Source organism: Oncorhynchus kisutch, linkage group LG2 (genome assembly GCF_002021735.2).
Source record: "Oncorhynchus kisutch isolate 150728-3 linkage group LG2, Okis_V2, whole genome shotgun sequence".
Classification (NCBI taxonomy): Eukaryota; Metazoa; Chordata; class Actinopteri; order Salmoniformes; family Salmonidae; genus Oncorhynchus; species Oncorhynchus kisutch.
The window spans coordinates 56,958,466-57,079,524 of NC_034175.2; the positions used below are offsets into that span (position 1 = coordinate 56,958,466).

The following is a 121,059-nucleotide window of genomic DNA, read 5'->3' on the forward strand; positions in this document are numbered from 1 at the left end:
ACATGTCGGAATTATACATCTGCGGTGGAAGGTGGTCGAGCTACAGCAGTGTTTGTCAGACCATGAGACATCCCATCTGCGGTGGAAGGTGGTCGAGCTACAGCAGTGTTTGTCAGACCATGAGACATCCCATCTGCGTTGGAAGGTGGTCGAGCTACAGCAGTGTTTGTCAGACCATGAGACATCCCATCTGCGGTGGAAGGTGGTCGAGCTACAGCAGTGTTTGTCAGACCATGAGACATCCCATCTGCGTTGGAAGGTGGTCGAGCTACAGCAGTGTTTGTCAGACCATGAGACCTCCCATCTGCGTTGGAAGGTGGTCGAGCTACAGCAGTGTTTGTCAGACCATGAGACATCCCATCTGCGTTGGAAGGTGGTCGAGCTACAGCAGTGTTTGTCAGACCATGAGACATCCCGAAAGTTGTTCTTCTCATGAAAACGTCTGAAGCATCTGAATGGTTTGGCCTACAAACTAATATAATCATTCTATGGAAAGATGAGACATACACAAGTGTCACGGGACTGAAGGTAACCCTGAAGGTAACCCATTCAAATGAATGGAAAAATGGAGGTAGTTTTAAGCCCAAAAAAGAAGGGGTTAAATATGTGTACTGAACAGTATATCTCCTTGATATAAAACAGACACTTCAAAACCTTTATTTTTGCCATTAATGTGTTATTCAATGCGTTTCTACGGGTTATAGTAATAAAGGCCAAATTCAATATTTTAAATATTTGTTTAATACCTAAAAGGGTTCTAAAATTCAAAATCAAATAGCTCAATGGTATGACCATCTTAAAACAATTCCATATGTTAGCTTAGTATAACCCCCTCCACCCACATTTTCCAAAACCCCGTTGCTTCGGGTGTCAAATCCATGAATCTCCTATTAGACATGTATTAACTCTATTACACTAGTATTATAGAGACCTTTTCTTTCTTTATGAAATATCGCGGTCTGTGTTTCTCTCCCAGGACATTGCAGCTACATTACATATAATAGGGTAATGTTGTTTCACTCATGGACAATATGTCTCACTTATCTACATAACAGATGGGAAGGGTCTATAGACATGACTTAATCTAGATGGAACCAAATCCATCTAGGTGGATAGAAGTGTTTAATCTGTTTTGTTACTTTTAGGGTTCAGGTGGGTTCAGACGGTCGGTACACTAGATATGACTCAGTCACCATGGAAACCCAGATGACGACTGAAACGATCCAAACATACCAAAGTCTATTGAATCCCATATAATCTATTCAATTCCATATATATCTGTTTTAATACCTAAACAGAAGAGGGGTGCTTAGGGGAAACACTGAGTCGTGAAGTGTCCTTCCTACTGATTATCTCACACACACACAGACACACACACACACAAAAGCATACACACACACACACACACACACACACACAAAAGCATACACACACACACACATACACACACACACACACACAAAAGCATACACATACACACACACACACACACACAAAAGCATACACACACAGGGATAGTTCAGTATGTGGGTCAGACTGGGGTGGGGTGTTACAGTTGGACAGGCTGATAAGGGCTCTGGGAGTTATTACTGTATTATTACTGTGTGTGTGTGGTGGGTGGGGGGGTGTGTGGGGGTGGTATGTGTGTGAGGGTGTGTATGTGTGTGTGTCACGGCTCTGTTAGTTATTACTGTATTATTACTGTGTGTGTGTGGGGGGGGGGGGTGCGGGGGTGTGTGTGTGTGGGGGTGGTATGTGTGTGAGGGTGTGTGTGTGTGTGTGTGTATGTGGTGTGTGTGTATGTGTCACGGCTCTGTTAGTTATTACTGTATTATTACTGTGTGTGTGTGGTGGGTGGGGGAGGGGGGGGGTGCGGGGGGGGGGGGGGGGTGTGGGGGTGGTATGTGTGTGAGGGTGTGTATGTGTGTATGTGTGTGTGTCACGGCTCTGTTAGTTATTACTGTATTATTACTGTGTGTGTGGGGGGGGGGGGGGGGGGGTGGGGGGGTGGTATGTGTGTGAGGGTGTGTATGTGTGTGTGCGTATGTGTGTGTGTGTGTGTGTCACGGCTCTGTTAGTTATTACTGTATTATTACTGTGTGTGTGGGGGGGGGGGGGGGGGGGTGCGGGGGTGTGTGTGTGTGGGGGTGGTATGTGTGTGAGGGTGTGTGTGTGTGTGTGTGTGTGTGTGTGTGTATGTGTGTGTGTGTATGTGTCACGGCTCTGTTAGTTATTACTGTATCACTGTCGTCCCTTCTGCTCAATAGAAACATCTGGAGACAACTGGAGAAACGTCCCCCCTGCACAGAGGGCCTATAGGTTATAGGTTATAGGTTATAGGTTACTAGATACCGCCTGCAGAATTTACACTATAATACTGGATTACAGATGGAATACTGCACATCTCTGACATTAGCACTGGACTCAGCCTAAAATATATATTGATCTAAATGTGCATTTGATAATAATGTATGACATTTATGACAATAGATCTCTTCAAAGACTTGTTGCGTAAGCATATTTGACTTACTACAAAAACATACTTATCTATGTGAGCAGCTGCTTTGACAGAGACAGTAACCCATAACCCCTCTCCACTCTTAGAGAAAATAACTTCTCCCTTCAAAAAGATTCTATTTGGGCCTGGGGCAGAGCCTTCCATGTGGACTCTGCTCAGCTTGTTACCCTTCAATAAAATGTATCTACCGTTTCTGAAGCAGATATCTTGTGAAGACATCCAACACCAGGAATAAAATGGAGACAGGGGAACACAACCTTAAAGCAACTCCTGATGAATAAGTAGTTACTGTATAACTGGCTTGGAGAGGAGATGACACATGTCCGTGTTACAGTACAGTACATTCCAGTTCTCCCATTATCACATTATCATTCCCAAACAGGTGTGCCCCAACCCTAAAGCACTCAGAGAGAGACATGGGGAGGTATTGACATATACAAACACAAGGAAAGGAAGAAAGACCGAAATAAAGAGGTAAGGGGAGGAGGGGAGGAGGGTGACCATTTGCAGCTGGGTTTTATAACAGAATGACCTCACCACCACTCCCTTCCTCTCTCAATTTCTTATCCAGAGTGACCCAGTAACGAGCACATACATTTTTTCATATTTTTTTTGTACTACAAGCCTAGCATTTCAAGTGCCGTTCTCTACCAATTCATCCACACAGGACCAGCATTTCTCTCCCGGCATCCCTCTATCTCCTCTCTTTGACCCAGGCTCGTCTCGGCAAAATGTCATCAGCCGGTCTGTCTTTTGTTCGACACACCGGTCTCCTCATCCTTTCCTCCTTCCTTTCCTCATCCTACTTCCTCTCCTCCCAGAACCTCCCCAGTCCTCACCCTCCCATGCTCCCTCCCATTTTCAATCTCCTCCAGTCTTATCCATCCACCTGGAATTCATCTTATTTTTTGTGAGAATATTATATTGTGTGACAGCCTCTCAGACTGCTGGTAAAGGCTTCAACTAATAGACAGAGCAGTCCAACCAATCCACTCTATTCAGTTGGTTTATCTTCACATATTAAAGGATCAGGATAGCTGTGTCCTTCTGCATGTCTCAAACAACGCCTTTCAGTTCAGATGAAGCCAACATTGTTTCATAAAGACTAACCAGCTGTTGCAATATATCTCTACATCAGACATAGACAGGACTGACCCGCAGGAGACAGGACAGGTTCAGTATGTCTGTCAGAGAGATGAAAGGTAGAGCCAGCTGAGAGCAGTCTCAGGGTTACTGTTACTGACAAGTGACCGCCCACTCTCCCCCTCTCCCCGTCTCCCCATCTAGTGTCCCCTCTGCAGATGTTGTTATGATCTTATCTCACTGATTCCCAGAAACATAATCCACGACCCAGAATCTCTCTCTCAACCTCCCCATCTGTCTCTGTCTGTCCATCTCTCTGTCTTTCTCTCTCTCAACCTCCCCATCTGTCTCTGTCTCTCCATCTCTCTGTCTTTCTCTCTCTCCATCCTTCCCATCTGTCTCTGTCTGTCCACCTCGCTAACCCACATACAATGGTTTGACCATAGTGGTTGTACTATGTTTTAAAACTGTAAACTAAGAAAAGGAAGCTAGCTAGTGATATGGTTGAGGCCCCTTAGACACTGCAATTTGCTTGCCACATTTCTTGTGGCTGATTGCATTGGATTCTCACACCCATGATGCACCTCTTTCCCCTGTAGAATTTAACACAATTATTGACCCAGAGTGTTTAGGAATGCAGAAACTGTAGCTGCATTATAGTTCTGTTACTGCAGAGGAGTGTTTGTGTGAGTGTGTGTGTGTGTGTGTGTGTGAGTTAAATCCAGACCAGTGCCTTTATCTGTCCTTCATCAGGGCCCACCTCTGTAAATACTTCCTGTGTGTTTTTAATGAGCTCGGTGAAGTGTGTGGGGTGAAGGCCTGGTAGTTGTGTGCCTGTGGGATACTGTCACTGTGTGCCTATGGGACACGTAAGCAGCAGATGGGACACTGCTCTGACGGGTCAAACACACACACACACACACACACACACACACACACACACACACACACACACACACACACACACACACACACACACACACACACACACACACACACACACACACACACACTGGAGCAAGCACTCTTTTAAAGCCATGTCGCCAGTCACAGGCTGGGTCCCCTGTGAAGAGCATGATAATGCTGAACAGATGGGCCGCCTGTCTACCAATACAACAATAAAACAGAGACAGAGAATATCACCCACAGCTAACATAATCACATCACGACATATCACATCATAACATATCACATCACAATATTTAACCATACATATTCTCACAACTGCATGCAAAGTTAAATTCCTAAAACCATCATACATACACATCCATGCAGAGAGGGATTGAGAAAGAGAGAGACTGGGAAAGACAGTGGGACAGGTATTAATGACAAGGGAGAGAGAGGGGAAGAGGAGAGAGAGGGGAAGAGGAGAGAGAGGGGAAGAGGAGAGAGAGGGATGTCTTTGAAAGCTCCAAATGAGAATATAAACCCAGCGAAGCCACAGGGATCCTGAGTTAGAAAAGAAACTAAACAAGTTCACACACACACACACACACACACACACACACACACACACACACACACACACACACACACACACACACACACACACACACACACACACACACACACACACACACACACACTGTGGTGAACTAGGGGTGCAGAATGAAAGCTCTCCAGCTGAGAGTGTTACAGTGTTATAACCCTGCAGCGTTCTCACACAGGAACCATTCAGCCTGGACCAACACAGAGACCTGTACTAACTCCAATGTCCTCACAACCATAAATTGACCGAAGATTTCCATTTATTATACATTACTGGCAAACTACAAGATAACACATTCAGACGCATTTAGTGCAGTGCAGCCATATCTAATGGACAGGACTGTCATCCAATGGAGTAGTTCCACCTAACTAAGGGGGTGTTGGCTACACGCTGGGTACAAAGACACAGTCTTTCATTCTTATCCCCCCCCTCTCTCTCCCCACCCCTTCTCTAACCTCTCTCTTTCCCCTTCAGGAAGACATGGTGTCAGCATTTCCACTGAGGTCAGGGCTTACAGTGGATCCTCAGAGCACAGACATGTCATCATCACTTTGGGTTTGGTTAAGGGGACTGAGAGCAGGATACAGTATGGGGAGAGGCATAGGACACCTCACAGTAGGGCTCTGGCCCAAAGTCCTGCACTGCACTGTATAGGGAATAGGAAGCCGTCGCCAATGGACAATGGACTGACTGTACTCATTTATACTGAGTCCATCTGAAGTGCCAGAGAGAGTAACCTGAGTCCAGTAAGACTCGCCATAACTCCACCCAGGCACTGACTAAAAGCCATCTGTGTGGATTTGGCTGACTGTTTGATTATTGACTATTGGTATTTGGCAGAGCATTTCTGAGTCAACAACAGATTTTTGACTGAACTCTCTCCCTGCTCAGGGCAGGGCAGACTGGGGGAGGCAGATAGAGGATGGGGGAGAGAGGGGAGATTAAGGGATGTTGGAAGATGGGGGGCAGGGGTGGGAAAATCAGAGGAGTTCAGGGTAGAGAGGTTGAATGGACTTTATGTGAAAAGTCAGTGTATCAGTTCTGGGCCAGAGATCCATATAGAAGCAGCACTGTGTGAAATTACAACCATGAAACACTTAAACCTGCTCTATTATCCCAAACAGCACTGGAACACTGGCCAACAGCAAGGAAGACAAACAATTCCATATAGTGTGTGTGTGTTTGTGTTTGTACATGTGTGCGTGTGTGTATGTGTGTGTGTGTGCGTGCGTGCATGATTTAGATTTGCAGGCGGCATGGAAGCCATTGATGTGGGTCTGTCAGGCCTAAGTGTGCTCCACACATCCCTCTTTAGAACACATGGCAGTTGGCATGATGGAGGAGTTGTTTGAAAGAGTCGAACTGGTTTAACTGTCTAAAATAAAAAGCCTGTGTTTCCCTTGATCCTGTGTCTGGTTTGAGGGAAGCCATGTTTTAAAGCCAATCAGATGAGAATGTGATAGCCTTCAGTTGCTCTGACATTGTTCAGTCACTCCTCTCATTCTATATTGATTACATTACAAAACTCTGATCTCTGACTCCAGACAGCGCTACAGAAGACTTTAGAAGTCGCAGTACCAATGAACTCTGCTGCCAAACATTTGTTTCTCAGTGGAACTAACCCTAACCCTAAGCATCCTATGCTGGATGTATGGAAGTGATTTCCTTCCTATGGCTCTCTATCTATAGAGCAGCCAGGGCTGGGAAATACACCAGTAAAGATGCTTTATGGTTTGAAGCATTGAAAGGGCTGGTGACTTTAGTGACATCTGAACCAGTGGTTACGGTTGATCTGGGCCGGTCCTGACAGAGGGTTTCATCCAGTCCAGGCCAGACTAGGCAAGGCCACATAAATATGAACATGAAACACTGAGTCAGGCCACTGGTCAGTGATCTGTTCTGCCAGGCTTGAAACAAGACTACAGGGCTGATTCATGAACAACAGAGTTCTGAAGACTGTCCAGGGAGCAACAATAGGGAGAAAACAACCTGGCTGTCCAGAGAGCAGAGACACAGAGACAATTAATACAGTGAATTTCGAAGGTACTCTGACCCCTACCCTTTCCACATTTTGTTACTTTACAGACTTGTTTTTTTTAAATGGATACATTTTTTAAAAAAAACATCAATCTACACACCATACTCCATAATGACAAAGCGAAAACAGTTTTTTAGAAATGTTTGCAAATGTATAAAAAAACAAACAGAAATACGTTAATTAAGTATTCAGACCCTTTGCTATGAGAAATTGAACTCAGGTGCATCCTGTTTCCATTGATCATCCCTGAGATGTTTCTACAATTTGATTGGAGTCCACATGTGGTACATTCAATTGATTGGACATGATTTGGAAAGGCACATGCCTGTCTATATAAGGCCCCACAGTTGACAGTGCATGTCAGAGCAAAAACCAAGCCATGAGGTCCAAGGAATTGTCCGTAGAGCTCCGAGACAAGATTGTGTCGAGGCACATATCTGGGTAAGGGTACCAAAAAATGTGTGCATCATTGAAGGTCCCCAAGAACACAGTGGCCTCCATCATTCTTACATGGAAGAAGTTTGGAACCACCAAGACTCTTCCTAGAGCTGGCCGCCCGGCCAAACTGAGCAATCGGGGGAGAAGGGCCTTGGTCAGGGAGAACCCAATGGTCACTCTGACAGAGCTCCAGAGTTCCTCTGTGGAGATGGGAGAACCTTCCAGAAGGACAACCATCTCTGCAGCACTCCATCAATCAGGCCTTTATGATAGAGTGGCCAGACGGAAGCCACTCCTCAGTAAAAGGTACCTAAAGGACTCTCAGACCATGAGAAACAAGATTATCTTGTCTGATGAAATCAAGACTGAACTCTTTGGCCTGAATGCCAAGCACCACGTCTGGAGGAAACCTGGCACCAAGCATGGTGGTAGCAGCATCATGCTGTGGGGATGTTTATCAGCGGCAGGGACTGGGAGACTAGTCAGGATTGAGGCAACAATGAACGGAGCAAAGTACAGAGAGATCCTTGATAGAAAACCTGCTCCAGAATGCTCAGGACCTCCTTGAGTGGCCCAGCCAGAGCCCGGACAAGAACCCAATCGAACATCTCTGGAGAGACCTGAAAATAGCTGTGCAGCGACGCTCCACATCCAACCCTACAGAGCTTGAGAGGATCTTCAGAGAAGAATGGTAGAAACTCCCCGAATACAGGTGTGCCAAGCTTGTAGCGTCATACCCAAGAAGACTAGAGGCTGTAATCGCCTGCCAAAGGTGCTTCAACAAAGTACTGAGTAAAGGGTCTGAATGTAAATGTGATTTTTCAGTTTAAAAAAATGTTTAAAAAAAATAATAATAATAATAATAACACGAATTGAATCCATTTTAGAATAAGGCTGTAGCAAAATGTGGTAAAAGTCAAGGAGCCTGAATATTTTCCGAATGCACTGTATACTGTTTAAGAGAGTGCTAAAATAATTTATATGTCTAAAGATAATGATTCAATAATTCCACTCTGAAACCATATCATTCAATGACATTTATTAGAATCACAAAACTACAATTTGATGATGTGTATAGTTTTAGTCAGAATTAGAACAAGTGTGAAACAAATGATAAGAGGAGCTATCGACAGACAAGCTGGACTACTGTGTTCCTACTGTGTTCTGTTTCATTCAACCAGAATCTTACAAACTCTGGGTTGCAGACTGAGTATATTAATTGAAGTTTATGAACATTGATAACAAAATTCTCATAACAATTTGGTCCATCGAGCCGGATTGCAATGCCTGTCCCTGTCGTCCGAAGGTAACTCGCCGAAAACTGTGCACGGGTGGGTCGTTGACCCGTAAATTAAAGACCTGTCCCCTGACATTGGGGTTCCATAACAGGCCGGTATATATCTAAGGTTGACAGAGACAGTGACGGAATCCAACCGACATTACTTTCCCTAGCCTACAAGACAAGGTCAGTAAGTCTTTATTCACGAATTTGGGGGAATATTTTAAGACATCTTGGACTTGATATTCTAAACACCTAGAATTAATCAAGGATAGGAAGTTAGGTATTCTAAACAGATTCACTGTGACGGTTTTTACTTTGTGTATTAACATAATCGATAAGGGAGCAGGTCCCCGAAGACCTGAGGTACATGTGCACTACTATAAATAAAACTAGCTTCATAATTGAGGTCTGTGAGAAAAGGCCAAGAGGTTATTAAGAAAGGATATAAAATATGTGCTGGGAGAGAGGACGGTGATTTTGTGCAAATATGATAACTTAAATGGTTAATTAACATGTGGTAAATTAACCATAGATCCGATTCAAAAGACATACCTAAATAAAGTCCTAAATTGAGGAGAGGCGAGGATATAAAATAGGGTTTGTGAGATAGGACGGTAATTCTATGCGAACAAGATAACTTAAATGGTTCATTAACATGTGGTGAATTAACCATAGATCCGATTCAAAAGACAATACTGAAATAAAGTCCAAAAAGGAGGAGAGGCGAGAGATTTGAATGAAACGAAACGAGGTAAACTAATCATAGATACAAATTAATAGATTTGAATTCAACGAAACGATGTAAACTAATCATAGATCAAAATTAATAGATTTGAATGAAACGAAACAAGGTAAAAGAATCATAGATCCAAATTAACAGTCATTATAACTACACGGTTTTAACTAATAATGGGAAGTAAATCCTCAAAGGAGGTCCCGGAATTAACCGGGGATGAGAGGTAAATCTAATGCCCAAAATGGAGAAAGAAGTACGAATTTGAGAGACATGTAGATGTAGAAAAATGAGAATTAATGATAAAGTAGATACATAAGACGTGTAGATAGTCAAGGGAAACAGCAGGTCGAGGGTTAAATACCTGGTTGTCTGAATCCCGGAAAAGAAGGTAAGAAGCCAAGTGTAGAGAAAGGGTGAGAGAAAGTCACAAGAAGGATATCAGCAGCGGAATAATTATGTGCGTGTGAGACCTAATAACTTATTAAAAGTCACAATAGTAATTATTCCTAAATTCTGAGTAGGAGATAGAGAGAGTGACAAAAGTCAAGAGAGGAAAGGAAAAGAGAAGATAAGGGGACATGCAGAGAGAAAGAGAGAAGCAGAGACAACGAGAGAGAGAGGAAGGAGAATCATTGCTGGAGAAATGCTTGGACTTTTAAATTAGGGCTATTTTCTGGGAATTGTCTCTGTAGTACGTGCCTGATTTTACGACTACAGACAATTATAAATAGGGTTATTTGCGAGGAGTCTTCATCATTTCAATAGCTTTGGTTGTCCAGGTGTATATTTCTCACTTACCATGCTGGAGACCCAGGTTTGTATTCCAGCCTATGCACCAATAGACTAAAATGTGGGATTCTTATTGTAATTCAACTATTGATATGTTTTGCCTGGAAAGATACGGTTGTTAGTGTTTGTTTAAGATATAAACTGAACGTTTTAATAGCTTGTTTAGGTTAAATTGAAAGACTAATTCATTCTAAATAATAGCGAGGTGATTTCGATGTAATACGTTGTCTTTCCTAAATGGTCTGCTGGAATAACGTATTGAGAATGAGAAGGTTAGGAAATACTGCAGGTTAGGAAAGAGTAGTGGCCTAGAGGATAACTACTTAATGGCCTAGAGGATAACTACTTTATGGCCTAGAGGATAACTACTTTATGGCCTAGAGGATAACTACTTAATGGCCTAGAGGATAACTACTTTATGGCCTAGAGGATAACTACTTAATGGCCTAGAGGATAACTACTTTATGGCCTAGAGGATAACTACTTAATGGCCTAGAGGATAACTACTTTATGGCCTAGAGGATAACTACTTAATGGCCTAGAGGATAACTACTTTATGGCCTAGAGGATAACTACTTAATGGCCTAGAGGATAACTACTTTATGGCCTAGAGGATAACTACTTTATGGCCTAGAGGATAACTACTTTATGGCCTAGAGGATAACTACTTTATGGCCTAGAGGATAACTACTTAATGGCCTAGAGGATAACTACTTTATGGCCTAGAGGATAACTACTTAATGGCCTAGAGGATAACTACTTTATGGCCTAGAGGATAACTACTTTATGGCCTAGAGGATAACTACTTAATGGCCTAGAGGATAACTACTTTATGGCCTAGAGGATAACTACTTAATGGCCTAGAGGATAACTACTTAATGGCCTAGAGGATAACTACTTTATGGCCTAGAGGATAACTACTTAATGGCCTAGAGGATAACTACTTTATGGCCTAGAGGATAATTACTTTATAAAGAAAATGTGTGGAATATCCACTCCAACATTTGGAAATGTACTTCATTGAACTATTCAGAAGTGAGGGAAAGAAGGGGTGTTTAACAATAATAGATACGTTTATTAAATGGGTAGAAGCGTTCCCAACTTACTTGGCAGACACAATTATGGTAGTTAAAATTTTAGGTCAAGATATTATCCCTAGAGTTGGTTTACTAGGATCTATTTATTTAAATAATGGATGACATTTTAGCTAATCAGGTAGAACAAATAGAAGACCAGAGTTAGGGACCAGAACAATGTAGACATAGAAGTTGAACATATACTAGCAGAACACATGAGAAGACTGTTTGGTAACCAAACCCGTATGTCCAAGATTTTGTGTCCAACAGGTGAATTACAGGAGAAGGTAATTCACTCAATCCAACCAGGAGAAGGTCATTCACTCAATCCAACCAGGAGAAGGTAATTCACTCAATCCAACCAGGAGAAGGTAATTCACTCAATCCAACCAGGAGAAGGTCATTCACTCAATCCAACCAGGAGAAGGTAATTCACTCAATCCAACCAGGAGAAGGTAATTCACTCAATCCAACCAGGAGAAGGTCATTCACTCAATCCAACCAGGAGAAGGTAATTCACTCAATCCAACCAGGAGAAGGTCATTCACTCAATCCAACCAGGAGAAGGTCATTCACTCAATCCAACCAGGAGAAGGTCATTCACTCAATCCAACCAGGAGAAGGTCATTCACTCAATCCAACCAGGAGAAGGTCATTCACTCAATCCAACCAGGAGAAGGTCATTCACTCAATCCAACCAGGAGAAGGTCATTCACTCAATCCAACCAGGAGAAGGTCATTCACTCAATCCAACCAGGAGAAGGTAATTCACTCAATCCAACCAGGAGAAGGTAATTCACTCAATCCAACCAGGAGAAGGTAATTCACTCAATCCAACCAGGAGAAGGTAATTCACTCAATCCAACCAGGAGAAGGTAATTCACTCAATCCAACCAGGAGAAGGTAATTCACTCAATCCAACCAGGAGACTGGGTGTGGATCCAGTCCCTGAGGAGAACAGACTGTCAAGCAGCCCCGTTGGGAAGACTCATACCAGGTTCTGTTAAACCATCGCCTTTGTCACTTGGGTCCACGTTACCCACTGCAAGAAGGTATGTACACATATGAGCACGGCTGATCACACACAGAGTTGGGAGAAGAACCGAGTACCAACAGGGTCTGGGGGTTACCTCCTTAACGAAGATTTCCTATCATGAAGATTTCCTATCCCGACAGGAGAGGGTTGGCGGGTTTTGGGAAGAGTAGGGACTCTGAGCTGCATCATAGTATTGGTAATCTTTCTGATACATCCAGATCCACCACCTTCCGGTACTAATTATATGACGCCATTGTCATTGATAAGAAGTAAAAGATAAACTATATAATACACTGATGAGTGACTTACAGAATAAGGAGTCAAAGAAGATCAAGATGTAGGATTTAAGGTAAACATTAAACAATTCCCTAGGAAAGCAAATAACTCTACAGGGATAGGGTTGGCCAGATTGAAGTACTCAGCCAACCCACCTCGGTTCACTTTAACTCCTGATGAGTACCAGTGTTATAGATACAAGAATGAGAAGTTAGATGATTTTAATGGCTGAAAGGTCATCTTTAATGTGACTGACTTAGGTTTGGAAGTACAGGAGAAAATGCTTAACCTCACAGCAGCTATAACTGATGAAGGGTGGGCTCGTACCAGCAAAGGACGCATACGACAGAAACTACCAAAAAGGGTGGTTAGGAACTTGCACCTCGGCGTTATTGGTCCAACCAGTTTGAGTTAGTCAGTTATATGAGGCTAAAATAGGCACAGGAGGAGTTTTGACCAGGATGGGAGCCTAGATGGATGCTATTGGCATCCTCGGGGAAGTTCCAGAAGAATCAAATAGGTGAAGACTTTACCACTAACTTATTTTGGTGTTTGACAATAAATAAAAATGTGGATTGGATTAATTACATCTATTATAATTAACAGAGATTCATGAATGAAACCGGGGATGCAGTAAAGGGGTTCTCTGACTCTCTCGGCTCTCGATATGTTATTGGCAGAAAAGGACAGGGTATGTAGAATGATAGGGGTTCGTTGCTGTACGTTTATTTTTTAATAACACAGCTCCAGACAGATCAGTGACCAAGGCACTGGCTGGTTTAACCACATTAGCTCACAATATTTCTCTAACAAATTGGTTTGACAGTATGTTTGGGAAAATGTCATAATCACTGTGTTGTGGGCAACTTTCACCTGTATGAGTGTGTTGGTTTTTGTGTGGATGCTGTTTGGTCCCATGTGTGAGAGGTTTGATCACCAGGACTCTAGAGAGATTGATGACGCAACAGATGGTGAGATACGGACCGATTCCGAGCTCCGACCAGTGGGATGACGAATACAGGTCTCCAGGCCTAGGAGATGGCTCTGTTTCTTTTAACCACGATGAGCCAATGTTAGATGAGACTATTTTCAATGTTAAGACAGACTGTTCCTTTCATGAAAATAATGAGAATCCTGATAAGGGTCATAATTGGATGTAGGCCCAGGACAGTCATTGATGAGTATCGAATGTAAATACAGGTATTGGTTTGGTTAATTCTTGTATAACATGTTTCCATATAGTGTTTGATATATCAGTGTGCATTATTTAGTCATTAAGGGTGGATTGATAAAATAATGTATATGTCTAAAGAAAATGATTAAATAATTACACTCTAAAACCATATAATTGTATGACATTTATTAGAATCATAAAACTATAATCTGATGATGTGAGTAGTTTTAGTCAGAATTAGAACAAGGACCTTTTGTTCCTTTTCAGTATGTAAGTAGGGTGCAAGTGTGAAACAAATGATAAGAGGAGCTATCGACAGACAAGCTGGACTACTGTGTTCCTTACAGGACATTCTGTCTCCTGTCACGGGATTCTTCTGTTGAAGGAGAGGCAGACCAAAACACAGCGTGGTTATTGTGATACATCTTTAATAAAGATGAAAATAGAACAATATAGAAGAAACCATGAAAAACCAAAAACAGCCCTATCTGGTGCAACAAACACAAAGACAGGAACAATCACCCACAATACCCAACACAAAACAGGCTACCTAAATATGGCTCCCAATCAGAGACAATGACTAACACCTGCCTCTGATTGAGAACCATATCAGGCCCAAACACAGAAACAGACAAACTAGACACACAACATAGAATGCTCACTCAGATCCCACCCTGACCAAACAAAACATAGAACATACAAAGCAAACTATGGTCACGGTGTGACAGTACCCCCCCCCCCCCAAACTATGGTCACGGTGTGACATCTCCACCCGTGGAGGGGAGAAACTGTTAGCCTTGCAGAAAATTATGAAACATATTGCAGATTAAACAATGTATCTGTGTAGTGGAAAAACACAGACTGTCTAAGCAAGGCATAGTTTAAGATTTGAATGTGTTTGTGTGTGTTATAAAGACTGGGTTTTTATTTTTGATGTTAGAACGTTCTTGTGAATAAACACTTTGACTTTTGTAAGCTTGGACTCTTGTCTGCTTCATTCAACCAGAATCTTACAAACTCTGGGTTGCAGACTAAGTATATTAATTGAAGTTAATGAACATTGATAACAAAATTCTCATAACAGAGAGGTAGACTCTACAGGAAGCCTACACTCTCTTAACTCTACCCATGTCTTCTAGTATAGGTTCACAGTGACTGATGTCTTGTCTATTCAGAGAATAGCAGTCATGACCCATGACTGAGGTAGAGAGCTATTCATGCCAGTGTGATGTATAACACTTAAAGAACCCGGAAATATTATCCGTAAATAACCATTGAATACAGAACAGATAATATCTTGAAGAATTAACAGAAGAGAGATGAGGTTTTTAATCCTGTCAGAAGAACATCTTGCTAAATGCTCATTTTGGTCTTGATGCCAAAACTACACTGTGCACTGTATATAGACACTGTACATAGACTTTTCTATTGTGTTATTGACTGTATGTTTGTTAATTCCATGTGTAACTCTGTGTTGTTGTTTGTGTCACACTGCTTTGCTTTACCTTGGCTTTACCAGGTTGCAGTTGTAAATGACAACTTGTTCTCAACTGGCCTACCTGGTTAAATGAAGGTGCCATGAAAAAAGATCTATATTTTTTTAAATGCCAACTGTCACTGACCAGGTAGGCCAGTTATTGAGTTATTGGAGCAGAATACGACAGTGACTGGGTTTGGGTCAGTGACAGTTGGCATTTTTTAATTTTTTTATTTAAAGTTCATTAAAGTTTATTACTGTTTTATCCATGTTCAGCTCATGTTCCCAGGTCATGAAAATTAATCCAGACAGAATTGAGTTTCAGTTTAGTGGAGTATTTTTACTGTTTACACATTCCAGCCCTCCAGTCCAGTGCCCATCAGTTCTCTTCTGGGTAATTGACAGTACAGAACAAATCATTTGGCCTGCATCCATCACTTTTATAAGCAACACAGAACCTTGATTGGTTTGAATTCAGTGGGTCCACAGTACCACATATGAAATATTAATCCTACTGACCCTGGGTGTATTGTACAGCCTGCACATTGTACTTACGTCTATGGGGCTGTCTGTCTCTTATACTTATGGCTGCAGTGCCACCTGGTGGTACTATGAGCTGCCTACACACTCAGAACACAGCTCTCTGCTCAAATTTACCACAAACGAGTCAGTAATCCTGGCCTGTACTAGCAAAGTAACTGTGATTCAATTGAGTGTCCCAGACCGCTGGGAGCCAATCCAGCACAGCGTCAACATTGATGCAGTTGAACTAGATAGAACAGGAGACAGCATACATATACTGCAGCAGAAAGGAATGTGTATTCCAGCCTGTGGTGAAGAGCAGTAACTGACAGGATTGGTTCAGATATCAAAACAGATACATTATCTTTGAGCTCATTTTTATCATATTTTATATAGACATGTACAACTGTCCAGACATAATTGCAAAATGATAGTCTGAAAAATATTATAATTTTAAAGGCAGTTGATCCATTCACATATCTTCTTATTTCCCTTCACATTTCTCTTTTCTTAATATTTCTCTTCACATTTATCTGCCATGGAAGAGTGTGGTAGACCAGTTTAGATGTAGGTGGTCCCCTCGATGCTCACAGTTCACATGCAGGTGCCATTTACCTACATTACATGTACTCAGAAGTGTGTTAGTGTGTGTGAGTCTTACCTACTTGTCCAATGGTGTATCCGAGATTGTACCAAGATTTACCACAACTAGCCACTCCCTTTACCACAACTAGCCACTCCCTTTACCACAACTAGCCACTCCCTTTACCACAACTAGCCACTCCCTTTACCACAACTAGCCACTCCCTTTTCCACAACTAGCCACTCCCTTTTCCCCTATTTATATGAACAGCATGGCGTGAAATGGAACAGTTTAATTATATGCCATGTCTAAATGTGTCTTCTCTACGACCTCAGCATGATGAATCAACGCTCAGGGTGGGGACAGACCCATCTCAGTATGGAGCACAGTTCACAATGCATGTAGACCTGTCATCTCATCATGGTCACTTTTTTTCTTGTGACAGGTATGGCCTACATTTGCTGCAGCATAGCCTATGTTACAGTAATATAAAGACAGAATGCGCGTCTAATTGACCCATCTCCATCTGGCTTTCGGGGGTCACCTTGTTTTCTAATTGTATTTTTTTACGTTTATTGCAGCTGCAGAGTTTTAAAACAGCCTCACAGAAATGTCATTGCTTTCACATTTTCAGTGCTCATCTGTAAAAGAGACCTTGGTCTCAGTTTGATGCCCTGATAAAATAAAGGTTCAATGCAAACATAAATCAGTGCATGTGTGAGCACTCTCGCAGTCTTTCTCTCTCTCCATCAACTCCATTTATATTAGTCCTGTGTTGCTTTTGTGAGAGCCATATTTAAAAAAATATATATTGCTGGTATTTAAATAAGTACTCGTCAGATGCACTAACCTCAACCTTAGTTAGTATGCATGCATAATGAAATATGTTAATATATGACAGTGCCCGCCAAGAAATCATGCAACCCTGGGGTTAGCAAATGACCTCAACATGCCCCCAGAGTGCTCGCTGCCGCTGACAGCACCAGTTTGTGGGAGGGCTTGTTGAGTTGGCTACTTGCGGAGAAGTCATGCTGGTTGATGAATTGACAATGAATGTACTAGGAAAACACAGTGAATTAATGTTGAAATAGTATCATTTCAAAACATGATCATAAAAACAGTTCATATTAAACATTATATTAATTCACAGTAATCTTTTAAATGCTTTTTCAGTCCTCCTCTTGTGTTAGAAGTGTGTTATGGGACAGAGGAAAAGCACAAAAGAGTTTTCCTGTGAGGAAATGGTGTAGCCAGGGTGAAAACGAATCTTCAAAAATGTCATGTGACCTTGTGCTGCCATCTATTGGAATGATTTAGCAATTACAGCAGTACAGAATAAAGTGCATATCCTTCAAGACTGTCACGCCTACTCCTGTTCCCTCTCTCCCGCCTACTCCTGTTCCCTCTCTCCTGCACTCGAAGTCACCCGTCTACTAACCACCGGTCCTGGCAACTCACATTACGCACACCGGACAACCATCATTACGCACATCTATTTCCCATCGTTATGCACACCTGGACTTCCCCTTGATTACTTTCCCCTGGCACTCCACACTCTATTCCGCAGGAGGTCCAGACAGAGTCGGGATGACAACATATCCTTGGACGCTTTCATCGCGATGGCCATCCGTCTGGATAACCTTCTTTGGGAGTGCCGGTGTCCACCTCACCACTCACCTCCCTCCTTTGACTGTCCTGAAGCAGAGTCTGAACCCATGGAGGTTAGAGGCCACACACCTCTCCACTCCGTCGCCGGAGACAGCTGGGGCTCTGTCCCTGTTGCGGCCAGGAGGGGCACCAGCTTCAGCGGTGTCTGGTGTCTGGTCCCAACACGAGGTCTACTAGAGCAGAGGGGCGGCCCGTGACCTTCCGTCTCCCAGGGTAGGTGTGAATATTCCATTATCATCGTTTTCCACCAAACCCTTTCTGGTTCCCATTTCACTGGCTGTCCCTCTAGTGTTATCTCTCTAGAATGCCGAAGGACCTGCTTTCCCGCACCCTGTGGTTCCACATTGGTGGAGGGTCCTGTGAGTGACCTCCAGTCTATCAATCTGCCCTCACAAATTGTTGGCCCCGTGTGTTGGGACTAGGATGTGGACATTCAACAGGCTCTGGAGAAGGAACCCGCTCCTGCTACCTGCCCTCCAGAGCGCACCTACGTCCCCAAGGGGGTGAGAGATCAGCTGTTGACCTGGGCATACACACCCCTCGCCGCTGGACACCCAGGTATCACTCGCACTATCCAATCCCTCTCCGATAAATACTGGTGGCTGACCTTGGTGCAGGACGTCGCCCACTATGTCAACTCATGCACCATATGTATCCAATCCAAACTCCTCTGGCACCCTCCAGCAGGGAAACTACTTCCCAAGCCTCAGCGGCCTTGGTCACATCTGTTCATAGACTTTGTAACAGATCTCCCCTTTCTTAAGGTTTTATCACCATTATGGTTGTTGACAGATTCTCTAAATCCTGCCATTTTATCCCTCTCTCTGGTCTACCTACCGCTCTCCAGATGGCTGAGGCACTATTCCAGCAGGTCTTCCGGCACTATGACCTTCCGGATGACATTGTTTCCGACCACGGTCCCCAATTCACGTCACGGTCTGGAAAGTCATTATGGAGAAGCTAGGGGCCACAGTCAGCCTCACATCCAGGTACCGGCCTCAGTCTAACGTGCAGGTGGAGAGGACCAACCAGAAGCTGGTGAGGTTCCTAAGGAGTCACTGCTAGGACCGGCAGGGGGAGTGGGCCCAGTTCCTTCCCTGGGAGGAATACGCCCTGAACTTACTTCGTCACTCCTCCACCGGGCTGACTCCCTTCCTGTGTGTCCTGGGATATCAGCCGGCCCTGGCTCCTTGGATTCCGAGCCAGACCGAGATCCCTGCAGTGGGCGAGGGGTTCCAACGCACAGAGGAGGTGTGGAACGACAACCACATGAGGCTACAGCGCACTTTCCGCTGTCAGAAGGATCAGGAGGACTGCCACCACAGTGAGGCTCCCATGTTCCATCCTGGTGATTGCGTCTGGCTCTCTACAAGGAGCCTCCCACTCCGCCTGCCCTGCCGGAAGCTGAGTCCCCGGTTTGTGAGCCCTTCAAGGTCCTCTGGAGGATTAATGAGGTAACTTACAGTTTACAACCCCACCAACTACCGGATCTCACCCTCTTTTCATGTTTCTCTCCTCAGGCCGGTGTTTCCGGGTCCCCTTGCTGATGCCGTCCCCCGCAACACCCCACACTCTTCTGATATGCGAGCCAGCTCTTAGAGCCGACTCGTTCCCGAACGACCCATCACTAATTCAGACACATGAAATGGTTCAACATCGGAAAACGTTGCCTTCCCATAGCTAGTGCTGCTGAATCCAGGTTTTTTTACAGAAATGTTTGGTGATCGACTAGGAATGGTAGGTGACCACTGGTTGAGAAGGTCAAACCATACAGTAAAATAACAGCCAGTGCTATTGGGATCATTGAGAGTCATACTGTCTGCCACATCACCATTTCTTACTTAATTCTGAACCACAATAACGCGTTTGATTCAAGTTCCAAAATCTAAACACTACTTTACAACTCTACTTCCCCCTTTTACCGTAGTTACAGGCATATGAGCTAATATAAGACTGGTTGTTGGTATTAAATGCGCAGCTGTGGGTGCTCAATTGCTTATAAAACTACAGGGGCAGTTGCTCGACTACCTATAGGAATATCAAAGTGTATGCAATACCAAATCTGTGCCACTAGATGCCCCCCTTGATTGATCAAACCAAGGGAATCATTAGCATCAAAACCAGGGAAGTGTTTGGCATCCTTCACAGAATATGTAGTTTGGCACTCCTTCACAGACACACATGTCATGTAGAATAGGGAATCTTATCAGCTCTAGAGAAGACCTTCCTCCAGCACCGAGGTCAATGCCAGGTGCAAAAGATGGATTAGAGTTGAGGATAAGTTAGGATAGGAAAGCTGAATATAAATATCCATGTTCAACACACATAATATATATTTAAATGCATTTGAGTCTAGCCAACAGCGGATTCTGACATTTCAGCTTTAATACATTTATGTCTTGGCTCACTTCAATACAATAGCCTAGGTACTAGACTTTTCAATATTCATTACTATCACTTGTCTTGCTTTGAACTACTGAGGTTTAATAGTCTCTTGTGAAGCAATCCTTTTAACTTCCAATCAAATATTCAACAAAACCAAGCCCTTACTTGCTGATCTAATTAGCTAGTGATGGTTTATGGATGCCATGATGCTATGTGTGTTGAGAAGAATTTCCCAGCAGGTTCCCACATATACCTGCAGTAATGAACCTGACGCCCCAGGCCTTGCTTTATGGGCCTGTCACTATCGATCACTACCAAGTCTACACACTGCTCTCTCTCTCTCTCTCTCTCTCTCTCTCTCTCTCTCTCTCTGTGTGTGTGTGTGTGTGTGTGTGTGTGTGTGTGTGTGTGTGTGTGTGTGTGTGTGTGTGTGTGTGTGTGTGTGTGTGTGTGTGTGTGTGTGTGTGTGTGTGTGCGCGTGCGTGTGTATAAGTGCGTGTGTGTGTGTGTGTAAGTGCATGTGTGTATGTGTGTGTGGCCGCCCTATGATGATGAATACCTGGCATATCAAGCTGTTCTGGTCATGTCTTCATGGCTGATTCATACAGGCAGCTGTGTCTCTAGCAGCACTGATCCATATGTTACTGACTGGGTTTCAACCCTGGTCACCTGCATGCCACAAGACACTGTTTGTCACGCCCATCACACACAACAGACACATGACACATAGTTCCCCCTGAACAGCTTCTTTATTTCTATCTCCAGCATTATTTACACAATTCAAAATGAAATATGTGCTAACGGATTAAAATCACACAATTCTCAAACACACGATAACAAAGACAGATTCATTAAATATAAGAGTGGAGTACTCTGTGTACCACCGTATCATCATTACACTTACCATAAAACTCTTTTGGAGAGGAAAGTTATTCTCCAAAAGAAGTATTGTCAAGACAATGATATTCAGAGGAGTTAGTTGGCTAAAGCACACACAGATCACGAGACCAGGCTAATCAGAAATTGCTTCTCCAAGAGTCTCACAGTCTTTCACTGTGAACTGGAACATTCTTACTGTGTGTTCAGTGGTGAGCTCCTCCCAGGCTGACTCCTGCCCAGGGTTATACTGCATACAGTCGTATACCCTTTTCACACTACTACGCCAAACCAAGCTGTACTTGGCTTGTCCAGTTACACATCTCCCATAGTTGCTGGACCCATGTTGGAAAGAATAATGTGAAAAGAAAATATGCTGGCCAGCACAGTACTGTTTGGGTGAACCCTGTGGCGTTAAGCAGGCACTGGGTTCTCCAACTCTGGTCCTGGAAAGCTGCTGGGTGGGCAGTTGGAGACCCGTGCCTGAGTCTAGAGCTGTGTCTGAAATGGCTCCCTATTCCTTTATAGCAGGGCTTCAAAAGTATTCCACTATAGAGGGAGTAGGGAGCCATTTCAGACTGGCCTTAGTAGTGAGATAGAATCATAAAAAGGCTTCCCAGGTGAAACATCTAATGTAAGGCGCTTACAGAGCAGTACAGTATTATATTGTAACACATACTATTTGAACATTTCAATAGAGCTAAATGTTCTCATACGTTGTTGTGTTTTAGACAAGGTCCCCAAGCCCCTCAAATACCCAGCAAACACACAACAGGGGTGATATCTTCAGTCCTCGTACCAGCTCTCACATAGCTTCCTCTAACCAGCTTTCACAGAACAACACTACTAGCCTGGTGTTCCAGTCTTTTGGTGCTTTGGCCAACTCCTCTCTGAGTTCCTTCATTGTCACACAAAACATGTATGGCTTGACAATGATAGAGAAGTTGGCTACATTAATCATTGGAGAAGGCTAGAAGAGTTGACTACAGCACATACAGTATGAAACCAGACTAGAAGAATGGTAGCCAGAGGTGGCAGGTAGCCTAGCGGTTAGGAGCATTGGGCCAGTAACTGATTGGTCTCTGGTTCAAATTCCTGACTAGGTGAGCTGACTAGGTGAAAAGTCTCTCAATGTGTCTTTGAGCAAGGCACATTTAAAAAAAAATGTTTAACCCTAATTGCTCCTGTAAGTTACCCTAGGTAAGAGCATCTGCTAACTGACTAAAATGTAAGAGTTGGCTACAGTATGAAACCAGGCTAGAAGAGTTGGCTACAGTATGAAACCAGGCTAGAAGAGTTGGCTACAGCACACACAGTAAGGGCTTGATTCAATCTGTAGCACTGAAGATCAGCATTATATCATGGATCTTCAGCAATACGGATTAAATCAAACCCTCAATCATTGTAAAGAACCAAACAACGGTAACATTTCAAATAAAGGAGGGTCCATTTTATCCTCAATAATCTGGGAACTGTAGCCTGGTTGCTGTTCAGCCAATTACATGCCACTCCTTGTATTCATTGTCTTTCGCCAATCTTCAAATAGGAACATTCTATCATTATGAGCTTGAGAAGATCAGAGGATTTGATCCTGATTCGATAACCGTCACAGTTATCCTCCAATCACAATGTAATTGTAAATCCGGGTTTGCATTTTGAACTTTAGGAACGTCGATAAGCCAGTCTCTTTGGCAAATGACAGGAGTGGCAAGGAGTGGAATGTTAGCTAAAATGACAGAGGAACCCAGGTGAACTTCCCAGTACTTGTATACAGAGAAATAGGCCTACATTGTCTCGGTGCTGTTAAGTGGATGGAAAATATCACCCCTTTTTTAACAGATTACAAATGTGATCTTTAGAAGACACTGAGATACTACTGATTGGTCTCACTCTAACGTGGTGCTGAAAGTTCATCACCTCCAAACCACTATCTCACAGTTTTACAACTATAATCAGTTTAAGGCCTAAAGATTGGGATGGATCTGTGTATGAGTGTGTACGTGTGTGTGTGTGTGTTATGGTAAACTGCTGGTTCTGGTTCTTCTCCATTGGAATCTCAGACGATCTAGGAGGATTTAGTCAGCAAGTTGCTGAGAACTGCAACCAGAAAAGGACACGCTGGGTTAACAACGGACAATCACAACACCGGCAGACTAGTGGTTGATGTGTTTGACTTATTAAGATGCTACGTACCCTGGGGATTCGACTGGGTCTCAGCCTCCTCCTTACGGGCACTCTCTACATCCCCTGATGGAGAGACAGGGAATTCATTACTATTTCTCTCAATGTAGCTGTGTCATTAGGTAGTGTATCTTGGTGAGAAAAAAATGTTTTCCCATTTCAAGAGGTTCAATTTAAAAAAGAAGATAGTTAGTGCCTATAAAGTCACAATTAAAATAACAATTTCATCTTAAATCAGCCATGATCCCTTTTTATGACAGGGGGAAAGGAAGCTGGTTGTGTGAAACAGGGAGGGGCAATTGAATTCAAGCTCACCAACATTTTTAGGGCCCGATTTGATCAGATCTGCTTTAGCCGAAATCCTCATAGCTGATATTTTGACGGTGTTGGAGGTGGAACTGCGTGAGCACTGTCAAATCCACAAGCAGATCCCGGCATTATACCTAAAGCAGACACTGCTATTGGCTGCACGAAGTCGCAGTAAGAGAAATCCCATGCAGCCTTGTTTACAAGTTCGAACACTGGAAGGCCAAAAGAAATCCTAATTATTTTGTTTAATGATTTTGAATTTGAGCGTCATTATTTCTATATAGCATTTCTATAAAGCAGCTGCTCACCAATTTGACAGCTCCAATGCAGTTCCACCACCAACAAAACATCAACTATGTGGTTATCGTTATGTTATCGTTATGTTGGCTATCGCTTTTACACTCTGATTCTTATTGAGTCCAGGTCTGAATTGTTAAAACATTTCTAGCCTGTCTATCTATGGGTAACAGAGTTGAAGTGTTATGCTCGACCCGTTCAGTTTTCTACCACATGGCCAAAAAGAGTAGAACCAGCTCACCTGCTTTTACACTAGGATTTGACTATTAGATGTAAAAAAACACATAATAATTATGAATAGTTTCACCATATTAAAAAGAGAGTTCAGTTCATGTAACAGGGTAGACCTTAAAATGAGGGATAGAATAATCTGACTATTAAATTAATCACTAATCACATGACATAAATAATCATCTTCAGAAATGACTCTGTCAAAGCAAAAAAAATGACTAGGGCTTTACAATACTGGTGAAAACATTGAGAAATGTTGGGATTCAGTGGATTAAAATCTTTCTAGAAGTCACAGAGGGATATGTTAAAAGGATGAATTTTGGCACTAAGCAAGTCTTTATTCATATAGAAAATCAGATTTATTGAATTTTCCATGTGGTCTATATCAAAGGGCACTTCATTGAATAAATATTGCTGCACAATTTTACTTAAAATATCAAAGAGAGGCAAAAGGTACTCTTTCCGTGGAACAGGCCAGCTACAGCAGCAGACAGTATGTAGTTGATGGTATATCTCACCTCCACTGTTCTTGAAACAGAGCTTCTTCTTGTGATAGGTGAAGTATCCGGTGGCAGCTCCAACGATCGCCACGCCGATAGCACACAGAATGCCCACCACCGAGCCAGAGCTAGACCCTATAGAGACAAAAGTGGTTATAACACTGCTTATAATGCAGCTTGTTGAAAGGTTCTGTTAGGTGGTTATATACAGTATTTTCACAGTAGATATGCAATACTGTATTTCGCAACAAAGATGCAGCGTGATGCTGTTGCATCCATAACCATATGTATATACACTGTTGGGCTCTGCTTGAGTCCAGAGCAGTGGCGTTCCCTATGAAATGTGCTGAGTGTGTGTGACGAGTGTGTGTGAGGTGTGTGTCTGTAACACCAGCTACAGCAGAGATTATTCTCAAACATACATCCAATAATTACAATACCTTACCTTCCACACAACTGTCAGCAGATACAGCTATTAACTCACTATGTCAACAGCTGTTAACTCTGTCACCACATCAATCTGACTTCTTCCACATAAGACAATGTAACACGACAGAATACTATCACAACCGAGTCACTACATACAAGAAATAACAACCATAGTTCAAATGAATAGACCCCCCCCCCCGCCCCCTCACACTTCACTTGCTAAGTATCACTTTTCCACTTTCCCCAATACATTAGTGCAATAAACAAGGGATACTTTGAGAGTAAGCTGTGAGGAAGTTTATTTTCTTTTGAATCTCCCAATGCACCTGCAAATCAACCTGTAGATGACTGAATACCACTGTCAAGTAAATACCAACCAACCACACAGTAGAGATACCACATGTTTCCCAGAGGGTTCTACATAGACCCCAGAAGAGTTCTAACTGGAACCATAAAGGGTTCTACCTGGAACCAAAAAGGGTTCTCGTATGATGACAGCCGAAGGACCCTGTTGGAACCCTTTTTTCTAAAAGTGTACACACTTAATGTGTTTATGTTTATTTATCCAATGTATTTATTTATATGAGTAATTTATGAATTTTCATATTATCTTTGATGTGCAGGGGCAGCAACAAAAACTGCACTGTGTACTTTCAGGTTTAATGTGTTGTGTGTAGACCTACATGGCTAGTATCTGTGTATGGATGAACATAGCTTAATCATTAAGTGGGAAATCTGCCTCTCTGTTCTATTGGACTTTTAATACTAGGGTTCATATAGAGCCTGGAGCTGTATCAGTCACCACCCTGTAATACAGACAGAGAGAGAGAGAAAGAGAGCACTAGACCAAGCCAATGGTCTGAGGCCAAACCACACGACTAACAACATTGTCATCCTACAAGAAATATGGTATAGAGGAGATGGACCCACTGGTTGCCCTCTAGGTTAAAAGAGCTGGTAGTCCCAGCCACCAAACTACCAGGTGTAAAATAGGGAAGGGACTCAGGGGGTATGTTAATTTGGTATAGAGCAGAACTAACTCACTCTATTAAATGAATCAAAACAGGAACATTTGACAAATTCAAAAGGAAATGATCTCAACAGAGAAAAATGTCTTCCTGTGTGCTACCTGTATCCCCCAACTAGAATCCTCATACTTTAATGAAGACAGCTTCTCCATCCTGGAGGGGGAAGTCCATCATTTCCAGGCCCAGGGACATGTACTAGTCTGTGGTGACCTAAATGCCAGAACTGGACAAGAACCGGACAAGAACCTGAGACCCACAATACACAAGGGACAAACACCTACCTGGAGGTGACAGCATTCCCTCACCCATATGCCCCCTAGGCACAACTACGACAACATAACCAACAAAAAGGGTCACAACTCCTGCAGCTCTGTCGGACGCTGGGTATGTACATAGTCAATGGTAGGCTTCAAGGGGACTCCTACAGTAGGTACACCTATACACCTAAGTTTTCAGAATGACACAAAGTTTGCTGCCTCAGTTTGTATGATGGCAATTTGCATATATGTTATGAATGTTATGAAGAGTGATCAGATGAATTGCAATTAATTGCAAAGTCCCTCGTTGCCACGAAAATGAACTGAATCCCCCAAAAACATTTCCACTGCATTTCAGCCCTGCCACAAAAGGACCAGCTGATATCATGTCAGTGATTCTCTCCTTAACACAGGTTTGAGTGTTGATGAGGACAAGGCTGGAGATCACTCTGTCATGCTGATTGAGTTTGAATAACAGACTGGAAGCTTCAAAAGGAGGGTGATGCTTGGAATCATTGTTCTTCCTCTGTCAAACATTGTTACCTGCAAGTAAACATGTGCTGTCATCATGGCTTTGCACAAAAAGGGCTTCACAGGCAAGGATATTGCCGGCAGTAAGATTGCATCGAAATCAACCATTTATTGGATCATCAAGAACTTCAAGGAGAGCGGTTCAATTGTTGTGAAGAAGGCTTCAGGGCGCCCAAGAAAGTCCAGCAAGCGCCAGGACCGTCTCCTAAAGTTGATTCAGCTCCGGGATCGGGGCACCACCAGTACAGAGCTTGCTCAGGAATGGCAGCAGGCAGGTGTGAGTGCATCTGCACGCACAATGAGGCAAACAACTTTTGGAGGATGTCCTGGTGTCAGGAAGGGCAGCAAAAAAGCCACTTCTCTCCAGGAAAAACATCAGGGAGAGAGACTGATATTCTGCAAAAGGTACATTGATTGGACTGCTGAGGACTGGGGTAAAGTCATTTTCTTGAATGAATCCTTTTCTGATTGTTTGGGGCATCCGGAAAAAAGCTTGTCCGGAGAAGACAAGGTGAGTGCTACCATCAGTCCTGTGTCATGCCAACAGTAAAGCATCCTGAGACCATTCATGTGTGGGGTTGTTTCTCAGCCAAGGGAGTGGGCTCACTCACAATTTTAAGAACACAGCCATGAATAAAGAATGGTACCAACACATCCTCCGAGAGCAACTTCTCCCAACCATTCAGGAACAGCATGATGGAGCACCTTGACATAAGGCAAAAGTGATAACTATGTGGCTCGGGGAACAAAACATATTTTTGGGTCCATGGCCAGGAAACTCCCCAGACCTTAATCCCATTGAGAATTTGTGGTCAATCCTCGAGAGGTGGGTGGACAAACAAAAACTCACAAATTCTGACAAACTCCAAGCTTTGATTATGCAACAATGGGCTGCCATCAGTCAGGATGTGGCCCAGAAGATTATTGACAGCATGTCAGGGCGGATTGCAGAGGTCTTGAAAAAGAAGGGTCAACACTGCAAATATTGACTCTTTGCATCAACTTCATGTAATTGTCAATAAAAGCCTTTGACACTTATGAAATGCTTGTAATTATACTTCAGTATTACATAGTAACATCTGGCAAAAATATCTAAAGACACTGAAGAAGCAACATTTTGTGAAAATGTATATTTGTGTCATTCTCAAAACTTTTGGCCACGACTGTACTGTAGACTACTTTATCACTGACCTCAACCCAGAGTCTCTCAGAGCATTCACAGTCAGCCCACTGACACCCCTGTCAGATCACAGCAAAATCACAGTCTACTTGAACAGAGCAATACTCAGTCATGAGGCATCAAAACCAAAGGAACTGAATAATATTAAGAAATGCTATAGAGGGAAGGAAAGCAGTGTGGAAACCTACCAAAAAAACAATTAGGTAACAACAAATTCAATCCCTTGTAGACAACTTCCTGGATAAAACATTTCACTGTAATGGTGAAAGTATAAACTTAATCTAAACAGTATATTTGACCTCTCACCTTCCCTATCAAATAAAAACATGTCAGGTAAGAAAATGAACAACAATGACAAATGGTTTGATGAAGAATGCAGAAACCTAAGAAAGAAATTGAGAAACCTATCCAACCAAAAACATAGAGACCCAGAAAACCTGAGCCTACTCCTTCGCTACGGTGAATCACTAAAACAATTTTATTTTACCTTTATTTAACTAGGCAAGTCAGTTAAGAACAAATTCTTATTTTCAATGACGGCCTAGGAACAATGGGTTAACTGCCTGTTCAGGGGCAGAACGACAGATTTGTATCTTGTCAGCTCGGGGGTTTGACCTTGCAACCTTCCGGTTACTAATCCAACTACTAATCTAACCACTAGGCTACCATGCCGCCCCTACCATGCTGTCCCATATAAACACAGACTGTCATGTTCTGACCTTAGTTCCTTTGTTATGTCTTTGTTTTAGTATGGTCAGGGCGTGAGTTGGGTGGGTTTGTCTATGTTCTGTTTTCTATGTTGTGTTTTGCGTTTGGCCTGGTATGGTTCTCAATCCGAGGCAGGTGTCGTTCGTTGTCTCTGATTGAGAATCATACTTAGGTAGCCTTTTCCCACTTGTGTTTGGTGGGTGTTTATTTTCTGTGTCTGTGTGTTCCACACAGAACTGTTTCGGTTGGTTATTTCACGTGTCCTTTATTGTTTTGTTTCAGTGTTCGCTTGTTTTAATAACTTGGGGGTTTGAACTTGACAAAATATAAACCCTCCAACCGAAAAAGATGTGGTATTGATGGTATCCTAAATGAAATGATAAAATATACAGGCCATAAATTCCAATTGTCTATACTTAAACTATGTAACATCATCCTCAGCTCTGGCATCTTCCCCAATACTTGGAATCAAGAACTGATCACCCCAATCCACAAAAGTGGAGACAAATTTGACCCCAATAACTACCTAGGCATCAACAGCAACCTTGGGAAAATCCTCAGCATTATCATTAACAGCAGACTCATACATTTCCTCTGTGAAAACAATGTACTGAGCAAATGCCAAATTGGCTTTTTACCAAACTAACGTATAACAGACCATGTATTCGCCCTGCACACCCTAATTGACAAAGAAACAAACCAAAACAAACACAAAGACAAAGTCTTCTCATGCTTTGTTGATTTCAAAAAAGCTTTTGACTCAATTGGGCATGAGGGTCTGCTATACAAATTGATGGAAAGTGGTGTTGGGGGAAAAACATACAACATTAGACAGGGATGCAGCTTAAGCCCCAGCCTCTTCAACATATATATCAACTAATTGGCGAGGGCACTAGAACAGTCTGCAGCACCCGGCCTCCCGCTGCTAGAATCAAATGACAAATGTCTACTGTTTGCTGATGATCGGGTGCTTCTGTCACTAGCCAAGGAGGGCCTACAGCAGCACCTAGATCTTCTGCACAGATTCTGTCAGACCTGGGCCCTGTCAGACCTGGGCCCAGCAAGCTGGTCCTGGGGCTCTGTTCACAAACACAAACAGACCCACAAACCCAATTTGGATCAACTCCCATATCTATTGGGTAAAATACAACAGTGTGCCATCACAGCAGCAAGATTTGTGACCTTTTGCCACAAGAAAAGGGCAACCAGTGAAGAACAAACACCATTGTAAATAGAACCCATATTTATGTTTATTTATTTTCCCTTTTGTATTTAAACTATTTGCTCATAATATGACATTTGAAATGTCTTTATTCTTTTGGAACTTTTGTGAGTGTTATGTTTACTGTAAAAGCTATTTCACTTGCTTTGGCAATGTAAACATGTTTCCCATTCCAATAAAGCCCTTAAATTGAATTGAATTTGAGAGAGAGAGAGAGAGAGAGAGAGAGAGAGAGAGAGAGAGAGAGAGAGAGAGAGAGAGAGAGAGAGAGAGAGAGAGAGAGAGAGAGAGAGAGAGAGAGAGAGAGAGATACATCATGGGACAAAACACCCACAGAAAATCCACAGAAAGAATGTTGCTAAAACATCCAAAATGTACAAAGAAATTCCACAAACCATGAGTGCAGGGCAGAACTTGGAAGGTTCATGCAAGTACAGAGCATTTATAGTCAGCAGTCTTTGCCCAGAGAGTGGCACGTTAACAAAACTGGCCCAAATACACAAGATTGACATGAACACAAATAATCTGTCCCCAAGGGCAAAACTTAGACAGCTGGAGGTGAATAATAAGAATGCATACATCGACTATTGGCAAAGTGAGGTTGAAGTTCAGAGAAAGACTTCACTTAAGCAGAATACTTAACACGTGTAAAAGACCCCAAACAAAGAAAAACATAAACCAAATACAGAATTAGTGATGATAGCCTGGCAATTGAAACAGGACGCCATCAAAAACCATGGCTGGCCAGAGAAGACTGACTACAGTATGTCATAACTGTGGGTCAGGAGAGATAAAAAGTGAAGAACACTTTCTAATCTTCTGTCCCAAATATAGATTACCTAGAGAGTCCTTTTCCCCCAAATTCATATAGAAAATGTCAAAAAATTGGACAGAACAATCAAACAACAATGAAACACGTTCTTTACTTTTGGTGCAAAGGTATGTGGTGATAGAGTTGGCAGCACAAAGTCACAGCTTGCCACAAGTTAAGGGAGGAAATATCAAATGTCCTATCTTCTCCATATATTATAATTATAGTATATACACTATATAAATACCAACAATATTTTTCATTTTTCTGTTATATATATATATATTTAAATATTATTATTACTTTAATGTTGTTGTTTTTTCATTACATTAATTTGATTCTGAACGTTGACCATTATTACACTTTTGTAATAGATATTTATTTGTTTTTATTTATTACAGTATATAGGTATTTCTATAATGCGTGACATCAAAAAAGAATGGTTTGATATACATTTAAATATGATTTTCTTGCAGATTCACATTTGTATTTACAGGAACAAGAGTCTAGATATGCACAATGAGACAGATCGTTGCGACATAGGGCTGTGCATTATCATGCTGAAACATGATGTGAGGGCGGTAGATGAATGGCACGACAACGGGCCTCAGGATCTCGTCACGATAGCTCTGTGCATTCAAATTGCCATCAATAAAATGCTATTTTGTTTGTTGTCTGTAGCTTATGCTTGCCCATACCATAACCCCACCTCCACCATGGGGCACTCTGTTCACAACGTTGACATCAGCAAACCCTTTGCCCACGCGACGCCATATACATGGTCTGCGGTTGTGAGGCCGGTTGGCTGTACTGCCAAATTCTCTAAAACGACGTTGGAGGCGGCTTACGGTAGAAATTAACTTTCAGTTCTCTGGCAACAACTCTGGTGGACATTCCTGCAGTCAGCATGCCAATTGCATTGTGTTGTGCTACAAAACTGCATATTTTTGAATGGCCTTTTATTATCCCCAGCAATAGGTGCACCTGTGTAATGATCATGCTGTTTAATCAGCTTCTTGATGTGCCACACCTGTCAGGTGGGTGGATTATCTTACCAAAGGAGAAATGCTCACGAACAGGAATGTAAACAAATTAGTGCACAAATTTGAGAGAAATAAGCTTTTTGTGTGCATGGAAAATGTCTAGGATCTTTGATTTCAGCTCGTGAAACATGGGACCAAAACCTTACATGTGGCATTTATATTTTTGTTTGGTATAAATATATTTTTTGTATTAAAGCTATTTTGTTTTTAACCTAACCTATAGCCTGACCCATTAACTTATGTATTACTGCCCCCAGTTGCAAGAAGTGGCATACCCCCAAAAAACTATCCAACACGAATGGCTCCTAGACTCCCAACTTGTGGAAAAAAGGTTCCAAAACAGTTCTTTGTCTGTCCCCATAGGAGAACCTTTTTTGGTGCCCGGTAGAACCCTTTTGGGTTCCATGTTGAACCCTCTGAGGGTCCTACATGGAAGGGCTCTCCTATGGGGACCGTAAAGAACCCTTTTAGGCTCTAGATATAACTTTTTTTCCTAAAAGTGCAAGCATGTTTCTGTCTCTAACACTAACACTAAAACCAAAACTAAATAATATTTTTTTTTTTAACAAAAAAAACAAATTTAAATCATGTATAAAACTAAAACTAAATAAAAACTAGCAATCAGATCTGAAAATTAACTGAAACTAAACAGAATTTCAAATAATATTTAAAAAACTTATAGAAAACCCCCCACAAAACTATAATAACCTTGGCTAACACACACACACGCATACACACACACACACACACACACACACACACACACACACACACACACACACACACACACACACACACACACACACACACACACACACACACACACACACACACACCTACACACATGCACGCAGACACACACACACACACACACACACAAACACACACACACACACACACACACACACCTACACACATGCACACATACACACACACACACACACAAACACACACACACACACACACCTACACACATGCACGCAGACACACACATTCAAACACACACAATGGAAATGGAATGTGGGGGAGAGAACTCTCTAAGACAAGAAGGGACGGTTAAGACACTGAGCCCCGCATATCACAGTATGGAAACTAGGAACTAGTCTACAGTATGGAAACTAGAAACTATTCAACAGTATGGAAACAAACTATTCTACAGTATGGAAACTAGAAACTATTCCACAGTATGGAAACTAGAAACTATTCTAGAGTATGGAAACTAGAAACTATTCTAGAGTATGGAAACTAGAAGCTATACTACAGTATGGAAACTAAAAACTATTCCACAGTATGGAAACTAGAAACTATTCTACAGTATGGAAACTAGAAACGATTCTACAGTATGGCAACTAGAAACTATTCTACAGTATGGAAACTAGAAACTATTCCACAGTATGGACACTAGAAACTATTCTACAGTATGGAAACCAAACTATTCCACAGTATGGAAACTAGAAACTATTCCACAGTATGGAAACTAGAATCTATTCCACTGTATGGAAACTAGAAACTATTCCACAGTATGGACACCAAACTATTCCACAGTATGGAAACTAGAAACTATTCCACAGCATGGAAACTAGAAACTATTCCACAGTATGGAAACCAAACTATTCCACAATATGGAATCTAGAAACCATTCCACAGTATGGAAACTAGAAACTATTCCACAGTATGGAAACCAAACTATTCCACAATATGGAATCTAGAAACTATTCCACAGTATAGAAACTGGAAACTATTCTACAGTATTAGAATTAGAAACTACTCTAAAGTACGGAAACTAGAAACTATTCCACACTATGGAAACTAGAAACTATTCCACAGTATGGACACTAGAAACTATTCCATAGTATGGAAACTAGGACCTATTCTACAATATGGAAACTAAAAACTATTCCACAGTATGGAAACTAGAAACTATTCCACAGTATGGAAACCAAACTATTCCACAGTATAGAAACTGGAAACTATTCTAAAGTTTTAAAACTAGAAACTACTCTACAGTGTGGAAACTAGAAACTACTCTACAGTATGGAAACTAGAAACTATTCCACAGTATGGACACTAGAAACTATTCCATAGTATGGAAACTAGGACCTATTCTACAATATGGAAACTAGAAACTATTCCACAGTATGGAAACTAGAAACTATTCTACAGTATGGAAACTAGAAACTATTCTACATTATGGAAACAAACTATTCCACACTATAGAAACTAGAAACTATTCCACAGTATGGAAACTAGAAACTCTTCCACAGTATGGAAACCAAACTATTCTACAGTATTAAAACTAGAATCTACTCTACAGTATGGAAACTAGAAACTACTCTACAGTATGGAAACTAGAAACTATTGCAGAGTATGTAAACTAGAAACTACTCTACAGTATGGAAACTAGAAACTATTCTACAGTATGGAAACTAGAAAAGATTCCACAGTATGGAAACTAGAAACTAGTCTACAGTATGGAAACTAGAAACTAGTCTACAGTATGGAAACTAGAAACTATTCTACAGTATGGAAACCAAACTATTCCACAGTATGGAAACTAGAAACTAGTCTACAGTATGGAAACTAGAAACTATTCTACAGTATGGAAACTAGAAACAAGTCTACAGTATGGAAACTAGAAACTATTATACAGTATGGAAACTAGAAACTATTCTAGAGTATGGAAACTAGAAACTATTCCACAGTATGGAAACTAGAAACTATTCCACAGTATGGAAACTAGAAACTATTCCACAGTATGGAAACCAAACTATTCCACAATATGGAATCTAGAAACTATTCCACAGTATGGAAACCAAACTATTCCACAGTATAGAAACTGGAAACTATTCTACAGTATTACAATTAGAAACTACTCTACAGTACGGAAACTAGAAACTATTCCACACTATGGAAACTAGAAACTATTCCACAGTATGGACACTAGAAACTATTCCATAGTATGGAAACTAGGACCTATTCTACAATATGGAAACTAAAAACTATTCCACAGTATGGAAACTAGAAACTATTCCACAGTATGGAAACCAAACTATTCCACAGTATAGAAACTGGAAACTATTCTAAAGCTTTAAATCTAGAAACTACTCTACAGTATGGAAACTAGAAACTACTCTACAGTATGGAAACTAGAAACTATTCTACAGTACGGAAACTAGAAACGATTCCACAGTATGGAAACTAGAAACTAGTCTACAGTATGGAAACTAGAAACTAGTCTACAGTACGGAAACTAGAAACTATTCCACAGTATAGAAACTGGAAACTATTCTACAATATTACAATTAGAAACTACTCTACAGTATGGAAACTAGAAACTACTCTACAGTATGGAACCTAGAAACTATTCCACACTATGGAAACTAGAAACTATTCCACAGTATGGACACTAGAAACTATTCCATAGTATGGAAACTAGGACCTATTCTACAATATGGAAACTAGAAACTATTCCACAGTATGGAAACTAGAAACTATTCTACAGTATGGAAACTAGAAACTACTCTACAGTATGGAAACTAGAAACTATTCTACAGTATGGAAACTAGAAACTATTCTACAGTATGGAAACTAGAAACTATTCTACAGTATGGAAACTAGAAACTATTCTACAGTATGGAAACTAGAAACTATTCTACAGTATGGAAACTAGAAACTATTCCACAGTATGGAAACCAAACTATTCCACAATATGGAATCTAGAAACTATTCCACAGTATGGAAACCAAACTATTCCACAGTATAGAAACTGGAAACTATTCTACAGTACTAAAACTAGAAACTATTCCATAGTATGGAAACTAGAAACTACTCTACAGTATGGAAACTAGGACCTATTCTACAATATGGAAACTAGAAACTATTCCACAATATGGGAACTAGAAACTATTCTACAGTATGGAAACTAGAAACTATTCCACAGTATGAAAACTAGAAACTATTCCACAGTATGGAAACTAGAAACTATCCCACAGTATGGAAACTAGAAACTATTCTACAGTATGGAAGCCAAACTATTCCACAGTATGGAAACTAGAAACTATTCCACAGTATGGAAACCAAACTATTCCACAATATGGAATCTAGAAACTATTCCACAGTATGGAAACCAAACTATTCCACAGTATAGAAACTGGAAACTATTCTACAGTATTAAAACTAGAAACTATTCCATAGTATGGAAACTAGAAACTACTCTACAGTATGGAAACTAGGACCTATTCTACAATATGGAAACTAGAAACTATTCCACAATATGGGAACTAGAAACTATTCTACAGTATGGAAACTAGAAACTATTCCACAGTATGAAAACTAGAAACTATTCCACAGTATGGAAACTAGAAACTATTCTACAGTATGGAAACTAGAAACTACTCCACAGTATGGAAACTAGAAACTACTCTACAGTATGGAAACTAGAAACTAGTCTACAGTATGGAAACTAGAAACCAGTCTACAGTATGGAAACTAGAAACTAGTCTGCAGTATGGCAACTATAAACTATTCTACAGTATGGAAACTAGAAACTATTCTACAGTATGGAAACTAGAAACTATTCTACAGTATGGAAAATATAAACTATTCCACAGTATGGAAACTAGAAACTATTCTACAGTATGGAAACTAGAAACTATTCTACAGTATGGAAACTAGAAACTATTCCACAGTATGGAAACTAGAAACTATTCCACAGTATGGAAACTAGAAACTATTCTACAGTATGGAAACTAGAAACTATTTCACAGTATGGAAACTAGAAACTACTCTACAGTATGGAAACTAGAAACTATTCTACAGTACGGAAACTAGAAACGATTCCACAGTATGGAAACTAGAAACTAGTCTACAGTATGGAAACTAGAAACTAGTCTACAGTACGGAAACTAGAAACTATTCCACAGTATAGAAACTGGAAACTATTCTACAATATTACAATTATAAACTACTCTACAGTATGGAAACTAGAAACTACTCTACAGTATGGAACCTAGAAACTATTCCACACTATGGAAACTAGAAACTATTCCACAGTATGGACACTAGAAACTATTCCATAGTATGGAAACTAGGACCTATTCTACAATATGGAAACTAGAAACTATTCCACAGTATGGAAACTAGAAACTATTCTACAGTATGGAAACTAGAAACTACTCTACAGTATGGAAACTAGAAACTATTCTACAGTATGGAAACTAGAAACTATTCTACAGTATGGAAACTAGAAACTATTCTACAGTATGGAAACTAGAAACTATTCCACAGTATGGAAACTAGAAACTATTCTACAGTATGGAAACTAGAAACTATTCTACAGTATGGAAACTAGAAACTATTCCACAGTATGGAAACCAAACTATTCCACAATATGGAATCTAGAAACTATTCCACAGTATGGAAACCAAACTATTCTACAGTATGGAAACTAGAAACTATTCTACAGTATGGAAACTAGAAACTATTCTACAGTATGGAAACTAGAAACTATTCCACAGTATGGAAACTAGAAACTATTCTACAGTATGGAAACTAGAAACTATTCTACAGTATGGAAACTAGAAACTATTCCACAGTATGGAAACCAAACTATTCCACAATATGGAATCTAGAAACTATTCCACAGTATGGAAACCAAACTATTCCACAGTATAGAAACTGGAAACTATTCTACAGTACTAAAACTAGAAACTATTCCATAGTATGGAAACTAGAAACTACTCTACAGTATGGAAACTAGGACCTATTCTACAATATGGAAACTAGAAACTATTCCACAATATGGGAACTAGAAACTATTCTACAGTATGGAAACTAGAAACTATTCCACAGTATGAAAACTAGAAACTATTCCACAGTATGGAAACTAGAAACTATCCCACAGTATGGAAACTAGAAACTATTCTACAGTATGGAAGCCAAACTATTCCACAGTATGGAAACTAGAAACTATTCCACAGTATGGAAACCAAACTATTCCACAATATGGAATCTAGAAACTATTCCACAGTATGGAAACCAAACTATTCCACAGTATAGAAACTGGAAACTATTCTACAGTATTAAAACTAGAAACTATTCCATAGTATGGAAACTAGAAACTACTCTACAGTATGGAAACTAGGACCTATTCTACAATATGGAAACTAGAAACTATTCCACAATATGGGAACTAGAAACTATTCTACAGTATGGAAACTAGAAACTATTCCACAGTATGAAAACTAGAAACTATTCCACAGTATGGAAACTAGAAACTATTCTACAGTATGGAAACTAGAAACTACTCCACAGTATGGAAACTAGAAACTACTCTACAGTATGGAAACTAGAAACTAGTCTACAGTATGGAAACTAGAAACCAGTCTACAGTATGGAAACTAGAAACTAGTCTGCAGTATGGCAACTATAAACTATTCTACAGTATGGAAACTAGAAACTATTCTACAGTATGGAAACTAGAAACTATTCTACAGTATGGAAAATATAAACTATTCCACAGTATGGAAACTAGAAACTATTCTACAGTATGGAAACTAGAAACTATTCTACAGTATGGAAACTAGAAACTATTCCACAGTATGGAAACTAGAATCTATTCCACAGTATGGAAACTAGAAACTATTCTACAGTATGGAAACTAGAAACTATTTCACAGTATGGAAACTAGAAACTACTCTACAGTATGGAAACTAGAAACTATTCTACAGTACGGAAACTAGAAACGATTCCACAGTATGGAAACTAGAAACTAGTCTACAGTATGGAAACTAGAAACTAGTCTACAGTACGGAAACTAGAAACTATTCCACAGTATAGAAACTGGAAACTATTCTACAATATTACAATTAGAAACTACTCTACAGTATGGAAACTAGAAACTACTCTACAGTATGGAACCTAGAAACTATTCCACACTATGGAAACTAGAAACTATTCCACAGTATGGACACTAGAAACTATTCCATAGTATGGAAACTAGGACCTATTCTACAATATGGAAACTAGAAACTATTCCACAGTATGGAAACTAGAAACTATTCTACAGTATGGAAACTAGAAACTACTCTACAGTATGGAAACTAGAAACTATTCTACAGTATGGAAACTAGAAACTATTCTACAGTATGGAAACTAGAAACTATTCTACAGTATGGAAACTAGGAACTATTCCACAGTATGGAAACTAGAAACTATTCTACAGTATGGAAACTAGAAACTATTCTACAGTATGGAAACTAGAAACTATTCCACAGTATGGAAACCAAACTATTCCACAATATGGAATCTAGAAACTATTCCACAGTATGGAAACCAAACTATTCCACAGTATAGAAACTGGAAACTATTCTACAGTACTAAAACTAGAAACTATTCCATAGTATGGAAACTAGAAACTACTCTACAGTATGGAAACTAGGACCTATTCTACAATATGGAAACTAGAAACTATTCCACAATATGGGAACTAGAAACTATTCTACAGTATGGAAACTAGAAACTATTCCACAGTATGAAAACTAGAAACTATTCCACAGTATGGAAACTAGAAACTATCCCACAGTATGGAAACTAGAAACTATTCTACAGTATGGAAGCCAAACTATTCCACAGTATGGAAACTAGAAACTATTCCACAGTATGGAAACCAAACTATTCCACAATATGGAATCTAGAAACTATTCCACAGTATGGAAACCAAACTATTCCACAGTATAGAAACTGGAAACTATTCTACAGTATTAAAACTAGAAACTATTCCATAGTATGGAAACTAGAAACTACTCTACAGTATGGAAACTAGGACCTATTCTACAATATGGAAACTAGAAACTATTCCACAATATGGGAACTAGAAACTATTCTACAGTATGGAAACTAGAAACTATTCCACAGTATGAAAACTAGAAACTATTCCACAGTATGGAAACTAGAAACTATTCTACAGTATGGAAACTAGAAACTACTCCACAGTATGGAAACTAGAAACTACTCTACAGTATGGAAACTAGAAACTAGTCTACAGTATGGAAACTAGAAACCAGTCTACAGTATGGAAACTAGAAACTAGTCTGCAGTATGGCAACTATAAACTATTCTACAGTATGGAAACTAGAAACTATTCTACAGTATGGAAACTAGAAACTATTCTACAGTATGGAAAATATAAACTATTCCACAGTATGGAAACTAGAAACTATTCTACAGTATGGAAACTAGAAACTATTCTACAGTATGGAAACTAGAAACTATTCCACAGTATGGAAACTAGAAACTATTCCACAGTATGGAAACTAGAAACTATTCTACAGTATGGAAACTAGAAACTATTTCACAGTATGGAAACTAGAAACTATTCCACACTATGGAAACTAGAAACTATTCCACAGTATGGACACTAGAAACTATTCCATAGTATGGAAACTAGGACCTATTCTACAATATGGAAACTAAAAACTATTCCACAGTATGGAAACTAGAAACTATTCTACGGTATGGAAACCAAACTATTCTACAGTATGGAAACTAGAATCTATTCCACTGTATGGAAACTAGAAACTATTCCACAGTATGGAAACCAAACTATTCCACAGTATGGAAACTAGAAACTATTCCACAGTATGGAAACTAGAAACTATTCCACAGTATGGAAACCAAACTATTCCACAATATGGAATCTAGAAACTATTCCACAGTATGGAAACCAAACTATTCCACAGTATAGAAACTGGAAACTATTCTACAGTATTAAAACTAGAAACTACTCTACAGTATGGAAACTAGAAACTAGTCTACAGTATGGAAACTAGAAACCAGTCTACAGTATGGAAACTAGAAACTAGTCTGCAGTATGGCAACTATAAACTATTCTACAGTATGGAAACTAGAAACTATTCTACAGTATGGAAACTAGAAACTATTCTACAGTATGGAAAATATAAACTATTCCACAGTATGGAAACTAGAAACTATTCTACAGTATGGAAACTAGAAACTATTCTACAGTATGGAAACTAGAAACTATTCCACAGTATGGAAACTAGAATCTATTCCACAGTATGGAAACTAGAAACTATTCTACAGTATGGAAACTAGAAACTATTTCACAGTATGGAAACTAGAAACTACTCTACAGTATGGAAACTAGAAACTATTCTACAGTACGGAAACTAGAAACGATTCCACAGTATGGAAACTAGAAACTAGTCTACAGTATGGAAACTAGAAACTAGTCTACAGTACGGAAACTAGAAACTATTCCACAGTATAGAAACTGGAAACTATTCTACAATATTACAATTAGAAACTACTCTACAGTATGGAAACTAGAAACTACTCTACAGTATGGAACCTAGAAACTATTCCACACTATGGAAACTAGAAACTATTCCACAGTATGGACACTAGAAACTATTCCATAGTATGGAAACTAGGACCTATTCTACAATATGGAAACTAGAAACTATTCCACAGTATGGAAACTAGAAACTATTCTACAGTATGGAAACTAGAAACTACTCTACAGTATGGAAACTAGAAACTATTCTACAGTATGGAAACTAGAAACTATTCTACAGTATGGAAACTAGAAACTATTCTACAGTATGGAAACTAGGAACTATTCCACAGTATGGAAACTAGAAACTATTCTACAGTATGGAAACTAGAAACTATTCTACAGTATGGAAACTAGAAACTATTCCACAGTATGGAAACCAAACTATTCCACAATATGGAATCTAGAAACTATTCCACAGTATGGAAACCAAACTATTCCACAGTATAGAAACTGGAAACTATTCTACAGTACTAAAACTAGAAACTATTCCATAGTATGGAAACTAGAAACTACTCTACAGTATGGAAACTAGGACCTATTCTACAATATGGAAACTAGAAACTATTCCACAATATGGGAACTAGAAACTATTCTACAGTATGGAAACTAGAAACTATTCCACAGTATGAAAACTAGAAACTATTCCACAGTATGGAAACTAGAAACTATCCCACAGTATGGAAACTAGAAACTATTCTACAGTATGGAAGCCAAACTATTCCACAGTATGGAAACTAGAAACTATTCCACAGTATGGAAACCAAACTATTCCACAATATGGAATCTAGAAACTATTCCACAGTATGGAAACCAAACTATTCCACAGTATAGAAACTGGAAACTATTCTACAGTATTAAAACTAGAAACTATTCCATAGTATGGAAACTAGAAACTACTCTACAGTATGGAAACTAGGACCTATTCTACAATATGGAAACTAGAAACTATTCCACAATATGGGAACTAGAAACTATTCTACAGTATGGAAACTAGAAACTATTCCACAGTATGAAAACTAGAAACTATTCCACAGTATGGAAACTAGAAACTATTCTACAGTATGGAAACTAGAAACTACTCCACAGTATGGAAACTAGAAACTACTCTACAGTATGGAAACTAGAAACTAGTCTACAGTATGGAAACTAGAAACCAGTCTACAGTATGGAAACTAGAAACTAGTCTGCAGTATGGCAACTATAAACTATTCTACAGTATGGAAACTAGAAACTATTCTACAGTATGGAAACTAGAAACTATTCTACAGTATGGAAAATATAAACTATTCCACAGTATGGAAACTAGAAACTATTCTACAGTATGGAAACTAGAAACTATTCTACAGTATGGAAACTAGAAACTATTCCACAGTATGGAAACTAGAAACTATTCCACAGTATGGAAACTAGAAACTATTCTACAGTATGGAAACTAGAAACTATTTCACAGTATGGAAACTAGAAACTATTCCACACTATGGAAACTAGAAACTATTCCACAGTATGGACACTAGAAACTATTCCATAGTATGGAAACTAGGACCTATTCTACAATATGGAAACTAAAAACTATTCCACAGTATGGAAACTAGAAACTATTCTACGGTATGGAAACCAAACTATTCTACAGTATGGAAACTAGAATCTATTCCACTGTATGGAAACTAGAAACTATTCCACAGTATGGAAACCAAACTATTCCACAGTATGGAAACTAGAAACTATTCCACAGTATGGAAACTAGAAACTATTCCACAGTATGGAAACCAAACTATTCCACAATATGGAATCTAGAAACTATTCCACAGTATGGAAACCAAACTATTCCACAGTATAGAAACTGGAAACTATTCTACAGTATTAAAACTAGAAACTACTCTACAGTATGGAAACTAGAAACTAGTCTACAGTATGGAAACTAGAAACCAGTCTACAGTATGGAAACTAGAAACTAGTCTGCAGTATGGCAACTATAAACTATTCTACAGTATGGAAACTAGAAACTATTCTACAGTATGGAAACTAGAAACTATTCTACAGTATGGAAAATATAAACTATTCCACAGTATGGAAACTAGAAACTATTCTACAGTATGGAAACTAGAAACTATTCTACAGTATGGAAACTAGAAACTATTCCACAGTATGGAAACTAGAATCTATTCCACAGTATGGAAACTAGAAACTATTCTACAGTATGGAAACTAGAAACTATTTCACAGTATGGAAACTAGAAACTACTCTACAGTATGGAAACTAGAAACTATTCTACAGTACGGAAACTAGAAACGATTCCACAGTATGGAAACTAGAAACTAGTCTACAGTATGGAAACTAGAAACTAGTCTACAGTACGGAAACTAGAAACTATTCCACAGTATAGAAACTGGAAACTATTCTACAATATTACAATTAGAAACTACTCTACAGTATGGAAACTAGAAACTACTCTACAGTATGGAACCTAGAAACTATTCCACACTATGGAAACTAGAAACTATTCCACAGTATGGACACTAGAAACTATTCCATAGTATGGAAACTAGGACCTATTCTACAATATGGAAACTAGAAACTATTCCACAGTATGGAAACTAGAAACTATTCTACAGTATGGAAACTAGAAACTACTCTACAGTATGGAAACTAGAAACTATTCTACAGTATGGAAACTAGAAACTATTCTACAGTATGGAAACTAGAAACTATTCTACAGTATGGAAACTAGGAACTATTCCACAGTATGGAAACTAGAAACTATTCTACAGTATGGAAACTAGAAACTATTCTACAGTATGGAAACTAGAAACTATTCCACAGTATGGAAACCAAACTATTCCACAATATGGAATCTAGAAACTATTCCACAGTATGGAAACCAAACTATTCCACAGTATAGAAACTGGAAACTATTCTACAGTACTAAAACTAGAAACTATTCCATAGTATGGAAACTAGAAACTACTCTACAGTATGGAAACTAGGACCTATTCTACAATATGGAAACTAGAAACTATTCCACAATATGGGAACTAGAAACTATTCTACAGTATGGAAACTAGAAACTATTCCACAGTATGAAAACTAGAAACTATTCCACAGTATGGAAACTAGAAACTATCCCACAGTATGGAAACTAGAAACTATTCTACAGTATGGAAGCCAAACTATTCCACAGTATGGAAACTAGAAACTATTCCACAGTATGGAAACCAAACTATTCCACAATATGGAATCTAGAAACTATTCCACAGTATGGAAACCAAACTATTCCACAGTATAGAAACTGGAAACTATTCTACAGTATTAAAACTAGAAACTATTCCATAGTATGGAAACTAGAAACTACTCTACAGTATGGAAACTAGGACCTATTCTACAATATGGAAACTAGAAACTATTCCACAATATGGGAACTAGAAACTATTCTACAGTATGGAAACTAGAAACTATTCCACAGTATGAAAACTAGAAACTATTCCACAGTATGGAAACTAGAAACTATTCTACAGTATGGAAACTAGAAACTACTCCACAGTATGGAAACTAGAAACTACTCTACAGTATGGAAACTAGAAACTAGTCTACAGTATGGAAACTAGAAACCAGTCTACAGTATGGAAACTAGAAACTAGTCTGCAGTATGGCAACTATAAACTATTCTACAGTATGGAAACTAGAAACTATTCTACAGTATGGAAACTAGAAACTATTCTACAGTATGGAAAATATAAACTATTCCACAGTATGGAAACTAGAAACTATTCTACAGTATGGAAACTAGAAACTATTCTACAGTATGGAAACTAGAAACTATTCCACAGTATGGAAACTAGAAACTATTCCACAGTATGGAAACTAGAAACTATTCTACAGTATGGAAACTAGAAACTATTTCACAGTATGGAAACTAGAAACTATTCCACACTATGGAAACTAGAAACTATTCCACAGTATGGACACTAGAAACTATTCCATAGTATGGAAACTAGGACCTATTCTACAATATGGAAACTAAAAACTATTCCACAGTATGGAAACTAGAAACTATTCTACGGTATGGAAACCAAACTATTCTACAGTATGGAAACTAGAATCTATTCCACTGTATGGAAACTAGAAACTATTCCACAGTATGGAAACCAAACTATTCCACAGTATGGAAACTAGAAACTATTCCACAGTATGGAAACTAGAAACTATTCCACAGTATGGAAACCAAACTATTCCACAATATGGAATCTAGAAACTATTCCACAGTATGGAAACCAAACTATTCCACAGTATAGAAACTGGAAACTATTCTACAGTATTAAAACTAGAAACTATTCCAAAGTATGGAAACTAGAAACTACTCTACAGTATGGAAACTAGAAACTATTCCACAGTATGGAAACTAGAAACTACTCTACAGTATGGACACTAGAAACTACTCTACAGTATGGAAACTAGAAACTACTCTACAGTATGGAAAATGGAAACTATTCCACAGTATGGAAACTAGAAACTATTCTACAGTATGCTATTCTACAGTATGGAAACTAGAAACTATTCCACAGTATGGAAACTAGAAACTATTCTACAGTATGCTATTCTACAGTATGGAAACTAGAAACTATTCCACAGTATGGAAACTAGAAACTATTCCACAGTATGGAAACTAGAAACTATTCCACAGTATGGAAACTAGAAACTATTCCACAGTATGGAAACTAGAAACTATTCTACAGTATGGAAACTAGAAACTATTTCACAGTATGGAATCTAGAAACTATTGCACAGTATGGAAACCAAACTCTTCCACAGTATAGAAACTGGAAACTATTCTACCATATGAAAACTAGAAACTATTCCACAGTATGGAAACTAGAAACTAGTCTACAGTACGGAAACTAGAAACTATTCCACAGTATAGAAACTGGAAACTATTCTACAATATTACAATTAGAAACTACTCTACAGTATGGAAACTAGAAACTACTCTACAGTATGGAACCTAGAAACTATTCCACACTATGGAAACTAGAAACTATTCCACAGTATGGACACTAGAAACTATTCCATAGTATGGAAACTAGGACCTATTCTACAATATGGAAACTAGAAACTATTCCACAGTATGGAAACTAGAAACTATTCTACAGTATGGAAACTAGAAACTACTCTACAGTATGGAAACTAGAAACTATTCTACAGTATGGAAACTAGAAACTATTCTACAGTATGGAAACTAGAAACTATTCCACAGTATGGAAACTAGAAACTATTCTACAGTATGGAAACTAGAAACTATTCTACAGTATGGAAACTAGAAACTATTCCACAGTATGGAAACCAAACTATTCCACAATATGGAATCTAGAAAACTATTCCACAGTATGGAAACCAAACTATTCCACAGTATAGAAACTGGAAACTATTCTACAGTACTAAAACTAGAAACTATTCCATAGTATGGAAACTAGAAACTACTCTACAGTATGGAAACTAGGACCTATTCTACAATATGGAAACTAGAAACTATTCCACAATATGGGAACTAGAAACTATTCTACAGTATGGAAACTAGAAACTATTCCACAGTATGAAAACTAGAAACTATTCCACAGTATGGAAACTAGAAACTATCCCACAGTATGAAAACTAGAAACTATTCTACAGTATGGAAGCCAAACTTTTCCACAGTATGGAAACTAGAAACTATTCCACAGTATGGAAACCAAACTATTCCACAATATGGAATCTAGAAACTATTCCACAGTATGGAAACCAAACTATTCCACAGTATAGAAACTGGAAACTATTCTACAGTATTAAAACTAGAAACTATTCCATAGTATGGAAACTAGAAACTACTCTACAGTATGGAAACTAGGACCTATTCTACAATATGGAAACTAGAAACTATTCCACAATATGGGAACTAGAAACTATTCTACAGTATGGAAACTAGAAACTATTCCACAGTATGAAAACTAGAAACTATTCCACAGTATGGAAACTAGAAACTATTCTACAGTATGGAAACTAGAAACTACTCCACAGTATGGAAACTAGAAACTACTCTACAGTATGGAAACTAGAAACTAGTCTACAGTATGGAAACTAGAAACCAGTCTACAGTATGGAAACTAGAAACTATTCTACAGTATGGAAACTAGAAACTATTCTACAGTATGGAAAATATAAACTATTCCACAGTATGGAAACTAGAAACTATTCTACAGTATGGAAACTAGAAACTATTCTACAGTATGGAAACTAGAAACTATTCCACAGTATGGAAACTAGAAACTATTCCACAGTATGGAAACTAGAAACTATTCTACAGTATGGAAACTAGAAACTATTTCACAGTATGGAAACTAGAAACTATTCCACACTATGGAAACTAGAAACTATTCCACAGTATGGACACTAGAAACTATTCCATAGTATGGAAACTAGGACCTATTCTACAATATGGAAACTAAAAACTATTCCACAGTATGGAAACTAGAAACTATTCTACGGTATGGAAACCAAACTATTCTACAGTATGGAAACTAGAATCTATTCCACTGTATGGAAACTAGAAACTATTCCACAGTATGGAAACCAAACTATTCCACAGTATGGAAACTAGAAACTATTCCACAGTATGGAAACTAGAAACTATTCCACAGTATGGAAACCAACTATTCCACAATATGGAATCTAGAAACTATTCCACAGTATGGAAACCAAACTATTCCACAGTATAGAAACTGGAAACTATTCTACAGTATTAAAACTAGAAACTATTCCAAAGTATGGAAACTAGAAACTACTCTACAGTATGGAAACTAGAAACTATTCCACAGTATGGAAACTAGAAACTACTCTACAGTATGGACACTAGAAACTACTCTACAGTATGGAAACTAGAAACTACTCTACAGTATGGAAAATGGAAACTATTCCACAGTATGGAAACTAGAAACTATTCTACAGTATGCTATTCTACAGTATGGAAACTAGAAACTATTCCACAGTATGGAAACTAGAAACTATTCTACAGTATGCTATTCTACAGTATGGAAACTAGAAACTATTCCACAGTATGGAAACTAGAAACTATTCCACAGTATGGAAACTAGAAACTATTCCACAGTATGGAAACTAGAAACTATTCCACAGTATGGAAACTAGAAACTATTCTACAGTATGGAAACTAGAAACTATTTCACAGTATGGAATCTAGAAACTATTGCACAGTATGGAAACCAAACTCTTCCACAGTATAGAAACTGGAAACTATTCTACCATATGAAAACTAGAAACTATTCCACAGTATGGAAACTAGAAACTATTCCACAGTATGGAAACTAGAAACTATCCCACAGTATGGAAACTAGAAACTATTCTACAGTATGGAAGCCAAACAATTCCACAGTATGGAAACTATAAACTATTCTACAGTATGGACACTAGAAACTATTCTACAGTATGGAAACTAGAAACTATTCCACAGTATGGAAACTAGAAACTATTCTACAGTATGGAAACTAGAAACTATCCCACAGTATGGAAACTAGAAACTATTCTACAGTATGGACACTAGAAACTAGTCTACAGTATGGAAACTAGAAACTAGTCTACAGTATGGAAACTAGAAACTAGTCTACAGTATGGAAACTAGAAGCTATTCTACAGTATGGAAACTAGAAACTATTCTACAGTATGCTATTCTACAGTATGGAAACTAGAAAACTAGTCTACAGTATGGAAACTAAAAACTATTCTAAAGTATGGAAACTAGAAACTATTCCACAGTATGGAAACTAGAAACTATTCTACAGTATGCTATTCTACAGTATGGAAACTAGAAACTATTCCACAGTATGGAAACTAGAAACTATTCCACAGTATGGAAACTAGAAACTATTCCACAGTATGGAAACTAGAAACTAGTCTACAGTATGGAAACTATAAACTATTCTACAGTATGGAAACTAGAACTATTCTACAGTATGGAAAACTAGAAACAAGTCTACAGTATGGAAACTAGAAACTATTATACAGTATGGAAACTAGAAACTATTCTAGAGTAATGGAACTAGAAACTATTCCACAGTATGGAAACTAGAAACTATTCCAACCGTATGGAAACCAAACTATTCCACAATATGGAATCTAGAAACTATTCCACAGTATGGAAACCAAACTATTCCACAGTATAGAAACTGGAAACTACTCTACAGTATGGAAACTAGAAACTAGTCTACAGTATGGAAACTAGAAACTCGTCTACAGTATGGAAACTAGAAACTATTCCACAGTATGGAAACTAGAAACTATTCTACAGTATGGAAACTAGAAACTATTCTACAGTATGGAAACTAGAAACTATTCTACAGTATGGAAACTAGAAACTATTCCACAGTATGGAAACTAGAAACTATTCCACAGTATGGAAACTAGAACTATTCTACAGTATGGAAACTAGAAACTATTCCACAGTATGGAAACTAGAAACTATTCTACAGTATGGAAACTAGAAACTATTCTACAGTATGGAAACTAGAAACTATTCCACAGTATGGAAACTAGAAACTATTCCACAGTATGGAAACTAGAAACTATTCTACAGTATGGAAACTAGAAACTATTCTACAGTATGGAAACTAGAAACTATTCTACAGTATGGAAACTAGAAACTATTCTACAGTATGGAAACTAGAAACTATTCTACAGTATGGAAACTAGAAACTATTCTACAGTATGGAAACTAGAACTATTCCACAGTATGGAAACTAGAAACTATTCCACAGTATGGAAACCAAACTATTCCACAGTATGGAAACTAGAAACTATTCCACAGTATGGAAACTAGAAACTATTCCACAGTATGGAAACCAAACTATTCCACAGTATGGAAACTAGAAACTATTCTACAGTATGGAAACTAGAAACTATTCCACAGTATGGAAACTAGAAACTATTCTACAGTATGGAAACTAGAAACTATTCTACAGTATGGAAACTAGAAACTATTCCACAGTATGGAAACTAGAAACTATTCTACAGTATGGAAACTAGAAACTATTCCACAGTATGGAAACTAGAAACTATTCCACAGTATGGAAACTAGAAACTATTCTACAGTATGGAAACTAGAAACTATTCCACAGTATGGAAACTAGAAACTATTCTACAGTATGGAAACTAGAAACTATCTACAGTATGGAAACTAGAAACTATTCTACAGTATGGAAACTAGAAACTATTCTACAGTATGGAAACTAGAAACTATTCTACAGTATGGAAACTAGAAACTATTCTACAGTATGGAAACTAGAAACTATTCTACAGTATGGAAACTAGAAACTATTCTACAGTATGGAAACTAGAAACTATTCCACAGTATGGAAACTAGAAACTATTCTACAGTATGCTATTCTACAGTATGGAAACTAGAAACTATTCCACAGTATGGAAACTAGAAACTATTCCACAGTATGGAAACTAGAAACTATCCACAGTATGGAAACTAGAAACTATTCCACAGTATGGAAACTAGAAACTATTCTACAGTATGGAAACTAGAAACTATTTCACAGTATGGAAACTAGAAACTATTCTACAGTATGGAAACTAACTATTCCACAGTATGGAAACTGAAACTATTCTACAGTATGAAACTAGAAACTATTCCACAGTATGGAAACTAGAAACTATTCCACAGTATGGAAACTAGAAACTATTCCACAGTATGGAAACTAGAAACTATTCTACAGTATGGAAGCCAAACTATTCCACAGTATGGAAACTAGAAACTATTCTACAGTATGGACACTAGAAACTATTCTACAGTATGGAAACTAGAAACTATTCCACAGTATGGAAACTAGAAACTATTCTACAGTATGGAAACTAGAAACTATCCACAGTATGGAAACTAGAAACTATTCTACAGTATGGAAACTAGAAACTATTCTACAGTATGGAAACTAGAAACTATTCTACAGTATGGAAACTAGAAACTATTCCACAGTATGGAACTAGAAACTATTCCACAGTATGGAAACTAGAAACTATTCTACAGTATGCTATTCTACAGTATGGAAACTAGAAACTAGTCTACAGTATGGAAACTAGAAACTATTCTACAGTATGGAAACTAGAAACTATTCCACAGTATGGAAACTAGAAACTATTCTACAGTATGCTATTCTACAGTATGGAAACTAGAAACTATTCTACAGTATGGAAACTAGAAACTATTCCACAGTATGGAAACTAGAAACTATTCCACAGTATGGAAACTAGAAACTAGTCTACAGTATGGAAACTATAAACTATTCTACAGTATGGAAACTAGAAACTATTCTACAGTATGGAAACTAGAAACAAGTCTACAGTATGGAAACTAGAAACTATTCTACAGTATGGAAACTAGAAACTATTCTACAGTATGGAAACTAGAAACTATTCCACAGTATGGAAACTAGAAACTATTCCACAGTATGGAAACTAGAACTATTCCACAGTATGGAAACTAGAAACTATTCACAGTATGGAAACTAGAAACTATTCCACAGTATGGAAACTAGAAACTATTCTACAGTATGGAAACTAGAAACTATTCTACAGTATGGAAACTAGAAACTATTCTACAGTATGGAAACTAGAAACTATTCCACAGTATGGAAACTAGAAACTATTCTACAGTATGGAAAAGAAACTATTCTACAGTATGGAAACTAGAAACTATTCTACAGTATGGAAACTAGAAACTATTCCACAGTATGGAAACTAGAAACTATTCCACAGTATGGAAACTAGAACTATTCTACAGTATGGAAACTAGAAACTATTCCACAGTATGGAAACTAGAAACTATTCTACAGTATGGAACTAGAAACTATTCTACAGTATGGAAACTAAACTATTCACAGTATGGAAACTAGAAACTATTCCACAGTATGGAAACTAGAAACTATTCCACAGTATGGAAACTAGAAACTATTCTACAGTATGGAAACTAGAAACTATTCTACAGTATGGAAACTAGAAACTATTCTACAGTATGGAAACTAGAAACTATTCCACAGTATGGAAACTAGAAACTATTCTACAGTATGGAAACTAACTATTCCACAGTATGGAAACTAGAAACTATTCCACAGTATGGAAACTAAACTATTCCACAGTATGGAAACTAAAAACTATTCCACAGTATGGAAACTAGAAACTATTCCACAGTATGGAAACCAAACTATTCCACAGTATGGAAACTAGAAACTATTCTACAGTATGGAAACTAGAAACTATTCCACAGTATGGAAACTAGAAACTATTCTACAGTATGGAAACTAGAAACTATTCTACATATGGAAACTAGAAACTATTCCACAGTATGGAAACTAGAAACTATTCTACAGTATGGAAACTAGAAACTATTCCACAGTATAAACTAGAAACTATTCCACAGTATGGAAACTAGAAACTATTCTACAGTATGGAAACTAGAAACTATTCCACAGTATGGAAACTAGAAACTATTCTACAGTATGGAAACTAGAAACTATTCTACAGTATGAAACTAGAAACTATTCTACAGTATGGAAACTAGAAACTAGTCTCCAGTATGGAAACTAGAAACTATTCTACAGTATGGAAACTAGAAACTATTCTACAGTATGGAAACTAGAAACTATTCTACAGTATGGAAACTAGAAACTATTCCACAGTATGGAAACTAGAAACTATTCTACAGTATGGAAACTAGAAACTATTCTACAGTATGGAAACTAGAAACTATTCACAGTATGGAAACTAGAAACTATTCCACAGTATGGAACTAGAAACTATTCTACAGTATGGAAACTAGAAACTATTCCACAGTATGGAAACTAGAAACTATTCCACAGTATGGAAACTAGAAACTATCCACAGTATGGAAACTAGAAACTATTCCACAGTATGGAAACTAGAAACTATTCTACAGTATGGAAACTAGAAACTATTCCACAGTATGGAACTAGAAACTATTCTACAGTATGGAAACTAAAACTATTCTACAGTATGGAAACTAGAAACTATTCCACAGTATGGAAACTAGAAACTATTCCACAGTATGGAAACTAAACTATTCCACAGTATGGAAACTAGAAACTATTCCACAGTATGGAAACTAGAAACTATTCCACACAGTATGGAAACTAGAAACTATTCACAGTATGGAAACTAGAAACTATTCACAGTATGGAAAAGAAACTATTCCACAGTATGGAAACTAGAAACTATTCTACAGTATGAAACTAGAAACTATTCCACAGTATGGAAACTAGAAACTATTCTACAGTATGGAAACTAGAACTATTCTACAGTATGGAAACTAGAAACTATTCCACAGTATGGAAACTAGAAACTATTCTACAGTATGGAAACTAGAAACTATTCTACAGTATGGAAACTAGAAACTATTCTACAGTATGAAACTAGAACTATTCCACAGTATGGAAACTAGAAACTATTCTACAGTATGGAAACTAGAAACTATTCTACAGTATGGAAACTAGAAACTATTCTACAGTATGGAAACTAGAAACTATTCTACAGTATGGAAACTAGAAACTATTCTACAGTATGGAAACTAGAAACTATTCTACAGTATGGAAACTAGAAACTATTCTACAGTATGGAAACTAGAAACTATTCTACAGTATGGAAACTAGAACTATTCCACAGTATGGAAACTAGAAACTATTCCAAAGTATGGAAACTAGAAACTACTCTACAGTATGGAAACTAGAAACTATTCCACAGTATGAAAACTAGAAACTATTCCACAGTATGGAAACTAGAAACTATTCTACAGTATGGAAACTAGAAACTATTCACAGTATGGAAACTAGAAACTATTCCACAGTATGGAAACTAGAAACTATTCCACAGTATGGAAACTAGAAACTATTCCACAGTATGGAAACTAGAAACTATCCACAGTATGGAACTAGAAACTATTCTACAGTATGGAAACTAGAAACTATTCCACAGTATGGAAACTAGAAACTATTCCACAGTATGGAAACTAGAAACTATTCTACAGTATGGAAACTAGAAACTATTCTACAGTATGGAAACTAGAAACTATTCTACAGTATGGAAACTAGAAACTATTCTACAGTATGGAAACTAGAAACTATTCTACAGTATGGAAACTAGAAACTATTCTACAGTATGGAAACTAGAAACTACTACAGTATGGAAACTAGAAACTATTCTACAGTATGGAAACTAGAAACTATTCTACAGTATGGAAACTAGAAACTATTCCACAGTATGGAAACTAGAAACTATTCTACAGTATGCTATTCTACAGTATGGAAACTAGAAACTATTCTACAGTATGGAAACTAGAAACTATTCTACAGTATGGAAACTAGAAACTATTCCACAGTATGGAAACTAGAAACTATTCTACAGTATGGAAACTAGAACTATTCCACAGTATGGAAACTAGAAACTATTCCACAGTATGGAAACTAGAAACTATTCTACAGTATGGAAACTAGAAACTATTTACACAGTATGGAAACTAGAAACTATTCTACAGTATGGAAACTAAACTATTCCACAGTATGGAAACTAGAAACTATTCACAGTATGAAACTAGAAACTATTCCACAGTATGGAAACTAGAAACTATTCCACAGTATGGAAACTAGAAACTATTCCACAGTATGGAAACTAGAAACTATTCTACAGTATGGAAACTAAACTATTCCACAGTATGGAAACTAGAAACTATTCTACAGTATGGAACTAGAAACTATTCTACAGTATGGAAACTAGAAACTATTCTACAGTATGGAACTAGAAACTATTCTACAGTATGGAAACTAGAAACTATCCACAGTATGGAAACTAGAAACTATCTACAGTATGGAACTAGAAACTATTCTACAGTATGGAAACTAGAAACTATTCACAGTATGGAAACTAGAAACTAGTCTACAGTATGGAAACTAGAAACTATTCTACAGTATGGAAACTAGAAACTATTCCACAGTATGGAAACTAGAAACTATTCTACAGTATGCTATTCTACAGTATGGAAACTAGAAACTATTCTACAGTATGGAAACTAGAATATTCTACAGTATGGAAACTAGAAACTATTCCACAGTATGGAAACTAGAAACTATTCTACAGTATGCTATTCTACAGTATGGAAACTAGAAACTATTCCACAGTATGGAAACTAGAAACTATTCCACACTATGAAACTAGAAACTATTCCACAGTATGGACACTAGAAACTATTCCACAGTATGGAAACTAGAACCTATTCTACAATATGGAAACTAAAACTATTCCACAGTATGGAAACTAGAAACTATTCTACAGTATGGAAACCAACTATTCTACAGTATGGAAACTAGAAACTATTCCACTGTATGGAATAGAAACTATTCACAGTATGGAACTAGAACTATTCCACACAGTATGGAAACTAGAAACTATTCACAGTATGGAAACTAGAAACTATTCCACAGTATGGAAACCAAACTATTCCACAATATGGAATCTAGAAACTATTCCACAGTATGGAAACCAAACTATTCCACAGTATGGAAACTGGAAACTATTCTACAGTATAAAACTAGAAACTATCCAAGTGGAACTAGAAACTACTCTACAGTATGGAAACTAGAAACTATTCCACAGTATGAAACTAGAAACTATTCCACAGTATGGAACTAGAAACTATTCTACGTATGGAAACTAGAAACTACTCCACAGTATGGAAACTAGAAACTATTCTACAGTATGGAAACTAGAAACTATCTACAGTATGGAAACTAGAAACTATCTACAGTATGGAACTAGAAACTATCCTACAGTATGGAAACTAGAAACTATTCTACAGTATGGAAACTAGAAATATTCTACAGTATGGAAACTAGAAACTATTCTACAGTATGGAAACTAGAAACTATCCACAGTATGAAACTAGAAACTATTCTACAGTATGGAAACTAGAACTATTCTACTACAGTATGGAAACTAGAAACTATCCACAGTATGGAAACTAGAAACTATTCCACAGTATGGAAACTAGAAACTATTCTACAGTATGGAAACTAGAAACTATTCACAGTATGGAAACTAGAAACTATTCCACAGTATGGAAACTAGAAACTATTCTACAGTATGGAAACTAAACTATTCTACAGTATGGAAACTAGAAACTATTCCCAGTATGGAAACTAGAAACTATTCCACAGTATGGAAACTAGAACTATCCACAGTATGGAAACTAGAAACTATTCTACAGTATGGAACTAGAAACTATCCACAGTATGGAAACTAGACTATTCTACAGTATGGAAACTAAAACTATTCTACAGTATGAAACTAGAAACTATTCACAGTATGGAACTAGAAACTATTCTACAGTATGGAAACTAGAAACTATTCTACAGTATGGAAACAAACTATTCCACAGTATGGAAACTAGAACTATTCCACAGTATGGAAACTAGAAACTCTTTCACAGTATGGAAACTAAACTATTCTACAGTATTAAACTAGAAACTACTCTACAGTATGGAAACTAGAAACTATTCTACAGTATGGAAACTAGAACTATTCTACAGTATGGAAACTAGAAACTATTCTACAGTATGGAACTAAACTATTCATATGGAAACTAGAAACTATCCACAGTATGGAAACTAAAACTATTCCACAATATGGAACTAGAAACTATTCCACAGTATGGAAACTAAACTATTCACAGTATGGAACCAAACTATTCCACAGTATGGAAACTGGAACTATTCTACAGTATTAAACTAGAAACTATTCACATAGTATGGAAACTAGAAACTACTCTACAGTATGGAAACTAGGACCTATTCTACAGTATGGAAACTAGAAACTATTCCACAATATGGGAACTAGAAACTATTCTACAGTATGGAAACTAGAAACTAAAAAAAAAATTCCACATATGTAAGAACTAGAAACTATTCCACAGTATGGAAACTAGAAACTATTCTCAGTATGGAAACTAGAAACTACTCCACAGTATGGAAACTAGAAACTATTCTACAGTATGGAAACTAGAAACTAGTCTACAGTATGGAAACTAAACTAGTCTACAGTATGGAAACTAGAAACTAGTCTACAGTATGGAAACTAGAACTATTCTACAGTATGGAAACTAGAAACTATTCTACAGTATGGAAACTAGAAACTATTCTACAGTATGGAAACTAGAAACTATTCCAGTATGGAAACTAGAAACTATTCTACAGTATGGAAACTAGAAACTATTCTACAGTATGGAAACTAGAAACTATTCCACACATATGAAACTAGAAACTATTCCCAGTATGGAAACTAGAAACTATTCTACAGTATGGAAACTAGAAACTATTCACAGTATGGAAACTAGAAACTATTCCACAGTATGGAAACTAGAAACTATTCCACAGTATGGACACTAGAAACTATTCCACAGTATGGAAACTAGAACCTATTCTACAAATGGAAACTAAAACTATTCCACAGTATGGAAACTAGAAACTATTCTACAGTATGAAACCAAACTATTCTACAGTATGAAACTAGAAACTATTCCACAGTATGGAAACTAGAAACTATTCCACAGTATGGAAACCAAACTATTCCACAGTATGGAAACTAGAAACTAGCACAGTATGGAAACTAGAAACTATTCCACAGTATGGAAACCAAACTATTCCACAATATGAATCTAGAACTATTCCACAGTATGGAAACTAAACTATTCCACAGTATGGAAACTGAAACTATTCTACAGTATGGAAACTAGAAACTATTCACAGTATGGAACTAGAAACTATTCTACAGTATGGAAACTAGAAACTATTCTACAGTATGAAACTAGAAACTATTCCACAGTATGGAAACTAGAAACTATTCTACAGTATGGAAACTAGAAACTATTCCACAGTATGGAAACTAGAAACTATTCTACAGTATGGAAACTAGAAACTATTCTACAGTATGGAAACTAGAAACTATTCTACAGTATGGAAACTAGAAACTATTCTACAGTATGGAAACTAGAAACTATTCTACAGTATGGAAACTAGAAACTATTCTACAGTATGGAAACTAGAAACTATTCTACAGTATGGAAACTAGAACTATTCCACAGTATGGAAACTAGAAACTATTCTACAGTATGGAAACTAGAAACTATTCTACAGTAGGAAACTAGAAACTATTCACAGTATGGAAACTAGAAACTATCCACAGTATGGAACTAGAAACTATCTCACAGTATGGAAACTAGAAACTATTTCACAGTATGGAAACTAGAACTATTCTCCACAGTATGGAAACTAGAAACTATTCTACGTATGGAAACTAAACTATTCTACATATGGAAACTAGAAACTATTCCACAGTATGGAAACTAGAAACTATTCCACAGTATGGAAACTAAACTATTCCACAGTATGGAAACTAGAAACTATTCCACAGTATGGAAACTAGAAACTATTCCACAGTATGGAAACTAGAACTATTCCACAGTATGGAAACTAGAAACTATTCTACAGTATGGAACCAAACTATTCCACAGTATGGAAACTGAAACTATTCTACATATGGAACTAGAACTATCCACAGTATGGAAACTAGAACTATTCTACAGTATGGAAACTAGAAACTATTCCACAGTATGGAAACTAGAAACTATTCTACAGTATGGACTAGAAACTACTCTCTACAGTATGGAAACTAGAAACTATTCTACAGTATGGAAACTAGAAACTATTCCACAGTATGGAACTAGAAACTATTCTACAGTATGGAAACTAGAAACTATTCCACAGTATGGAAACTAGACTATTCTACAGTATGGAAACTAGAAACTATTCCACAGTATGGAACTAGAAACTATTCTACAGTATGGAAACTAGAACTACTACTACTCCACAGTATGGAAACTAGAAACTATTCACAGTATGGAAACTAGAAACTATTCTACAGTATGGAAACTAGAAACTATTCTACAGTATGGAAACTAGAAACTATTCTACAGTATGGAAACTAGAAACTATTCTACAGTATGGAAACTAGAAACTATTCTACATATGAAACTAGAAACTATTCTACACAGTATGGAAACTAGAAACTATTCCACAGTATGGAAACTAGAAACTATTCCCAGTATGGAAACTAGAAACTATTCTACAGTATGGAAACTAGAAACTATTCTACAGTATGGAAACTAGAAACTATTCTACAGTATGGAACTAGAAACTATTCCACAGTATGGAAACTAGAACTATTCTACAGTATGCTATTCTACAGTATGGAAACTAGAAACTATCTACAGTATGGAAACTAGAAACTATTCTACAGTATGGAACTAGAAACTATTCCACAGTATGGAAACTAGAACTATTCTACAGTAATCTATTCACAGTATGGAACTAGAAACTATTCCACAGTATGGAACTAGAAACTATTCCACAGTATGGAAACTAGAAACTATTCCACAGTATGGAAACTAGAAACTATTCCACAGTATGGAAACTAGAAACTATTCTACAGTATGGAAACTAGAAACTATTTCACAGTATGGATCTAGAACTATTGCACAGTATGGAAACCAAACTCTTCCACAGTATAGAACTGGAAACTATTCTACCATATGAAAACTACTAGAAACTATTCCACAGTATGGAAACTAGAAACTATTCCACAGTATGGAAACTAGAAACTATCCCACAGTATGGAAACTAGAAACTATTCTACAGTATGGAAACCAAACATATTCCACAGTATGGAAACTAGAAACTATTCTACAGTATGGAACTAGAAACTATTCTACAGTATGGAACTAGAAACTATTCCACAGTATGGAAACTAGAAACTATTCTACAGTATGGAAACTAGAAACTATCCCACAGTATGGAAACTAGAACTATTCTACAGTATGGACACTAGAAACTATCTACAGTATGGAAACTAGAAACTATCTACAGTATGGAAACTAGAAACTATTCTACCAGTATGAAACTAGAACTATTCTACAGTATGGAAACTAGAAACTATTCACAGTATGGAAACTAGAACTATTCTACAATAAAACAGTCTATGCTCTATTCTACAGTATGGAAACTAGAAACTATTCTACAGTATGGAAACTAGAAACTATTCTACAGTATGGAAACTAGAACTATTCTAACAGTAAAAAAAAACTATTCCACAGTATGGAAACTAGAAACTATTCTACAGTATGCCTATTCTACAGTATGGAAACTAGAAACTATTCCACAGTATGGAAACTAGAAACTATTCCACAGTATGGAAACTAGAACTATCCACAGTATGGAAACTAGAAACTATTCCACAGTATGGAAACTAGAAACTATTCTACAGTATGGAAACTAGAAACTATTCCACAGTATGGAACTAGAAACTATTGCACAGTATGGAAACCAAAACTTCCCAGTATAGAAACTGGAAACTATTCTACCATATGAAAACTAGAAACTATTCCACATATGGAAACTAGAAACTATTCCACAGTATGGAAACTAGAAACTATTCCACAGTATGGAAACTAGAAACTATCCCACAGTATGGAAACTAGAAACTATTCTACAGTATGGAAACTAGACTATTCCACAGTATGGAACTAGAAACTATTCTACAGTATGGAACTAGAAACTATTCTACAGTATGGAAACTAGAAACTATTCCACAGTATGGAAACTAGAAACTATTCTACACAGTATGGAACTAGAAACTATTCCACAGTATGGAAACTAGAACTACTCTACAGTATGGAACTAGAAACTAGTCTACAGTATGGAAACTAGAAACTATCTACAGTATGGAAACTAGAAACTATTCTACATATGGAAACTAGAAACTATTCTACAGTATGGAAACTAGAAACTATTCTACAGTATGGAAACTAGAAACTATTCTACAGTATGGAAACTAGAAACTATTCACAGTATGGAAACTAGAAACTATTCTACAGTATGGAAACTAGAAACTATTCACAGTATGGAAACTAGAACTATTCTACAGTATCTATTCCACAGTATGGAAACTAGAAACTATTCCACAGTATGGAAACTAGAACTATTCCACAGTATGGAAACTAGAAACTATTCCACAGTATGGAAACTAGAAACTATTCTACAGTATGGAAACTAGAAACTATTTCACAGTATGGAATCTAGAACTATTCACAGTATGGAAACTAAACTCTTCCACAGTATGGAAACTAGAAACTATTCTACATATGAAACTAGAAACTATTCCACAGTATGGAACTAGAAACTATTCCACAGTATGGAAACTAGAAACTATTCCACAGTATGGAAACTAGAAACTATTCCACAGTATGGAACTAGAAACTATTCTACAGTGGTATGCTATTCTACAGTATGGAAACTAGAAACTATTCTACAGTATGGAAACTAAAACTATTCTACAGTATGGAAACTAGAAACTATTCCACAGTATGGAAACTAGAAACTATTCTACAGTATGCCTATTCTACAGTATGGAAACTAGAAACTATTCTACAGTATGGAAACTAGAAACTATTCCAGTATGGAAACTAGAAACTATTCCACAGTATGGAAACTAGAAACTATTCCACAGTATGGAAACTAGAAACTATTCTACAGTATGGAAACTAGAAACTATTTCACAGTATGGAATCTAGAAACTATTGCACAGTATGGAAACCAACTCTTCCACAGTATGAAACTGAAACTATTCTACCATATGAAAACTAGAAACTATTCCACAGTATGGAAACTAGAAACTATTCCACAGTATGGAAACTAGAAACTATTCCACAGTATGGAAACTAGAAACTATCCCACAGTATGGAAACTAGAAACTATTCTATTCTACAGTATGGAAACCAAACTATTCCACAGTATGGAAACTAGAAACTATTCTACAGTATGGACTAGAAACTATTCTACACAGTATGGAAACTAGAAACTATTCCACAGTATGGAACTAGAAACTATTCTACAGTATGGAAACTAGAACTACTCCACAGTATGGAAACTAGAAACTATCTACAGTATGGACACTAGAAACTAGTCTACAGTATGGAAACTAGAAACTAGTCTACAGTATGGAAACTAGAAACTAGTCTACAGTATGGAAACTAAAACTATTCTACAGTATGGAAACTAGAAACTATTCTACAGTATGGAAACTATAACTATTCTACAGTATGGAAACTAGAAACTATTCCACAGTATGGAAACTAGAAACTATTCTACAGTATGGAAACTAGAAACTATTCCACAGTATGGAAACTAGAAACTATTCTACAGTACTATCTACAGTATGGAAACTAGAAACTAGTCTACAGTATGGAAACTAGAAACTATTCTACAGTATGGAAACTAGAAACTATTCCACAGTATGGAAACTAGAACTATTCCACAGTATGGAAACTAGAAACTATTTCACAGTATGGAATCTAGAACTATTGCAGTATGGAAACCAACTCTTCCACAGTATAGAAACTGAAACTATTCTACATATGAAAAACTAGAAACTATTCCACAGTATGGAAACTAGAAACTATTCCACAGTATGGAAACTAGAAACTATTCCACAGTATGGAAACTAGAAACTATCCCACAGTATGGAAACTAGAAACTATTCTACAGTATGGAAACTAAACTATTCCACAGTATGGAAACTAGAAACTATTCTACAGTATGGAAACTAGAAACTATTCCACAGTATGGAAACTAAACTATTCTACAGTATCTATCTACAGTATGGAAACTAGAAACTATTCTACGTATGGAAACTAGAAACTATTCTACAGTATGGAAACTAGAAACTATTCCACAGTATGGAAACTAGAACTATTCTACAGTATGCTATTCTACAGTATGGAAACTAGAAACTATTCACAGTATGGAAACTAGAAACTATTCCACAGTATGGAAACTAGAAACTATTCCACAGTATGAAACTAGAAACTATTCCACAGTATGGAAACTAGAAACTATTCTACAGTATGGAAACTAGAAACTATTCCACAGTATGGAAACTAGAAACTATTCACAGTATGGAAACTAAACTATTCCACAGTATGGAAACTAAACTATTCTACCTATGAAACTAGAAACTATTCCACAGTATGGAACTAGAACTATTCCACAGTATGGAAACTAGAACTATTCCACAGTATGGAAACTAGAAACTATTCTACAGTATGGAAACCAAACTATTCCACAGTATGGAAACTAGAAACTATTCTACAGTATGGAAACTAGAAACTATTCTCAGTATGGAAACTAGAAACTATTCCACAGTATGGAAACTAGAAACTATTCCAGTATGGAAACTAGAAACTATTCCACAGTATGGAAACTAGAAACTATTCTACAGTATGGAAACTAGAAACTATTTCACAGTATGGAAACTAGAAACTATTCACAGTATGGAAACCAAACTATTCCACAGTATGGAAACTAGAACTATTCTACAGTATGGAAACTAGAAACTATTCCACAGTATGGAAACTAGAAACTATCCACAGTATGGAAACTAGAAACTATTCCACAGTATGGAAACTAGAAACTATTCTACAGTATGGAAACTAAACTATTCCACAGTATGGAAACTAGAAACTATTCTACAGTATGGAAACTAGAAACTATTCTACAGTATGGAAACTAGAAACTATTCCACAGTATGGAAACTAGAACTATTCTACAGTATGGAAACTAGAAACTATCCACAGTATGGAAACTAGAAACTATTCTACAGTATGGAAACTAGAAACTATCTACAGTATGGAAACTAGAAACTATTCTACAGTATGGAAACTAGAACTATTCTACAGTATGGAAACTAGAACTATTCTACAGTATGGAAACTAGAAACTATCTACAGTATGGAAACTAGAAACTATTCTACAGTATGGAAACTAGAAACTATTCCACAGTATGGAACTAGAAACTATTCTACAGTATGGAAACTAGAAACTATTCCACAGTATGGAAACTAGAAACTATTCTACGGTAATGCTATTCTACAGTATGGAAACTAGAAACTAGTCCAGTATGGAAACTAGAAACTATTCTACAGTATGGAAACTAGAAACTATTCCACAGTATGGAAACTAGAAACTATTCTACAGTATGCTATTCTATTCTACAGTATGGAAACTAGAAACTAGTCTACAGTATGGAAACTAAAACTATTCTACAGTATGGAAACTAGAAACTATTCACATAAAATGAAACTAGAAACTATTCCACAGTATGGAAACTAGAAACTATTCACAGTATGGAAACTAGAAACTATTCTACAGTATGGAAACTAGAAACTATTTCACAGTATGGAATCTAGAAACTATTGCACAGTATGGAAACAAACTCTTCCACAGTATAGAAACTGGAAACTATTCTACCAATGAAAACTAGAAACTATTCCACAGTATGGAAACTAGAAACTATTCCACAGTATGGAAACTAGAAACTATTCCACAGTATGGAAACTAGAACTATCCCACAGTATGGAAACTAGAAACTATTCTACAGTATGGAAGCCAAACTATTCCACAGTATGGAAACTAGAAACTATTCTACAGTATGGACACTAGAAACTATTCTACAGTATGGAACTAGAAACTATTCACAGTATGGAAACTAGAAACTATTCTACAGTATGGAAACTAGAAACTACTCACAGTATGGAAACTAGAAACTACTCTACAGTATGGACACTAGAAACTAGTCTACAGTATGGAAACTAGAAACTAGTCTACAGTATGGAAACTAGAAACTATTCTACAGTATGGAAACTAGAAACTATTCTACAGTATGGAAACTAGAACTATTCTACAGTATGGAAACTATAAACTATTCTACTACAGTATGGAAACTAGAAACTATTCCACAGTATGGAAACTAGAAACTATTCTACAGTATGGAAACTAGAAACTATTCACAGTATGGAACTAGAAACTATTCTACAGTATGCTATTCTACAGTATGGAAACTAGAAACTAGTCTACAGTATGGAAACTAGAAACTATTCTACAGTATGGAAACTAGAAACTATTCCACAGTATGGAAACTAGAAACTATTCCACAGTATGGAAACTAGAAACTATTTCACAGTATGGAATCTAGAAACTATTGCACAGTATGGAAACCAACTCTTCCAGTATAGAAACTGGAACTATTCTACCATATGAAAACTAGAAACTATTCCACAGTATGGAAACTAGAAACTATTCCACAGTATGGAAACTAGAAACTATTCCACAGTATGGAAACTAGAAACTATCCCACAGTATGGAAACTAGAAACTATTCTACAGTATGGAAGCCAAACTATTCCACAGTATGGAAACTAGAACTATTCTACAGTATGGACACTAGAAACTATTCTACAGTATGGAAACTAGAAACTATTCCACAGTATGGAAACTAGAAACTATTTTACAGTATGGAAACTAGAAACTATCCACAGTATGGAAACTAGAAACTATTCTACAGTATGGACACTAGAAACTAGTCTACAGTATGGAAACTAGAAACTATCTACAGTATGGAAACTAGAAGCTATTCTACAGTATGGAACTAGAAACTATTCTACAGTATGGAAACTAGAACTATTTACAGTATGGAAACTAGAAACTATTCTACAGTATGGAAACTAGAAACTATTCCACAGTATGGAAACTAGAAACTATTCAACAGTATGCTATTCTACAGTATGGAAACTAGAAACTATTCTACAGTATGAAACTAAAAACTATTCTACAGTATGGAAACTAGAAACTATTACACAGTATGGAAACTAGAAACTATTCCACAGTATGGAAACTAGAAACTATTCTACAGTATGGAAACTAGAAACTATTTCACAGTATGGAAACTAGAAACTATTGCACAGTATGGAAACTAAACTCTTCCACAGTATGGAAACTAGAAACTATTCTACATATGAAACTAGAAACTATTCCACAGTATGGAAACTAGAAACTATTCCACAGTATGGAAACTAGAAACTATTCCACAGTATGGAAACTAGAAACTATTCCACAGTATGGAACTAGAAACTATTCTACAGTATGGAAGCCAACTATTCCCAGTATGGAATAAAACTATTCCACAGTATGGACACTAGAAACTATTCTACAGTATGAAACTAGAAACTATTCCACAGTATGGAAACTAGAAACTATTCTACAGTATGGAACTAGAAACTATTCCACAGTATGGAAACTAGAAACTATTCTACAGTATGGACACTAGAAACTAGTCTACAGTATGGAAACTAGAAACTAGTCTACAGTATGGAAACTAGAAACTAGTCTACAGTATGGAAACTAGAAACTATTCTACAGTATGGAAACTAGAAACTATTCTACAGTATGGAAACTAGAAACTATTCTACAGTATGGAAACTAGAAACTATTCCACAGTATGGAAACTAGAAACTATTCTACAGTATGGAAACTAGAAACTATTCCACAGTATGGAAACTAGAAACTATTCTACAGTATGCTATTCTACAGTATGGAAACTAGAAACTATTCTACAGTATGGAAACTAGAAACTATTCTACAGTATGGAAACTAGAAACTATTCCACAGTATGGAAACTAGAAACTATTCCACAGTATGGAAACTAGAAACTATTTCACAGTATGGAAACTAGAAACTATTCCACAGTATGGAAACCAAACTATTCCACAGTATGGAAACTAGAAACTATTCCAGTATGGAAACTAGAAACTATTCCACAGTATGGAAACTAGAAACTATTCCACAGTATGGAAACTAGAAACTATTCTACAGTATGGAAACTAGAAACTATTCCACAGTATGGAAACTAGAAACTATTCTACAGTATGGAAGCCAAACTATTCCACAGTATGGAAACTAGAAACTATTCTACAGTATGGACACTAGAAACTATTCTACAGTATGGAAACTAGAAACTATTCTACAGTATGGAAACTAGAAACTATTCCACAGTATGGAAACTAGAAACTATTCTACGGTATGCTATTCTACAGTATGGAAACTAGAAACTAGTCTACAGTATGGAAACTAGAAACTATTCTACAGTATGGAAACTAGAAACTATTCCACTGTATGGAAACTAGAAACTATTCTACGGTATGCTATTCTACAGTATGGAAACTAGAAACTAGTCTACAGTATGGAAACTAAAAACTATTCTACAGTATGGAAACTAGAAACTATTACACAGTATGGAAACTAGAAACTATTCCACAGTATGGAAACTAGAAACTATTCCACAGTATGGAAACTAGAAACTATTCTACAGTATGGAAACTAGAAACTATTTCACAGTATGGAATCTAGAAACTATTGCACAGTATGGAAACCAAACTCTTCCACAGTATAGAAACTGGAAACTATTCTACCATATGAAAACTAGAAACTATTCCACAGTATGGAAACTAGAAACTATTCCACAGTATGGAAACTAGAAACTATTCCACAGTATGGAAACTAGAAACTATCCCACAGTATGGAAACTAGAAACTATTCTACAGTATGGAAGCCAAACTATTCCACAGTATGGAAACTAGAAACTATTCTACAGTATGGACACTAGAAACTATTCTACAGTATGGAAACTAGAAACTATTCCACAGTATGGAAACTAGAAACTATTCTACAGTATGGAAACTAGAAACTACTCCACAGTATGGAAACTAGAAACTACTCTACAGTATGGACACTAGAAACTAGTCTACAGTATGGAAACTAGAAACTAGTCTACAGTATGGAAACTAGAAACTAGTCTACAGTATGGAAACTAGAAACTATTCTACAGTATGGAAACTAGAAACTATTCTACAGTATGGAAACTATAAACTATTCTACAGTATGGAAACTAGAAACTATTCCACAGTATGGAAACTAGAAACTATTCTACAGTATGGAAACTAGAAACTATTCCACAGTATGGAAACTAGAAACTATTCTACAGTATGCTATTCTACAGTATGGAAACTAGAAACTAGTCTACAGTATGGAAACTAGAAACTATTCTACAGTATGGAAACTAGAAACTATTCCACAGTATGGAAACTAGAAACTATTCCACAGTATGGAAACTAGAAACTATTTCACAGTATGGAATCTAGAAACTATTGCACAGTATGGAAACCAAACTCTTCCACAGTATAGAAACTGGAAACTATTCTACATATGAAAACTAGAAACTATTCCACAGTATGGAAACTAGAAACTATTCCACAGTATGGAAACTAGAAACTATTCCACAGTATGGAAACTAGAAACTATCCCACAGTATGGAAACTAGAAACTATTCTACAGTATGGAAGCCAAACTATTCCACAGTATGGAAACTAGAAACTATTCTACAGTATGGACACTAGAAACTATTCTACAGTATGGAAACTAGAAACTATTCCACAGTATGGAAACTAGAAACTATTTACAGTATGGAAACTAGAAACTATCCCACAGTATGGAAACTAGAAACTATTCTACAGTATGGACACTAGAAACTAGTCTACAGTATGGAAACTAGAAACTAGTCTACAGTATGGAAACTAGAAACTATTCTACAGTATGGAAACTAGAAACTATTCTACAGTATGGAAACTAGAAACTATTCTACAGTATGGAAACTAGAAACTATTCTACAGTATGGAAACTAGAAACTATTCTACAGTATGGAAACTAGAAACTATTCCACAGTATGGAAACTAGAAACTATTCCACAGTATGGAAACTAGAAACTATTCTACAGTATGGAAACTAGAAACTATTTCACAGTATGGAAACTAGAAACTATTGCACAGTATGGAAACCAAACTATTCCACAGTATGGAAACTAGAAACTATTCTACCATATGAAAACTAGAAACTATTCCACAGTATGGAAACTAGAAACTATTCCACAGTATGGAAACTAGAAACTATTCCACAGTATGGAAACTAGAAACTATCCCACAGTATGGAAACTAGAAACTATTCTACAGTATGGAAGCCAAACTATTCCACAGTATGGAAACTAGAAACTATTCTACAGTATGGAACTAGAAACTATTCTACAGTATGGAAACTAGAAACTATTCCACAGTATGGAAACTAGAAACTATTCTACAGTATGGAAACTAGAAACTATTCCACAGTATGGAAACTAGAAACTATTCTACAGTATGGAAACTAGAAACTAGTCTACAGTATGGAAACTAGAAACTATTCTACAGTATGGAAACTAGAAACTAGTCTACAGTATGGAAACTAGAAACTATTCTACAGTATGGAAACTAGAAACTATTCTACAGTATGGAAACTAGAAACTATTCTACAGTATGGAAACTAGAAACTATTCCACAGTATGGAAACTAGAAACTATTCTACAGTATGGAAACTAGAAACTATTCCACAGTATGGAAACTAGAAACTATTCTACAGTATGCTATTCTACAGTATGGAAACTAGAAACTAGTCTACAGTATGGAAACTAGAAACTATTCTACAGTATGGAAACTAGAAACTAGTCTACAGTATGGAAACTAGAAACTAGTCTACAGTATGGAAACTAGAAACTATTCTACAGTATGGAAACTAGAAACTATTCTACAGTATGGAAACTAGAAACTATTCCACAGTATGGAAACTAGAAACTATTCTACAGTATGGAAACTAGAAACTATTCCACAGTATGGAAACTAGAAACTATTCTACAGTATGCTATTCTACAGTATGGAAACTAGAAACTAGTCTACAGTATGGAAACTAGAAACTATTCTACAGTATGGAAACTAGAAACTATTCCACAGTATGGAAACTAGAAACTATTCCACAGTATGGAAACTAGAAACTATTTCACAGTATGGAATCTAGAAACTATTCTACAGTATGGAAACTAGAAACTATTCTACAGTATGGAAACTAGAAACTATTCTACAGTATGGAAACTAGAAACTATTCACAGTATGGAAACTAGAAACTATTCCACAGTATGGAAACTAGAAACTATTCTACAGTATGGAAACTAGAAACTATTTCACAGTATGGAAACTAGAAACTATTGCACAGTATGGAAACCAAACTATTCCACAGTATGGAAACTAGAAACTATTCTACCATATGAAAACTAGAAACTATTCTACAGTATGGAAACTAGAAACTATTCCACAGTATGGAAACTAGAAACTATTCCACAGTATGGAAACTAGAAACTATCCACAGTATGGAAACTAGAAACTATTCTACAGTATGGAAACCAAACTATTCCACAGTATGGAAACTAGAAACTATTCTACAGTATGGACTATTCTACAGAAACTATTCTAGACTATTCTACAGTATGGAAACTAGAAACTATTCCACAGTATGGAAACTAGAAACTATTCTACAGTATGGAAACTAGAAACTATTCCACAGTATGGAAACTAGAAACTATTCTACAGTATGGAAACTAGAAACTATTCTACAGTATGGAAACTAGAAACTATTCTACAGTATGGAAACTAGAAACTATTCTACAGTATGGAAACTAGAAACTATTCTACAGTATGGAAACTAGAAACTATTCTACAGTATGGAAACTAGAAACTATTCTACAGTATGGAAACTAGAAACTATTCCACAGTATGGAAACTAGAAACTATTCTACAGTATGGAAACTAGAAACTATTCCACAGTATGGAAACTAGAAACTATTCTACAGTATGCTATTCTACAGTATGGAAACTAGAAACTATTCTACAGTATGGAAACTAGAAACTATTCTACAGTATGGAAACTAGAAACTATTCTACAGTATGGAAACTAGAAACTATTCTACAGTATGGAAACTAGAAACTATTCTACAGTATGGAAACTAGAAACTATTCTACAGTATGGAAACTAGAAACTATTCTACAGTATGGAAACTAGAAACTATTCCACAGTATGGAAACTAGAAACTATTCTACAGTATGGAAACTAGAAACTATTCCACAGTATGGAAACTAGAAACTATTCTACAGTATGCTATTCTACAGTATGGAAACTAGAAACTATTCTACAGTATGGAAACTAGAAACTATTCTACAGTATGGAAACTAGAAACTATTCCACAGTATGGAAACTAGAAACTATTCCACAGTATGGAAACTAGAAACTATTTCACAGTATGGAAACTAGAAACTATTGCACAGTATGGAAACCAAACTATTCCACAGTATGGAAACTGAAACTATTCTACATATGAAAACTAGAAACTATTCCACAGTATGGAAACTAGAAACTATTCCACAGTATGGAAACTAGAAACTATTCCACAGTATGGAAACTAGAAACTATCCCACAGTATGGAAACTAGAAACTATTCTACAGTATGGAAACCAAACTATTCTACAGTATGGAAACTAGAAACTATTCTACAGTATGGAAACTAGAAACTATTCTACAGTATGGAAACTAGAAACTATTCCACAGTATGGAAACTAGAAACTATTCTACAGTATGGAAACTAGAAACTATCCCACAGTATGGAAACTAGAAACTATTCTACAGTATGGAAACTAGAAACTAGTCTACAGTATGGAAACTAGAAACTAGTCTACAGTATGGAAACTAGAAACTATTCTACAGTATGGAAACTAGAAACTATTCTACAGTATGGAAACTAGAAACAATTATACAGTATGGAAACTAGAAACTAGTCTACAGTATGGAAACTAAAAACTATTCTACAGTATGGAAACTAGAAACTATTACACAGTATGGAAACTAGAAACTATTCCACAGTATGGAAACTAGAAACTATTCTACAGTATGGAAACTAGAAACTATTTCACAGTATGGAATCTAGAAACTATTGCACAGTATGGAAACCAAACTCTTCCACAGTATAGAAACTGGAAACTATTCTACATATGAAAACTAGAAACTATTCCACAGTATGGAAACTAGAAACTATTCCACAGTATGGAAACTAGAAACTATTCCACAGTATGGAAACTAGAAACTATCCCACAGTATGGAAACTAGAAACTATTCTACAGTATGGAAGCCAAACTATTCCACAGTATGGAAACTATAAACTATTCTACAGTATGGACACTAGAAACTATTCTACAGTATGGAAACTAGAAACTATTCCACAGTATGGAAACTAGAAACTATTCTACAGTATGGAAACTAGAAACTATTCCACAGTATGGAAACTAGAAACTATTCTACAGTATGGACACTAGAAACTAGTCTACAGTATGGAAACTAGAAACTAGTCTACAGTATGGAAACTAGAAACTAGTCTACAGTATGGAAACTAGAAACTATTCTACAGTATGGAAACTAGAAACTATTCTACAGTATGGAAACTAGAAACTATTCTACAGTATGGAAACTAGAAACTATTCCACAGTATGGAAACTAGAAACTATTCTACAGTATGGAAACTAGAAACTATTCCACAGTATGGAAACTAGAAACTATTCTACAGTATGCTATTCTACAGTATGGAAACTAGAAACTAGTCTACAGTATGGAAACTAGAAACTATTCTACAGTATGGAAACTAGAAACTATTCCACAGTATGGAAACTAGAAACTATTCCACAGTATGGAAACTAGAAACTATTTCACAGTATGGAATCTAGAAACTATTGCACAGTATGGAAACCAAACTCTTCCACAGTATAGAAACTGGAAACTATTCTACATATGAAAACTAGAAACTATTCCACAGTATGGAAACTAGAAACTATTCCACAGTATGGAAACTAGAAACTATTCCACAGTATGGAAACTAGAAACTATCCCACAGTATGGAAACTAGAAACTATTCTACAGTATGGAAGCCAAACTATTCCACAGTATGGAAACTAGAAACTATTCTACAGTATGGAAACTAGAAACTATTCTACAGTATGGAAACTAGAAACTATTCTACAGTATGGAAACTAGAAACTATTCCACAGTATGGAAACTAGAAACTATTCTACAGTATGCTATTCTACAGTATGGAAACTAGAAACTAGTCTACAGTATGGAAACTAGAAACTATTCTACAGTATGGAAACTAGAAACTATTCCACAGTATGGAAACTAGAAACTATTCTACAGTATGCTATATCTACAGTATGGAAACTAGAAACTATTCTACAGTATGGAAACTAAAAACTATTCTACAGTATGGAAACTAGAAACTATTCACAGTATGGAAACTAGAAACTATTCCACAGTATGGAAACTAGAAACTATTCCACAGTATGGAAACTAGAAACTATTCCACAGTATGGAAACTAGAAACTATCCACAGTATGGAAACTAGAAACTATTCTACAGTATGGAAACCAAACTATTCCACAGTATGGAAACTAGAAACTATTCTACAGTATGGAAACTAGAAACTATTCTACAGTATGGAAACTAGAAACTATTCCACAGTATGGAAACTAGAAACTATTCTACAGTATGGAAACTAGAAACTATTCCACAGTATGGAAACTAGAAACTATTCTACAGTATGGAAACTAGAAACTATTCTACAGTATGGAAACTAGAAACTATTCTACAGTATGGAAACTAGAAACTATTCTACAGTATGGAAACTAGAAACTATTCTACAGTATGGAAACTAGAAACTATTCTACAGTATGGAAACTATAAACTATTCTACAGTATGGAAACTAGAAACTATTCCACAGTATGGAAACTAGAAACTATTCTACAGTATGGAAACTAGAAACTATTCCACAGTATGGAAACTAGAAACTATTCTACAGTATGCTATTCTACAGTATGGAAACTAGAAACTAGTCTACAGTATGGAAACTAGAAACTATTCTACAGTATGGAAACTAGAAACTATTTCACAGTATGGAATCTAGAAACTATTGCACAGTATGGAAACCAAACTCTTCCACAGTATAGAAACTGGAAACTATTCTACCATATGAAAACTAGAAACTATTCCACAGTATGGAAACTAGAAACTATTCCACAGTATGGAAACTAGAAACTATTCCACAGTATGGAAACTAGAAACTATCCCACAGTATGGAAACTAGAAACTATTCTACAGTATGGAAGCCAAACTATTCCACAGTATGGAAACTAGAAACTATTCTACAGTATGGACACTAGAAACTATTCTACAGTATGGAAACTAGAAACTATTCCACAGTATGGAAACTAGAAACTATTCTACAGTATGGAAACTAGAAACTACTCCACAGTATGGAAACTAGAAACTACTCTACAGTATGGACACTAGAAACTAGTCTACAGTATGGAAACTAGAAACTAGTCTACAGTATGGAAACTAGAAACTAGTCTACAGTATGGAAACTAGAAACTATTCTACAGTATGGAAACTAGAAACTATTCTACAGTATGGAAACTAGAAACTATTCTACAGTATGGAAACTAGAAACTATTCCACAGTATGGAAACTAGAAACTATTCTACAGTATGGAAACTAGAAACTATTCCACAGTATGGAAACTAGAAACTATTCTACAGTATGCTATTCTACAGTATGGAAACTAGAAACTAGTCTACAGTATGGAAACTAGAAACTATTCTACAGTATGGAAACTAGAAACTATTCCACAGTATGGAAACTAGAAACTATTCCACAGTATGGAAACTAGAAACTATTTCACAGTATGGAATCTAGAAACTATTGCACAGTATGGAAACCAAACTCTTCCACAGTATAGAAACTGGAAACTATTCTACCATATGAAAACTAGAAACTATTCCACAGTATGGAAACTAGAAACTATTCCACAGTATGGAAACTAGAAACTATTCCACAGTATGGAAACTAGAAACTATCCCACAGTATGGAAACTAGAAACTATTCTACAGTATGGAAGCCAAACTATTCCACAGTATGGAAACTAGAAACTATTCTACAGTATGGAAACTAGAAACTATTCTACAGTATGGAAACTAGAAACTATTCCACAGTATGGAAACTAGAAACTATTTTACAGTATGGAAACTAGAAACTATCCCACAGTATGGAAACTAGAAACTATTCTACAGTATGGACACTAGAAACTATTCTACAGTATGGAAACTAGAAACTATTCTACAGTATGGAAACTAGAAACTATTCTACAGTATGGAAACTAGAAACTATTCTACAGTATGGAAACTAGAAACTATTCTACAGTATGGAAACTAGAAACTATTCTACAGTATGGAAACTAGAAACTATTCCACAGTATGGAAACTAGAAACTATTCTACGGTATGCTATTCTACAGTATGGAAACTAGAAACTAGTCTACAGTATGGAAACTAAAAACTATTCTACAGTATGGAAACTAGAAACTATTACACAGTATGGAAACTAGAAACTATTCCACAGTATGGAAACTAGAAACTATTCTACAGTATGGAAACTAGAAACTATTTCACAGTATGGATCTAGAAACTATTGCACAGTATGGAAACCAAACTCTTCCACAGTATAGAAACTGGAAACTATTCTACATATGAAAACTAGAAACTATTCCACAGTATGGAAACTAGAAACTATTTCACAGTATGGAAACTAGAAACTATTCCACAGTATGGAAACTAGAAACTATCCCACAGTATGGAAACTAGAAACTATTCTACAGTATGGAAGCCAAACTATTCCACAGTATGGAAACTAGAAACTATTCTACAGTTGGACACTAGAAACTATTCTACAGTATGGAAACTAGAACTATTCCACAGTATGGAAACTAGAAACTATCTACAGTATGGAAACTAGAAAACTACTCCACAGTATGGAAACTAGAAACTACTCTACAGTATGGACACTAGAAACTAGTCTACAGTATGGAAACTAGAAACTAGTCTACAGTATGGAAACTAGAAACTAGTCTACAGTATGGAAACTAGAAAACTATTCTACAGTATGGAAACTAGAAACTAATTCTACAGTATGGAAACTATAAACTATTCTACAGTATGGAAACTAGAAACTAATTCTACAGTATGGAAACTAGAACCTATTCCACAGTATGGAAACTAGAAACTATTCTACAGTATGCTATTCTACAGTATGGAAACTAGAAACTAGTCTACAGTATGGAAACTAGAAACTATTCTACAGTATGGAAACTAGAAACTATTCCACAGTATGGAAACTAGAAACTATTCCACAGTATGGAAACTAGAAACTATTTCACAGTATGGAATCTAGAAACTATTGCACAGTATGGAAACCAAACTCTTCCACAGTATGGAAACTGGAAACTATTCTACATATGAAAACTAGAAACTATTCCACAGTATGGAAACTAGAAACTATTCCACAGTATGGAAACTAGAAACTATTCCACAGTATGGAAACTAGAAACTATCCCACAGTATGGAAACTAGAAACTATTCTACAGTATGGAAGCCAAACTATTCCACAGTATGGAAACTAGAAACTATTCTACAGTATGGAAACTAGAAACTATTCTACAGTATGGAAACTAGAAACTATTCCACAGTATGGAAACTAGAAACTATTCTACAGTATGGAAACTAGAAACTATCCCACAGTATGGAAACTAGAAACTATTCTACAGTATGGAAACTAGAAACTATTCTACAGTATGGAAACTAGAAACTATTCTACAGTATGGAAACTAGAAACTATTCTACAGTATGGAAACTAGAAACTATTCTACAGTATGGAAACTAGAAACTATTCTACAGTATGGAAACTAGAAACTATTCTACAGTATGGAAACTAGAAACTATTCCACAGTATGGAAACTAGAAACTATTCTACGGTATGCTATTCTACAGTATGGAAACTAGAAACTATTCTACAGTATGGAAACTAAAACTATTCTACAGTATGGAAACTAGAAACTATTACAGTATGGAAACTAGAAACTATTCCACAGTATGGAAACTAGAAACTATTCCACAGTATGGAAACTAGAAACTATTCTACAGTATGGAAACTAGAAAACTAGAAACTATTCACAGTATGGAATCTAGAAACTATTGCACAGTATGGAAACCAAACTCTTCCACAGTATAGAAACTGGAAACTATTCTACCATATGAAAACTAGAAACTATTCCACAGTATGGAAACTAGAAACTATTCCACAGTATGGAAACTAGAAACTATTCCACAGTATGGAAACTAGAAACTATCCCACAGTATGGAAACTAGAAACTATTCTACAGTATGGAAGCCAAACTATTCCACAGTATGGAAACTAGAAACTATTCTACAGTATGGACACTAGAAACTATTCTACAGTATGGAAACTAGAAACTATTCCACAGTATGGAAACTAGAAACTATTCTACAGTATGGAAACTAGAAACTACTCCACAGTATGGAAACTAGAAACTATTCTACAGTATGGACACTAGAAACTAGTCTACAGTATGGAAACTAGAAACTAGTCTACAGTATGGAAACTAGAAACTAGTCTACAGTATGGAAACTAGAAACTATTCTACAGTATGGAAACTAGAAACTATTCTACAGTATGGAAACTAGAAACTATTCTACAGTATGGAAACTAGAAACTATTCCACAGTATGGAAACTAGAAACTATTCTACAGTATGGAAACTAGAAACTATTCCACAGTATGGAAACTAGAAACTATTCTACAGTATGCTATTCTACAGTATGGAAACTAGAAACTAGTCTACAGTATGGAAACTAGAAACTATTCTACAGTATGGAAACTAGAAACTATTCCACAGTATGGAAACTAGAAACTATTCCACAGTATGGAAACTAGAAACTATTTCACAGTATGGAATCTAGAAACTATTGCACAGTATGGAAACCAAACTCTTCCACAGTATAGAAACTGGAAACTATTCTACCATATGAAAACTAGAAACTATTCCACAGTATGGAAACTAGAAACTATTCCACAGTATGGAAACTAGAAACTATTCCACAGTATGGAAACTAGAAACTATCCACAGTATGGAAACTAGAAACTATTCTACAGTATGGAAGCCAAACTATTCCACAGTATGGAAACTAGAAACTATTCTACAGTATGGACACTAGAAACTATTCTACAGTATGGAAACTAGAAACTATTCCACAGTATGGAAACTAGAAACTATTTTACAGTATGGAAACTAGAAACTATCCCACAGTATGGAAACTAGAAACTATTCTACAGTATGGACACTAGAAACTAGTCTACAGTATGGAAACTAGAAACTAGTCTACAGTATGGAAACTAGAAACTATTCTACAGTATGGAAACTAGAAACTATTCTACAGTATGGAAACTAGAAACTATTCTACAGTATGGAAACTAGAAACTATTCCACAGTATGGAAACTAGAAACTATTCTACAGTATGGAAACTAGAAACTATCCCACAGTATGGAAACTAGAAACTATTCTACAGTATGGAAACTAGAAACTAGTCTACAGTATGGAAACTAGAAACTAGTCTACAGTATGGAAACTAGAAACTATTCTACAGTATGGAAACTAGAAACTATTCCACAGTATGGAAACTAGAAACTATTCTACAGTATGCTATTCTACAGTATGGAAACTAGAAACTAGTCTACAGTATGGAAACTAAAAACTATTCTACAGTATGGAAACTAGAAACTATTCCACAGTATGGAAACTAGAAACTATTCTACAGTATGCTATTCTACAGTATGGAAACTAGAAACTATTCTACAGTATGGAAACTAGAAACTATTCTACAGTATGGAAACTAGAAACTATTCCACAGTATGGAAACTAGAAACTATTCCACAGTATGGAAACTAGAAACTATTCCACAGTATGGAAACTAGAAACTATTCTACAGTATGGAAACTAGAAACTATTTCACAGTATGGAATCTAGAAACTATTGCACAGTATGGAAACCAAACTCTTCCACAGTATAGAAACTGGAAACTATTCTACCATATGAAAACTAGAAACTATTCCACAGTATGGAAACTAGAAACTATTCCACAGTATGGAAACTAGAAACTATTCCACAGTATGGAAACTAGAAACTATCCCACAGTATGGAAACTAGAAACTATTCTACAGTATGGAAGCCAAACTATTCCACAGTATGGAAACTAGAAACTATTCTACAGTATGGACACTAGAAACTATTCTACAGTATGGAAACTAGAAACTATTCCACAGTATGGAAACTAGAAACTATTCTACAGTATGGAAACTAGAAACTACTCCACAGTATGGAAACTAGAAACTACTCTACAGTATGGACACTAGAAACTAGTCTACAGTATGGAAACTAGAAACTAGTCTACAGTATGGAAACTAGAAACTAGTCTACAGTATGGAAACTAGAAACTATTCTACAGTATGGAAACTAGAAACTATTCTACAGTATGGAAACTAGAAACTATTCTACAGTATGGAAACTAGAAACTATTCCACAGTATGGAAACTAGAAACTATTCTACAGTATGGAAACTAGAAACTATTCCACAGTATGGAAACTAGAAACTATTCTACAGTATGCTATTCTACAGTATGGAAACTAGAAACTATTCTACAGTATGGAAACTAGAAACTATTCTACAGTATGGAAACTAGAAACTATTCCACAGTATGGAAACTAGAAACTATTCCACAGTATGGAAACTAGAAACTATTTCACAGTATGGAATCTAGAAACTATTGCACAGTATGGAAACCAAACTCTTCCACAGTATAGAAACTGGAAACTATTCTACCATATGAAAACTAGAAACTATTCCACAGTATGGAAACTAGAAACTATTCCACAGTATGGAAACTAGAAACTATTCCACAGTATGGAAACTAGAAACTATCCCACAGTATGGAAACTAGAAACTATTCTACAGTATGGAAGCCAAACTATTCTACAGTATGGAAACTAGAAACTATTCTACAGTATGGAAACTAGAAACTATTCTACAGTATGGAAACTAGAAACTATTCCACAGTATGGAAACTAGAAACTATTCTACAGTATGGAAACTAGAAACTATTCCACAGTATGGAAACTAGAAACTATTTACAGTATGGAAACTAGAAACTATCCCACAGTATGGAAACTAGAAACTATTCTACAGTATGGAAACTAGAAACTAGTCTACAGTATGGAAACTAGAAACTATTCTACAGTATGGAAACTAGAAACTATTCTACAGTATGGAAACTAGAAACTATTCTACAGTATGGAAACTAGAAACTATTCTACAGTATGGAAACTAGAAACTATTCCACAGTATGGAAACTAGAAACTATTCTACAGTATGGAAACTAGAAACTATTCCACAGTATGGAAACTAGAAACTATTCTACAGTATGCTATTCTACAGTATGGAAACTAGAAACTATTCTACAGTATGGAAACTAGAAACTATTCTACAGTATGGAAACTAGAAACTATTCCACAGTATGGAAACTAGAAACTATTCCACAGTATGGAAACTAGAAACTATTCTACAGTATGCTATTATACAGTATGGAAACTAGAAACTATTCCACAGTATGGAAACTAGAAACTATTCTACAGTATGCTATTCTACAGTATGGAAACTAGAAACTATTCTACAGTATGGAAACTAGAAACTATTCTACAGTATGGAAACTAGAAACTATTCCACAGTATGGAAACTAGAAACTATTCTACAGTATGCTATTCTACAGTATGGAAACTAGAAACTATTCCACAGTATGGAAACTAGAAACTATTCCACAGTATGGAAACTAGAAACTATTCCACAGTATGGAAACTAGAAACTATTCTACAGTATGGAAACTAGAAACTATTTCACAGTATGGAATCTAGAAACTATTGCACAGTATGGAAACCAAACTCTTCCACAGTATAGAAACTGGAAACTATTCTACCATATGAAAACTAGAAACTATTCCACAGTATGGAAACTAGAAACTATTCCACAGTATGGAAACTAGAAACTATTCCACAGTATGGAAACTAGAAACTATCCCACAGTATGGAAACTAGAAACTATTCTACAGTATGGAAGCCAAACTATTCCACAGTATGGAAACTAGAAACTATTCTACAGTATGGACACTAGAAACTATTCTACAGTATGGAAACTAGAAACTATTCCACAGTATGGAAACTAGAAACTATTTCACAGTACTGAAACTAGAAACTATCCCACAGTATGGAAACTAGAAACTATTCTACAGTATGGACACTAGAAACTAGTCTACAGTATGGAAACTAGAAACTAGTCTACAGTATGGAAACTAGAAACTAGTCTACAGTATGGAAACTAGAAACTATTCTACAGTATGGAAACTAGAAACTATTCTACAGTATGGAAACTAGAAACTATTCTACAGTATGGAAACTAGAAACTATTCCACAGTATGGAAACTAGAAACTATTCCACAGTATGGAAACTAGAAACTATTCTACAGTATGGAAACTAGAAACTATTCCACAGTATGGAAACTAGAAACTATTCTACAGTATTCTATTCTACAGTATGGAAACTAGAAACTATTCCACAGTATGGAAACTAGAAACTATTCCACAGTATGGAAACTAGAAACTATTCCACAGTATGGAAACTAGAAACTATTCCACAGTATGGAAACTAGAAACTATTCTACAGTATGGAAACTAGAAACTATTTCACAGTATGGAATCTAGAAACTATTGCACAGTATGGAAACCAAACTCTTCCACAGTATGGAAACTAGAAACTATTCTACATATGAAAACTAGAAACTATTCCACAGTATGGAAACTAGAAACTATCCACAGTATGGAAACTAGAAACTATTCTACAGTATGGAAACTAAACTATTCCACAGTATGGAAACTAGAAACTATTCTACAGTATGGAAACTAGAAACTATTCCACAGTATGGAAACTAGAAACTATTCTACGGTATGCTATTCTACAGTAATGGAAACTAGAAATAGTCTACAGTATGGAAACTAAAACTATTCTACAGTATGGAAACTAGAAACTATTCCACTGTATGAAACTAGAAAACTATTCTACGGTATGCTATTCTACAGTATGGAAACTAGAAAACTAGTCTACAGTATGGAAACTAAAAACTATTCTACAGTATGGAAACTAGAAACTATTACACAGTATGGAAAACTAAAAACTATTCCACAGTATGGAAACTAGAACTATTCCACAGTATGGAAACTAGAAACTATTCTACAGTATGGAAACTAGAAACTATTTCACAGTATGGAATCTAGAAACTATTGCACAGTATGGAACCAAACTCTTCCACAGTATAGAAACTGGAAACTATTCTACCATATGAAAACTAGAAACTATTCCACAGTATGGAAACTAGAAACTATTCCACAGTATGGAAACTAGAAACTATTCCACAGTATGGAAACTAGAAACTATCCCACAGTATGGAAACTAGAAACTATTCTACAGTATGGAAGCCAAACTATTCCACAGTATGGAAACTAGAAACTATTCTACAGTATGGACACTAGAAACTATTCTACAGTATGGAAACTAGAAACTATTCCACAGTATGGAAACTAGAAACTATTCTACAGTATGGAAACTAGAAACTACTCCACAGTATGGAAACTAGAAACTACTCTACAGTATGGACACTAGAAACTAGTCTACAGTATGGAAACTAGAAACTAGTCTACAGTATGGAAAACTAGAAACTAGTCTACAGTATGGAAACTAGAAAACTATTCTACAGTATGGAAACTAGAAACTATTCTACAGTATGGAAACTATAAACTATTCTACAGTATGGAAACTAGAACTATCACAGTATGGAACTAGAAAACTATTCTACAGTATGAACTAGAAACTATTCCACAGTATGGAAACTAGAAACTATTCTACAGTATGCTATTCTACAGTATGGAAACTAGAAACTAGTCTACAGTATGGAAACTAGAAACTATTCTACAGTATGGAAACTAGAAACTATTCCACAGTATGGAAACTAGAAACTATTCCACAGTATGGAAACTAGAAACTATTCACAGTATGGAATCTAGAAACTATTGCACAGTATGGAAACAAACTCTTCCACAGTATAGAAACTGGAAACTATTCTACCATATGAAAACTAGAAACTATTCCACAGTATGGAAACTAGAAACTATTCCACAGTATGGAAACTAGAAACTATTCCACAGTATGGAAACTAGAAACTATCCCACAGTATGGAAACTAGAAACTATTCTACAGTATGGAAGCCAAACTATTCCACAGTATGGAAACTAGAAACTATTCTACAGTATGGACACTAGAAACTATTCTACAGTATGGAAACTAGAAACTATTCCACAGTATGGAAACTAGAAACTATTTTACAGTATGGAAACTAGAAACTATCCCACAGTATGGAAACTAGAAACTATTCTACAGTATGGACACTAGAAACTAGTCTACAGTATGGAAACTAGAAACTAGTCTACAGTATGGAAACTAGAAGCTATTCTACAGTATGGAAACTAGACACTATTCTAACAGTATGGAAACTAGAAACTATTCTACAGTATGGAAACTAGAAACTATTTCACAGTATGGAAACTAGAAACTATTCTACAGTATGGAAACTAGAAACTATTCCACAGTATGGAAACTAGAAACTATTTCTACAGTATGCTATTCTACAGTATGGAAACTAGAAACTAGTCTACAGTATGGAAACTAGAAACATTCTACAGTATGGAAACTAGAAACTATTCCACAGTATGGAAACTAGAAACTATTCCACAGTATGGAAACTAGAAACTATTCTACAGTATGCTATTATACAGTATGGAAACTAGAAACTATTCCACAGTATGGAAACTAGAAACTATTCTACAGTATGCTATTCTACAGTATGGAAACTAGAAACTAGTCTACAGTATGGAAACTAGAAACTATTCTACAGTATGGAAACTAGAAACTATTCCACAGTATGGAAACTAGAAACTATTCTACAGTATGCTATTCTACAGTATGGAAACTAGAAACTATTCCACAGTATGGAAACTAGAAACTATTCCACAGTATGGAAACTAGAAACTATTCCACAGTATGGAAACTAGAAACTATTATACAGTATGGAAACTAGAAACTATTTCACAGTATGGAATCTAGAAACTATTGCACAGTATGGAAACCAAACTCTTCCACAGTATAGAAACTGGAAACTATTCTACCATATGAAAACTAGAAACTATTCCACAGTATGGAAACTAGAAACTATTCCACAGTATGGAAACTAGAAACTATTCCACAGTATGGAAACTAGAAACTATCCCACAGTATGGAAACTAGAAACTATTCTACAGTATGGAAGCCAAACTATTCCACAGTATGGAAACTAGAAACTATTCTACAGTATGGACACTAGAAACTATTCTACAGTATGGAAACTAGAAACTATTCCACAGTATGGAAACTAGAAACTATTTCACAGTACTGAAACTAGAAACTATCCCACAGTTATGGAAACTAGAACTATTCTACAGTATGGACACTAGAAACTAGTCTACAGTATGGAAACTAGAAACTAGTCTACAGTATGGAAACTAGAAACTAGTCTACAGTATGGAAACTAGAAGCTATTCTACAGTATGGAAACTAGACACTATTCTACAGTATGGAAACTAGAAACTATTCTACAGTATGGAAACTAGAAACTATTCCACAGTATGGAAACTAGAAACTATTCCACAGTATGGAAACTAGAAACTATTCTACAGTATGGAAACTAGAAACTATTCCACAGTATGGAAACTAGAAACTATTCTACAGTATTCTATTCTACAGTATGGAAACTAGAAACTATTCCACAGTATGGAAACTAGAAACTATTCCACAGTATGGAAACTAGAAACTATTCCACAGTATGGAAACTAGAAACTATTCCACAGTATGGAAACTAGAAACTATTCTACAGTATGGAAACTAGAAACTATTCACAGTATGGAAACTAGAAACTATTGCACAGTATGGAAACCAAACTCTTCCACAGTATGGAAACTAGAAACTATTCTACCATATGAAAACTAGAAACTATTCCACAGTATGGAAACTAGAAACTATCCCACAGTATGGAAACTAGAAACTATTCTACAGTATGGAAACTAAACTATTCCACAGTATGGAAACTAGAAACTATTCTACAGTATGGAAACTAGAAACTATTCCACAGTATGGAAACTAGAAACTATTCTACGGTATGCTATTCTACAGTATGGAAACTAGAAACTAGTCTACAGTATGGAAACTAGAAACTATTCTACAGTATGGAAACTAGAAACTATTCCACAGTATGGAAACTAGAAACTATTCTACGGTATGCTATTCTACAGTATGGAAACTAGAAACTAGTCTACAGTATGGAAACTAAAAACTATTCTACAGTATGGAAACTAGAAACTATTACACAGTATGGAAACTAAAAACTATTCCACAGTATGGAAACTAGAAACTATTCCACAGTATGGAAACTAGAAACTATTCTACAGTATGGAAACTAGAAACTATTTCACAGTATGGAATCTAGAAACTATTGCACAGTATGGAAACCAAACTCTTCCACAGTATAGAAACTGGAAACTATTCTACCATATGAAAACTAGAAACTATTCCACAGTATGGAAACTAGAAACTATTCCACAGTATGGAAACTAGAAACTATTCCACAGTATGGAAACTAGAAACTATCCCACAGTATGGAAACTAGAAACTATTCTACAGTATGGAAGCCAAACTATTCCACAGTATGGAAACTAGAAACTATTCTACAGTATGGACACTAGAAACTATTCTACAGTATGGAAACTAGAAACTATTCCACAGTATGGAAACTAGAAACTATTCTACAGTATGGAAACTAGAAACTACTCCACAGTATGGAAACTAGAAACTACTCTACAGTATGGACACTAGAAACTAGTCTACAGTATGGAAACTAGAAACTAGTCTACAGTATGGAAACTAGAAACTAGTCTACAGTATGGAAACTAGAAACTATTCTACAGTATGGAAACTAGAAACTATTCTACAGTATGGAAACTATAAACTATTCTACAGTATGGAAACTAGAAACTATTCCACAGTATGGAAACTAGAAACTATTCTACAGTATGGAAACTAGAAACTATTCCACAGTATGGAAACTAGAAACTATTCTACAGTATGCTATTCTACAGTATGGAAACTAGAAACTAGTCTACAGTATGGAAACTAGAAACTATTCTACAGTATGGAAACTAGAAACTATTCCACAGTATGGAAACTAGAAACTATTCCACAGTATGGAAACTAGAAACTATTTCACAGTATGGAATCTAGAAACTATTGCACAGTATGGAAACCAAACTCTTCCACAGTATAGAAACTGGAAACTATTCTACCATATGAAAACTAGAAACTATTCCACAGTATGGAAACTAGAAACTATTCCACAGTATGGAAACTAGAAACTATTCCACAGTATGGAAACTAGAAACTATCCCACAGTATGGAAACTAGAAACTATTCTACAGTATGGAAGCCAAACTATTCCACAGTATGGAAACTAGAAACTATTCTACAGTATGGACACTAGAAACTATTCTACAGTATGGAAACTAGAAACTATTCCACAGTATGGAAACTAGAAACTATTTTACAGTATGGAAACTAGAAACTATCCCACAGTATGGAAACTAGAAACTATTCTACAGTATGGACACTAGAAACTAGTCTACAGTATGGAAACTAGAAACTAGTCTACAGTATGGAAACTAGAAACTATTCTACAGTATGGAAACTAGACACTATTCTACAGTATGGAAACTAGAAACTATTCTACAGTATGGAAACTAGAAACTATTCCACAGTATGGAAACTAGAAACTATTCTACAGTATGGAAACTAGAAACTATTCCACAGTATGGAAACTAGAAACTATTCTACAGTATGCTATTCTACAGTATGGAAACTAGAAACTAGTCTACAGTATGGAAACTAGAAACTATTCTACAGTATGGAAACTAGAAACTATTCCACAGTATGGAAACTAGAAACTATTCCACAGTATGGAAACTAGAAACTATTCTACAGTATGCTATTATACAGTATGGAAACTAGAAACTATTCCACAGTATGGAAACTAGAAACTATTCTACAGTATGCTATTCTACAGTATGGAAACTAGAAACTATTCTACAGTATGGAAACTAGAAACTATTCTACAGTATGGAAACTAGAAACTATTCCACAGTATGGAAACTAGAAACTATTCTACAGTATGCTATTCTACAGTATGGAAACTAGAAACTATTCCACAGTATGGAAACTAGAAACTATTCCACAGTATGGAAACTAGAAACTATTCCACAGTATGGAAACTAGAAACTATTCTACAGTATGGAAACTAGAAACTATTTCACAGTATGGAATCTAGAAACTATTGCACAGTATGGAAACCAAACTCTTCCACAGTATAGAAACTGAAACTATTCTACCATATGAAAACTAGAAACTATTCCACAGTATGGAAACTAGAAACTATTCCACAGTATGGAAACTAGAAACTATTCCACAGTATGGAAACTAGAAACTATCCCACAGTATGGAAACTAGAAACTATTCTACAGTATGGAAACTAGAAACTATTCTACAGTATGGAAACTAGAAACTATTCCACAGTATGGAAACTAGAAACTATTCTACAGTATGGAAACTAGAAACTATTCCACAGTATGGAAACTAGAAACTATTCTACAGTATGGAAACTAGAAACTATTCTACAGTATGGAAACTAGAAACTATTCTACAGTATGGAAACTAGAAACTATTCTACAGTATGGAAACTAGAAACTATTCTACAGTATGGAAACTAGAAACTATTCTACAGTATGGAAACTAGAAACTATTCCACAGTATGGAAACTAGAAACTATTCTACAGTATGGAAACTAGAAACTATTCCACAGTATGGAAACTAGAAACTATTCTACAGTATGCTATTCTACAGTATGGAAACTAGAAACTATTCTACAGTATGGAAACTAGAAACTATTCTACAGTATGGAAACTAGAAACTATTCCACAGTATGGAAACTAGAAACTATTCCACAGTATGGAAACTAGAAACTATTCTACAGTATGCTATTATACAGTATGGAAACTAGAAACTATTCCACAGTATGGAAACTAGAAACTATTCTACAGTATGCTATTCTACAGTATGGAAACTAGAAACTATCTACAGTATGGAAACTAGAAACTATTCTACAGTATGGAAACTAGAAACTATTCCACAGTATGGAAACTAGAAACTATTCTACAGTATGCTATTCTACAGTATGGAAACTAGAAACTATTCCACAGTATGGAAACTAGAAACTATTCCACAGTATGGAAACTAGAAACTATTCCACAGTATGGAAACTAGAAACTATTCTACCAGTATGGAAACTAGAAACTATTCACAGTATGGAAACTAGAAACTATTCACAGTATGGAAACTAAACTCTTCCACAGTATGGAAACTAGAAACTATTCTACCAGTATGAAACTAGAAACTATTCCACAGTATGGAAACTAGAAACTATTCCACAGTATGGAAACTAGAAACTATTCCACAGTATGGAAACTAGAAACTATTCCACAGTATGGAAACTAGAAACTATTCTACAGTATGGAAGCCAAACTATTCCACAGTATGGAAACTAGAAACTATTCTACAGTATGGACACTAGAAACTATTCTACAGTATGGAAACTAGAAACTATTCCACAGTATGGAAACTAGAAACTATTCTACAGTATGGAAACTAGAAACTATTCCACAGTATGGAAACTAGAAACTATTCTACAGTATGGAAACTAGAAACTATTCTACAGTATGGAAACTAGAAACTATTCCACAGTATGGAAACTAGAAACTATTCTACAGTATGCTATTCTACAGTATGGAAACTAGAATACTATCCTACGCGTATGGAAACTAGAAACTATTCCACAGTATGGAAACCTAAGAAACTATTCCACAGTATGGAAACTAGAAACTATTCCACAGTATGGAAACTAGAAACTATTTCACAGTATGGAATCTAGAAACTATTGCACAGTATGGAACCAAACTCTTCCACAGTATAGAAACTGGAAACTATTCTACATATGAAAAACTAGAACTATTCCACAGTATGGAAACTAGAAACTATTCCACAGTATGGAAACTAGAAACTATTCCACAGTATGGAAACTAGAAACTATCCCACAGTATGGAAACTAGAAACTATTCTACAGTATGGAAGCCAAACTATTCACAGTATGGAAACTAGAAACTATTCTACAGTATGGACACTAGAAACTATTCTACAGTATGGAAACTAGAAACTATTCCACAGTATGGAAACTAGAAACTATTTACAGTATGGAAACTAGAAAACTATCCCACAGTATGGAAACTAGAAACTATTCTACAGTATGGACACTAGAAACTAGTCTACAGTATGGAAACTAGAACTAGTCTACAGTATGGAAACTAGAAACTAGTCTACAGTATGGAAACTAGAAGCTATTCTACAGTATGGAAACTAGGACACTATTCTACAGTATGGAAACTAGAAAACTATTCTACAGTATGGAAACTAGAAACTATTCCACAGTATGGAAACTAGAAAACTATTCCACAGTATGGAAACTAGAAACTATTCTACAGTATGGAAACTAGAAACTATTCCACAGTATGGAAACTAGAAACTATTCTACAGTATACTATTCTACAGTATGGAAACTAGAAACTATTCTACAGTATGGAAACTAGAAACTATTCCACAGTATGGAAACTAGAAACTATTCCACAGTATGGAAACTAGAAACTATTCCACAGTATGGAAACTAGAACTATTCCACAGTATGGAAACTAGAAACTATTCTACAGTATGGAAACTAGAAACTATTCTACAGTATGGAAACTAGAAACTATTCCACAGTATGGAAACTAGAAACTATTCTACAGTATACTATTCTACAGTATGGAAACTAGAAACTATTCTACAGTATGGAAACTAGAAACTATTCCACAGTATGGAAACTAGAAACTATTCCACAGTATGGAAACTAGAAACTATTCCACAGTATGGAAACTAGAAACTATTCCACAGTATGGAAACTAGAAACTATTCTACAGTATGGAAACTAGAAACTATTTCACAGTATGGAATCTAGAAACTATTGCACAGTATGGAAACCAAACTCTTCCACAGTATAGAAACTGGAAACTATTCTACCATATGAAAACTAGAAACTATTCCACAGTATGGAAACTAGAAACTATTCCACAGTATGGAAACTAGAAACTATTCCACAGTATGGAAACTAGAAACTATCCCACAGTATGGAAACTAGAAACTATTCTACAGTATGGAAGCCAAACTATTCCACAGTATGGAAACTAGAAACTATTCTACAGTATGGACACTAGAAACTATTCTACAGTATGGAAACTAGAAACTATTCCACAGTATGGAAACTAGAAACTATTTTACAGTATGGAAACTAGAAACTATCCCACAGTATGGAAACTAGAAACTATTCTACAGTATGGACACTAGAAACTATTCTACAGTATGGAAACTAGAAACTATTCCACAGTATGGAAACTAGAAACTATTCTACAGTATGCTATTCTACAGTATGGAAACTAGAAACTAGTCTACAGTATGGAAACTAGAAACTATTCTACAGTATGGAAACTAGAAACTATTCCACAGTATGGAAACTAGAAACTATTCCACAGTATGGAAACTAGAAACTATTTCACAGTATGGAATCTAGAAACTATTGCACAGTATGGAAACCAAACTCTTCCACAGTATAGAAACTGGAAACTATTCTACCATATGAAAACTAGAAACTATTCCACAGTATGGAAACTAGAAACTATTCCACAGTATGGAAACTAGAAACTATTCCACAGTATGGAAACTAGAAACTATCCCACAGTATGGAAACTAGAAACTATTCTACAGTATGGAAGCCAAACTATTCCACAGTATGGAAACTAGAAACTATTCTACAGTATGGACACTAGAAACTATTCTACAGTATGGAAACTAGAAACTATTCCACAGTATGGAAACTAGAAACTATTTTACAGTATGGAAACTAGAAACTATCCCACAGTATGGAAACTAGAAACTATTCTACAGTATGGACACTAGAAACTAGTCTACAGTATGGAAACTAGAAACTAGTCTACAGTATGGAAACTAGAAACTAGTCTACAGTATGGAAACTAGAAGCTATTCTACAGTATGGAAACTAGACACTATTCTACAGTATGGAAACTAGAAACTATTCTACAGTATGGAAACTAGAAACTATTCCACAGTATGGAAACTAGAAACTATTCCACAGTATGGAAACTAGAAACTATTCTACAGTATGGAAACTAGAAACTATTCCACAGTATGGAAACTAGAAACTATTCTACAGTATTCTATTCTACAGTATGGAAACTAGAAACTATTCCACAGTATGGAAACTAGAAACTATTCCACAGTATGGAAACTAGAAACTATTCCACAGTATGTAAACTAGAAACTATTCCACAGTATGGAAACTAGAAACTATTCTACAGTATGGAAACTAGAAACTATTTCACAGTATGGAATCTAGAAACTATTGCACAGTATGGAAACCAAACTCTTCCACAGTATAGAAACTGGAAACTATTCTACCATATGAAAACTAGAAACTATTCCACAGTATGGAAACTAGAAACTATCCCACAGTATGGAAACTAGAAACTATTCTACAGTATGGAAGCCAAACTATTCCACAGTATGGAAACTAGAAACTATTCTACAGTATGGAAACTAGAAACTATTCCACAGTATGGAAACTAGAAACTATTCTACGGTATGCTATTCTACAGTATGGAAACTAGAAACTAGTCTACAGTATGGAAACTAAAAACTATTCTACAGTATGGAAACTAGAAACTATTCCACTGTATGGAAACTAGAAACTATTCTACGGTATGCTATTCTACAGTATGGAAACTAGAAACTAGTCTACAGTATGGAAACTAAAAACTATTCTACAGTATGGAAACTAGAAACTATTACACAGTATGGAAACTAAAAACTATTCCACAGTATGGAAACTAGAAACTATTCCATAGTATGGAAACTAGAAACTATTCTACAGTATGGAAACTAGAAACTATTTCACAGTATGGAATCTAGAAACTATTGCACAGTATGGAAACCAAACTCTTCCACAGTATAGAAACTGGAAACTATTCTACCATATGAAAACTAGAAACTATTCCACAGTATGGAAACTAGAAACTATTCCACAGTATGGAAACTAGAAACTATTCCACAGTATGGAAACTAGAAACTATCCCACAGTATGGAAACTAGAAACTATTCTACAGTATGGAAGCCAAACTATTCCACAGTATGGAAACTAGAAACGATTCTACAGTATGGACACTAGAAACTATTCTACAGTATGGAAACTAGAAACTATTCCACAGTATGGAAACTAGAAACTATTCTACAGTATGGAAACTAGAAACTACTCCACAGTATGGAAACTAGAAACTACTCTACAGTATGGACACTAGAAACTAGTCTACAGTATGGAAACTAGAAACTAGTCTACAGTATGGAAACTAGAAACTAGTCTACAGTATGGAAACTAGAAACTATTCTACAGTATGGAAACTAGAAACTATTCTACAGTATGGAAACTATAAACTATTCTACAGTATGGAAACTAGAAACTATTCCACAGTATGGAAACTAGAAACTATTCTACAGTATGGAAACTAGAAACTATTCCACAGTATGGAAACTAGAAACTATTCTACAGTATGCTATTCTACAGTATGGAAACTAGAAACTAGTCTACAGTATGGAAACTAGAAACTATTCTACAGTATGGAAACTAGAAACTATTCCACAGTATGGAAACTAGAAACTATTCCACAGTATGGAAACTAGAAACTATTTCACAGTATGGAATCTAGAAACTATTGCACAGTATGGAAACCAAACTCTTCCACAGTATAGAAACTGGAAACTATTCTACCATATGAAAACTAGAAACTATTCCACAGTATGGAAACTAGAAACTATTCCACAGTATGGAAACTAGAAACTATTCCACAGTATGGAAACTAGAAACTATCCCACAGTATGGAAACTAGAAACTATTCTACAGTATGGAAGCCAAACTATTCCACAGTATGGAAACTAGAAACTATTCTACAGTATGGACACTAGAAACTATTCTACAGTATGGAAACTAGAAACTATTCCACAGTATGGAAACTAGAAACTATTTTACAGTATGGAAACTAGAAACTATCCCACAGTATGGAAACTAGAAACTATTCTACAGTATGGACACTAGAAACTAGTCTACAGTATGGAAACTAGAAACTAGTCTACAGTATGGAAACTAGAAGCTATTCTACAGTATGGAAACTAGACACTATTCTACAGTATGGAAACTAGAAACTATTCTACAGTATGGAAACTAGAAACTATTCCACAGTATGGAAACTAGAAACTATTCTACAGTATGGAAACTAGAAACTATTCCACAGTATGGAAACTAGAAACTATTCTACAGTATGCTATTCTACAGTATGGAAACTAGAAACTAGTCTACAGTATGGAAACTAGAAACTATTCTACAGTATGGAAACTAGAAACTATTCCACAGTATGGAAACTAGAAACTATTCCACAGTATGGAAACTAGAAACTATTCTACAGTATGCTATTATACAGTATGGAAACTAGAAACTATTCCACAGTATGGAAACTAGAAACTATTCTACAGTATGCTATTCTACAGTATGGAAACTAGAAACTAGTCTACAGTATGGCAACTAGAAACTATTCTACAGTATGGAAACTAGAAACTATTCCACAGTATGGAAACTAGAAACTATTCTACAGTATGCTATTCTACAGTATGGAAACTAGAAACTATTCCACAGTATGGAAACTAGAAACTATTCCACAGTATGGAAACTAGAAACTATTCCACAGTATGGAAACTAGAAACTATTCTACAGTATGGAAACTAGAAACTATTTCACAGTATGGAATCTAGAAACTATTGCACAGTATGGAAACCAAACTCTTCCACAGTATAGAAACTGGAAACTATTCTACCATATGAAAACTAGAAACTATTCCACAGTATGGAAACTAGAAACTATTCCACAGTATGGAAACTAGAAACTATTCCACAGTATGGAAACTAGAAACTATCCCACAGTATGGAAACTAGAAACTATTCTACAGTATGGACACTAGAAACTATTCTACAGTATGGAAACTAGAAACTATTCCACAGTATGGAAACTAGAAACTATTTTACAGTATGGAAACTAGAAACTATCCCACAGTATGGAAACTAGAAACTATTCTACAGTATGGACACTAGAAACTAGTCTACAGTATGGAAACTAGAAACTAGTCTACAGTATGGAAACTAGAAGCTATTCTACAGTATGGAAACTAGACACTATTCTACAGTATGGAAACTAGAAACTATTCTACAGTATGGAAACTAGAAACTATTCCACAGTATGGAAACTAGAAACTATTCTACAGTATGGAAACTAGAAACTATTCCACAGTATGGAAACTAGAAACTATTCTACAGTATGCTATTCTACAGTATGGAAACTAGAAACTAGTCTACAGTATGGAAACTAGAAACTATTCTACAGTATGGAAACTAGAAACTATTCCACAGTATGGAAACTAGAAACTATTCCACAGTATGGAAACTAGAAACTATTCTACAGTATGCTATTATACAGTATGGAAACTAGAAACTATTCCACAGTATGGAAACTAGAAACTATTCTACAGTATGCTATTCTACAGTATGGAAACTAGAAACTAGTCTACAGTATGGCAACTAGAAACTATTCTACAGTATGGAAACTAGAAACTATTCCACAGTATGGAAACTAGAAACTATTCTACAGTATGCTATTCTACAGTATGGAAACTAGAAACTATTCCACAGTATGGAAACTAGAAACTATTCCACAGTATGGAAACTAGAAACTATTCCACAGTATGGAAACTAGAAACTATTCTACAGTATGGAAACTAGAAACTATTTCACAGTATGGAATCTAGAAACTATTGCACAGTATGGAAACCAAACTCTTCCACAGTATAGAAACTGGAAACTATTCTACCATATGAAAACTAGAAACTATTCCACAGTATGGAAACTAGAAACTATTCCACAGTATGGAAACTAGAAACTATTCCACAGTATGGAAACTAGAAACTATCCCACAGTATGGAAACTAGAAACTATTCTACAGTATGGAAGCCAAACTATTCCACAGTATGGAAACTAGAAACTATTCTACAGTATGGACACTAGAAACTATTCTACAGTATGGAAACTAGAAACTATTCCACAGTATGGAAACTAGAAACTATTTTACAGTATGGAAACTAGAAACTATCCCACAGTATGGAAACTAGAAACTATTCTACAGTATGGACACTAGAAACTATTCTACAGTATGGAAACTAGAAACTATTCCACAGTATGGAAACTAGAAACTATTCTACAGTATGCTATTCTACAGTATGGAAACTAGAAACTAGTCTACAGTATGGAAACTAGAAACTATTCTACAGTATGGAAACTAGAAACTATTCCACAGTATGGAAACTAGAAACTATTCCACAGTATGGAAACTAGAAACTATTTCACAGTATGGAATCTAGAAACTATTGCACAGTATGGAAACCAAACTCTTCCACAGTATAGAAACTGGAAACTATTCTACCATATGAAAACTAGAAACTATTCCACAGTATGGAAACTAGAAACTATTCCACAGTATGGAAACTAGAAACTATTCCACAGTATGGAAACTAGAAACTATCCCACAGTATGGAAACTAGAAACTATTCTACAGTATGGAAGCCAAACTATTCCACAGTATGGAAACTAGAAACTATTCTACAGTATGGACACTAGAAACTATTCTACAGTATGGAAACTAGAAACTATTCCACAGTATGGAAACTAGAAACTATTTTACAGTATGGAAACTAGAAACTATCCCACAGTATGGAAACTAGAAACTATTCTACAGTATGGACACTAGAAACTAGTCTACAGTATGGAAACTAGAAACTAGTCTACAGTATGGAAACTAGAAGCTATTCTACAGTATGGAAACTAGACACTATTCTACAGTATGGAAACTAGAAACTATTCTACAGTATGGAAACTAGAAACTATTCCACAGTATGGAAACTAGAAACTATTCTACAGTATGGAAACTAGAAACTATTCCACAGTATGGAAACTAGAAACTATTCTACAGTATGCTATTCTACAGTATGGAAACTAGAAACTAGTCTACAGTATGGAAACTAGAAACTATTCTACAGTATGGAAACTAGAAACTATTCCACAGTATGGAAACTAGAAACTATTCCACAGTATGGAAACTAGAAACTATTCTACAGTATGCTATTCTACAGTATGGAAACTAGAAACTAGTCTACAGTATGGAAACTAGAAACTATTCTACAGTATGGAAACTAGAAACTATTCCACAGTATGGAAACTAGAAACTATTCTACAGTATGCTATTCTACAGTATGGAAACTAGAAACTATTCCACAGTATGGAAACTAGAAACTATTCCACAGTATGGAAACTAGAAACTATTCCACAGTATGGAAACTAGAAACTATTCTACAGTATGGAAACTAGAAACTATTTCACAGTATGGAATCTAGAAACTATTGCACAGTATGGAAACCAAACTCTTCCACAGTATAGAAACTGGAAACTATTCTACCATATGAAAACTAGAAACTATTCCACAGTATGGAAACTAGAAACTATTCCACAGTATGGAAACTAGAAACTATTCCACAGTATGGAAACTAGAAACTATCCCACAGTATGGAAACTAGAAACTATTCTACAGTATGGAAGCCAAACTATTCCACAGTATGGAAACTAGAAACTATTCTACAGTATGGACACTAGAAACTATTCTACAGTATGGAAACTAGAAACTATTCCACAGTATGGAAACTAGAAACTATTTTACAGTATGGAAACTAGAAACTATCCCACAGTATGGAAACTAGAAACTATTCTACAGTATGGACACTAGAAACTAGTCTACAGTATGGAAACTAGAAACTAGTCTACAGTATGGAAACTAGAAACTAGTCTACAGTATGGAAACTAGAAGCTATTCTACAGTATGGAAACTAGACACTATTCTACAGTATGGAAACTAGAAACTATTCTACAGTATGGAAACTAGAAACTATTCCACAGTATGGAAACTAGAAACTATTCCACAGTATGGAAACTAGAAACTATTCTACAGTATGGAAACTAGAAACTATTCCACAGTATGGAAACTAGAAACTATTCTACAGTATTCTATTCTACAGTATGGAAACTAGAAACTATTCCACAGTATGGAAACTAGAAACTATTCCACAGTATGGAAACTAGAAACTATTCCACAGTATGTAAACTAGAAACTATTCCACAGTATGGAAACTAGAAACTATTCTACAGTATGGAAACTAGAAACTATTTCACAGTATGGAATCTAGAAACTATTGCCACAGTATGGAAACCAAACTCTTCCACAGTATAGAAACTGGAAACTATTCTACCATATGAAAACTAGAAACTATTCCACAGTATGGAAACTAGAAACTATCCCACAGTATGGAAACTAGAAACTATTCCACAGTATGGAAACTAGAAACTATCCCACAGTATGGAAACTAGAAACTATTCTACAGTATGGAAGCCAAACTATTCCACAGTATGGAAACTAGAAACTATTCTACAGTATGGACACTAGAAACTATTCTACAGTATGGAAACTAGAAACTATTCCACAGTATGGAAACTAGAAACTATTTTACAGTATGGAAACTAGAAACTATCCCACAGTATGGAAACTAGAAACTATTCTACAGTATGGACACTAGAAACTATTCTACAGTATGGAAACTAGAAACTATTCCACAGTATGGAAACTAGAAACTATTCTACAGTATGCTATTCTACAGTATGGAAACTAGAAACTAGTCTACAGTATGGAAACTAGAAACTATTCTACAGTATGGAAACTAGAAACTATTCCACAGTATGGAAACTAGAAACTATTCCACAGTATGGAAACTAGAAACTATTTCACAGTATGGAATCTAGAAACTATTGCACAGTATGGAAACCAAACTCTTCCACAGTATAGAAACTGGAAACTATTCTACCATATGAAAACTAGAAACTATTCCACAGTATGGAAACTAGAAACTATTCCACAGTATGGAAACTAGAAACTATTCCACAGTATGGAAACTAGAAACTATCCCACAGTATGGAAACTAGAAACTATTCTACAGTATGGAAGCCAAACTATTCCACAGTATGGAAACTAGAAACTATTCTACAGTATGGACACTAGAAACTATTCTACAGTATGGAAACTAGAAACTATTCCACAGTATGGAAACTAGAAACTATTTTACAGTATGGAAACTAGAAACTATCCCACAGTATGGAAACTAGAAACTATTCTACAGTATGGACACTAGAAACTAGTCTACAGTATGGAAACTAGAAACTAGTCTACAGTATGGAAACTAGAAGCTATTCTACAGTATGGAAACTAGACACTATTCTACAGTATGGAAACTAGAAACTATTCTACAGTATGGAAACTAGAAACTATTCCACAGTATGGAAACTAGAAACTATTCTACAGTATGGAAACTAGAAACTATTCCACAGTATGGAAACTAGAAACTATTCTACAGTATGCTATTCTACAGTATGGAAACTAGAAACTAGTCTACAGTATGGAAACTAGAAACTATTCTACAGTATGGAAACTAGAAACTATTCCACAGTATGGAAACTAGAAACTATTCCACAGTATGGAAACTAGAAACTATTCTACAGTATGCTATTCTACAGTATGGAAACTAGAAACTAGTCTACAGTATGGAAACTAGAAACTATTCTACAGTATGGAAACTAGAAACTATTCCACAGTATGGAAACTAGAAACTATTCTACAGTATGCTATTCTACAGTATGGAAACTAGAAACTATTCCACAGTATGGAAACTAGAAACTATTCCACAGTATGGAAACTAGAAACTATTCCACAGTATGGAAACTAGAAACTATTCTACAGTATGGAAACTAGAAACTATTTCACAGTATGGAATCTAGAAACTATTGCACAGTATGGAAACCAAACTCTTCCACAGTATAGAAACTGGAAACTATTCTACCATATGAAAACTAGAAACTATTCCACAGTATGGAAACTAGAAACTATTCCACAGTATGGAAACTAGAAACTATTCCACAGTATGGAAACTAGAAACTATCCCACAGTATGGAAACTAGAAACTATTCTACAGTATGGAAGCCAAACTATTCCACAGTATGGAAACTAGAAAGTATTCTACAGTATGGACACTAGAAACTATTCTACAGTATGGAAACTAGAAACTATTCCACAGTATGGAAACTAGAAACTATTTTACAGTATGGAAACTAGAAACTATCCCACAGTATGGAAACTAGAAACTATTCTACAGTATGGACACTAGAAACTAGTCTACAGTATGGAAACTAGAAACTAGTCTACAGTATGGAAACTAGAAACTAGTCTACAGTATGGAAACTAGAAGCTATTCTACAGTATGGAAACTAGACACTATTCTACAGTATGGAAACTAGAAACTATTCTACAGTATGGAAACTAGAAACTATTCCACAGTATGGAAACTAGAAACTATTCCACAGTATGGAAACTAGAAACTATTCTACAGTATGGAAACTAGAAACTATTCCACAGTATGGAAACTAGAAACTATTCTACAGTATTCTATTCTACAGTATGGAAACTAGAAACTATTCCACAGTATGGAAACTAGAAACTATTCCACAGTATGGAAACTAGAAACTATTCCACAGTATGTAAACTAGAAACTATTCCACAGTATGGAAACTAGAAACTATTCTACAGTATGGAAACTAGAAACTATTTCACAGTATGGAATCTAGAAACTATTGCACAGTATGGAAACCAAACTCTTCCACAGTATAGAAACTGGAAACTATTCTACCATATGAAAACTAGAAACTATTCCACAGTATGGAAACTAGAAACTATCCCACAGTATGGAAACTAGAAACTATTCTACAGTATGGAAGCCAAACTATTCCACAGTATGGAAACTAGAAACTATTCTACAGTATGGACACTAGAAACTATTCTACAGTATGGAAACTAGAAACTATTCCACAGTATGGAAACTAGAAACTATTCTACAGTATGGAAACTAGAAACTATCCCACAGTATGGAAACTAGAAACTATTCTACAGTATGGAAGCCAAACTATTCGACAATATGGACACTAGAAACTATTCCACAGTATGGAAACTAGAAACTATTCCACAGTATGGAAACTAGAAACTATTCCACAGTATGGAAACTAGAAACTATTCCACAGTATGGAAACTATAAACTATTCTACAGTATGGAAACCAAACTATTCCACAGTATGGAAACATCCAGAACACACACATTGGAGAGAGAAGCAGAGAGTGAGGGAGCAGGACTCACCTTGAGTTTCAGCCGTGCCTGATTAGAAGAAATAAAATCAAAGAAACAGACAATTATTCACATAACACACACACAAATAAAACACACACGCACACCCCCCCCCCCGATTATTGACATAATATATCATTGGATATATTAGATACATTAGATTTACCTTCTGCTTCTGCTGCATGGGCTGGAAAAAGAGAAGGGGGAGGCATTATTCAAACCCAGTCGGTAATCTAGTTGATGCCCTGAAGGTATTTACTGCTATAGAGTTTCTGCTCTAACCGGTTGGAAAGGACAAATCTACATGCAAAAACTCACACACACGTACTGTACTTAACCAAGTGTATATTTGCATATGGATCATAGTGACTGTGAGTCATTAATGACTGGAAATGTCTGTAAGCTGCAGCACCTGAAGGCCTCTCTGTCTCTGGTTCTCATGCATGTTGGAGCATGATAAACCTCCTGCATGTGACTCATTAGTCTATATTAGTTACTTTATTGGTCATAGACCACAATGAGCCCTGAGCAGTTAATATATTGTAGAAGCTGTTTTCTGACTCATCCATAGAGACTCCATATCTAACTGCATATGAGAATGTAATCAATCGGACATAGCGTAATGATGTAGAAATGTTCCCATTATTATATCAAGTGTCAGTTTCAGTTAACAGACATTTGTCTGGTTCTATACTGTGCTGGAGCCAACTCTTCTTGCCCAGTTCCATACCACATGTGTTGTAGCCCCTAGCAGCAGCAGTATAAGATACTAACCAACTGAGCCCCCGCTGCGCCTCTTCCCTCCCGCGGGTGTGTCTTCCTCATTCTCAGCTACAGCGTCCTCCAGATCCAAATCTCCCCCTGTTTCAGTTCATTAAAACAATGAGTTTTCATTTATCAACGATGTGGTGTCAACTTTAGTGTGGCGTGTAAAGCCAAACTAGCCCTTCCCCCTGAAACACACACACACACATAAAAACACGTGCTTAGTCACACAGGCCGTTGAGACTCTCACCTGTCTTCTCCTCCGTGGGCTCGCTCTCTGCTGGTGTTTCAGGCTCCGCCTCTGTAAAAGGAAGGGTTGAGGAGATGTGAGACAGGTTTTGTCAGGGGAAAGAGAGGGGAGTGGAGACAGGTGTTGTCGGGGAAGAGGGAGGGGAGGTGAGACAGGTGTTGTCAGGGAAGAGGGAGGGGAGGTGAGACAGGTGTTGTCAGGGAAGAGGAAGGGGAGGTGAGACAAGTGTTGTCAGGGAAGAGGGAGGAGAGGTGAGACAGGTGTTGTCAGGGACATGGAGGAGAGGTGAGACAGGTGTTGTCAGGGAAGAGGGAGGGGAGGTGAGACAGGTGTTGTCAGGGAGGAGGGAGGAGAGGTGAGACAGGTGTTGTCAGGGAAGAGGGAGGGGAGGTGAGACAGGTGTTGTCAGGGACAGGGAGGAGAGGTGAGACAGGTGTTGTCAGGGACAGGGAGGAGAGGTGAGACAGGTTTTGTCAGGGAAGAGGGAGGGGAGGTGAGACAGGTGTTGTCAGGGAAGAGGGAGGAGAGGTGAGACAGGTGTTGTCAGGGAAGAGGGAGGAGAGGTGAGACAGGTGTTGTCAGGGAAGAGGGAGGAGAGGTGAGACAGGTGTTGTCAGGGAAGAGGGAGGGGAGGCGAGACAGGTGTTGTCAGGGACAGGGAGGAGAGGTGAGACAGGTGTTGTCAGGGACAGGGAGGAGAGGTGAGACAGGTGTTGTCAGGGACAGGGAGGAGAGGTGAGACAGGTTTTGTCAGGGAAGAGGGAGGGGAGGTGAGACAGGTGTTGTCAGGGAAGAGGGAGGAGAGGTGAGACAGGTGTTGTCAGGGAAGAGGGAGGGGAGGTGAGACAGGTGTTTTCAGGGAAGAGGGAGGAGAGGTGAATAAAGGACTACAGGACTAAAGTAGCATTGCACACTGTATAGACATGTGGTATATGTGACTCCAGGGTTGTAGGCCTAGCTGTAAGAGCAGCAGTGGCAGGTGAGCTAGACCTGAAATAAATAAAAACCAGCTCACTAAAGTCTGACATCAGAGCTTCTCAAACACAGTCAAACTGTGTCTCTACTTCTATAGTAAACTAACATTACTGGTTCACCAGAAAACTGCAGTCTTGTAAATGTAGGGGGGAAAGCGGAAATGTTTGGTACTGACAGTCCGATTTACCAAAGTAAATAAACCTTTCTTACCTGGTTCAAAAGCTTCAGACAGATCTAGTTCATCTGCAAAAAAAACAGACACATAGAAACAGACATAAACACAAAGAAATATGAGCAGCACCTTCAGGCTGATTTATGACTGTCTGAGAGGCCAGAGTTGTTTGTTCAGTTAGAGCAAATGGGGGAAAACTCTTTAAAAAGGAGCAGGTACTACCTGAACTTGTCAAAGAAAGCTATTTTTCAGTTTTTCCATTTCAAAAGTTTTGTGTTCTTTTGGGCCCAGATGTCAATGTCTAACTGTAAATATGGTCAGGTGAGAGGTGAGGGGATAAGGGGTGTGAAAGTGTTGATGTTGTGTTTTACCTTCATCTATCACTCACTACTACACAGCCGCTATAGATTATCATCCATTTCGTCTGATACGTTACAAATTACAATTTGTTGTAGCTAACGTTAGCTAGGTGGCTAGGTGTCTGGTTATGATTAGGGGTTAAGGATAGGAACTAGTGTTAAGGTTAGGGTTAAGGTTATGGTTAGGGTTAGGGGAAGGGTAGCTAACATGCTAAGTAGTGGCAAAGCAGTAAAATATTTGTAAATAGTTGCAAATTTGCTAAAATGCTAAAGTTGTCTGTGATGTTATTCGAACACCCAACCTTTGGGTTGCAAGACATTTAAGTTAAACACCCACCCATCCTCCCTGACCAACCTCCCTCCTTTCGATGTTTTGGCTTAAGTAACCTTCTGTCTTATGTAACCATGACAAACATAACATATCAGACTAATTTAAGCTTCACAGATTTACTTTTACCATGTTACATCTAGTCTGAGGCCAGGGTGGAGAGAGAGGGAGGGGTGTGTGGGTGTGTATGTTGTTAGGGGTACACCCAGTACCGATTCATTTGAATTTAATCCGTCAGAGCATGTATTCCCAAACTGGGGTACGGGGGTACGCGCAATGCCAAATAAAAATGTGATTCTGATTTTTTTTAATGAAAAATAAATAAATAAAAGTAGTAAGACATGTATAAATGCAACAGATACCATTAACAAGGGGCTAGAAGCATCTTATATGGTGAGCTACCAAGTAGCTAGGACAGGTGAGCCCCATGCTACTGTGAAGGACTTAAATCTTCCTGCTGCCACGGATATGGCTGGGAAAATGCTGGGGGAAAAGGCCAACAAAAACTATACAGACAACGCCTTCATCAAACACCACTGTTTCACAATGCATCAGTGACATGGCAGGAGATGTTTTGAAGCAATTACTGCTTCGCATACAAGACAGTGAATTCTATGTTACAGGTGGATGAGTCAACAGACGTGGCGGGCCTGGCACAGCTGCTGGTATTTGTCCGTTACGTTTATGGAGGGTCAATTAAGGAAGACATCCTCTTCTGCAAACCACTGGAAACCAGGACAACATGAGAGGATATGTTTAAAGTACTGGACAGCTTTGTTACATCAAATGGACTTTGGTGTTTAAGATGTGTTGATATCTGTACTGATGGCGCAAAAGCCATGACAGGGAGACATTTACTGACCATAATTTTCACTTGTCTGACCGCTTGCATGATGACGAGTTTCTTACACAACTGGCCTATCTGGGTGATGTTTTTTCTCGCCTGAATGATCTGATTCTAGGATTACAGGAACTCTCCGTAACTATAGTCAATGTGCGAGACAAAATTGAGGCTATGATTAAAAAGTTGGACCTCTTTTCTGTCTGCATTAACAAGGACAACACACAGGTCTTTCCATCAACGTATGATATTTTGTGTGCAAATGAACTCAAGCTTACAGACAATGTCAAATGTGATATAGCAAACCACCTGAGTGAGCTGGGTGCACAATTACGCAAGTACAATCCCGAAACGGAAGACACAAACAACTGGATTCATTATCCCTTTCATGCCCTGCCTCCAGTCCACTTACTGATATCTGAACAAGAAAACAAGCGGTTCTATGAAAATTGAATTTAATCAGAAGCCACTGCCAGATTTCTGGATTGGGCTGCGATCAGAGTTTCTTGCCTTAGCAAATAGCGCTGTTAAGACACTGATGGCCTTTGCAACCACGTACCTATGTGAGAGTGGATTCTCGACCTTCACTAGCTTGAAAAGTAAATACAGGCACAGACTGCGTGTGGAAAATGATTTAAACTGAGACTCTCTCCAATACAACCCAACATTGCAGAGTTATGTGCTTCCTTTCAAGCACACCCTTTCCATTAACCTGTGGTAAGTTATTCACAATTTTTGATGAACACATAAGGTTCTAAATAAAGAGCAAAATGATTGATTATTATAATATTATTATTTGTGCCCTGGTCCTATAAGAGCTCTTTGTCACTTCCCACGAGCCGGATTGTGATGAAAACTCACACTCATTCTTATGTTTAATAAATGTATCGTATCGTGTGTGTGTGTGTGGCAGGCTTACAATGATGGCAAAAAAACTACATTTGAGAGTGTGCTGACCCTGGTGCTGGAGGGGGTACACAGCAGGAGGGGGTACGCAGCTGGAGGTGGTACACAGCTGGAGGGGGTACACAGCAAGAGGTGGTACACAGCTGGAGGTGGTACACAGCTGGAGGTTGAATGTTTGAAGGGGTATGGGAACCACTGCGTTACAGAATAGTAACTTCAGGTCAACACACTGGCAGAATCACAGTGTTAAAGTGTTTGGATTTACAGTTCAAGACTGCTTTCAGAGCACTTTCTCTGGCATTCCAACACACATTCTAAAATTCTTCTGTGTCTTCTGTCTGTCTAGAATAGAACTTGTACGGTGTCCTACGAGAAGCTCGTCGGCTAGAATGTCAGAATATGTTACTGTGGCTGGCTGTTGACTCTGTGTCGATCAGATTCCTCAGAAGGCCAACTAAATTGTACTTGACCCTCCCCACCCACTTCACCTGTAACTCCATCCCCTCCAATTCAGTTTTCGAAAAAGTAAGGACAAACGGATCCAAGAACTCAAACCCAAAGCTATACAGCTAAATGAATTGAAACTGGTCCTATACACTTATATGCAAAGATCATGAATGTACTGTAGGCGTATGGGGTGTTTGACCTGCTGTGTGTGCATGTGTGTGTGTGTTTGTGTGTGTGTCTGGCTCACCTGGTTCAGCCTCAGCTTCAGGGGCTGCCTCTGATTTTACTGCTGGTTCGTCTACTACTTCTGCATCCTCTTCCTCTGTGGCCGGAGCCTCCTCTTCCTCTGTGGCCGGAGCCTCCTCTTCCTCTGTGGCTGGAGCCTCTTCTGCAAGAGCGTCTTCTTCTGCCAGAGCATCCTCAACTGTCGGAGCCTTTTCCTCTGTGGCTGGAACTTCCTCCTCCTCTGCAGCCTCCTCCTCTTCTTCTGCTGGAGCTTCTTCTTCTGCCGGAGCCTCCTCAGCTACCAGGGCCTCCTCGGCAGCTACTTCTTCTGCAGGGGCCTCGGGCTCTGCTGCTTCTGCCTCTGGTTCCTTCGCTTCTGGCTCAGTAGCAGGGTCTTCTGGAGAGAGGAACAGACTTTTCATTTAGCCAGCAGCAGTGTACCCCATCACATTTTATGACATCACAGATAAATATGACAGGTGTACTCTAATGAGCGTGTGTGTGTTGCAGTCAGAGGGGGCTGTGACATTCCCCTATTGTCTGTAAGGTGCAGCAATGTGCCAGAGAGTGTAACAGCGAAACAACCTTCTTACGTCAACCCTCTTACTTCTCTAAACCAGGTATGGCCAGCTGGGCCAGGAGGGACACAGTGTATGCAGACTTTTGTTCAAGCCCTGCTTCTGATCCACCTCCTGATTCAACTGGTCTACACTGAATAGCTGATCAGTTGAAGGTGTTCAAGCTGGGTTGGAACAAAAGCCTGAACACTCTGCAGCCCTCAGAGACTGGAGTTGCCCTTCCCTGTTCTAGAGAACAGAATCAATAGTCAAACACAATCCAACATCAACAATGACAAAGGCAGACAGACTGGCTTGTCATCTTATGTGTGTACTGTCCTGTATATGAGAGTTTCGTCAGGAAACGAAACACAGGGACTTTAGACTACTGTACCTTAAACATACTGTACATACGTGTGTGTGGGAGAACCACATAAAAATGATACGTGTTGCTGTTCTCATGTGATATTAGACATGTTCTAAAGCTGTATGACTCATGTACATGAGAGAGACCCTATCCTGAGACTGACGCAGTGCCAATGCCTTTCCCCTAGTCCCATGTGTGTGTATATATGACATGCCAGAGACGCATGTTGTGTGTGTGTGTGTGTGTGTGTGTGTGTGTGTGTGTGTGTGTGTGTGTGTGTGTGTGTGTGTGTGTGTGTGTGTGTGTGTGTGTGTGTGTGTGTGTGTGTGTGTGTGTGTGTGTGTGTGTGCGTGAGTGTGTCTTTAATAAAGACAGCCCTGTATTACATGTGTGTGTTAACAGGAAGTTTGGAACAGAAGGGAGAGGAGAGAACATAATGTTCATATTTGGGAGTTCCGTAACATTACAGCGCGAGGGCTGGGCATCATCAATTGGAACGATAGATGAGGCAGGTATACCCCACACAAACACACACTTAAACTCCCTTACACATAGTGCTATAATAAAAACAGGGCAAACTGCAACTCAAGGAAAGTTTTACTACAGAAAAGAGAAAATCACAACATGGGCAGCTCCAACTCTGACATTCAGCAACATACTGTAACATACTGTAACATATACTGTAATGTAATGTAATATTATGTTATGTACTGTACAGGAATGATTACTCTTATCATTCCCATAGGAACCTAAAGAGAATACAAAACATGGGCACCATTTCACACACGCAGCGCAGCCCGGGCATAATGCTAAAAACCTGAAACATTTTAAAACACTGGGACACTTATAATGTCAGGGAATCTATACTGTACAGTACACTACGCTTTGAGTGATGGTTAATGAGTAAGTGTGTGTGTTTGTGTGTGTGTGTGTGTGTGTGTGTGTGTGTGTGTGTGTGTGTGTGTGTGTGTGTGTGTGTGTGTGTGTGTGTGTGTGTGTGTGTGTGTGTGTGTGTGTGTGTGTGTGTGTGTGCCTGCATGCCTGTATGCGTGGGTAACCTTGCCCTCTCTGGTAACAGCAGGTACTCAGTACAATGTGAGGTGGTTGACAGGTGATATGTTCCAGTTAGTTAGAACATTGTGTTCTCAGGTATTTCTATTGTGTGGTGGCGTGGAGGGACCCTGTTGTTGTTTTCCCTGTTTCAGCTGACCCTGTGGAATAAATGCACTACTTTTGGCCACACAGAACCCAATGGACAAAAGTATAGGTCACTATGGGGAATAGGCTGCCATTTTAGATGTACCAGTTGTTTTGAGTATCTGGAGGGTCACAGTAGAATCCAGGTGGCTCACAGCAGAGAGCCACTGATCTAGAACATTCTACGGAACCACTGATCTAGAACATAAACTGCTGCTCCAGTCTCTACATGTAGACCTGGTCTGGCTCTGAGCTGGGTGTAAGGCCATCTCCAAATACCTGTACTTGCGCTTTAAATATTAGCCATTTTGGGAATGTGAAAATAGAATGTTTATAGGATGTATTTTTTTTAAATTGAGTATGATTTAAATGCAATGATGTCATACTAATTTCAGCCTCTCATCTAGTACAATTCTCTGCACACTATTGAGGAAGAGAATCATCTTTTCAGACCCATGTGTGTTTGACAACAACTGATAATCAAAGAACAGGACGGAATGTAGCAAAATGAACGAATGGCAGGAAACAACATAACTGTGCATTAGATGTCACATTCTCAGTAGGATGAGCCTAGTGTGCTGTTATTCCTTTCTTACTGAATTAGTTTTTTACTAAACAGTAAGTTCTAAATAGTATGCAGGACGATTAGTACACTGTATGTCGTTTTTGTAAGTAGTAGGCAAGACAGATTTCGGGCAAGGCCACAAAGTCATCTGGTCTGGCTCTGAGCTGTGTGTGTGTGCATTTGTGTGTGTTGTTTAATCTGTGTTTGCATTTGAAAGGTGTAAACACACATACAGTGGGGGATCATCTCTCTCTCACACACACACAAACATACACACCCTCAATAATACACACACACTCCTACACACACTCACTCACTCACTCACCCACCCACTCACACACACACATAGACATAACCCTGGGGGAATGAGAGAGGCTGAGACTGGTTCTGAGTGTAGGGTGTAGTCTGCAGCTGGGCTGGATTGGGTTACTGAGGCAGCGCCCAGCCCTTTAGTACTGACATACATACGCACAAACACACACACACACACGCACACGCACACAACCCATTCATCATGTACACACAAACCCACCTACACCCAAACAGAGCCTAGAGCACCATGACACTGTGACAGACCAGAACTCATCTCATGTGTGATATACAGTATCTCATGTGTGATATACAGTAAAGCTGTGTTCCAGCAATATGTTGGCACAATGAGATCACAGTATAATGTGAAGTTTTCATTAATGAACTGGCTTCAGATCAGAGTCTCCTGAGGGGAAGGAGGTGTGGCAGCCAGGACTCAGACTCTGTCTGTGGAAAACATAAACTATTATTTCACGACATTAACCAACATGACTTAGGCCAGATGAGACTGTAATAACTCTTATATCACATTAATACCAGGTCACAATCATTCTTAAAGCCAGATGCCTGTAGCCCTGCTAGTTGTGGAATAGTGATTGGTCAAAGGACAACACACAGGCCTATTGGTAAGAGATAGTACAGGATATATGGGTACAGGGGTAGAGGGAGACAGACAGAGAGAAAAGAGAGAGTGGGGGAAGAGAGAGAAAATGTGTGAAATAGAGGAAGGGTGACAGAACATGGACACGTGTTTGGTATCTCAGATTGTTCTGTCAATTCTCACATAGAAACTTAATTGGGAGGAAGTATGTTTGACATGCTTTTTACATTTGTATCACAAACCATTTTCTAGACATCCATGATAGAAGTGGCCATTTTAGTCCCTTTTAGACCTATACATGACCCCTGTGATCCTATGATCCTTGCACTATACATGCTACAGACAACATCTTGGTGTCATTATACTCCCTATGGTGATCCCTCAAATATGGAGTGTATATATTCTGTGTGTATATACATTCTTATATTTAACATAAAAAAATATGAATATTAATGATTTTGATTTTGCTTATAACAATATACTCTTCAAAAACATCACATTTCCAGAGTGGGCTCTCTGCTATTTTAATTGATATGACCCATTTTAGACAGAGAAATTAACATTATAGGCAGTGGTGGAAAAAGTAATACATTCTCATACTTGAGTTAAAGTAAAGATACCTTAATAATAGAAAATGACTCAAGTAAAAGTGAAAGTCACCCAGTAAAATACAACTTGAGTAAAAGTCTAAAAGTATTTGGTTTTAAATATGCTTAAGTATCAAAAGTAAAAGTACAAATAATTTAAAATTCCTTATATTAAACAAACAAGATGGCACAATTTTCTAGTTTTTTTTGTTATTTACGGATAACCAGCTCAAACATTCAGACATCATTTAAAAACAAAGCATGTGTGTTTAGTGAGTCCATCAGATCAGAGGCAGTAGGGATGACCAGGGATGTTACCTTGATAAGTGTGCAAATTGGGCCATTTTCTGTCCTGCTAAGCATTCAAAATGTAACAAGTATTTTGGGTGTCACGGAAAATGCATAGAGTAAAAAGCACAGCATTTTCATTAAGAATGTAGTGAAGTAAAAGTATAAAGTTGTCAAAAATATAAATAGTAAAGTACAGATACCCCAAAAAACTACTGAAGTAGTCCTTTAAAGTATTTGTACTTAAATACTTTGCACCACTGATTATAGGTCATTAACCAATCACAGCACTCTTTAGGATTTCACATTCAGCAAGTCAGCGGCAGGGAGGGAGTGTCCTTTGAATCCATTTTCCCATTCACTGTGTTGGTGGTGCTCATATAATGTATCATACCTTCAGAATTAGCAGAGAGCCCACTGGAAATGTGATGTACTTGTAGAGTATATTGTTCCAAACAATATGTCTTCAAATGAACTAAATCAAAAAGGGTCGTTTTGAGATATTAATATTAATATGTTTAATGTTGAATAAATTAATGTGAAAAATTGTATTTCAGGATCAAGATACTCCATATTTTAGAGCACACTATAAGGAGTATAATGGCACCAAGATGTTGCCTGTATCATGTATGGTTCACAGATCATAGGGTCTTAGAGGAGCTATGTATAGGTCTAAAAAGGGCCTAAAATGGCCACTTTCATCATGATTAAAAATAATAATAATAATAATGGTTTGTGATACAAATATAAAAAGCATTTCAAATATCCTTCCTCCCAATGTTTCCATGTGAGAATTGCTAGAACAATCTAAGATACCAAAAATATCTTCAGATCTGCTGGCATGGATCACCCTACAGGAATAGAGAGAAAGAAAAAAGAAAGGAAGAAAGAAAGAAAGAAAGAAAGAAAGAAAGAAAGAAAGAAAGAAAGAAAGAAAGAAAGAAAGAAAGAAAGGAACAGAACATGGACACAGACAGAGACAGTAAAGGGATCGATCACATTGTCCACAACCCACATGACTACATGTCCATTAGGACACACCCTATAGGACACTCAATTAAATTCATTTTATAAAGACCTTTTTACATCAGCATTTGTCACAAAATGCTTTGTTAAACACATGTTTACCAGTGTACACACATTATAGATACATGCAGTAAGACTATACTGTACATGAGGTAGGCCACACCTTATTGGACTATGAAGCTTTGGGCCAGTAACCAAAAGGTTGTTGGATCGAATCCCCGAGCTAACAAGGTAAAAATCTGTCGTTCTGCCCCTGAGTAAGGTAGTTAACCCACTGTTCCCCGTGCCTGAGGACGTGGATGTCGATTAAATGCGGAAGACACATTACAGTTGAATGCATTCAGTTGACTACATATCCCCCTTCCCTTATATACATACAATATAATGCATAGCTACACACCAACCTCATATCAGGCTGAAAAAATGATGCTATCTGGCACATAGCCTACAGTGTGGATTTATAATGATACATCAGAGCAGGTTAATCAACATTATTTTTGTTCTGCATATCAGCCTCAGGTAGAGATAGACAAAAAAGGATTGAGGATGTATGTCATAGAAGTAGTGGGTGTACAAGGTGTGAGTACTTGACTAACTTGTCTAAGTAGAAACAGAAACATAAAGCACCATAAAATAAGTTGTAAAAGTGCTTACCAAAGTACATTAGTGGATGTAAAAGTTCTTACCCTGTGTCTTGGCTCCAATCACCAAACTGCCCAGCAGGAGAATCCACAGGTATGACATCATGGGAACACAGTGTGCTGAATTACAAAGCTGGAGTTTTAGACTTCTCTGTTGAATAGTGAAAATAATACAAGTAGTAATGATTATGTTTCTGGTAATGTAGACTGGGTATGTGTGTGATCTGATTATAGTTTCATGGCTATGTGTGTGATGTGATTATAGTTTCATGTTGCCTCCTCTGCTGCAGCAATCTTCTTACACCTTCTTTTTCACTGCATGGAACCAACTTTAACGGGCGTGTCTTTCTCCCAGCCACACCCTAGACATAAACTGTATTGTTCCATCAGACACCGTGCGCTGCGAACACGTGCCTGGCTGCGAAGGCGTCGCGTAAATTTCTATGGGAATGGAAGGTGATTGACTAATTGAAAATCTGTTTTCATAAGCCTGCACTAACCATAGTATGGACTGAAATCTTTATACGAAGTCATGTTATTTGTGTGTAGCGATATGACATTTCGGCCCATGTGGAAGAAAGTACTATCGAACGGTAACTGTACAGTGACTTTTGAGAAAAGTACAGACAATATGTCGCCGAATCATAGACACAGGACAAATACTCGCAGACAAACCTGTAGTTTAGTGGCCCAACTCTACGTAGCCTACCTGTGTAGTGACGATACCAATATGAGAGTGAGACCAGTGCAAATGGATGGTCTATTGTCGCCATCTAGTAATTCATAATGGTACTGAGATGAATTAATACACTGAATTAGTGCGTGCTCTTATAATATGGTCATTAACGAAGCCCAAACTGACACCATGCTGATCATTGCGTTGTATTTATATGGATTTTCTATATATTCTATGTATAGAAAATAGAAAATCATATGTACATGGAACAAAAATATAAACACATGTAAAGTTTTGGTCTCATGTTTCATTCGCTGAAATAAAAGATGACAGAAATGTTCCATATGCACAAAATGCTTATTTCTCAATGTTGTGCACAAATTTGTCTACATCCCTGTTAGTGAGCATTTCTCCTTTTCGAAGATAATCCATCCACCTGACAGGTGTGGCATATCAAGAAGCTGATTAAACAGCATTATCATTACACAGGTGCACCTTGTGCTGGGGACAATAAAAAGCCACTCTAAAATGTGCACACAACACAATACCACAGATGTCTCAAGTTTTGAGGTAGCATGCAGTTGGCATGCTGACTGCAGGAATGTCCACAAAATCTGTTGCCAGATAACTGAATGTTCATTTCTCTACCATAAGCTGCCTCCAACGCTGTTTTTGAGAATTTGGCAGCACATCCAACCAGCCTCACATCCGCAGACCACGTGCCAGCCCGGGACCCCCACATTCGGCTTCTTCAGCTGCAGGATCATCTGTGACCAGCCACCCAGACAACTGATGAAACTGGGTTTGCGCAACCAAATAATTTATGCGCAAACTGTCAGAAACCTTTCTGGGGAGCTCATCTGTGTTCTTGCAGTCCTCAGCAGGGTCTTGACCAGACAGCAGTTCGGCGTCGTAACCGAATTCAGTGGGCAAATGTTCACATTCGATTACTACTGGCACCCTGGAGATGTGTGCTCTTCATGGATTAATCCTGATTTCAACTGTATGGGGCAGATGGCAGACCGCGTTGTGTGGGCGAGCGGTTTGCTGATGTCAACGTTGTGACCAGAGAGCCCCATGGTGGTGGTGAGGTTATGGTATGGGCAGGCATAAGCAACGGACAATGAACACAATTGCATTTTATCAAGGGCAATTAGAAAGCACAGAGATACCTGATGAGATTCTGAGATCCATTGTCGTGCCATTCGTCCGCAACCAACACCTCATGTTTCAGCATGATAATGCACGGCCCCATGTTGCAAGGACCTGTACACAATTCCTGGAAGCTAAAAATGTCCCAGTTATTCCGTAGCCTGCATATTCACCAGACTTTTCAATGGCTGTTTGGGATGCTCTGAATCGAGATGTAGGCTAGCGTGTTCCAGTTCCCTCGAATATCCAGCAACTTAACACAGCCATTGAAGATGAGTGGGACAACATTCCACAGGCCACAATACAACATCCCGATCAACAAACTCTTATGTGTCCCACTGCATGAGGCAAATTGTGATCACACCAGATACTGACACGTTTTCTGATCAACAGCCCTACATTTTTAAAGGTATCTGTGACCAACAGATTCCCAGTCATGTGAAATCCATATATTTAGGCCTAATGAATTTATTTAAATTGACGGATTTCCTTATATGAACTGTAACTCTTTACAATCTTTGAAATTGTTGCATGTACCATCTTATCCGAATTGTTCCAATGAAATTAATAGACTAATGTTGATGACCAAGATGATGATGATGATACAAATAAATCTAGAAATATAGACCTATACTAATGAATAACATAGCTCTATGAAATAAACCTCAATCATGTTCAAATTAACGAATCGTATTGCTGGCATGAAAAAAGTATCCTCACTGTGATTTCTTATAATACAATATGATATAATACATATAGATTTACTACTAACAGAAAGAATGTATAGCCACGATAATGATGTGGTATAGCCTCGAGTCGAGACAGGACCGTGTTATTATTATCATTATTACCAAGCCCCGCACAGCATGTGCTGCCTGCTGGTCGCCCTAGAGCGCCTTTAACCGGGTTGACCACACGCCTCACCGAGAGGAATAATAATAAACGGTTTTCTCTCGAGACTCGCAGAAAGCAGCTACAGCGCGCAACTTGGAGATCCCCCGATTCAACTGGGTTCTGATGGATTTTATTAGATTTATTATTTAGGCTTTCTCCTTCACTATGTTCATTATTTATTAAGATTTATTAGTATTGTTGACTGTGGATTTCATACGTGGAGATGCCATTTGGTTTAATAGCCCTCAGGAATTGATGTTCCATTTGGAGGGAATCCCTGAGCTGTTTGCATGTGTGAGTGTGTGTGTTTAGATGAGTGTGTGAGTGAGTGTGTCCACACGTCCATCCTCAACAGTTGATGCTGACAGAGATCAGAGAAGTGTGTTATTGAGACGTGGTCCTTCACTGCGTCGCTCAGCGCGGACTCCGACACACACACACACACACACACACACACACACACACACACACACACACACACACACACACACACACACACACACACACACACACACACACACACACACACACACACACACACACACACACAAACACACACAGGCGCGCGCGCACACACACAGTGTGCTGTCACACACTGTCTGCCGATGAGCTGTCATGCAGTCGTTCCTCTCTCCAGTGAACAAGGCTATTCTAGTAGCTCTGTTCATCTTCGCCATCCTCCTCATCCTCTATGTGATCCTTTGGTACATTTGTAGAGACGTGGACTGTGACCACGGCATCTGATCTGATTAACACCGGGAACACCACCGAAAAACGGAGACGCGTCTGACAGAGGGTCACCCTGGTAAGTCAGCATGCCTCCTCTGCTCTACGCGCGCGCGCGCGCGTGTGTGTGTGTGTGTGTGTGTGTGGCTCAAGTGACAAAACAAGTGTTTCCTCTAACAGCATCAGTATCATGAGAAAAACAGAAACAGTGCCGTGCATAACCCGGTTCCCGATGGCACCTCCAGTCCGTTATGAAAGGTCGTTTTACCTAACCTTTATTTGCCAGAAAAGTCTTAAGGCTGAGAACCTCTTTTTGTGAGAGACCGAGCAAGAAAGAAAAATCATTTTAGGCCAATCACAATCCAATTCGAGGAGCATACGTTTGTCTTCATTTAGAGTTTTTGGGGTCTTATTCATGCAATCTCCCCCCAATAACAGTAACAGTAGTGTCGCTGTGACCATAGTGTCATCACCATCAGAAAAGGTGACACAATGTCATCACTTACAGGAATGTTATGTTATCTTCTCCAGTCTGAGTGGAGAGGTTGGCTGCGCGGGAACCGGCGTTTGGATGTAAGACATGCATTAGCGATACTGATCTATAATCACAGTGTGTGTGTGTGTGTGTGGTCGTGCGTGCGCCCGTGCGCGTGTGGGTGTGCATGTGAGCTTCATAGTTCATGTTCAGTTCATCTCGTAGCCTAAGATCTGACATTGGCAATGGCATTATCATTTAACACGATCAAACAAACAGGATTATTCTTCCCCCTATAGAATACCATGTCTTCTTGTGCCATGCAGCAATCATTTGACGTTTGTCGCTGGTACTGTATTCCCTAGACTTTTGCCGATACGCGTTCGTTTGTGACCTCTGCTGCTGCTCAATTAAAAAATCTAAAGATGTCATATATGCTTTATATTTACTGTCATATATGCTTTTACAACCCTGCACCCAAAGACGTTGTACCAAGAATAACGATGTGTGCCATTTATTCTACCCTTTATTCCGCTGATCATCATAGCCATGCCGAGTCAATGTTGCTTTTTACGCATAGGCGTCCTTGACTTCAGCTGAAATTTGGCGCTCTTTGCGTGCATGTATGAGAGAGAGACAGAGAGAGAAAGAAAGAGAAGAGAGAGAGAAAGAGAATGAGAGAGAGAGAAAGAGAGAATGAGAGAGGGAGAGAGAATGAGAGAGAAAGAGAGAGAGAGAGAGTTTCAGTGAATGACATTATCCCTCTGCGTTACCACTGCGGTTGACCTAATGGTAACCATGTCGAAAACCCGAACCTTGTCTGTTGTGGTTCAGGGGAAACGATCGATAAGCCGCAAGATAAAGTGTAATGGTGTAATATAACTAACTATTGTTAAATTAATGTGACTGTAGAAAATTCATTGTATTTGTCCCTATACTTAAATAAAGGATCACCTGATCAACAGATCAACAATCCTACAGTGTTCAGATCCAGCTGAACCTGTAGTAGCCGACTGACAGAATAACAGCTTCTCTCCTGCCTGGTGGAAACAAATAAACCATCCAACATGAGGGGCTGAAGGACACATCAAGGACACCATGTGTGTTTGTGTGTTGTATGTTTGGGGGGGGGGGGGGGGGGGGGGGTTAATGGCGTGAACCCGGTTACCGAGATTTACTGGGAAATACCACCCTTAACCACCTTTTCCGGTGATAAGTAATTGCGAGAAACCGGTCAGTTGTAATACATTATTTATTTGAACAGCATGGCGTGGAACGGAACTGTTCAATTATTGGCGATGTCTAAATCTGGCTTCTCTACCACCTCAGCATGATGAATCAACGCTCAGACAGACATCCCATCTCAGTATGGAGCGCAGTTCACAATGCATGTAGACCTGTCATCTCAGCATAGTCACTTTTTTTCTTGTGACAGGTATGGCCTACATTTGCTGCAGCATAGCCTATGCTACAGTAATATAAATACAGAATGCACGTCTAATTTACCCATCTCCATCTGGCTTTCGGGGGTCAACTTCTTAATTAATTGTAAAAATATGTTTTTTTTTTAATCGCAGCTGCAGAGTTTAGAAACAGCCTACCACTCGAATATCGTTGCTTTAAATCAGTGCACACGGGAGCACTCTCAGTCTTTCTCTCTCTCCATCAACTCCATTCAAATTGCATCCAAGAGAGATAATCCCGTTCTAGATTGATATATAGCCCTATATATAGATGTTTTAGCCTACCTCTTTCAGGTAATATATTCAATGCAGTATTAAACTTCAATTTAGCTAATTAATGATGGTTTATGCTTAATAAGCTTCTAATGTATAGCCTTTGTCTCTTGCGAAATATGCAAGCACCTGTTCTTTGCTGACCTATCTGTAAAAAGCGCTCCTTAGCTCTAGGAGTCCCTTCCCGGAAAAACTAGACTAGAATAGCTGGCTTGAATTATTATGTTGTTTTTGCATTTCTTATACCAATAGACTATTCAAAGAGGGATGCTAGCAATTTTTTTGCTGAATGTTAAATACAGCAGCCAATAGAACTCATGGGTAGTTAGAAAGAAGAGTGAACGAGGATGGCGGTGCGCTATAACAGTTATTTATTCAGACTCATAACCATTCAATCAATCTTCTGTGAAGAGAAATTAAATCCTTCTGCATCTGATTCTAGTCCTATATTATTCAATGATGTCATTAGAATGAGGAAGAGAAGGACAATGACACTTATTTAATTTAACTGTTGAAAGCGAGGAAGGAATGAAGGAATGAAGAAACAATAGATAGAGGAAGAAGAGGTAGGCTAATAACATTAGGGGAAATACGCATTGTACAAATAGGCCCTCTTTTATTTAAAAAAATGTAATCAAATTCGCTAGCCTATACTTGTAACTGTAACTAGTACGCATGTGCTGCACCAGAATCACATGTTCTCTGCTGCTTTATCATGAATTGAATGATGTGCATAATTACAGTCCATATAATACAGTATACTACAATACAGGAATACAGTTCACACTTAAAAATATAAGCCTACTGGAGCTAGTTTAATTTATTTACCCAAGAGAGCATATAATCTCAGCAAAAAAAGAAACCTCCCTTTTTCAGAACCCTGTCTTTCAAAGATCATTCATAAAAATCCAAATAACTTCACAGATCTTCAAAGGGTTTAAACAGATTGTAAAGGGTTTAAACACTGTTTCCCATGTTTGTTCAATGAACCATAAAAAATTTATGAACATGCACCTGTGGAACGGTCGTTAAGATGCTAACAGCTTACAGACGGTAGGTAATTAAGGTCACAGTTCTGAAAACTTAGGACACTAAAGAGGCCTTTCTACTGACTCTGAAAAACACCAAAAGAAAGAAGCTGTCACGCCCTGGCCTTAGTTATGTTTGTTTTCTTTATTATTTTGGTTGGGTCAGGGTGTGACATGGGGGTTTTATGTGTTTCGTCTTGTCTAGGGGTTTGTATGTTTATGGGGCTGGTTCCTGTCTAGGTAAATTATATGTCTATGGTTGCCTAGATTGGTTCTCAATTAGAGGCAGCTGTCTATCGTTGTCTCTGATTGGGAACCATATTTAAGCAGCCATATTCTTTGGGTATTTTGTGGGTGATTGTTTCCTGTGCCAGTGTTTGTGCCACACGGGACTGTTTCGGTTAGTTCATGTTTATTGTTTTTTATATGTGTTCATGTTCAGTTTTTCTTATTAAAAACCATGGACACCTACCATGCTGCATATTGGTCCGAGCCTTGTTTCACCTCTTCAGAGGAAGAGGAGGAAATCTGCCGTGACAGAATCACCCACTAAAACAGGACCAAGCAGCGTGGTGACAGGCAGCGGCAGGAGGAGCAGCGATGTCAGGATTATTGGACTTGGGAGCAGAATCTGGACTATACAACTTGGCGCGAGATAGACCGGTGGGCGGTCGACCCAGGGAGAGTGCCAGAGTCCGCCTGGGATTCGCTGGAGCAATGCGAGGAGGGTTACAGGAGAATGGAGTTGGAGAAACGAGCACAGCGGCGCGGTAGGAAGCCCGAGAGTCAGCTCCTAAAATTTATTGGGGGGTGGCACACAGGGAGTATGGCGAAGCCAGGTAGGAGACCTGCGCCAACTTCCTGTGCTTACCAGAGAGCGAGAGAGACCGGGCAGACACCGTGTTATGCTGTGGAGCGCACGGTGTCTCCAGTGCGGGTGCATAGCCCGGTGCGGTACATTCCAGCTCCTCGGATCGGCCGGGCTAGAGTGGGCATCGAGCCAGGTAAGGTTGGGCAGGCTCGGTGCTCAAGAGCTCCAGTGCGCCTGCACGGTCCGGTCTATCCAGTGCCACCTCCACGCACCAGCCCTCCGGTGGCAGCCCCCCGCACCAGGCTTCCTATGCGTGTCAGAGCCCAGTACTCCCTGTTCCTCCTCCCCGCACTCGCCCTGTGGTGCGTGTCCTCGGCCCAGTACCACCAGCGCCGGCACCACGCACCAGGCCTACAATGCGCCTCGCCTGTCCAGAGCTGCTAGAGTCTCCCGCCTGTCCAGAGTTGCTAGAGTCTCCCGCCTGTCCAGAGCTGCTAGAGTCTCCCGCCGACAGAGATGGCCGCCTCGCTTCGCGTTCCTAGGAAACTATGCAGTTTTTTGTTTTTTACGTGTTATTTCTTACATTAGTACCCCAGGTCATCTTAGGTTTCATTACATACAGTCGAGAAGAACTACTGAATATAAGATCAGCGTCAACTCACCATCAGTACGACCAAGAATATGTTTTTCGCGATGCGGATCCTGTGTTCTGCCTTACAAACAGTACAACGGAGCGGATCCTATGCAGCGACCCAAAAAAACGACTCCGAAAGAGAGGGAAACGAGGTGACTCCACACTCCAAGACTGCTTCCATCACGTGGACTGGGAGATGTTTCGTATTGCGTCAGATAACAACATTGACGAATACGCTGATTCGGTGTGCGAGTTCATTAGAACGTGCGTTGAAGATGTCGTTCCCATAGCAACGATTAAAACATTCCCTAACCAGAAACCGTGGATTGATGGCAGCATTCGTGTGAAA

At 37.4% G+C, this 121,059-nt stretch overlaps 1 protein-coding gene across 1 annotated transcript; it reads right to left on the reverse strand.

Moving 5' to 3' along the window:
* Positions 1-21,300: 21,300 nt before the first annotated feature.
* LOC109868860 (fruit protein pKIWI501) lies at positions 21,301-112,890 on the reverse strand. Its single transcript, XM_020458598.2, has 10 exons — positions 112,624-112,890; positions 106,463-106,837; positions 103,373-103,405; positions 102,188-102,238; positions 101,947-102,033; positions 101,339-101,359; positions 101,185-101,202; positions 24,983-25,099; positions 23,640-23,693; positions 21,301-23,543 (listed from the first exon to the last, which is right to left on the reverse strand). The coding sequence occupies exons 1-10, from the start codon at positions 112,682-112,684 to the stop codon at positions 23,512-23,514; spliced, it is 849 nt and encodes a 282-aa protein (XP_020314187.1). The 5' UTR covers positions 112,685-112,890; the 3' UTR covers positions 21,301-23,511.
* Positions 112,891-121,059: the final 8,169 nt, after the last annotated feature.

Coding starts and splice junctions, on each gene's coding strand:
- LOC109868860 (XM_020458598.2), bottom strand. CDS start 112,684: ATGATGTCATACCTGTGGATTCTCCTGCTGGGCAGTTTGGTGATTGGA. Junction 106,838..112,623: donor GATTGGAGCCAAGACACAGG/GTAAGAACTTTT, acceptor TCCTCTCTCCAG/AAGACCCTGCTACTGAGCCA. Junction 101,360..101,946: donor GCGCAGCGGGGGCTCAGTTG/GTTAGTATCTTA, acceptor CTCTTTTTCCAG/CCCATGCAGCAGAAGCAGAA.